General features: G+C 55.8%; 1 protein-coding gene across 2 annotated transcripts; it reads right to left on the bottom strand.

The window, feature by feature from the left end:
- Positions 1–19,556: 19,556 nt before the first annotated feature.
- Positions 19,557–92,881, bottom strand: LOC122366868 (plexin-B-like). 2 transcript variants are annotated; one of them, XM_043339517.1, is made up of 16 exons: positions 92,732–92,881; positions 81,936–83,096; positions 73,213–73,392; positions 64,716–64,844; positions 57,450–57,550; positions 50,192–50,324; positions 40,036–40,401; positions 34,665–35,159; positions 32,581–33,237; positions 31,262–31,997; positions 30,629–30,771; positions 29,844–30,326; positions 22,331–22,390; positions 21,787–21,943; positions 21,449–21,625; positions 19,557–21,124 (listed from the first exon to the last, which is right to left on the bottom strand). In XM_043339517.1, exons 2-16 carry the CDS (start codon positions 83,049–83,051, stop codon positions 20,316–20,318), a joined length of 5,742 nt encoding a protein of 1,913 aa, XP_043195452.1. In that variant the 5' UTR covers positions 83,052–83,096; positions 92,732–92,881; the 3' UTR covers positions 19,557–20,315. The 2 variants fall into 2 exon arrangements, with proteins under 2 accessions (XP_043195452.1, XP_043195445.1); XM_043339510.1 differs by having other exon boundaries at positions 40,009–40,401; positions 92,732–92,877.
- Positions 92,882–138,387: the final 45,506 nt, after the last annotated feature.

Genomic DNA, 138,387 nt, shown 5'->3' with positions numbered 1-138,387 from the left:
CGCACCGTGCAAAGCTCTCATACCAGCGCGGCGGCCCGTCCGTCCGTCCATCTGCCCGCACAGTTGACTCCCACTGAGCGGACCTGAACAGGCTCAAAGCGCCCTTGCAATGCCTGGCAGATGTAAAATCTCACTGTATGAATTCCAACACTCCTGTGGTCAGCACCTCAGCACCTGGCGCCCTGCCTGTATGTATCGCAGAATCACACGGCGACAGAAGCAGTCCGGAATGTAGCCGGATGATGGCTCCCGTCTAATCGCCACGGTGACCACTGTGCGGCGACCACAGACAGGCGTCCCGCAGGGTCACGGTGGCTTGTGGCAGCTTCGGCCGAACCCCGCAGCGGTGAGGGCGGAAAATGGCTCAGATTGCGGGAACTGGTGACGTCAGACCCTTCACTTGTATGTCAGAAGTTTCCAGTAGCAGTGATGAATCGATGCCGGGCAGCTGCACCAAGAATGGCAAAGTTGTGGCAGAAACTGACAGCTTGTCGCTGGCTTGTACCCACATTTTTTCTGTTTTATTATATAGTTCTGGACTCCAACCGCAGGACTATTTCGAAGAGAAATACCGGATCATGCAGAGTCACCGCGCCTTTCGGGCCCCCACACAGACATTTCTGGACTACATTCATTAAATTATGTAACATCATGTTCATTAAATCAGCAACATCATTAGAATCAAGTTATCTACCTTAAGATTACTGTTTAATTTATTTATTGAAGTGAAGGGCTAACCTGCGCCCCTGGGGGGGGGGGGGGAAACGCGACCCCCCCTGTTCTTTTCCGTAAATATATCCAAACTACTACAGATATCGCCATCCGCCACCAAAGTTTCAGGACCCTTCCGGGATATTAATTTTAGACATTGTAACAAAAAATCAAAAGGCTATGATAAACTGGCCGAAAATGATGTCAGAGTGACGTCATGCTCCGCCATTTTGGACCCAAAAAAGGTTTTGCAGGAAGAGCTGTCAGGCCTACAGCTTTGAAGATACAGAAAAATGTTCAAGACATAAAACGTGTTGAATTACCAGGGCTATAAAACTGCAATCTCGGATCTTGGAAAATTTTGGATTATGACCCCCTAATATCTTTTGGGATATTTTTGGATTTTGAATATTTTTTTGGGACCTACCCTAAAATAAAGAACTTGAGCTTTGGAAAAAAACGAAAAATATGTTTTCATCCCCAACGTCTTCCATCGACATACAAAATTTGAGATTGATACATTTTTTGATCAAGTTGTGGCAAAAAGCTGTTCAAAATTGATGACGTCATATTTTCCCGTTCTAGACCACGTAGCGTAAAACCAGTATAACGCCTTTTGGGGCGACTAACGGAGCGAGCGAGAGGGTGAGCCTTGCACGTGCGAAATTGCGAGGGGGTACCTCCAACTGAGTTGTGCACGGCACCCTACTAACCGGTCTCTAGCGATGTGCCAAATTTGAGCACAATCGGCCCAGCCGTTCTCGAGATCTGGAAGCGGCACCCTGCACGTGCGCACGTGCAAAATGGGTCCCAACTGACTTTTGCACGGCACCCTACTAACCGGTCCCTAACCATGTACCAAATTTGAGCGTCATCGGTCCAGCCGTTCTCGAGATCTGGAATCGACCCCTGCACGTGCGCACGTGCAGCAGCACCTCAACTCTGGCACATGGATATGCATTGCATAGTGGGTGCCTACCTACATGCCAACTTTCAGCGCAATCGGCCAAGTAGTTACCGAGATATTGCAACAATTACAAAAGTGACACCTCTTCGTTTTGCACGTGGCACGTGCATAAGGGGTCACCCACATGCATCGGGAATAGTCCAATACTTGGTAGAAGGAATGAAGCTACCCTACAAAAATTACCGCATGTAAATCGGTCAAGTGGTTGCTGAGATATAAGCCTCGCAAAAGCGTGACCACGGCCGGCCGGCCGGCCGCTCATACTCAGAAATTTCCGTTAATCTAAGGAAAGACTACGCTCGCTTCGCTCGCTCCGTAACAAAGACCACACCATCATTGGATTTCCATTGACGAGGTGCAACGAATCAATATCCGTGATATGCAAAAAATATCATTTTTTAAAATTTGACCTACCTATTTGACCTGACCTTGACCTGACATTCATCAGAACGTAACCTTATCTGGCCCCAATGGTCGGCTAACCCACGTAATCGCGTTTGCCATGTAATATGGACCATAAAACATATATTGTACGTCGTACGACACCAGTTCATATTGCGACCCTCAGTGACCTGACCTCTGTGACCTGACCTTGTATTAGTGACCTCAAATAGCAAAATGTGTGTTAGACAAACAATTCTTCATCGACGATTTTCAATAGCATGCCTTTCCTCGAATTTGCAGCACATTACTTAGAATGTCAATAAACGGTGAAAATGCGACCTTTTACCTGACCTGCAGTTATCGGTTAGACCGAGGTCAATGAAATCGGGTCACAAGATGCGGCTGTTAACGCCGCTTGAATTTTGAAAATCGGGCGGTAGTTTTCCGAGATCTTAGGGGGTTGGCAGGGACCGCCGATGGCGCGGGTTAACACTGCTGGGCACAGGAAATTAGATTATTGAGCAAAATGCGTCCAAAGTAGGTATATTTGCTTATAGGATCAGTAATATTGTACTTACGACAATTCAAAGCCTGACTTTGTCATCTGGGCCCCGAAGCGAACACCTACTTAAGAAACTTTTGGCCTTTGACTGGACTGTCACCTTAGTCTGTGATCTATGTACTTCAGAAAAATTAGAATGTCTTGGTGAGTGTTTTTAATTGTTATTTATCTGTCTCTTTACCAAAGTTCTTGAGAAAAAATAAACGAAAAACATGAGGGGAGGGCAATTCTTCCCGTGCCACGATTAGCTTCAACAATGCTTTGTGTTCATGTATATTACTGCCGGTCCCGTAGCTCAGTTGGTTAGAGCGTTGGACTCCGCGTGGTGAGAGCACGCGTTCCCGGTTATGACAGTCCGGGTTCGAAGCGCGACGGGCGCTCGACATTTATGGGCCTCCTGACAGGTATGGTTGCGGTTGGTGGCAGACCGTAGCCAGGCGAAGTCAGCGAGGGGACCGGCCGTGCGCGGCTTTGTGCGCACGTTAAACTTTGGACTCTAAATTCTGCCATAGAATCGGAATTGCGCGATCGGAGGGTAGAGGGCAGGGTCATCGCAACAAGCTTCGCTTAGCGGTGGCTCTGTCCTTGTGAATCCTTCCCATCAAAAGGTTCGGACTAAATTTATAAAAAAAAAATTACATTTTGTTTTTCATTCACTAGATATTTGCCTCGTGCATTCCCATCGCAACAGTTACTTTTCAGTATTCATGCTGATTTAGGACTACCCTAATGCGTTCGATTGCTTTCGCCTCACTTATTTTCATGCTCAAGAGTCAAGAGTTTGCGGACACGTCACTTTCAATGTCATATGCAGACTTATCTTTATAGCCGTTTTCACGACGGGCTATCCGGCGAATGCACCTGATTTGACCAAATCTGCACCTAATTTCTTTTACAGCAAATATCTTCATTTTGTGATTTTTTTTTCAGCGTTTCAATCGATGATGCTCTCTGATAATATGACAAAGCAGGCATATAAGCAATTAGTGCAACCCTAGCTGATAGCTGCTAAGAGACACACTGAACCTGATTTGACCAAATATGCACCTAATCCGTACCAGATGTGCACCAAATGTGTACCAGATCGTTCAGATGGCCGTCGTGAAAACGGCTATTGTTAATCAGTATTGCTAGCTCGGGCAGCCTAATAAAGCGCTCTGCCATTCCTTCCAACAATTGCGTTTGTGTTTGTAATCCCAGCATACATACCTACATACATACTAGGTACATAGCCATCTGACAATTGGCATAAAGTTATACCTATTTATATGCTGGAGTCGCTAACGACAGCACAACATAATAAACATCATCCAAGTCACACAAGTTGATGGCAAATTTATTTACCCTGCCATGGTGCAGTCTCTTCGAACAAAACATTTCATTTCTCTTCTTCGTCTTCGGTGGCATCGAACCGCGTCACACATCATACGGCGACATGTAGGAAGTCGATCATTTACCGTCCCGGAGTTCTCGGCTCGAGTACGGGGAGACATCAGTTGTCACGAGCGATAACTATCATCGTGGCGTAGCCTCAGTGCAACAAATGGCTTCTCGGCCAGCGAGTGGCAGCTCCGCTTTGTAACACATAAGCTGAGCTCCGGACCTATATGCCTACACTCATTCCTGCCGTCACTAAGAAGAAGTAGAAAGTAATAAACGTTGAGAAACACGACGGGTAAGTCTAAGCCGCCGACTGGGCCATTGTAATGCGCCGTAATCGGTTTTCTCGCGGCTCGCTGCCTGTCCACTCGGTGTCACGAGTGGTCACACGTCGGAACGGCTCGTGACGCTGTCCGTAAAACATCGCCGAACGCAGCGTCACACCCGTCACATCCGTGACACGCCGCCGGAGACACGGCGCTCGGCGTCACGGCACGGCGGTTGTCATGGCGACCGTTGACACAAAGACGCCTCGTGTGAGTTTAGCTGATGAGCCGCAAAACCGGTGAGCCCCGAGGAGAAATTTTCATCCCTCAACCTCGTACCCTTGAGTGAAGTGGTTCAACCCCAGGTGCAGCGCTCGTTCGTTTAATCTGCGGCGGCCGCGTGTCAGGCAGGAATTTCGTCTGGAAGTGCCTAATTGTATCTCGTGCAGCGTCTGCCAGCAGGATGACAAAGGGGGTGTGTTGGAGGGGTGGTCGGACGGACGGGCGAGTCCTCAGACCCCAGTGTAACCCGTCACCAGTGAGAGGTCTTTCTCCGGTGGACGCCCCCCCCCCCCCCCCCTGTGTGGACGGTGGACAGTGGACGGCGAACGGTGGACAATGGCGTGTCACCCAGCGCCGGGGAGGTGTCACCGTCAGGTCGGAGGCCCGTTTCGGGGCTGAATTGGAGCGCAGAATTGGGCGCGGGCCCGGCTGTCGAGGCTGTTGTTCGGAGCCTGGCCCCACCTGGCCGGCCGGAGCGCGGCGACAAAGGCTTCACAGAGCCGGCGCTGTGACCGATGCGTCTCTGTCGCGGCTGAGAGAGCGCTCAATCCTGCGCGGCGACCGGTCACAGGGTCACAGGAAGAGGGGAGAGAGAGAGAGAGAGAGAGAGAGAGAGAGAGAGAGAGAGAGAGAGAGAGAGAGAGAAAATGAGAAAGAGAAAGAGAGAAGAGAGAGGGAGAGGTGGAAGAAATGAGAAAAAGAAGAGAGAGAGTATGAGAGAGCAAGAGAGGGAGAGGGTGGGAGAAGAGAGAGAGAGAGAGAGAGAGAGAGAGAGAGAGAGAGAGAGAGAGAGAGAGAGAGAGAGAGAGTGTGTGTGTGTGTGTGTGTGAGAGAGAGAGAAGAGAGAGAGAGAGAGAGAGAGAGAGAGAGAGAGAGAGAGAGAGAGAGAGAGAGAGAGAGAGAGAGAGAGAGAGGAGAGAGAGAGAAAGAGAGGATAAACATATAAGAGAGCGGGGCTCCACAATGCATGTCTACTGGGGCGGAAACGCAAAATGGCCAAGCCTATAGCCACGTAATGATGCAATGATGCAAGTATCAAGAATCTGGAGTACATGCGCCTGTCAGGTAGCGTGGGCCATATTTTCCGACCTTATCACCCGTAAGTGTAGCTTTTGTGTTTTCAATGTGTATGCAGGCTCGGTCGCCTGGCTCGGCGTTTAAGCGGTAGCCGTCTTAAATGACTCTGCATTATGACGGGAAAATAATGGACCGACAATTGAGCGATTTATTACCGGTGACTAATAATTTAGAAAATCGTAATGCCTGAAATTACACTAGGGTGCATGGCCAGTAATATGACGGATGGGATTCAAAACTGTTTATTAAGAACCAGTTACCCACGCTTCATTCCATAAATAACAGCACATTTCCCATTTCATTAATTCCAAATAGATAGTTAACGCGTGGGTACTCATTGTCGTGTATCTTTTGACCGACCAATCGCACTGAATGGACACATCTAAGGTCTCAAATGATACTCATTTGAAGAAAGGTCATGACTTCCATCCCGCATGAAACCAGATATGATTGGTAAAGACTCCACACAAAATTCAGTTTAGGTATTCGACTATCTACGGATGTTCTGGACTGAAAAAAATCAATAAAACGTCCGTCACAAATTTTGGCACATCAAGTAGACTAGACAATCATTCCGTTTGTCTCGAAATGATGAACAAAGAAGATTACAAGTACGTATCTGTAGGTAATTATTTGACTTTTTGCGTTGCGACGATTTTAGCTAATTTTGCGTTTTCTTTCAGGGTAGCCTTGTCTGTTTTCAACAGAATGACACATTTGTCTGTTTTCATTCTTACGTCATAAAATATCGCCCATGACTCCGATCCGTGAAGAGCGTGAAGTGAATATTTTTATCATGAAATTGAGACACGAACGTAAGCAGCATGCAACAGCACCGCACCATTTCGCGCTAATGCCTACCTGCCACTGATGATGTGATCATTTCTTAGACGATGATAGGCTGTGTTTTACGAACCGGGTGATTTTTATTGCGTAATGTATCATAGGTGTGACCAATGGCTGTGGTCGGTAAATACGACATGAGTTGCAACCACCATTATCCCATTAAATTATTTCACATTCACGGTGAGTTATTGGTGAGCGTTTCCAGAACTGTGTGTAAGTAATTCTGAGGCCATGTTCGTCATTGACTCATCCATACCTCTGTTCGTGGTGCGCTGAGGGTACTTCCGCTGTCAATTTGCACACCTCTCGGCCGTATTGGTGACGACACGGGGCAGTATCAGTACCCACTGAGCTGTAGCATAGTTTCCGGGCTGCTGGCTACCCTCTCCGGTAAAGCCCGGTCACAGTCTGCGGGGGTCGGCTCCCGGCCTCGGTGGGGCGTGGCCAGCGGCCGGGGGTGCCACCAGGAGCGTCACTGTACGCCTGGGACGGACGGATTAGGGACGGACGAGCCGGCGGGCAGGGAACTGCGACAGGAAGTGCCCCGTGAGAGCCGCCCCGCGGCGCGTGGGGCCGGGAATGGCTACCGGACGCAGAGCCGGCGGCTGCGACACCGGCGTCGTGGCCGCTGGCGACCGGCAGCTGTCATGGCAACGTCAGACCACAACCGCAGGCAGGATGCATGGTAGAGTGATGGATAGAGACGTGCGAAGAGGAGCTGAATCCTTGCGACTGATGTAAAGCACTGCGGGTGTCGAGACCAGGGGCCAAGTGTCCGGTCCTTTAGTGTCTGGCGACAAGAATGCTTGCGAAGTGCGCGACATGCTGAAGTGGAATACTATGGAGATACGCTCAGGTGTCCCGTGCCGCGCTGCGCTGAGTTTTTTTTTATTTTTTACTTGTAAGACGGTTATTCTTGAGACTGATTTCACTGGCATGGGCCTCATGATCCGAAGACGCACTCCGGTGGACGATATCACTGCTCTATTGCATGTTTTGCCGCTCTGTCATGACGTTGTCCCTTGCTCTCTTGCCCAATTGGGATCGGTGCGGTCAAGTTGTGCCGTGTCCTCTGGATCTTGCGAGGCTCCGCCTAAGAGCACGTCTCCCGATCCGGTCAACCGGGGCATGTCCTCTCGATCTGACGTGACCCATTGACAGGCAGGCTCTCAATGCGATGACGTCTGCAATATGTCACCGCCCTTCTCACCTCGTGGGTCGCCCTGTTTTCTGGCAGTTTTTGGGAGCTGGCCGAGGGTTTCGCTCCACATACAGAGCCAGAGAAAGAGCGGAGACACGCGAGCTGCCTGTTTGTTTGTCTACCTGAGATGGAGCGGTGATGTGGGTGATGACGGGGTCACATTGAGGGCATCGGAGCTGACGGACATGGTAACGTGGGTGATTCATTCCTCAGGAATGGGGGCGAATTTGGAAATGGATCTTTTCAAGGAAACGTCTCAGGGAGGATTTCATATTCCAGCAGGCCAGCTAATTTTTTCATGACTCGATTTATTCTGGCCTGCAAAGGCTTATCAATAATTCAGAAGCATTGCTTCTCATGTAACTGAAAATCCTAGTCACATTCTCGGCACTGTGCAATAAATTTTGACAGTACCTTATTCTAAATTGTTGCTCTTTGTAACATCACTACTGCTTTGAAGTTTGAAGGATCTCTTGTGTGATCAATGATCATATGCACAGATAGCAGTAGAACTACTATCTACTGAACTACAGTAGAGCACAGATAACAGCAGCACTACTGTTACCGTGTCATATGATGTCATTCCCTCTTCGACACATGTCTCACAGATGCACGAGCACGTTCATGCTATGTGACTGAAACCGATTCAAGGATCATCTTGCCCACTTTTTTGTCTCTTGTTAAACTTAACAGCGTAATAACTGAAATCTTATGTCCATTGATTACACTCCTCCTCATAAGATACACCATCAATATCCAACCACATCGGTTCGACGCCGGTCGTTGAAGAATGCCTGCGTCACCAGAAATTACGGTCTCTGAGCACCGACTGATCGCGCCCCGGGTGGCGCCATTTAATCGTTGCGCCGCTTGCAGGCGCGGTTTATCAATTTCTCCGCCGATGATGCCGGTATCGAGGTAAACAATGGTCTCATCCCGTGGCCGACCGGTGCGCGGCGTGTGCCGGGGTCACGGAGAGGGTCACGGGGTGAGGTCACGGGTCGGGTCAGCTCGGTCCGGGTCACGGGTCGCCGCTCTCACCAGTCCGTCGCTGCCTGTCACCGCGCAGCGTCCCGGAGCGCGCCGGTACAACGCTGTGACGCACAACCCCTGTGAAGTCACATGATGAGGCATTCACTCCTTGTGACGTCATCGTGGGAACAGACCACGGTGGTACCGAAACTGACGTGCTGGTATATTGGCGGCCTTGTTGGTTATGAAACAAGTATGAGATGAGTTAGAGAACAACTAGGTGGACACTGGACAGTGGACATGCACCCTTTCTTTTCTTGTGTCGCGGATGTGAACGTTCTCATATTATGATATGTCAACCCTAAAATATATTAGATGCCTATGGTAGAGGGACTTGCTAAGCACAGTTTGTTTCACTTTTAGGCTAATTGTTGGCATATAATTATAAACATAAAAATACAAACATAACATTTGCGTAAGGGATTATATAGATAATACTGCACAATTTCGCTGGAGGATAAAAGTCATTGGAATCTCAGCTCTTATCAAATGGACTGTGCTCCCAAATAACTATAAACATGAACTCGCACCCGGCTCTCTTTCAGATTTGCGAGGTAAAACAAATGACATGTAAAAATATGAGGGCACTCGAATGAGTCGAACACCCCCCTTGTGCACCAGAAGCAGTGCCATGGCAAAGCCTTAAAGACCGTTCACACCATTTTTGTACGCTTCGGTGAGATGTTGGTATGCCCACAAATGCCGAACGGTAGCACAAAGCCATTCACATGACATTGTAAATTGTTCCACCGTCACTATCAGCCGTCCCGCCAGAACCGGTATGCAATAACAATATCATTTTGACACAAACCCATGCGCCTGCCATGTTCTACCTGACAGTTGCTAAGTGATTGTGAGCACTATAACGAATGCCGCTACTGTGCGGTGTACTCTGTGGAGTGTGTACTGTGTATGTTACGTTAGGTCATAGGGGTGTACATTTGCAGAGTGCGGGATGTGCAACGAAAAATAATTAGCCATAGTTTTTTTTTAGTAAACACTAATGAATTATTGAAAATAGTTAAACAAACTCCAGCGTGCCTTTTTACAAAAATGTCTTTTGTTAATCACCGAGTTAATGAACGCCCGGAACATATCGACACCTTTTTTTAAAACCCCACATCTGTTCTCCGGTGAATTTCCGGGAAGCACGAAAGATCTCTTTTTAGAAGTGTCCAATCGTCCGATCCTGATCAAATTTGTGTGTTCGTAAGCTCGCTCTGGCATTGCTTGATCTGCCAAGACAGACAGAGTTGAGAAAATCGAGTGACTGTACCTTTTTTGAAGGTTTCTAAACAACTTGTCTGAACTTCACGGGAGAACAAATGTGGGGTTTAAAAAAGGTGTCGATTAATTATTTACCTTTAATGTTGTCAATGGTGCCATCAACAACGCATAAAATTATGTTCCGTTAGTGATGAAGTCAGGAGGTCTGAATGTAATCAAATGTGGTGTTCCAAGACCATCCTGATCAGCTCAATGAGATATTCGAATAATATTCCCGTGAAATATATGTGCCATTGTCACCATTATTTTTATCTATCATTTCTTCTCTTTTTTTTGGCAGAAAAAAGAACAGCTGAAAACTTACGAGGTAGATATGTATGACTTCAATGCATGCTCTACTTTGATATCAGATGTGATTGACCGTGTTAATTATTTTTAGCTAAAGTTTTCATATGAAAGCCATGGTGGTAGCACGTCGCAATCAAAGCCAATACCTGCCCTGCTGGCTGTTATTATTTATCCAATGAATAATCAATAATGGTGGGTGTTTGCACCTAAGGGCAACTGTAGTAGCGATGCGGGGTAAATGTATAAAGCTTTGATGCCATGCAACACCCTTAGACGGAGCTGTCACGCAGGTACAGCCCTCTGCAAACTGCGTGGTAGGTATTCTTTTTTCGACAAAAACGAAAATAACGTGAATACTATGCTGTCGGTCACTCAGAAATCGTAACAGCAAGACGCGCGAGACTCCGCACCCTAGATTGACATTATCATCGTATTCCTTTTCCATCCAGTTTGGCAACAAAACCCAAAAGTTTATATTTGCCCAAAAAACAAACTTTTGCATTTTGTTGCCACACAAGGCGTATACTTTGATTAGTGATAGACCCAGTCGAACGAGTGGAGCATGGCGCATCTATTTGCAGTGAGTTCCGACCGACTGATAACATATCCTTTGAGTTATCATCGGTTTTGTCGGAAAAAGAATACCTACCACGCAGTCTGCTGAGGACTGTACATTATTTGATAGTGTGCTGAGCTGATGAGGGAGAGAGAGAGGTATTCTAATGCAGTCCTCCTTTATTTGGATCTTTGTTTATTATATGAGAGTTGCTGCTAAAAATTGAATGCATCTCATGTGGAACATACCCTGCACGAATCAGGGTAGTATTCAGCAAGACGCTGCGTTATGCACAAGCTGTTCTTAAAGGAAATAGTTCACTTTTTAACATGGGTTTTGAACTGGAATAGCAGTTCCGTAGCTTGGGCTGAGACGAACATAAATCAGGAGCTTTTACAGCCCAACGATCACCCTAGGCAAAGATATTCTATTTCTGGTCCCGAAAAAGGTGTCTTGCGTTGAGGATGTGTGCCTTGCATATATTTCCATCCAGTATGAAAAGAGCACGGGTCCCGAAAATTCTTCAGAAACTAGAGAAATTATCTACGAGAACTCTAGAGAAATTCTCGTACTGATCAATTAGGACATTCAGGGGAACATTATCAGATCGAGCAGATCGCCCAAATGCCGGTGGCTGCGATAATTTCTCTGTTTCTGAAGAATTTTCGGGACCCATGCTCTTTTCATACTGGATCGCTAGTGCCTTACAGAAACTGAAAAGTTCTTCCTATATCAAAATATAGAAAGTAATATTTTGTTATAAAAAGGTTTTATTTTCTTTGCTGATTATTTTGAACATAAAAAATCATAAATCCGTTGCAAAAAAAATAATTTCGTGAAAGTGAACTATTTCCTTTAAAGCACCGTTTGTTTCCCTTTCCGATGTTCTATCACTTTACATCGCTGCTGTCGGCCGTGCCTTACGGATACCCGACATTATGAAAATCCCTGCCATTAGCATTTAGTCGACAACGCGAGCCTGCCATCAGCCGGCGGCTCGACTGATGGATGGCGATTCAAACAGCGCTCACGGCCGCGGGCTGGCCCGTGATTATACACGTGCGGCCGCGCAGTCTTTTCATATATATCGCGATGCGGACGGTGATTCTGACTAAAGACGTGATTCCGGGCTGCCGACAGGCTCGCTGGTCGTGTGTAACGTGTAACCCGAGAGTCAGGGACTGGCCGGGCGGGTGCGGACCGCCCGGCACGTCATGATGGAGCGTCCCCGGCGGCTGCTGCACCGCATACCTCTCACCCGAGGAGCGGTGGTCGCTCGGTCTGTCGGTCGCTCCGTCGTTCGGTCGGTCCTCTATAGCGGGGGAGACTCACTCACGCCGGGGAGGGGTGGGTGGGGCGGCGTGCCGCGCGGCGCTGCCGGTCGGCTCAGCCGGCTGCTCGTGCCGTGTCGGCGCTAATTCGTGTCCGGCCCGTCGCGCAGAATTAATACACCGCCGCCGCCGACCCGGCCCCGACAGCCAGCCGCCGACAGCCGGCCGAACCGGCAGCTTACGACCCCTGTCACCGACGCCGGCCGCCATTTTGATAGTGCGCTCGCATGCCGACCGACGTCCTGCAAAAAGATTTGCATACATTCCGTGATGCATTTACTCATGTGGTCAAGACAATGGCGTCTCAGCCAGAACAAATAAGCCTGGGCTCCGCCGGATCTGCCGTCGGGACAATGGCACAGCCCGCTCTATCGGTCAGTTGCAGAATGTAGCGCCGGTATTGTCAACGATCGGCTACCGCGGGGACCCCGAACGAACGGCAGGCGATTCAGCTGACCAGCCCCACCCAACTGCGAGCTGGATCCACTGGCAAACTCCTCCCAACAGCAGGCCAATGCAACTGACCAGCTCCTCCCAACTGCAGGCTGAATACACTGGCCAACTCTCCCCTAAAGCAGGATTCCACTTGCCAATTCCTTCCACCTGTGAATTCCTCTGACCAACTCCTCTCAACTCAACTCGTATACCTAATTTCTCTGGCTAATTCCTCCCAACTGCAGACCGATTCAACTGCCGAGCAACTCCTAGCTACGAGATGATTTTGAGCTCAGGCGTGGATGTTGCCACGAACTTTTAGCTGGTGAACTTATATTTGAACTCGTGACCTGTGTCCCTCTTTCAGGCTGTATGGTGATACTACGTCATTTGTATGATGGGACGTTAATCGTATGTCGACATCTGAATTAATTTTAGGCATAGGTATTCGTCAAAGGTCTTCTCTGTCGCGTCACCGTCAACATGTCCTGACTTACAACATGTCCTGAGGTGTTTATAAAACGATCTGAAACTTAACTGCATGGTGAGCGAGCTGGGCAGTCGTGAAAAGTGGTGCTTGACATATTCGCCGTTTTAACGACGGCCATCTGGTGCACATTTGGTGCACATTTGGTGCGGATTACGTGCAGATTTGGTCAAATTAGGTTCAGTGTATCTCTTAGAAGCTATCAGCTAGGGTTGCACTAATTGCTATATGCCTCCTTTGTCATATTATCAGAGAGTATCATCGATTAAAACACTGAAATAAATTCATGAAATTAAGATATTTGCTGTAAAAGAGATTAGGTGCAGATTTGGTCAAATTAGGTGCATTCGCCGGATAGCCCTTGTTCAGAAACAATTTCTCCTACCTACATAGGTACTTGAGAGGAAAAACACATGTTGTTTTTTGAAATGATTGTGTGGTTAAATGTGTCATTAGTATATTGCACGTGTTTTAAGTTGCACGATGGCAGACAGTCGGTAGCTGCTTAGTGCTTATACCATTTGGATATTACTTACGTTTTTCAGCAACAACCTGGTCAACGAAATGCATTCGATATAATGATGTTTGGGAACATCACCTGGGCTTATTTCAGGCAAGCATTCAAGTAAATGACAAGTATTTTTAATGGCAGGGATTAGTTCATCGTCCTGTCGAGTTCTTGTAAGTGCAATGTTTCACGTTTTTAACGAGCAACGGTATCGAAGTCATGAATCTGTCGCAAAGCCGACCATCATGCGATATCTCGTGAAATGGGTGCCTCGTGCTGCGGTGAGGATCAGTTTTGGGCAGCCCAAACTGGTAAACATGCTCCTAATACTGGGAACAGCTATAAAAATGATAGGTAGGCGGGAGCAGGGAGACCTAATGCACTCCTCAGACAAGTGCATGCACATATGCTTGAAATGCACTCCGGTGAAAATAGGTCATGGATTCTTAATTCAGTTTCTGGCCCGCCGTGCAATGCAGCGTTGTGTTATGCTCCTGGCTTCAGTAGCGGTATCCTTATGAATTCAGGCTGGCTCTGGAGCAGAGATAGAACCCCTGTATATGTAAATTCCTCTGCTGTATTCCACCCTCCAGCATACAGGATTGAATGTTTTCCCTTTGCTGAATGAGAACCATTGTGTTACCGGAGGCCGAGATATGGCCGCCGTGGGCTCGGCTGCTGCGCCCGTACTGAGTGACAAGATCTACATGACCGACGCATCAGGCGATGCAATTGTCAGCCTTTATGATGACTGGACGCTGAAATATTGACAGCGCAGAGAACAGGACACAGGAATTTATGGCGGATGCTCGGCTTTTTTGGCCGGGCGCGGCGGTCGCGGCGGTCGCGGCGGTCGCGGGCCGTTCTTTCCGTGTCAGCGGGCGGCGTCATGCGACTGTCGCAGGAGCGTGCCGGTCTACCCCGGCCATCGGTCCACGATCGAGAAACAGTAGCATGTAGCGAGGCCATATCGGACATCTGATAGCTGGACACAGGGAGCGTGTGCAGGGTAATGCCGGGACGGTGGGCGGCGACAGCAGTCGACAGGTACGACGGAGAACGACAGAACGACCCGGTCGGGTACGGCACTGGGTAGAATACGACCAGGGTCCGATATAGGTATGGGTGAAACACTTGTTTGGAACCAGATTGGGTCATGGATATCGGACACTGGGTATGGAATGGGTGGGTACGGTAGGTATGGGTGAATTGGGAGTGCGGGGCGGGCACTGCATGGGTCGTGCCTCTGGTTGATGTGCCACGGTAACCCCGCCGCCCGCAATACTCAATGAGAAATACGCATGAAGAGGATGGGCTTCAAACCACTGCTCAATGCCAGGTCATGTGATGCCTCGTAGTTGTCGATTCGCTTACATTCAGTAATGTCCATATTTTAACGATGCATACAACGATATGCAAGGATCATACTTTCCTTTATTGTGGACAAGTTTTGACAGTCTACATATTTAAAAGTACAATGACACGTCTTTATGAGTGAATTTCGGTTACTTTCCCAGATGTTGTCTCGGTACAGATACGAGTAAAAACTGTAATAGATGCGTCTCTTGCCTCTCCATTCAGCCTTCCTCTAAATAGTTTTTTTTCGTTTTCTTACAGACCAATGCAGGGCTGCTATACCAGGGCTTTCTCAGCACTGACAATATGTATAGGTATTCTAGACAGCGAATTTAACAAGGCAATATAATACGCCGATTTTTTTCATAAAATCAAGCGGACAGTTCGACCCCCTAAAGATGTGACTGTACGAGCCCACTTTGTCCTGGCACTAATTTCTTTGCATGATATGATATGAACACAGATGAAGCGAAGGTAGATGGCGCAGATAGAACCATTTTCTTTATTTGTTTGGACAAAATGTGCGATAAAGCATATGTCACACGACCCAACTACGCCATTGAATTTCTGTTAAATTTTATGACCTAACATGAGTTAGCTTTCAGCTTTGATCTCAAACATATCGAGCTCGGTACCCGCAGGTTATATTTACAATGTTTTAGCTATGCGTGGAATGTGGATATAATATAAATGAGCTCAGTGCGGCCTGTTTAACGACCGCCAGAGCCTGAAGCGTAGGCATGCCTAAATGTTAATAATTCTACTTTGATCTAGCCTGTAACGTCGTCAGTGACCTTGTGTTCAGCACAATAACGTTTCGTTCCTAATTGTTTTTCGGTGGCTTTCAAAGACAATGGGTGGAGACCTCCATTTCGCGTCTAGCTAGACGCGTCGTCTAAGTCTTAGACGCGTCTAGCTGGACGGTGGCTGCGTCTATCTGGCGACAGCTAACAGACGCGTCTTGCTTGGAACTCTCCGTCCGACAGTTAGACGCCAAGTTAGACGCCAAATTGGTCTGTTCAGTTAGACGCTAGTTGGACGCCGGTGGAAGTCTACACCCAATATCAATCATGGAAGTCGGACCAGTAATTTTGAACCCCGTCACTCGCTTTTTTTAATTTTGCATCCCCGCTAGCACAAGGCTATAGCTGGGCGTCGAAATTTACCCTAAGTCATGCACGGGTTAATTTGATATCACATTCGCACATGCGTTGATTTAACTTGGTCAGGAATGATAACGTTAATAATTTATGGCTTCTAGCGAAACATATCTCGTCTCTTACACATGTAAAAAGGAAATTGTAAAAAGTAAGTCGAACTTAATTTTTACTGAGCACGAGCGTGTATGGCAACGAGCATGCTCCGTAAGAAGCAGAAGCTATTGGAAGGTTTAAAGTACGATAACAAAGTTAGTTATTTCCGCATGAAAAGAAAGTAAATCTAAGAGATTGTTAAGGCTTGCATGCTTCAGCTGTGCATGTTATGTATCTGCATATTAAATCAACCACAATGTGTTCGTGATCTTCTGTTTCAAACGCCTAAATCTGTTATAAAGCTTTTACCGAAACGTAGGTACGATAATACCTCAGTTTTCGCACCGATATTTGTGCTTTACGGTCATTTCGTCCCATTTGTATAAAAACACAATACCCCACTTAAGGGTCACCAACCTGACCTGTGAAGTCACCTGCTGATTCAAAACCCTAAAATTCGGAAAAAGTAACATTGAATTTTTGGTACAACGCGGAAGGTAGCATGCTCGCTTTCAGATGTGTTTAACTTCTTATCTGGATGATCAAAGATAATTCTTAAAGGTACCTCATAAGGTGATTCAGATTTCAGCTGCATATGACTTTGAGCATAAAAGGTGTCAAAATAGTTCAGTGGTTTGACGGTAGGAATTCGACATTCCTCCCAGACCCGTTGTAAAATTTAAATTCCAGCAGCAAGTATCAACTAACGTGAACCAATAAACCTGTGCACGTGGCGAAACAGACACAGAATGCTCAGCCGCATCTCCTCGCCCGAACACCAAGCACCATCCTCCCCCCATCCCCCCACACACACATGGGTGGAAGCCCCGGTATCACTTTGAGCATCAGACGTCATTAGCTGCCGTTCGAAATCCGCAACGCTCTGATTTCGTGATGATACAGCTGGTTTTGGAATCGCTGGACATACTTAAAATTCGACACGGTGATTTGACGCGCACGCAGTCTCACATAGACGTGCAGATTGTGGATTCGACGGCTTGAGCAATGAGAATTGGAATTGTATGCAGATGGACTCTAAGCATTTCTTTAAAGATATTGCTAACCACAACAAATTAATGGTTACTGAAAGCTTTAGTTAAGTGCATTAGTTACGCTTTACTTCGTGCGTGACTTATGATCATCTTTGTGATCCGTCGACTCCTCTGGACTCGATGTAGGATGTAGAAGGTAGGTAACCAAATCTCCATATGGGCAGATGGCCATTTACCATTTGCCGGCGTCTGACATTCAAACGATCGGTGAACAGTAGCGGCGGAACACCTTCAATTAAGGGGGGGGGGGGGGGGGCACTGCCGACTTTTGGTCCCATTCTTTCCATGCAACGCCCATAGGGCTAATGGTTAAAATGCCAAAATCAAAGGGGGGCACGGTGCCCCGGTGCCCTCCCCGTTCCGCCGCCTATGTCGGTGAATGTTTCTAAAATTAGACAAATTAAAACGCTTTGCAATCGAACTTTTTTGAAAGGGTCTTTGTTCATTTCCTCAGTCTTTTCCGGTGACCGTCTCTTCCAGGTTCTCGTCTCCCCTTGTCTCTTTCAGCTCTGTATCCCACCCATTGTCTTTTCCAACCCTTTTCCACACCGATTGTGGTATCGAAACACGAGGTCGCACCACTCTGCACCTCGATAAGGCCCGTCTCCACTGTCAGTGTCGACGTGACTCCCCAGCCGCCCGACCTGTCCCCGGTGTGTCCCAAGCGTGCCCCGACCGCGGCCGGCTCCCAGGGCCCGCCAAGGCCGCGCCAGTCGCCGTTTTTGTTTGTCCGGGGACGCTTCCGCCGTCCAGTTTGTTATCAGCCCGTCAGATAGCGGAGAAAACAAAACCTCTCCGAGCTGTCAGTGGCTGTCAGTGGTCAGATGACACGTCTGCGGGCGACATGTCGGACGAATGGGGACGACAAAAACTGGACCCCGCCGCCGCCGCGGGCCGGGAGTTATTGTCGTACAGGATAAACGGTGGGAACGAGCCTATCATGACAGTGGTCAATATGCAGATTGGCAGATGGAATTAAGGCTTTCACAGGAGCTGACACTCAAACAGTAGATGAGCATTTCAAACATTGCGTTTTTGTGAGAGCAGCATCAAACATGTCACCAAAGGAAGACGTATCGGACAAGGAGCGCTCCCGAGTAAAGGGCGATCGAATTCCGTACAATGCCAAGCGCATTTGTGCTCGTAACATCCACCTGACATGCTAATCAATTGATCAAGACACCGCCGCCGCTTCAACTTTTTCCTGTCTGAAGTAGAAACCCTTGATCAAAGGTCAAGGTAACACATCAATTAAGACGGGATATGTCGTCATAGAGCTTTTGTGGTTGTTTTATCCCTAAGCAAAGCAATGTCCGACGTCTGTGCCGTTCAGACTTGGACGGGTGTCGGGTGAACTGTGTAGGTAATTCGTGAGGTGCCCGTCTTTGTCCTCGTTTATTCATTTACACATACGTGCTGCAGGCATGTGACATTTCGCACGTCCAGTTGGGTTGGATGTATTCATAAATGATTTCGCATGGCACCGCACACACCTTACACTTAGTCCTCCATGTCACGCCGGGCCTTTTTACCAACCGCACATTTACCAGCTGGGTTCCGTGATGGGTGGCGTTGGGGGCGGAGCCTACGCCACCGGGCACGGCTTAATTGGACGAGGGCCTTATCAAGATCGGATTGCACCCATAATGGCGTGAATAGAGGAAATCCGGCAGGTGGCCGCCGGCGGCGGTGCTGCCGCGGTGCGGCGGCGGTGCGAACTGGCGGCTGGGCCGGACAGCAACACTCGTTGTAGAACTTGTAGTTGTAGTTGGCGGCGTGGCGGCTGGAACTTGCGGCCGGGTCGGACAGCAACACGGGGAGTCGACGGCGGCAGCTAATCCGGCCGTATCTGTCGCCGCTGCGCCGATCCGGGACGGATGGAGCGCCGCGGCCGGGACCGCCCTGCTGATCGGTGGACCCGTGTCGCCGTAAATAGCGCCTGTGCTGTGAACAGACCACCTCGCGGGCGGCCGGCGGCACGGGCAGGCGGACTGCCGTCCCTGTCGAGTCGGAGAGTCTGAATGGCTGCACAGGGGATAGAGCAGCTTCGGCAGATGTGGAAATGTACGACCTCGTGAGCCCGGTTTTGGGGTTTACGTGATATGCTTTTGTGTAAGTCGAGACTCGGGATTGGTTCGCCATTCAAAGCTCAACCTTTTAGCTTGACCAATGATGGCGCTGCCTCATCGCTAAGGAGCTCAAGCAAAGCCCTAAGTACGGTGCATAAATTAATCCGTTAAAAGCATTCTTAAACCATGCGGCCGTGGCTACCTCCATTGCTCCTCAGAGTCGCTGTGTTACGCATCAAGTTTATTTACATTTTATAAATATCATTTTGTACAAAATCAATGCACAGTACGAGAAAACATTGCAGCATATAACCAACCTATCAGTCCTGCACGGCTTACAAAATATAAAATGCCTAGACTTAAGTACACGAGTGATGGGCGCCAACACACAGGATAAGGACTAGTTGCGCCAGCGGCCGCCACACTCGGCCGTGCCCACACAGCTGAGAACGTCAACAGCGCGTCACAATCGCCTCTACGGACGGCGCGCGCCACCGCCCGGCGGGCTCTCACCACAGTCAGCGCGGCGTCCCGGAGCGGATATATCACTAGCAGTCTAGCACGCCCTCTCTGCGCCCTGCGAGACACGCCGCTCTGCGTATTTGGCATTGCAGTTGGCAAGAGACACAAGACACGGACGACAGAGGAACACTTGCTGCTCACACACAGACACACAGCCGAGACGCCGTAGCGTCCGGCAATCAAATATATCACAGCTTATAAAATCTGTACACGTTCATTTTGGCGATTTCTGCAACTGGAATGGCCCCAGGCGGTGCCAGTGTGCTCGTCTACCGGCACACAGGCACTACGAGAGACGCCGCGAGGACAGAACACGCGTGTCCCGGTCGGACACTGGACTAAATCAGACACTGGACTGAGGGGCGGCTGCCGCCCGGGACCGGCCGCCGGTACAGAGACGGTCCGGCCATCCCCATCACGGAGAGGGCCGCCTGTGACCGCACCCCACCGCTCACAGCCCGGGCTAGCACATGGACGTCTCCTCGCCCTCCATCGTACTCTGAACGTTCTCCAGTTTATGCGGCAGATGGAGGCGGCGACAGTGCTCGTCAGAGTCCAGCGCCTTCATCACATCATCCCGGTACTTGGTGACGTAGATGTAGAGCTCCTTGAGCGCGGCGATGACGTCGAACTGCCCGCCGTGTACCATAGAGAGCCTCTGCATGTGTGAGTTGAGCTCCTGGTCGGTCACCGTCGGCAGGTCGTTGATGTCGCGGTAGAACCTCTCGACCTGAGACCGGTAGTGCGGCAGGTCCTTGGCGAAGAGAAGCTTGTTGGACGGTGAGTCCTTGCCGAGCCGGTGCTCGGACGTCGAACACGCGTCCATGAAGGTCTGCGCGATCACCGTCAGACTCGAGTCGACCGTCACCGACTTGTCGATGTCAAACAGGAAGTCGGGGTTCTTGATGAAGTTGACCCAGAATCGCAGCGGCAGCGAATTCGACTTCCACGCATACACCACCTCATCGGTGTTGGGCACGGCGTGTATGCGCGCGGCCTCGTCAAACAGATCGAACAGCCATTTGATGGCCGGTGGCAGCGTCTCGCCTGCGTTTAGAATCGTCGCTAGGAGATCGTCGACGAACTTCTGGATGGTCCCTTTGGTGGAGAGCAGTCGGGTGAGGAAAATCTCCGGGATGGCCTTGTGCGACCGCTCGCTGCGCTGGCTAGCGTACTCGCAGGCCGGCTTCACCAGGTGGAAGGCGTTCACCTTTCGAATGGTGCCGTTCTGGGAGGGCGACAGCGATGTTGGTATCGAGTATACACTCGTGTCTGAAACAGAAGAGATGAGAGCGTCAGACGGAGGGGTCTTTCATGCCAGTCTTGGCAGAAAAAAGCTTGGTTATTTGACAAAACCAAAAACACGTCGCGCCTTAAAGAGTCAAAGTCACCAGCGCGACGAGCCATTTAGGACGACACGCTGAGGTTATTCTGAGGTATGTAAATAACCTTGTAATACGTTCAGTACAAAACGGCCAGGGAACAGGTTCGCTCTGCGGCCGGTGCCGACACTGGGATCACGTCAGGGCGACGTGTCGCCTGTCGCGGCGACTCAGCGCGGACACGGCACGGGTGACGTCATCACCGCGGACTCACAGGGACTGCGGGCGGTCGGCGACACCTCGGCGCCCTGACGCGGCACCAGAGACATCACAGCTGAGTCCTTGACGCCATAATGCGCCAGTGTGTTGATGCGCCGCCATCCGTCCACCATTTTACTCGTGAGATCCTCATCGGCCAGGGTGAGGTGGCCGCCGCGACCGTGGCGCCACTCTGCGGACAAAGCGGGAAGGTCAGTTTCCAGCCGGCTCATCGGGACACGCCCGGCTGATAACGTCGCTCAACTCAGCCGGCGTCTAATATGGACAAGGCTCTGATCAAACATGCAGGAGGGCCGCTGCCGGCGCCCGTGGCCGGCGCGTGCTGGCACTCACCGAGGTCCACCTCGTGAATGGACGGCCGCAGCGAGTGCGGCGTGTTCTTGTACAGGGCGTCCAGGATCTTGGATTTGACCTGGCTGATGGTGTCGCAGTCGAGCACGCGACACTGGATCTTCTCCTCCATTAGCTCTTCAGAGGCGATCTGCAGAGTCTGAGGGGTAGAGGGACAGATCAGAGATGTTATCAGGCAGATCAGACGGAGCAGCGGACAGGTTAGAGAGGTCAGTGAGCAGGTCAGAGAGGTCATTTTGAGGTCGCGTTGGTCACCCAGCAGGTCAGAGAGACCATTGGGCAAGTCGAGGAGGTCAGTAGAAAGCTCGGAATGGTCGGCAGGCGCCGGAAAAGGTTCACCGATTGCACAAACTCGATTAAAACGACTGCGCTTTTATTTTCTAGCGGTTCTTTTGAAGCGGTCTTGTCATAAGACCCGTCATGAAATAACGGCTTTCAGGAATGCTGAACAAACTAATCCATCGATCATCCTAAAAATATTATGTAAGAGTGCACATGCATCATAGTTGAACACGACAAATCTTACCTGATACGTCTGGTAGGGTATTTTTTCGTAGTGTGGGTCCTCTTGGACGAGGTGTATCGTCTGGAAAGACAAAACCACGCTCGTTAATTAATTGGGTCGTAAATCTCTCCATTTTAATTGCGGACAGTAGGACGCGTACTTTTTCTGCCTGCATGCTGGTTGGCTACTAAATGATGCCAGCCGGCATTCTCATTCTCCAGCGCTGTGACAACTCAAGGCTGGGTGCGACTCTTGCGTGATGTTCACGAAATGCCGCCGCGCCGACAAATCCCCGCAGGAATGTATGTCCCAGATTGGTTAAAAGAACTCTATCGAACGGCTCGGCTCGGACATGGCGGGTCGTGTTGTCAGTGGGGTCTGTGGGTCCGTACAATGTATTGGCAGAGCGGGGACAGGGGCGATACACTACACAGGCACCGGAACGGTACAGGACAGGACAAGGCTGCCGACTGGGCTGAGCTAGTCGGCTGGACACTGCCAGCTCCCGCAGGGCTCACCCCCTCCACCCCCACCCCCCAGTCCCACGAGCAGCCGCTCCACAGTGGCAACCGAATACCGCTGTTCCGATCGTGTGATTACGGATTATCCCGTCAAAAGTGGCCGTATCTCCTCCGTCAGACAGGAGGAAGCAGGTAAAAACGGCAGGATAAAGGGGCGGGGAACACGGCGACACACGCAATTTCCTCCGGAATGACCGGAGATTTCGGTAAGCTAGGAACCCCGGGGCGTCAGACATATGTTAAAACTGTACTTTATGACTGAGATTTCCCTTGTTCTCCTGCACAGACGGTTTAACCGGACCAGAACACAGAGAGAACGACACAGTTCATCCGCCCATTCCGAGGCCATCCGAACAGCGAGAGATTAAGCCGTTTTAGTCGTTCGTCCGCTACAAGACTGCACCAACTGGGGCTATTTCAGCAGTGTTGCCATAGCAAGGTATTAGAGACATTTTTACTGTCGGTCCAGGACGTGACTTGGAGTTTCTTTATTTAGTTTTTCATTGCATTTTTTTTTCTGCTCTGGTGCTACAGGGACGATATTAGTCCAACTCTTTATAGATACCGACACGCTTTTATAAAGCAGTTCTGCCCAGTCAGCTGCTGAAGGTCGCTTGTGAATGGAACGTTCACTAGTGACCAGGGCCTCGTCTAAGGAATTTTCACTGGGGGGCCAGAGCCTGAAGGAGCCAAACCTAGGGTACCCCCAAATCCTGTTTTCTCACCGGATTTAGACCACTTAAGGCCTGGCTACACTATGCGTTTTCTGCGTGCGTTTTTTGCGGGTTTGCGTTTTTTGCCTAATATCCTTCTAGAAAAAAGTAAAAAATAATATAATTTTTACATTAGTTATATGCAGAAGTTAATATAACTCTTATATTAACAACAATTGAATATAAAAAACATCACAAAAGCGTAATATCGTTTATTTTTCTAGAACGATATTACGCAAAACCCGCAAACACGCAAAAAACGCACGCAGAAAACGCACAGTGTAGCCAGGCCTTTATTTTTCATCACAGCCCTGACACCATGATTTTTTTTTTTTTGAAACTAAAGAAAAAATAATAGGCCATCCGACCCATGCTTTTATATTAGTTTGAAGCCTCCTCACATTGCCCCACCAGGGCCCGATTTCACCAAGTGAATATATTCCATTACGGCGGCGTACATATTCACTTTTGGCATATTATGACATATTCAGTTTCACCAAACTCCGTACAGGGATACTTATTCAAGACAAAGACAAAGTATGACTGCAGAAGTCCGTCGTTTTTTGGCATACTATTACGTTTGAGGTACTTCTGGTCAGACTTGTGACAGCTCAAGAAAAAAGTGAGCTCGCTCAGCTCAACTCCGTTTTATCCGCTCCCGCTCAGCTCCCGCTCAGTTTAACACGGCTCAGCTCAGCTCACGCTCCGCTCAAACCGGCTGTGCTCCGCTCACGCTCAGCTCAGCTCAGCTCAGTTTCCGCTCAGCTCAGCTCAGCTCAGTTTCCGCTCAGCTTAGCTCAGCTCAGTTTCCGCTCAGCTCAGCTCAGCTCAGCTTCCGCTCAGCTCAGCTCAGCTCAGTTTCCGCTCAGCTCAGCTCAGCTCAGTTTCCGCTCAGCTCAGTTTCCGCTCAGCTCAGCTCAGTTTCCGCTCAGCTCAGCTCAGTTTCCGCTCAGCTCAGCTCAGTTTCCGCTCAGCTCAGCTCAGCTCAGTTCCCGTTCAGCTCAGCTCAGTTTCCGCTCAATTCAGCTTAGCTCAGTTTCCGCTCAGTTAAATTCACGCTTAGATCGCTCAGTCGTTCTTTTTAAATCGGACATGCTTAACCCTCGCCCGTATAGGGGGGGGGGGGTCGAACGGACCCCCCTCTGTTTTTCGCGAATAACTCGCGTAAAAAGCGGCCGATCGCGACGAAACTTTCAGTACCCTCGCGATAATCAATTTTACACCTATCCTGAAAATTTCATGACCCTGACCCTAATGACCTTTGACCTGTGACCTACTTTTCGAGACCATGTTTGGCCGGAATCGCGATTCGGCGTATGTCGGCTCGCATTAGCCGCGCGTTAGCAGTCTTTTTGTGGTTTCAAGTGTTCAAACATGGCATATGATGTTGCTCCCATGCATTAGGGTGGGTGTCAAGGTCACCGGAAGGTCAGGTCAGGTCATTGACCTTTGATGACCTCGGTTCACTTTTTCGAGTTTTACATGTTTCTAGGCTAGTTTTTGGAGCTGAATTCGAATTTAGCAACCATTTGAACATTTACGAAGCAGTTTTGGTGCCTTCGTAACATGTTACGAAGCTGTCAGAGGCTACTACGAATACCCGGCAAAATCCTTACTGGTTGACCTGACCTGACCCGACCTGGCCTCAATGCATAAAGACATCATCAGTGATCATAACTAACATGATATTCGTGATCAGCACCCCGAAAAACCCCATAGCAGCCACGTTTTACGACGTTCTAACAGGTCCCGATTTTCCCGACTTTTGGGTCATTGACCTGACCTGGAAGGTCAACCGATAACCTAGGACCTTAAAATTGGGTATCATCGGCTTCCTCTCGTCGCGGGCAGCACGCTCGTTTTTTCCGCGAAGCTCTAGCTCGATCAGGGACGAAACGGCAAGGGGGGGTCCAACGGACCCCCGCCCCCTTATACGTTCGCGGCTGGAAAAACACCAATACGGGCGAGGGTTAAAAAACAGACCAACTCTTGGCGCATAAGTAAGTCTCCTCTAACAAGGAGCGAGGCAACTTACACAATGGGCAAAAGAGATAAGCTCATTAAGACCTTGAGACTTTGCGAGTCGTGCGTCTACTTGGACTCAGACTATAGTTACATGAAATGGACTGTTCTTGGCAGTGTTATCACATGTTATCAGAGTGTGCACCCGCGATGTTAACATAACATATAAGTTCAAAATATACGAACGAAAAAAGTCTGGACGAAAAAGTTTACAGACGAAAAAATGTACAGACGAAAAAATGCCAGACGAAGAAAAGTCGGACGAAAATCTGCTAGACGAAAAAAACGCCATGGAATCATCTCAACTAGGCGGTGTTTCACGGCCGAGAGCAGCACGCCCACGCCGCCATCCGCTCTTGGCACCCTGCCAGGAGCTGACGTTACATTTTGGGGTAGTGTTGGAACTTGGAGATAAGAGTTTGTTTATATCTCCATGGAAACCCCATTTGACACGTGTGATAGCAGCGTGCTGTTATCAGTGAAACCTTGAGTGAAACCAAACACCACCCTGATCTCAACCAAGGCAATGTCAACACAATTAGAATTCATAGTCGGCGTGTGAATAAGGGAGCTTTTCCCATATTATGGACATCAGAAGGTGAGAGTTCCAGTTAGCGCCTCTGCCCCACCCCACTTTCAATAGGATATGGTTGCTTAGCCCACATTCAACCAACGAAGAGGAACATTTGCTAATTCCTAATTGTAAATATTTTATGCAGAGGTAAGAACCCTTATCGATAAAATCAATTTAAATAACTGCTTAAATAACAAAGTGAAGAATGCTGAATTGTACATTGCGGAGCAGAGTGTCAAGGCGAAGCATCAAAGCCTGACAGTAGGTATTCATCTTGCAGTCAGACTTGAAACTTGAGACTGGCTGTATTAGCCTGTAAATTGGCCAAGACCCTGGTCTTCCAATTTCCATGCAACATGGATGAAATAAATTAAGCTTGATTAGTGATTAATATTGATTTCTTTAGAGTTTTGATATTTTTAAGTGTGATCACGAAGGCAGTGTAATTGCTCACTCCATAGCTAGCTCATAGCTGAAGCATCAAATCCTGAGTTAATTTCCAAGCATGAACTGAAAAGAATTAGAACTGGATCAGCTCAGCTCAGCTAAATCAGCTCAGCTCAATCAGCTCAGCTCAGCTCAGCTCAGCTCAGCTCAGCTCAATCAGCTCAGCTCAGCTCAGCTCAGCTCAATCAGCTCAGCTCAGCTCAATCAGCTCAGCTCAGCTCAGCTCAGCTCAGCTCAGCTCGCTCAGCTCAATCAGCTCAGCTCAGCTCGCTCAGCTCAGCTCAGCTCAGCTCAGCTCAGCTCAAGCTCATTCAGCTCAGCTCAGCTCAAGCTCATTCAGCTCAGCTCAGACAGCAGCTCAGCTCAATGCATTACAGAGCCGGCTCAGCTCACAGCTCAACAATTTGGCAAAATGTTGAGCCGGCTCATGAGCTGAGCTGATTTTTGAGCCGGCTCAACTGAGCTGATCACAAGTCTGCTTCTGGTACGCCGATCTGCTTTTTCAACAGCTGTTTGCCGAGTTTGCTGGCATTGAAAGTATGCTACTTTTTGTGGCATACTTTGAGAAACAGCTTGGCATACATCAATTTTTTGTATGATAATGTTACAAATTTAATGACTTTATCGATGCAACGTATGATAAAAACATGCCACTGGCTACGCAAAAAGTTTTAGAGGTCATAATGGTTATTTCTTGCTGGATATATACCTAGGGTATCGTGTGTCAGGGCTTATATTGAAATTAAACCCCAGAACAGCTATTTTTATATAAGGCTTATCTCATCGTGGCATCACTGCGATTAAAATCACCCCATCATGCAGAAACACAACAGGGAATTCCCTTTTTCATTCGCATTCCCGATTACATTATTGAGTTTTCCACTTCCAAAAAAAAAAAAAAACGACAGTTCACATTGTATTTTGATAACACAAAAGGCCAAAAGCGTTTCAAATCTTTCTCACCGTGATTATTACACCGTGCTCTTTATACAGCGTTTTACCGAAGAGAAAGTAAATAGCTAGCGAGGGCGAGAGGAAGAACTGAAGTCCAGTCTAGCAACGCCTTGATTGACATGCCCAGCATGTTGCATCACAAGTCACAACGCTTCATTACATTCGTTTTCATCGCCCACTTTTACTATTTCTTTGCAGTATCCATATGCTGTCCAATGTCCATATTTCTCTTGTGTTGTGGCCAAATGATTCAGTTTATCACCGGCTTCCCGCTTCCGTTTAGGTTTAGAGAATGATTCCGAAATATTCTCCATATTTGAAGTCGTCGGTAGACCCTTCGATTATTTAAAAACTTGATTCAGGTAATATTTCAGATAACTTGTCGGCTAGTCGGCCGTGCTCCTTGCTACCATCAGTGATCGGTAGTTAGATATAAGATAGGTGCCTCAAGTAATGCCATTTCTTGTTCGACTTTATTTATATTTGCTTTGAACCACTCCAGAATTGCGTAGAAGTTGTGAACAAATATTGAAGCACTATCTTATGAGAAGTAACTTGGAAGAAAAAATTAATATCAATTCAAAATCCAATAAAACCCACACACGCCAGTAACGTCAACTGTGCTGCGCGGCTTGCTGCCGATTGTTTACATTTTTGGCTTTGGAATGTCATGCTCCCAGCAAAAATCAAGAGCATTATTAGCAATATTTGTTTAGGTACTTCCTCTTGTATGATCAGCAAATTTAATTCTTATTAGCGTAGCTAGAAATTTTTTTCCATAATATTGTATATCTGAGCATTTAAGCTCGTCGACTTTAAATACGGAAAAATATAGTGACTGCATGTCCCCGACAAGAAAAGATATATGCATGCGCGCCGGTGGCTCTCAAAGTACGTAAAGCGGGCGTACTGAATATATTCCTGTGGCGAAACCGAATAGTATTATCGTCGTACTTTGTCGGTGTACTTTTCCAAAGTACACCAAGAATATATTCACTTGGTGAAATCGGGCCCAGACAGTAATAATCACACTTATCGGTGAGACAGACCACCAATCTGCGCCTACGTACGAACACCACGGGATCCTGCTTCATTACAATTAGAAGCAGCCCGTAACCAGTCGAAGTCAGTGAGGGGACCGGCCGTGCGCGGCCATGTGCATACGTAAAACTTTGGGCTCTAAATTCTACCATAGATCAGGAATTGCGCGGTCGGAGGATAGAGGGCAGGGCCAACGCAACAAGCTCTGCTTAGCGGGGGCTCTGTCCTTGTGAATCCTTCCATTCAAAAGATTCGTACTAAATTTATAAAAAAAAGAATATCCGAGACACGGAATTGGGCGCCTGAAAAGACGACATGTAACATATTGCTGAGCGACAAAAATGGTTAAGGTCAGGTAAACAAAATAAACAATTGATAACAGGCCTAAGTAATCGGGTAGGTACCAATGTGCTCACATTGCATCCATGTTTCGTTTACACATTTGCTTTTATGTGCACTGACACCTTGAACTAAAAATTCGTTTGCCTTTTGGCTATTGCCGGCCCCCCCAGTAGTGACTTTTTGCCCTGACTGGGGGGGCCAGGCCGATGACTGCGGGGGTTTGGCCCCCCCAGTTAACATGTTAGACGAGGCCTTGCTAGTGACGACATTGAGTTAAGGGCTGAAGAGAAAAGCAACGTGACTTGGTGAACATTAAAAACCCAGTGCTTCAGACCAAATCGACCAACTAATCTAATCTCACTGGGCGTGACACTTGTAAAGGGACTTGTCAATGCGCAAAGACGCGTTGCAATGTGAAATATGCAGCGCCGTCGCCGGGGAAGCGGGAAGACGTGACGCTCATACGGCGCGTGCAGAGCCGAGCGGTGATGAAGAGCGAGAGGGGAGACAGAGGCGCGGAAGGACGCGCTACCCGTCAGCCCCTGCAGACGGCGCACGGAGGCACAAAGGACGCACAATGCACGCTACTGCAGTGAGCAGCGTGCGGTAAACAGCTATCATTACATCAGCGAGGGTTGGCAATACAAAGCCCGCGCAGGCATGTGGTATGTAAACGCTCTGTGAACGTAGGCACACCCATTATCCACAAGTGTGTACACACACGAACTGATAATCCGACGGGAAAACAAACCACTCGAAGGAGTCGGACTTGATAACTGATTCATATCACACCCAAGTGGCAGTCAAGTCAGCTGATCAAACACCGAACGCTAGCCCGTCCCCTCACCCTACCTTTGTCACCCTACATTGACCCGGTCTTCCCGGTTCCCCTACTCCCCACTCGTTCCGTTCGTACTCACCACAATGCTGTGTGGGATCTGCTCTCGCAGCAGGCGCTCCTCCGACAGCGAGTAGCGCGCGTCGTGCGTCAGGGCGTCCACGGGCCCCTTCTCCACCTGGTGTTTGATGGCGGCCGTCAGCAGGAACAGACTGGCGGCAGACTCACTGCGCAGGTGGTCGTACAGACAGAGCGCCATCCAGTTGGTGAGGAACTTCTCTACCACGCTCTCAGTGCGGCGCAGCATAAGCTGCGGGTACTTGGAGTTGATGGACTTGTCGATGAGCCTCAGCAGCAGGAGGCGAAGGATCTCCGTGGCGTACTCCATCTGGGACATCAGGATGACCATGAGCAGGGAGGCCACGTTGACCTTGTCACGGATGCTGAAGGACTTCTGAGACTCGAGAACCTCGATGAAGGTAAGCAGGAAGTAGCGGTTGTTGATGAGCTGCTCGAACTGCTGCATGGCCGTGTCGAAGTTGGTGCGCGTGCCGTTCAGTCGCAGCTGCCGGGGAGGGGAGTGGCTGTCAGACTCGGGCGAAAACCGTGACGGGCGCCAATCGCGATCAAAGCCGAGACCATAAAAACCGACCGCGGCTGTTTACACACATTCGGCCCCGTGAGCACGCTCAGACATAATTGACACGCCCGTCGGCTTGAAAGAACGCCACAGCTTCGTCAAAGGGAGTCTTAATCGATACCCGACGCCGACGTTCCCTTGGGCCTCGATAAAAATACTCGGCATAACAACAGACGATCGAGTTCGCCATGGGGCGGCAGCGGTGGCGAGGGCGGAGGAGCTCTTACCTTGGGGTCGCCCAGGATCGGGTGGTCGGTCACCCCCGGGAAGAACACCTTCATGACGAACGTGCGGTGGTCGAAGATGGGGATGCCGGTCGACTCGAGGTCGGCCGTGAGGTCCGTAATGTCCGTCTGAAGTTCGGCGAACGCTGTCGGAGCAAGGCGGGTTAGTTTTACCGAAGGCTGGATCACTCTGAGAACGATTGGCGGCGACGAGCAGTCTGCACGGCCTGGCGTTTCCTCAGTAAACATGTTCTCAGTCGAGCCGATCCTGACCACGATCCAAAAACACCCGACGGCCACAAAGTTTGGCCCTCGGACGGCCAGTCAGGGACTGCCGGCCCGAAATGTAGTTGCAGACTACGTAGCTAGACAAAGTTAGCGTTAGTGTGCCTGTGCATTATGGGCATTCGTTGGGGTCGTAGTTTTCACGTTGATTGCTTTGCTATTGAAAACGATTGCAGTGTAACTCGGACTGTTATGCATTCACTAGCTCGGACTGTTATCCTTTCACAATGATTGAAACGTCAGGAAGCAAACAGTCAAACAGGTTTTAGCCTAGCTAATAAGAGCAACATGTCCTTAAACAGCATGACAGGCATACTAAGAACTCCCTTATTATCTCGTTGTTCGTCTCACCTTGTTTACACTCCATGCGCACATTGCTCTCGAGCGTGTCCATCTGGATCTGGATCCTCTTGTACTCGCGCTCTGCCTGTGTCGACTTGCGCCGGTACACCACCAGTATGACGACGGACAGCAGCACGAGGAACACGCCCGAGGCGGCGATCCCTCCGACCACCTCCGGCGGGAACGTGTACGGCTTGATCATCTCATAGCGCAGCAGGCCGAGCGGGAAGCGGAGGTTTTCGCCGACCCTGACCACCACCAGGGGCACGCCCTCGGGAGTCTGCCGGCCCAGGTCGTCTGTCCCCGGCGGCTGGACGGCCGGGGGACTGCACACTAGCTGGCTAAGCGCCAGGGAGGTGACGTTGCAGGAGTGGGTGCCGATGAGGACCCGGATGTCACTCTCGTCAGCGGCCAGGTTCAGGTTCTGGCCCTCGATGACGAGAGTGTCGCCCTTGTAGAGCTTGACGCGGCCCGGAAACGGCATGACTACCGGATCTTGGACGTAGAGCAGGACGCTGTTCATCGGAGCGCGGTGCTGCTTTAGGTTGCGCACACTCGCGACGTCGTCCATGACAAAGCCGATGTTGAGACTGAGAACGTCGTCGTTGGGCGGCCGTGGCGAGCGGGCGAACTTGGATGGAGGCTTGTCGGGGCTGCGCCGCTGCCACCCGAGACCTCTCACGGCGCGCGGGTCAACGGGAGGCGACGGGCACTGCATCTGGGTGTTGCTGAGCACGCGGCAGACCTGGGGGAGGGCAGGGGAGGGATGAGACGCCGAACCGGCTGGCAGCGCGCCCGACACGCCTGATAGACGGCCGACGGAACACGAGCGTGTCATGTGGGCTCAAAGGCTGCATGAAGTCGATAGGCGCGCTCGATATATCCGAGCATATGGTATCATAAGCGGGGCGGGCATTATTCATCTGGCGGCCATCAGGCCGAGTTACTTAGGCTGCAGTCTGCTCATCCGCGAGAGAATATAAATCAGGGCCCGGTCGGCGCTAATCAGGCAAGATGGCGTCGGACCGATGATTAGCCGCGGTTTAAGCCGGCCGACGTGGCCCGATAAATCACGAGCCTCGCTCCGGATACCCGAGACAGGGCACTTGCATCGGACCAGCACTAAAACGGACCGTGCCGATCGTGAATGCATGCATGCTGATAGCGCTACGATAAATCGACATCAACGAGAGCAAAATGTGCGATAGGCAGTGAAAGTTTCCGTCTAATAGAATCGAACTCATGACCTATGGTCTGGAATTAATCTTCATCGCCTGGACGACCGGCTGTGGTAGGCTGACGGCCCCACAATCCCTTGTGCTACGTACCGTGACGTTGAGAGGCTGCTCCTGGTCGTCTAGGAAGACAGTCATGAGCGGCTTCTGGATGGCATCCAGGTTCGTTCCGTGCACCATGATGAGGCGTCCCCCAGACTCGGGCGATCGCAGCGGTTTTATCTCCTGCACCCCCGGGTCACTGGTGTAGTTGAACGGGTTTCCGACTAGCGTCCGGTTGGCGGCGTCAATCTGCAGGGTCAGTGTGCGCACGGAGCGCGTGCCGTCCGAAGGTGCGGTCACGCAGCTCAGCTGGCCCGGCCCCTGGGTGACCGCGCACGGGAGGTGGTCCAGCCAGACGCGCACTCGCGACCCGACCGTCAGGTGGCCGCCGGAGAGGGTGAGGCGCGTACCGCCACTCTCCGGGCCGATGCGCGGGTGCACGTCGAACAGCTGGATGTCGTGGTAGCTGTACTTGACGGCCGACTCGTCGAAGCCGGCGTCGTTGCCGACAGCGACGGCGACGTTCATGGGGTGCGGCGCGGCGCCGGTGCGGCAGACGATGCGCACCGACACTTGGTACTCGACCAGGGTGCACGGCACGCCGCCCACGCGGATCCTGTCTCGCACGTCCTCGGCGCTGCGACCCAGGTTGGATCCCTCGATGGTGAGCAGGGTGCCGCCCTCGACGGGTCCGCTCAGCGGGTAGATCTGCCGGGTGCCGGGTGTGGGTCAGACGCGGGTCACATGTCAAAGGTCAGAGGTCAGCGCAGGGTCACCGGTACGGCGCGTATCTGATTATAGGGCAGGGTGAGCTGGAACACACGGCCGACTCGAGATAACACCAGACGTAGAACACGTGTTCGAATTGAAACGCCGTGCGCGATGAATACACTTGAGGCGACGTTATTGCAGGTTATAATGAATAAATAAGCAAGCGCAGGCGAAAAACACTGAGTCGCTGACGTAACTAAGCGACGCCATTGCGTCACTATAACGGTCCGGAAACGAGGGACGACCATAGGTACCCCAATAAATCGATGTCGTTCGCATTCCTTCAGTCGAGACACGTCGCGACCCTAATGGGACGCTGAGTATGGCTATCCCCGGGGACGGAGCGGCGCCCTCCCGGCGCGGCGGACGGGCCGGGTCGCCGCCAGAGACCCACCTCAGCGCACGATCCTATCGCCCGCCCCCGAAAAAGGCCGCGACGCAATCGACGCACTGATCGCCGGTAAAAACCGGCCCTCTGTATGAGCGATACACGAAAACACGACTAAAGCGACGTGTCGCAGGGGTAATTACCGGTTCACACGGCTGCGACACGCCATCCGGCCGGGCAGCTGCCGCGCCGCCCCACCACCATTTGCACTTCAAACGGCTCGGATATGGCAGCCGCGCTGATTTGTAGGCTGCCATATGAGATTCGACGGCTATTGACTAAACAAGTGGCCGCGTGTCGTAAACAGTATGGAAATCGGTGGCGCCGATCGGACGTCAATATGTAACGACGGGCCGCCGCAGCTGCCCCGTTCTTGGCTGAGGCTGCGGGCGACGCCCTCCAAAATGATGGTGGTATCGCTTTTTTGTGCGCTGTATCTTTATGAATGGCAGGGGAATGTCGTCTATGCTAAAATGTTTTAATAAAATAGAAGAGGCAGCGTGACTGATGATCCAATGGCAAGCATGTCAGCGGGCGAGCCGCTCTAGGTTACGATGTTCTCCGAAAGAGGAATGATATTCCATTCAAGCTGCACCGAGGGATGAATGCCTCGGCATGCTCGATGCCCATTCACGCTTGCTCAGTTCCTATCAGTTCTCATCTCTCGAGAGCTGAGCAGAGCAAGCAAGCTCGACTGCGACATGACTGGAATCTGCACAGAGGAGACGGAGCCACTCGGCAGCGGCGCGAGCCACGCACAAAAACCGGTCCACCCTCCCGACCACCGGGCCAGCCGCGCAGATCCGCGGCGATACGCCGAGCCGCCGACCGAGCGCGGCGCCGACCGGAGCAGCTCGGCACACATCAGCGTATATCAGCGCCACATCAGCATAGATCAGCGTTAGATCAGCATAGATGGGTCTCGACGCGACGTCGCGCGCGGGCGGCGCGCACGCAGACGACGTTCGCTACTCACCAGGTCGATGCGCGGCTTGGGACACTCGAGCATTGGCCTCTGACGACAGTCAGCGCTGTGCGAGCACGTGCCGTCACACCAGGCGCACTTGTAGCGCGCGTCGCGGGTGACGCACAGCGAGCAGTCGGCGTGGCCGCGGTGGCTGCCCAGCACGCCGCACTTGTAGAGCGTGATGTTGGTGGCGTCCACAAGATGATCGCCGTCCCAGACGACTGTCAGTTTGGCAGAGATCTCCCGTTCATCGGCCTGGTAGGAGTAGGTCGTCTTCTCGCAGACAACGAACTGGCCGCTCTCGACGCGAGCCGGCACGCGCATCTTGGCGCCCTCGATGTCGACGATGCAGTGGAAGGCGGCATGTCCAGGCTCTGGTCGCGGCAGGTTCTCCGCCTCGAGAACGACCTGACTTCGCTGGCCGTTCGGCAGCAGGGTCGGCGTCGACTTGGGCTTGAAACGCGGGCAGAAGGCGGCGCCGTGTGTGATGAGACGAGCCGGGTTCTGCGTGGAGAGAGACGGGAGAGGGTCAGTTAGAGACGGGAAGTGGGGTCAGTGAGGGAAGAGGAGAGAAGGAAGTCTGAAGAGCGGGTGGGTCGTGGATGGGAGGTAAGTGTACATTTAAGGGGAGACGTACGACATTTATCACAGGAGCTGGCATCAGTGTCATGGTTAGAAATGTCGAAAAGACCCTTTGAGGAGCAACATGAAAACAGAGCAGCAGAGCTAATATTAGTAGCTGATAGAACAAGTGGCAAGTTATACGAGTATCTGTTAGATTTGAAGAAGGTTGAAGCGGTATTAGTATAACATCAGTTACACAAAGCTCCAGAGATCGTCTTAAATCCAACCACCTGGAAGCGTAACATGCTACGTCTTGTGCGAACCAAACAGCATGCATGACCTTCTGCGACTTCTCAGCTTCTGCGACATTCTGCGACTTCTCAGCGTCACCGACATGCTCGTGTCAACAGTGAACAGGGCTGGTCATCAACAGAAGACATCATACAGGCTGCGCAGGGCACACAGCACTACCCGAGCGATTACAATGATAGACAGTCTCCGGAACAGCGGGGACCGCGAAGGACATGAGACAGGCGGTCCAGGGTGACGTCAGGTGATGGTGACGGGTGTCGCTACCGGGCGAGTACCCTGCACGGAACATCAGTCCAAGGACGGGCCTGGGCACTCGGCGCGCCCGGTCAATGATCGTGAAACGTCGACGTCGTGTCCCGGGTGGCTCTAGCCCGCCCTATCCCGGCAATCAATCACCCAGCGATGTCAGCTCGGAGTGTGTGGACCGGACCGTTGCGTCACCACCAGCAATACGACATTGCCACGCGGCAATTCAGCATAGCGTATGCTGTGTCGGGACGGGCGACTGCGTAGGCCCGTCTGTGGTGAGCCCTCCCCCTCCATCCCTCCTGCCCCGGCCTGGCAGTCGATCGGAGCCATTCGCATCGGAGCCGCTTTCATTCGCGATAATCGCCTTTTTATGGTCGGCGTGTCAGCGGTGGGCGAATTTATCGCCAAAACGGGACAAAATCCTGACGACGCCATGAATGCGACACTGTGGTGACGGCGGTATCAGACCCATGGGACTGGTACGGAGTGGTGTCCACAGTCACACCCGGGGCCGGTACCCCGTGGTGGTACTGTACCCGAGGGACCGGTACATTATAGAGGCACCTTCATCCAGTGAGTCCCTCAACTCGGGGACCGCCTCCGAACTGGGGAAACTGAGGGAGACGGCCGAGTGGCAACCAAACAGCCGGAAACAGCCTGATTACAGGGCCGACTGGGAGCGGCGGCGACCCCGCTCGGCACGCCGGGGGGTCGGCGGGGCGCACACACCGCCGCGCCGGCCACCATTAGCGAGCGAAGGGAGCGGGAGGGGAGCCGCCGCCGCCGACACCGCCGCCGACCGGCCGAGTCGCTCGAACTCGCTCCCAGCTGTCACTGGCAAAATGCGATGATTGAAAGAGTTCATTTCTCAGCGCCTTTCAGTGTCGGAGCGCGGCGTGTCGCCCCAAACCGACCTGGTCACGCGAGCGGCGAAATTCGCCCGCCTGCAGAGATCGCCAGTGTTTGGCGACCACTGCGCACTGCAGCGGTGACCGATCGCTCGACCCGCTTAGGATGACACTAATGGGCGCCGTTTTCAGGTCCACGCTTGCTGAAGTCATACGTGCCACGTTGCTGTTTCGTGAACGGATCACACGCTCGGCCTGAAGCATGGTGGTGGTATGCGAATTATCGGTGCATGAATTGCTGTAACCATGTTATCAGTGTCTTATCGGGGTGTTATTTTTATGCAGCATCGTGTAACGACCTCGTTCAGGCATTCGGTTATTTATTTTTCTCCAAAAATTGATGATGCAAGTCGTGGATACGTGTCTGAAAAGTCTGCTTTTGCATGCATATGTTTGTAATGCTGCCTGCTGGCGTGTTGGATCAATTCTGACAAAGCTGTTAGGAAGTGCCGGCTGACAGATGCTGAGTGCGCTATTAATTCTGCTAGAGCTAATCTAATAATTGCCTTCCTTTCGTCGATTCATTGTTGCTAAATCTCTGTCGCCGCTCTATCTTCGTTATGTGTCCACCGGGGAGGGTTCGGGACCGGGACTGGGGAGGGCGAGAGCCCAGCCAGGCTCTAATGGAGGTGCACCCCGGCCCCGCGCTCATACAGACCGTGATAATTTGACAAATTCGGCGACACGCTATTCCGCGAAACTTAGCCAGCAAATGAGTGGAAAATACGAGAAAATATTCACCTCGGCTACAAACCGACAATTCCGACAGCAAACGGAACGAAACTAATGCAAATGAAAACGGCTCGACGGAGCTCGTCTCCCGGTGGGGAGGGGAGCTCGACTGGGGGCGCATCGCGGCGTCTTTCTTTCTATACGACTCAGGTCACGTCGGAGTTCCATTTCGCCTGGAGCAGAAAAACGCGCCCCGGAGCAGCGGGACGGAGCGGCCGCTCTTCATCGCACGAGGGGAGCCGTGCTTCCACGGACGACGAGAGCCACTTCCAGGAGGGCGGCATGGTGCGCGCCCCAGCCAATCAACGAATCTTAATCCGGGCGTAATTTATCAGGGTGGCGGCGCGGCCGGAGAAGCGGTGCCGCGCGCTGCGGTCGCCGGCCGTGCTGTGCGCGTGCAGACGAGCGGGGAGAGCGAGAGAGCGCGACGGCGACAAGGAGGGGACGGTGGCAGAGCGGAGGGAGACTGAGCCGCGCGACGGGAGACGGAATGAGGGGACTAACGGAGACAGAAGACTGAATCAGGGAGAGCAGCGAACTGGGACTCCCGCGGCGCCGACGAGCCAGATATGAGCTGGAAACAGCGAGACGAGCTGCCGCAGGGATGGAGAAGTTGTCAATTTACATGCTCGGAAGCTCTGAGGTCCTATTGAGCGGAGGGGTATGGAGGGAGAGATGATGAGCGGCCCCTGAGCATGGAGTACCGCGCGCGAGGGGAGCTGGGGATGCGGAGGAGCAAGCGACACTGTATTAACCCTAATGGCCGCGCCGAGTAATGATTCCCGGTGATAATTTACCCCAGTTATGATGGATTCTGCGCGGGATAGTGTTTTCCGGAGGCCGAGACGAATTATACATTCCCCTGGCCAGCGACGGGAGCGCGGGGAGCGGCGGGCACCGTTCATCTCCCGGCGCCGGCAGCGGCATCTGGCGGGAAAATTACACACCACCTGACACGGATCCACGCGCACAGAGACCGATCATTGCGATCGGTCGGCGGCGGGTCACCGCTCCCTGCATTGCTACCGAATCAAACACTTCCCAGATACCTCAGAAGGCAGAGTTCGCGGCGCGGAAACGGTCCACTGTTTCCGTTCGAGACGGCGACGGCGGCGTCTTTTTACGGCCGTCGATAAACACTCGGCCGCTGCTTTGAAATTCGGACCGGGCCGCGCCGGCTGCTGCCGTGAAGGCAGAGCCCAGCTCGGGCCGTTTTGGACGCGACCGGAGGTGCGATTGACTCGGCGTTGAGCGCGGCTCCCATATTAACCTGCCGGCTCACGGCGTCCGGTCGAATTGAAACTGTCCCCGTAAGTGACATCAGAGGTGAGGTGAGGCGCAGCGTGTCTGTGACCGCCCTGTAATCAGGGCTGGGACGGGCCGCATGCAACCCGGCGGCGGCGCCGGCGGACAGTGTGGATCCCACACCCCCAGCCCGGATAAACAGTCGTCGGACTCAGCGCGGTGGCACAGCAACACACGGAGGCGGAACGGTACGGGAAGAGAAACACGAAGAGGCACGGTATATGGCGGGACAAAACGGAGAGATGCAGGACGGAGTGCTACGGAGCCTCACAACGGAAGCGAAGAGCAGCGGGACGGACGGAAAGGAAGAACAGGGGAAGTGCACAAGGATGACGCCGGCCGGTCCGGGCGTCACGAAGCCGTGGTGGTCCATGATGTCACGATTGATGATCCGTTAAATCACGACAAAGTCACGAACCGCCTCTCGAACACAGAAACGTGTTCCGAGCAAGTTAACTAACGACTCTGATGGACTGAACGATTCTGATCGCCGGAAACCAACGCCCGAGAATGGCGGCAGCACGTTTCAATGGGAATCGCGGCTGGCCAGCACCGACGCCTCTGTTCTCGAGCAGAGGTGGCTCACGACGGCCGAATTACAACAACGCGGCGGCGGTGGAGCGGGTTTTTTCGGCGTGCGGTCCGGCCACCCCTGTCGGACCTCACGGACGGACGCGCGGCGGTCAGTCGGGGGAGGTCGATCATGGGGGGTAGCCAATGCCCAGTCGGTGGGCAAGTGAGCGTCACCACCGACCGGACGCGTCCCCTCGGCTGCCGGCAAATGGGATATGTCCGAGCCAGGACGGCCGGCCAAATGGATCGCCGCCAGCGCTGTGTGTGATCCCGACGACCGGCAGATTAATGAACCAGGAATAGATAAATAATACGCATGCATAATGATGGTATACGAGGGTGACATACATGGTGAGAGCGTGCAGACACGACCATCGAGTGGTGGATGCGTGGCAAAAAGTAATGGAAATGCAATAAGCGCTGACACAAAGAGGCAGGCTTGCAGGCAGACGCTTGCATGCGAGACAGACTGAAAAATAGCAAATCCACGTAAATCCCAGTCGACTCTTGGCGAGTGAAATGTCGCGAGGATAAACGTTTACAAGATAAAGACATCTAATTTTCAAGCAGGCCATGCAAACTACAAGTTTTCTGAAACTTCGCTGAAATTCCAACGAGGTGACGAGTGCCGTTCTGTGTAAATGCTGCAACAGCTAGCATGGCAAGACGGACATGAAAATGACGGGCGGACAGAGTAAGTCGTGACGCACCTCTGCGAGAAGTCGCATGACGCTTACGTTTTCACCGGAGACGACCGTCCGACGGCAGGAGGTGGCGTTGTGCGTGCAAATGTTGTCGTACACACACCAGTTGCACGCCCAGGCCGAGCTGGCGCAGTCGGCGCACGTGGCGTGCCGGCCGCAGTCGTAGTAGGAGAACTCGCGCGACACAAAGTCCTTGTTGGTCTCTGAGGAGCGCACGGAGAGCGGCACGGCCACGTGGTCGGCTCCGGGCGGCACGGCGGGCCGCAGCTCGGGCGGCGGCGTCTGACACGACAGGCCGGTGGCGGTGACCCGCGCGTCCGTGGGTGGCGTGCCCCCGAAGATGCACTGGTACTTTGCGCCGGGAGGCAGCGCCGGCAGCGTTCTGATGGTCAGCTCAACCTGCGGACAGAGGGAGAGAGCAGGTCAGCAGAGGGAGAGAGCAGATCAGCGGTCAGCACAAAGGGAAGATGGGGGCGTCAGCGGGCGCGGCAGAGCACTAGTTATGAGCGTGATGGTGATCGCGCCCGACGTCCGCATAGCAAACACATCAGCCTACGTATTGTTGTGACGTCATCGCTGCGAAGGACCGCAGACACCGAGAACGGACGACCAGCTTAGCAGTAAGCCCGGACAATGCGATACAAATGCGACATCACTCCTGTGGCCAAACGAACGACCATCAGCCATGCACGACCAGCGTCGAGACTGATGGCCGCTCTCAGCTTGAAGCGTCGATCGCGATGTCAATTGGTGGCGATCGTACGTCGTTTTAGGGCGGTCGTTTCACCAGGAGCCGTCGCCAGCTCTCGGTAGCTGCAGTTAGAGCCGCACGATGCGCTCATCGATGCCATCTCTGCCGTTTGCTGCGTCCCGTGCCGGCCGCTATTTTTATGGACGGAGGAGGGAGCGCGCCTCGGGCATGCTGGCGTCCGCAAAAGACTGAGGGGGAGCGGAGCGCCTCGCCGACAGAAGAAAGGCAGACGAGAGCCACCGGCCGGCAGAAATCGAGATGAATGGTGGCGCCGCGAGGAGGGCGAGGGCACGGCGATCACCGCCCGATGAAGAATCAGCAGATGCAAAACACAAAAATGGCGAGGATGAGAGATGGCTGAGAGGGAGCGCGGAGAGGAGCGCAGAGCGGTAATAATGCGGCGCGACGAGGGGCTGTCGGCAGAGGCGGCCCGACGCGTCACGGTAGCCGACATGGGCGGCTCACCCCGGCACCGGCGTTATGCTGTTTTATGTGACACGACCCTGCACCGCGTGACAGACCTCGTGAAATAAGCGGCCCATAAAACAGGCAGCCGGCACAAAAATACGGTCTCAGGTCGGACGCTATGCAAATCACACGAATGCCCACATTCATCCCGCGAATTGCCCACTGAGTTTGGCCAGAGCGCCGTACGGCAGCGGCAGATCTGACGGGCGGCGCGGCGCGACAAAGCGACCCGTCGCCACGCCGTCGTCGGCCGGCCGGCCCGCCCTCTCGACCGGTCGCTCATCTGATGGAACAAATTGCATGGTGTAGGAGTGCTGAGCGGTGCTCCCAGCTGACCCGTTAGCCGCGCTCCGCTCGTGCGGCGGCGAGTTTCCAGCCTCCCAGACGCCCTCTGCGGACGTGATGGGGCTATCGGCGCGGCGATTCAGGATGGAAGAGCCGCCCCCGTCGGACCCCGAGCCCCGCCGGAGCCATTTCCGCCGCAGAAGACAGCGAGTTGAACATCTCACTGACCTTTGCCGTGATGGGACCCATTCTGATCAAAGGAATCCCACCATTAACCGTGGCCAGTCAACACCTGCCCTCTCCGCCCACCCCGCCGCAGTGCTCAGTCCCACGGCTCCTCTGCAGTAGCTGCCTGTCACAGCACACCTCTCCTCCCGCCCACACCCTCCTCACAGCGCGGCGCCGCGGTCCCCGACCTCAGGTAGCTGCCTGGGCCCATCACCGACCCGGATTAGCATGCCCAGCGCGTAACAGTACGTTGTTGAGAGTCACGTCAACGTTGGCCGGGTGCAGTGTCGCTGCGGTAACCCCATAAATCGGCAGACGGAGCTAGTCGATGTCGAGTTTAGCGGCGCATAATCGGCAGAGGCCAGGTGCGGCGGTGCAGCGGGATCTGAGGTCTCCGAGCAGAAAGGAGTGCCGGTTCGAAGCTGTTTTCAGCCAGCGGTATCTACATACGAGCAGTGGTGTATCAATTGGTATCAGAGTTCTGAAGTATTGGCAGTTGGCACCTATCGTCACCCTTCCCCATCGAGTGCCTGATTTGATTTTAAGTTTAATCAATCTAACGTCGATTTAACAGATCGTCTGCCATTTGTAAATGATGTGTCGGGCATTCATGGGTCTACAAGTACGCATGGGGCCCCTGTTAAGTGTTAATACCCTCTCTGTCTGATAGTCCCCGATACCGTGCCGATTTAACTTTCAAGGGCCGGTAAAGTATCGCTGTTTACAGGCAGATAACAGTAACACCGCAATGTCCGGAGCTCCGTATCACTGTATTGCTGCAAAACAGCTCACCATCGGGTTAATCCACGCCAGGCTCGGATTCGCGGATCAACAAGTTTCAATTCCGCTCCAATTTCGCTCCGCTGGCGGTCGATTGGACACGACGTTGATTATCGTCGCCAAACTCCGGTCGGCAGAACAGGTGGCGTCGGCATCACAGCCGTGCCTCCCCTCCCTGTTTGTCTGCGACCCGCCCGTACACGCTCTGTGTTTGTATCGAACCGTGAGCGCCGATATCCTGTCCAAATATTAGCGGCGATGGAGGTCGCCGTGACGGCCGCGCCTGCGGTCAGGAAGTGGCTGATGAGAGGCTCTCTCCAACTGACCACGACGTCCGGTCACCAGCTCAGCTGACCGCGGGGGACTATCATTGCGGCTGGGTCCCGTCCCGTCCCTCCCCGGCCCGGCCCGGTCACATGGTTTGAAGGGACGTCCGGTGACGTCTCACGGCCAGCAGCGCGACAGAGAAACAAACACAGATCAGCCGCCCGCAGCGCAATTACACCTCTGTCGCCGGTCGGTATATTTATCATTGCTCGAATATCATCATCACGGTGACCCGGCTGATGCCAGGACGGCGCTGATGAGAGGTGGTCGGACGAGTGGGCTGCAGACTGTCAGCTGTACCACGGCGGAAATATCAGCTAGCTGATGAGACGGACGGGGACAACCCACTCAGCCTGCGCGCAACGTTGCTATCGTGTTGTGAGACACAGGTCGACTTCAGTTGCAAGCAGCAATAGAATGGTGTGCTAAGTCCCCTACGATATCTAGAGAATGGGATCTGTCTTCACAGAACTCACTGCTGTCGATAGATACATGTACCGAGGGTCAGTGTACCCATTTCCCCTCACATCTCCTCCCTGAGGTCGGCCCTGGTCGACCGGTCACCGCCGCTCGAACTAAAACGGCTCTTCACTCGAGCAATAACGGCGACAATTCGATTCAGCGGCGACAATCCTACGCGAATCTGTCAGACAGACGGCCGGCTGTCGAGTTTCGGCGAACGGAAACGACTGCAGCGATACCGTCGGCGGCGACGGAGTGCGATCGTCGAGCCCGACGCCCGCCAGGATCGTCGGCTCCGACGCCCCCTCCGACGCCCCCCTCGGAGCCCATCCAAAGTCGATATGATGACTGGGTGCGCGCAGTCTGCACCGATGCACAACAAATCGCGGTAGACACGGACAAATGACACCCGCGGCGGCGGCAATGAAAGCGATGACTCGTTTTAGCATCGAGTGCTCGTGCGAGGATGAACGGAAACGCAAGAATGCGGAAGGAAGGGTGAATAATTGATTTTGCGAGCGGCTCGACTAAAAGAGGCGGCCGTAGAGCATAAATGTGCTGAAGAGGCGCTGAGGCGGAAGGGCCGTGCAAAAAAATGGGAGTAAATCGAGCTTGCCTCGCGTCAGTGAAAAACGGGACGTGTTTTCCACGTGTTCACTCGCACATTAACGTTCCAGCTCCATGCATTTAGTGTTTTGCAGCGGTCACTTTGATGCCGCCTAGGTGTTGCTGGGGCTCGGCTCGCCCCATTTCAGAACCAGTCCATTACATAACGCTGCCTGCCTCGAGGCAGAAGAGCGGAAGGCGATCTTGGCAACAGAAGTATTTTCATCTGTGTACCTTACCGCGGCGGCCGGTGGGCTTCATCTTTGAAACACCCCTGGTCCTGTTACTGTGATATTCCACTTCAGGTATGCGCGAACTGCTCTGACCTCTTCCTTCCTATCCGTGTACCAGATCGTTCAACATCGACCGCAGAGGAAGAGGTGCCCATGTGCCAAATGTTTAGCAGCGCTAACATTTCCTCAACACATCCGAATAACGATAACAAACCCCGAGGTTGAATCCGCGGCTCCAAACTCGCCACTTTCTCGAACACAGACATAAACGTCACCGCTCCCGGTGTGTGGGCCGCTGCAGCAGGCGTCAGTAAGTGGCCCCGCCGGCAGCCAGGTCGCCGGTAATTTGCCACTGACACCCGACATCGATTGTGGCGATTTACGGTGTCGGCGTCGACACAACAATGCAGCGCGCACGGACCGGCGGCGACGGCGGCGGCGCGGCGCGCACGACAGGCCGTTTCTCACACGTCCGGCGGTATAATGTCCGGCACCCTCCAACCCGACCCGGCGCGGTAGGCGGGTCACGAGAGCCACGACCGCCAGTCGACGGCATGAACACGCAGGTTGGCATAAACACAGGCGCGCGATAACAGAGGAACGGAAGGACTGTCCGACGCTGGGACACTGGTCGCCAACAGACCAGCCGCAGACGGCCGGATGTGACTGCTCCGGGATGGCCCACGAGCTTGCACGAGTGGGACCATGCAGCAGACGACGGGTGCGGTTCATCCCCGAAAGGCGCCGGACGAAGAGGTACAAGGTGACGACACGACAGTCGACAGCCGTCTGCCGCCGCCGGAAAGGATGCACCATGCCGAGCTGTCAGCGGACACGATGCAACGAGAGGTGAACGTTGTGGTGTGGATCGGTCGCCAGCCGCGCTCGATTAGGGCTGGAGAAGGGTGCTCTGGCGCGGCGTGTGGGGTCCCGCCGTTCCTGATGAAACGTCCCATTCGCAGCCTGTTGGGTGCTCAATGGTCGTCCGCCAGACCCGTGCCCAGCGGGTTTTAATAGCTGGCAGTGACATTAGTGCGGTCTTAATGTATTCGTCAGTGTTTTATAACAGCGGCGATGGGCTTCCGAGCCATGAAAGCCAATGGCAGCAAATCACACATTGACATGTTCACTGCCGCTGGTCGGGTCGGCAACGGCGGCCGGCCGCGCGAGAAATAGGCTCGCATGCAAACTGGCACTTAGATTAGGAAAGATATCACACGGGCCCGGGCCGCGTGCGTGAAGCGCTCATGACCGTAATGTAATTTCTCGTCTGAGTTATGGGATCGTTTGTCAAATGGGCGCATTAGTGCGCGGCGGGCGTGGCCCGGCGGCGTGGATGGACTGGGGAGCGACAGCGGAGCGGTGGTGGTGCCGGCGGCGGTGCGGTGCAGGTGCGAGCGGGGTGCGAAAGCGGCACCCACTCCGCCACCGACCGCGCACCCCGCCTCCAGCCGACGACTCTGGAAATCTCCGCGGTTTGTCCTGCAACAGTGTACTCGTGCGCGGACGAAGGGGCGGCGACCGTGAACCGCCAGTCAACCGTGAACGCAGTCCGGCCGGGGCTGATACGCGGACGGCCGCGGCAGGTGCTGCGTTGCATCGACATGTTTGCGTTCGGAGGTCGAGCGTGCAGTGACGCTAGGTGCCGAGATGGGCTGGCCGCGCTCGACTGGTGCGCAGCCCCGAGCACGTGCTGTCCGGCCTCGGCAGGAGGTGTTGAAAGGTCTGTCTCTGCCGGTGGGAGAGTCGACCGGACCCCCGCGCCGGACGGCCACAGATTCCTGGCCCTCAGAGCCAGACAGACTCCGGTCGAACCATCCCCAGCAGACGAACCTCCGACCGCCCCTCCAGACAGCGCCGTCGCCGCCGTCGTCGGAACCGACAGCGATTACGGCAATTATAACATGTGCGCCGCGCGGCGACCGGCGACGACTAATGGCCGTCAGTTTCCCCGCTCCACTGGCGACGGGAGCCCTCGGGTCCTCGTCCGCTCCCCTCGGCAGCTCGCCGCGGGGCGCCCCGGGAGCCGATCAAGCCCCGGACCGAATAATGGCGCTGATTGCGCCGCATTCGCGGACATAATGCGTTTAGCAGTTGCAGAGGTTGCAAGTTTGTACTGTGTAGTCGTCTAACGAACCGTGTCGGGCGCCGCAAATCGGCCGTCGCAGTCAGCGCCGCGTGAACGGCCCTTAGGAAAATCCGGCGCGGCGGGAGGGCGCCGGCGGCGCTTTCAGCACCCGCTGCGGGACGCTGGGGCAGGGCGGCTGGGGCTGACGACCCGACCGACAGAGGTCACCGATGGCCGCAGGCGGCCAACCGCGCCGCTCTTTGATGTGAGCATCAACGGTGCAAAGAGTACGGCCACGGTATTACGAGCAGTTGGAAACTTCATCGCACATCGCGCCATCAAAGACGAGCGCTGATCAAAGCGGCGAATTCCCGAGCCCGTTGATGTTTTCGCTCGATGTTGGTAAGCGCCGACCGGCAAAATATTCTGCGTGGCGAGATTGGGCTGCTCCGGCTCGATGAAATATCCATGAGATCTGCTCTGCCGCCGGGTGCTCCGATGACACTTGCACGCCCCACTCCATATATTCTCGGGCCATCGATACCGCCTTTCCGCGCCGCCGCTGATCAGTAGGCGCCAGGCCCCGATTAGGGCACGCTGCCGGCCCGCCCGCCGATGACTTATGTTGCACTGGTTGACTTCAAACGAGGAAATTCTGCCTCGCTGGAATGCCGCCGACCATGGCTGTCGCCGCAGTCTTCGGCCGCGCTGAGCCGATACTTCTTCGGGTGACGTGTCTGCAATACGGCCGCCCATCTGTCTGCCGGTGTCACAGAGCGCCGGCGAGCTGTTTGATCTCCATTTCAGCGTTGGCCGGCGGCGCTGGCGGCCGGCGATCCTCCAGTGAGCCCCAGACACGATCCGACCGCCAATCGCTCCCCCGGCGCGGCGACCGCGGCCCGGAATCGCTCCCCGGACGGGTCATCATCCCCACACCGCCGGTCCGCCCCTCCGACCCGCGCCCAGCCGCCGCCGACGGCCAAAGTCGGTCCGTCGTCGACGCCAAGGGGGAGGGGACCAATCGCGGGGACCGGGACCGATGGGGGGGGCAGTCGTGCCCAAATCCGGCCGCCACTGTCGATCATTAGTTGCGGGGCGTCGCTCGGGCCCCGCGGGCGCGGGGAGACACACAAAAGCGGCCGCCGCGCGCCTCCGCCGTTGCCGTCGACGTCTTTTCATGAGGGAGCGCGGCCATGCCGGTAATTAGTCTCATTATCGAGCGGCGGCGGTCGGTATCGGTGTGCCTCGGATCATTGACGGTACGGCGCCGCTGACGACCGCCGCCTCAGATACGCGCCTGACACGCACCGGCCGCACGACGGACCACTCACGCAGACGGCTTCCGCGCGTGGAGGGAGTGGACAACAAAGAGGCCGAGGTTAGGAGGGAGGGAGCCTTGGTGGTCTTCGTAAGCGCTGAAGTGCCCTAGCTCAGCACCGCGCAATCAATGCGTAAGAGCGAAAGTGGATTTAGGGCGCTGTTCTGGAGACCCAGTGCCGACTGCATTGTTCCGAGCTGAGTGATGGCATAAAAATAGCTGTCAGTGCCATGTGTCGTTTCGAGGAAAATCGTACTTCACTTCCAGAAGCTCGGTGACCCGTGCAGAGTCGGAACAGGACGTGAAATGTTTCCGACCGGATGGCGCCTCTGAACTGGAATTCACGGTTCTGACGAATGACAACGGACATTCCATGAGCGTCTGTCAGTCAATTCAACGATTCAACACACAAGTTCAGTTCACAGCGGTCAGCGATTCAAAGGATCCAGCGACGAGGAAAGGCTGTCAGTCAATATCAAACAACTGCACCATTGATCTTCATCCATCTGGTATCGTTCTTAACAGTCAGTAACTTCGCTCGTCTTAACGGTCTAAGGCAGGAAAGAACAGGTCAGGACAGGTCATCAGGGCAGGGCAGGACAGGACAGGACAGGACAGGGCAGAACAGGACAGGCCAGGCCAGCAGGCCAGGAAAGGACAGGTCAGTCCCTGACCGGTACAGAGCACCGATAGTGTGTTTCGGCTGCATGTATTGGTGACGTTCGTCATCGAGTCACCATACCGATATCCCTTGTGACATACCGGATGCTCAGTCTGCTGTTCAACCGGACGTAATGAGATACTGGACAATGGACATGGGAGCACTGAGCCACTTGGCAACCAAGCTCACAGTCACACATGCTGGTGGTCCATCCGGGAAGGCTTATAAGACCTAAGACCTTATTCGGACCTTAGGACCTTTACTGGAGGATCTTAGGAATCTCTGGTTGTCTAATGTCCTCGACACTGAATATCCGGAGATTTTGAATTCCGTCAAATGTCAGCGACTCTTGTGATTTGTATGAATTCCAGGACTCGACAAGCTCTCGGTAACAAACGGATCTTTCGTCTCTTGGACCGTTCGACGGGGTTTGCAACGCGAACGCACACAATTCTGGCAGTTTCCTCGCGAGTTTCGTGATCTCCACTTCGGACGCTTCTCCAGGAGACCGCCGGCCGTTGACGACACGATCAGCTGCTCTCAGCGTCAGACGAGGGGCGGCGATCTGCCAGGTGCCGATAGTTCCGATGGAGGGACGGGTGTAAGCGGCGGCAGCGGCCGGCACTTGGTGGCAGGCGGCACCTCCGTCACGCGGCGCCGCCCCTCCGCTCATGTATAATGGATGTGTGTGGCCGCGCCGCTTGTCGTCGCTGCAGACTATAGTGGCGCGGGCGCAATATCCGGCGCATCGGCCACGCCGCGCCGTCGGCTTCCGGACGTCGGCGACGGGTGGGCGGAAGGGTGAGGTGGGGTCGGTCAAACCACCGGCGGGTGGTGGCTGGTGGCCGGCGAATCGGCAAAGTTAGGGAGTTCGCTGACTGCGAGAGAGAGAGAGAGAGAGAGAGAGAGAGAGAGAGAGAGAGAGAGAGATTCACGGGCTCTAGGTATTGAACTGGATTGGCCAGACGCTTTAACGCTCGCACTGGAGGGTCATTGATCAGATAAATGCCCAAAATAAAGTACTAGATGAAGGTCATTAAAGGCCCTATACCGACAGCAAGACGGGCGAACTGTGGACTCCTTTCCGGGAATGAAATCGAGACACGCCTGCCTGGAGGGGCAGCGATAAGTTTTAAAAGACTCGGGGAAAGTTGGAATTGCTTGATAGCTCAGCTGTCGCTGGGGCTTACGTGACTGGAGGATTGCTCCTGAGTCGCCCTACCGCCCAGCTGCAGACTGGGGATAAGGTCAGTGTCCATGGGACTGACAGTCTCTAAGTAAAGAGTTGGGACGAGTCACATTTACATAGCAACTGGAGCCTAGACGGTTAGACGGTCGTTGGTCAGCCAGTACCCTTTACATGATGAACATCAGGGCAGATATAGATTGTGAACATTTCGCCGAAGACATTTATCCAAAACCTCCACCGTGGGTGGAGAGTTCGAGCTCCGATTGACCGAGTTGGCCGACTTGAAGAGCGTCCGCCGGCGGTGGAGCGGCGGGCTGTCAGCACCAGCCGGGGGCGCCGGCTGCGCCCGACACCTGACGCCCTCGCCGCCGACACCTCGGTCCATCCATCCATCGAGCAACTCCGCCCACGAGCAGTGACCAGCGCGGCCGCCCGAGCCTGCGGGTGCGGCGTGCAGCCGAGCGTCCAGTCCCCAATCCGTACTCCCCTTCACGCGTAGCGAACCCTTTTCCCGCTGACCGCTCGAGGTATTAGCTAAGGTGACCGGCAACACCACCTGTTCCTTCCTCTTCACTGCGTTCCCTCTCCCTTTCTGTCATTCACAACTCGGTTGTCACAGTTGTCAGACAGTCAACACAGTTGTCGAGTTCCCACAGCTACCAACTCCCACCCCATTGAACTTCAGACGATCAATGGCACCGCCACACAGCACGTAACCGCGTACCGTGACGGATCGCCCACCCCGTGACGAATCGCCCACCCCGTGACGGTCCCTCGTCCCGTGTCGGATCAGCCCCTGTCCCCTAAACTCACCGTGACGGTCTGATCGACGGGGATCCTGTCCGGCAGCACCTGCTCGAAGTCGATACACTGCTGGCCGGCTCCGAACGTCAGCCATCGAGGCGAGCTCTGCTGTGCCTTCTGACACTCCGAGCGGATCGTACATCTGCGGAGAGAGAGGGGCGAGGTCAGTCTTCGGCCGGACACAGGGGAAGGGGTGGTGCTCGGTTGTAACATGTCAAGCGGCGGAGGAAACTCGCGCGGGTTCCGATGGTGCCTGGGTGGTGCGTCGTGTCACGGGGCGAGACTGCGAGAGCTGAGGGCGAGAGCGGAGGTCGGCGCGACCGCAGAGGACGGGTGACATGACAGAGATCGAGCTGAGCCGACAGCGGACACGTCGGAACATCGCAGGACGTCCGGCGACAGACGGGATAAAGGTGGAGCTGACAGGTCTCACAGCCGTCACCCGGCGACCGATGAGGACGCTGGACGGGTTTTGTGCGTCTGGACCGGACCGAAGAGCAGCTGACAGCGTGCGAGTGTAGCAAAAACCTCGGAACGTAGCAGAAATGGCTAAACACAGCAGTGTTTGTCCAGAAAATGTGACGTGCGAGCGTCCCGCTTTGTTCTGTAGACTGTGTTTATCAGAATTACTCTGAGAAAAGCTGAAAACTGACGCATTGCAGCAAGGTCGGACTGCACAACTCTAAATGCTGAGTCAAAAGCTTGCAGTTGAAAAACAGCCATTCACTCCGACCACATTCAACAGCGGGAGAGCGGGCGCGCGCACAAATCACGATGCGCCGAGTCGTCTCCGCTGCACACTGAGGCAATGAGCCGGCGCCGCCGAGACCCATAACGCATCACAATGCAAGGCCGGGGCGGCATTAGCCCTAATCCGACGCACGGTCGGCACGCGTCGCTCGCCCGAGGACCGTCTCAGGGCGGGCGGCGAGCCGTTACGACGCACAGGTCACGCACGGACTAGAGGCGGCTGCAAGGTCGTCCGAGCACCGCTCGTCCCTATATTGCAGGTCACACACTGCACCGAGACCGACACGAGTGGTCATAAACAGCTGAATCAGCCGCCGCGTGAGCTGCCGCAAACCGGCCGGTAGGGACGAAATATCAATACTGGTGGGGCGTTACTCATCGGTCGGAGGGGGCCACGACCACAGCTGAGCGGTGTTCATGTTTGTCCAGTGACCGCAACGAGCTGTGACGTCGTCCGTCACCGTCACGCATGCGTTCGTCACGCTCGAGCGACGCGTCAGTCACCGTTCGCCTCTGCTCCGTCAGTGCCTTGTCCCTGCCGCCCACCGACCTGACTCAGTCACCGAGGTAAACGGCGAGTCGTGTGGTCACCGGTCGCCGGTCTCCGGTCATCACACGATAGACAGTGAGGTCATCAAACACTCAGCTAATCAGACTGCGATTAGATTCCCTTGATGAGCCCGCATTGATAGGTGGCAACATGGTGCCAAACGTAACAATAGAATGGCGTAACGAAGAGCCCTAGCCGTCAATCGACACAACACATCGCAGTGCTTAAGGTCACGGAGCAATAGAAGACGAGGCACACCACACCACGGCACAGCACGGCACAGCAGACCACGGCACGGCACGGCACGGCACGGCCTTGCACGGCACGGCACAGTCAGTGGCAGGTCGTCGAGCCGTGCGTCACATGCGATATGAATCATAAACGGTTTGCACGGCGGCCCCGAATGCATTGCGTCGGCGACAATGGCTGTGTCGGGGACACATCGTGGGCCGGCGGTCTGATGGATGGGCACTGGCGGGCGGGCTACTTGCTGGTGGAGGGCTGCACGACGGTGCACAGACACACACACACAGACAGACAGACGGACGTACAGAGGCGGTCTGCATTTAGTTACATACAGACAGCGCCAATACGTATACAGACAGACAGACATATACGCAGACGGTCCGCATATACAGACAGACTGCACCGAAACCTTTACATATCGACAAAAAGACCAGATCTCGAACAGACTGTGTATGGAAGATATAGGTAGATAGACTACATAGCCAGCCACGCCGTCAATATCTCCATTAATACAGACAGTGAGGAGGTCCAGGGAGCCGACGGTGGTCAGGACATCGTGAATGGGAAGATAGATGACAGGTTTTTTGCTGAGCAAAAAGTGGACGCCCAATCGGAGTCGTATTTCCCATTGCATGCTATCTCGGGTCCTAGAATGCAGGTACACAGCAGCGCTGGACCAATTCCCTAATCTGATAGCGAATGTCGTGAGCCATATAGAGTAGTGTGCACTCAATGAAAGCCGTACATAAAAACGATGTGATTACTTAGGGCTATTGCTGGTAATGCCGTTTCATTATTCCGAACCCAATTGCCAACGTATCGTATGACCGGCGGTACTAATAACAACGGTAGAGCACGATACGTTTAGATTAGGTTGGCTTCATTGACCATTGACCAATAACGAGAGCCGACCGGGGGACCGCGCCGACCGACCGACAGTCTGCCCCGCCCCGCCCCGACCGTTCACACTGCTAGCGGGCTCCGAACTTGGATCGGCCTGTTAGCGGCACAGCTAAGGCGCCATTAGCCCCACACAAACTTCAGACCGAATTGGAAACACGCTATGGGGTGTGAGGGGAAATGTTTGGCCATTCAGGGTGTTTTTATCGATAACAGCCACTAAAAACGGCAATATCCTCGGTAGACGAGCCGCGAACGACTAAGCTCAAGAGGGCTCCATTTTTAGGTAAGTAGCTACTATTTGTGGGCTGTGGTTGTCGTTTATGAAAAAAGCAAGCAAATTGCTATAAAATCATAGGTGTGAGGTAAAAAAAAAAAACTGGAACGAATGTCATAGCAACTTTGATTCTATACGTAAAAAGGTCAAATCGTTAAAGCGATGGGCATCGATCAACTCAGTCTGCAGTGCGCGCACAATGTGTGAGACAGCAGTTTGACTTGTCTCCGACGCACCTGCATCCGCCCGCCCGAGCCACCCGACCCTGTGTCCCCGAGCCGCAGAGAGCGGTCGGCCGGGCCCGATCGACCACCGTCGGCCCACGCCGTGCCTTCTCCGATCCCTAACTCAAACAGAGCGTCGGTCGGCTAAGCCGCGGCCCGGCCCGGCCACCGGCCGCCCGTGTCACACCGCCGGTGCCGGCGGCGATTTATGGAGGAAATTTCGCCGCCGCGCGGTCCTCGAGCGGCGCCGTCTTCAGAGAACTCGGCGGTCCTGCTGGGAGAGAGGAGGTCCCCCTCGGAGACACTCGGTCCTCTCAGTGCCCCAGGTCCTCTCAAAACTCGAGGTTCTCTCAGAGCCAAGATCCTACAGCTATTCATTCCTCCCCAGATCTGAGTTCCTCCTAAGAATCATTTACTCCTTGTGCCTCCGTAGAGTCGGGTTTATCCCAGCAGCTCCTGTGTTGCCCCTACATGCAGAGCTGCTCTTCAGAGCTGCCACAGCTCCAGCCCTCTGAAGGCGTGCTCGGTGTCCGCCTTCCACCGCTCCACCTCACTGGTCCGTCGTTACACTCGCCTTCCTTCCGCCACATTTGCGCCGCGCTTTCCACTGCGTTGGCTCGCAGCGAGTCTTACTATTGATTATGTGCCGCACTGTGTTGAAAAGTAATGACGTTATGCAAATGGGGCGGGGTGCGATCCGCAGTACGCGCCAGCGGAGCCCGGTGCACCCCTGCCGAAGGAGCGGCCGCCCCCGCCCCGCCCCCGTCCTGGCTAGGTCGCCCATCTCCGCCGACGCTGGCTAACCCGATTATCGCCGACCACAGGCCTGTAGCAGCCTCGACCACCGGCGGTATCGCGGTCGGCGAGACACTTTTTTGTAGCATCGCTCCCAGAGCTGATCGAATTAGGCGGCCACGGCTCCCCGCTGGCCTGTCGCCACTTTGCTCCGCCGCCGCCGTCCGCTTCTTGCAAATGGACGTAATAAAACGAATCCCTCCGCACATAAATTCAGATTGCGCGACACTTAGGCGCAGAACCGGGATGAAATTTGTTTACAATTAATGTCATTTGCATTTCAGAGCGCGGCGAATAATCCGCTAAGTTGGTCGGTAATTTGAGCTGCTGGTTTAGGGCGGAGAGGGGCGGTGCGCAGAGCGTCATTTGCAACGTTCCCGACGCCGCGATATAGCCAGAGATGGAGAGGGTGTCCCGGTCCCTCCGAGGGGAGCAGAGTTGGTCAGAGTTACCCGCTGCTCAGTGAACCGGAGAGACGAGAAAGTCTCAGTCATCCCCACCCTTCACTCGGCAGTGACTGGCTGCGGGCGGCGGTCTGTTCTTGTCCCGTCACTTTCTCAGAGAAGGCCGAAGGAAGGCCGGGTGTTGTGACCACCGACACCGCCCACCGAACCACCGGTCATCGAGTGGCTCATTCGAGCCATTCGAGTGCGTCTAGTCCATTCCAGTCGGTCGTCAATTTCTCCTGGAACATCGACTAACTAGGATGGTGGTCGGCTGTTTACACCCCTTGTCGTTGGGTGTTGTTGGCGGTGCTGCTGCAATAATCAGTGTTGCTCCAATCAATTGCCACATCATGACCGGAGGCAGAGCGGGCAGTGGGGTGGCCCCAATGAACGCCCTCATGAGCGGCTCGTGCTCTCCGCGGTACACGCGTTTGACCTGGAGCCGCCCTGCACGAGCTGACCGGCGGGTCACGACGGACGGAGATGTCGAAACGACGGCGTCTGATGGGGGTGTGGCACCGACGGCTGATAGTCGCACTGCCGGAGCATCGAACAGACGCACCGCAAAAACAGTCCGCGTCTGAACCGCACCGGGCAAATGAATTTCTCGGCTGTCCGTCTGCACGGGGAACAAAGCGCGCCCGGTGAAGGCTGCGGCTATGGCGACGGCTGCAGGTCGGTTACACGGACCAGACGTGCCGCTTTGTGCTCGTGCTGCTGCTCCTGGCCTCCGGCGGAGGGGTGTCAGCCACCCGGCAGTCATGGCAGACGGTAATGAGCCCAGCGAGCAGCCGGCCGGCGAGGAACCCTCCCGCCAGGTGAGAGGGGACTGCAACAGCCGACACCGGCCAGAGACTGACCGCTCCCCCGCCACAGGTGGTTAGCACTAATCTAATAATAGTGCAGCACGCCCCATTCTCCGCGTTCATTGAAACGCCGCTCGGCGGCCGCTTTGTTCCATCCGACATCTGCCGCATCTGCCTGCCGGCGGCGGCGGCGGCGGCAAGGAGCCAGCGCCCGCCACGAGAGGCCCGCCGGCACCGCCGCCGGCGCACACGACGCTCGTGCTGCGCCATAAATGGCCCGCTCGGTCGGCGCCGCCAGACGCGCCCGGCCCGGCCTGCCGTCGGCCGCCGCCGCTCTAACAGGCATCTAATCATCGCCCAGTGCCGACCGATTGTGCGCCGATTGTGCTCCGATTGGAGCTCGATTGTTCACCGACCGCGACGGCCGCCGCGCCGATGGCGACATCAGCGAAAGTCCGCCGACTCTCTTCCGGCGGTGGTGCGGAAACGGACGTCGCCACCGCTGCCACTGCGTCGTCGCGGCGACGGGACGCCCGCGGCGAAATTGTTGAAACTGCGGCTATTACGGGTGATGGCTGTGGTGTCGGGGATCGGGGTCTCTCTGATCCGGCCGTGGGACAAACCAGGCGGCCATCGCCCGCTGTCATCGGCCGAGATAGTGTGGAGTTGAGACGCGCAGCCGGCGCACGGTCCGGTTCCCGGGGTGTATAATCTGGAGAGGTGTCAACTGCGACCAATCAGACGGCCGGCATGGCGCACCTCAGAGCCAGGCGTGACCACCGGCTCATCGGCACCGCTTATGGTCGCCGTCAGAGCCATGTGAAAATTATTTGTTCACTTAGAGCCATTATGCTGGTTAGTGGGAATTGGAATTAGTAATATTCCGCCGACACTTGGCTGGTTCTAATCGCGCCCGACATTAACGGCGAGAAAGTGTCGGAGCGAATTTTAGCTCCGGGGCTTAGCAGCGCGGACGTGAATCAATTTAGACGGCAGTATTTCAGGGAACAGTGTGGAAGCTAATATGATTCTGAGCAGGTGCTGAAGATCTGCTGCAGCCCTCTGACACCAGACGCCTGCCGACCCATCAATCCCACCCTGCACCCTACCCCCAGCCCCACCATCGTGATACCCCCTCCCTCCGAATATCCCCCGCTCGGCCATCGGACGGCCGAGCGCCAGATGAAATCATCACTTGACACTGATGCCGGTTTCATTCCGCGCCATTGGGCGGGCGGCGGTGCTAATTGAATTCCGGCCGGCCACCGGAGCGGTCATCGGCGGCCGGCCGGCGTCCCATCTATTCCCGTCGCGGCCGACGCTGTTTCAATCTGGCCGATCCGTCGGAAGGGATGAGCGACGATCCGGCATCGGCACCATCAACTCTGTGCGCTTCAACAACAAGCGAGTGCGCCATTTTTCACCGGTGTCCATTTATCTGAGGCGTCAAACGGACGGTCTGCTGCCGGACGGGCGGTTCGATCCCATCTTTCTCCTTCCCTAGCGGGACAGACTGCCGGCAGCGACCGACTCTGAGTCTCGCCGAAAGGCTGCTGTGGCCTGACCGTCCGCTGAGCATGTCGAGAAGTCGCATGTCACTGACGTGGGCACTGAGCAATCTCGATTTTACATGATGTTTGCTCGATGCGTTGCTATGGAACAGGTCACACTTACTTTATATGTTTCACGCATTATTCGAAAGAGTAGCTTATCCGAATAAAAACATGACCGAAAACAATTCGAATCAGTTACGTTAGCTATCCTGAATCAGACTGTACGTTCGTGCGAAAGATATGTAGGATTCGAGCCAGTCCCATTCGTCATGCTTGCCATGCAAAAGCATGTATAAAAACTCAATGATTTATTGATGGCTGCTCAGCGATCAAGGCAGGTGAAACAAGGAAGCTGTAAGATCTGAGTCATTTGGAAGCCCCATATTAGCAATGTGCCAATAATCTCAGTGTAAAACGCCACGTCCGTGAACGCCACATCCGTCCGCAATGTTGGGTTCTCGCCTTCCGTTTCCGTTTCGCCATTTGCACGTCGAGGGACTTCCCTCGGGGGCCCTTCTCACACACATGCACCTTACATGTGACCTGCGCTGGGACCGCTTGCACTGCCGGGTGCCATCCCGACGCCTCGAGTCCCGCGCGGCGGCTCTGTGAGCGGCCTCCGAGACGGAGAGGCCTCTCGGACAAATCTCCCTTTGACACGCCATGCGCAGCGCTCTGTTCTCCTGCAGCCTTGAGAGCTGCAGCCGGCCGCCAACTCACCTTTTCTCGAGCGAGCACCAGCCGCAGTAGGGGTCTCCGGAGCCCAGGCACGACGAGCAGTTGGTGTACTTCTCACACGTCTGCACGCGCACCTTCGACACCTGAAAAACAGACAGATAAAACGGTGAGGGGCGGGCCGAAAGCGACGGCCGGGGCAGATGGACTAACGAGGTGCGCTCGGGTCAGGTCAGGTCAGGTCAGGGGTGACAGCGCCGGTACAGCAGGTGGCCAGGGTTACAGGTGGCCAGGCTGGGACCAGGACGGCGACCGGCCAGCTCCGGTCGGCACGTGTCTGACCTGCGTGACCTGCGTGACCTCCGTGACCGGCCGCATTGCGCCACGGGTCACCGCTGACAAATTAATCGGCCGACATGGCATTCACTTTCTGTGGCGGGCCGCTCCATCGCTCTGCGGCGCTCCATTGAGGCCGGACTTCCATTAGACACACCTCGGTAACAGCACGGAGACTCCGTCACAGCCGCAAAGAAACAGGGTCAGCCGCGCCGGCAGCTCGGGCGTCGCCGCGCCTCGGCCGGGCCCCCGCAGCGCGGGTCAACCCACCGACCGGCCCCCGTCGATAGCCTGATTTTTCCGCTACAAATTAGCTTTCAGGGTCCGGCGGCGAGCACGCACTTTCTCCGGGCGCCGAGAGTGAAAACACGACACGAAGTAATTACCGATTCATAAACAAATTAGCTGCCCATTATTTAGTAGGCGCCGGCGTCAGCTGCGGCTGGCGGCGGAGGGCGGACGGTGGCGCGGAGGAAGCGCTGTGGTCGCCGCCTACCGGTGCTTCCCAGACCCTGTCGTCACGGCCCGCATGGGAAACGCTGCAAAAACAACACCGGCCCGGCCCAGCCGCTTAACCAATGTGAAAAATCATCAAGGCCGGACGTGGTGCCGTAAAAACGAGCCGCTCCGTTGCCGACGTGCAGCGACGCGCCCCGGTTTTTGGCCGACAGCGGGCGCATCCAGCGGGCAGTTGGTTTTTCTGTCGACGGTCCACCGGCGCACTTTGAAGCGTGTCTCGGCGATGTCAGCGGCGCGTCGTCAGCGATTCTGGCCGCGTCGCGTCGCGACCCAGTCCTGTCTGAGCGCATTGGGCGCGCGCGCGCCGAGCCGACGGACCGAGCAGCGCGCCTCGGCGAGCGGCCCAGTTCGACTCGCTGCCCCACAAAGGGGCCGGCGAGCTGTTTTTGAGGCGCCCCGTCGCGGCCGTCCGGCGATCCTTTTCAGCCGGCGGCGGCGACCGGCCGGCCAGCCACGTAAAAACGGCTCCGCGCTGCTCCGATTTACGGGAGGCCGACCGAGAGGGAGCCCTGCCCCCTGCCAGCGGCCCTCCCCGGTCACCGGGCGCGGGGAGCGCTCCTAAATACCCTCCCTTAGCTCAGCGGCGGAGCTTTTAGAGGTGATTCCAAGCTCACGAAATGCTATAAAAGTCGTTGATGAGCCTCGAATCGCCCACCAACAGCATCTTATCCCTGCCCACATGCTGTTGGCAATATCGCTAGCCCGTATCAACCTTGGCACCTGGATATTTGGCACCGTGAGCCCTCCTCCTGGCCTCCAGGAACCGACGCGCTCCTAGCGACTCAGCCCTCCGTCCTCCGTCCTGACCTCTGAGCCCTGCCGGTCACGGTCACGGCTCATCCCGACCGCTCCCTCGGGGGCCACCTGCTGTATCAGTAGCCGACGACCGACCGCTACCGACCCGACCGGGCCAATCACCGAGAATCAATCCAACTCGACTAATTGCCCCGCTCGGAGAGCCGGCGCGGCGGTCGGCTCGGCTCGGCCCGGGTTTGGACCGGTGCGATGTGTGGGGTGGGGTGGATGGGGGTGGGTGGGGTGATGATACGCCGGGTCCTCCACGACCGTGGGAATCGTCCCGGCGGACCGGAGCTCGTGACGGAGAATCGGTCAGGTGTGCAGCTGGGAGTGGGGAGGGCGACGGGTCTGCGGCAGCCGCTGACCGCCCCGCTTCCCCCAGGTATCCTGCGGAGACGGGACGGCGTACAGAGGATGCGCCTCACCACCGCGTATCACCGGACGGAAACCATCATCGCAGACGGCTCAAGGTAAGTCCGGTATACCCTGCCGTAGAATTTCGAGCCGAGCTAATTAATTTCGGCGCTGCGGTGAGCCGGGGCTGGAGGGCCGGCCGACCACCACCTGGGATGGCCAGGGAGGGAGGGCCGGACGGCTCGCCGGGGGTGTCGGCCAACCAGCCGGCGGCCCTGCCCGCGCGGCGGGGGTGCGCCCACCGGCCACCGGCCCACCTGGCTCGAGCTCCTAAACTACACCCCTACCCAACGTGCAGCCCAGGTAATGGACCTCTTAGTTACACGTTCAGCCGGACTAATTTATACCTAAACGCGGCCCGCGCCGCAGGTAGAGGCCCAGGAATGCCGCCGGTGAGAAAACACTAAAAGAACGCAACAAGGCCCGAATGGGCGATAAATAAGTCCCGACTGGCCGCGGAGAATGGGACGCATGAAACTTATGGACGGCCCCTATCTACCTTTGTGTCCTGAAACGCCCCAGACGAATCCGATTTAAGCATTTTCGCAGCACGCGCGCGCGCCTCACAAAGGCGGCGGAAATCGGCCTGTGTCCCGTGAGCAGCTGATTTCTCGCCAATCCTGTGAATGCCGTGTGTTCGGAGGAGACCAGGTGAGCCGGCGGCCCGGTGCGTTCCGGAGCCTGATCAATGGGCGGCGGCGCGCGGCGTCTTTGACCGGCGCTCGCCCGCGCTCGGTTTGTTTGCGGACCGTCTTCTCGACCATCGGCCGCCAATTACGGCTGGGTGCCAGCTATGGGAGCGAGCCCATTTGATCCGCGTGCAGCCTGACCGGCCGCATAAAGGGCGCATTGTGAGCGCCGTCTGAATTTATCATGTGAGCAACTGCAGAGTCACCGGACGGCTGGCGAAGGACGCGCGACCGCCGCCGGCGGAAAGCCGGAGAGACGGAACGGGAGGGATGGGATGGGAGGGATGGGACAGGATGTGGGGTCGACGGGGCAGGACAGGATGAGACGTGAAGGAACATGCGGTTACGAAACAGAATAAAACAGGGACAGTGCATGATGAGGTACGTCGGAATGGAATGGAATTGGAGCCTTACAGAACATGTCGGTGAAAGTATGGGCAGATGCGCCACAGGGCGAGACAGGCGGAATGAGGTGGGACAGTTCGGTATTGGACCACGCGGAATGAAGTTCCAGCACTCACTGACATGGAATACACAACAGACCGTCCCGAGCCGCAGAGGCCGAGTACAAACTAAACTGGAGCTGCCCACTGACGGATGGGAGAAATCTGACCGCATTCACCCGGGCTGGCGCGCCGTCCGCGGGGTCGTGACTCGTGAGCCTGCCCGAGTGACATGGCCTCTCGCCGTAACAGTATCTTTACGGCCCTAATACCCCGGAACAGTCTGTTGGTCGGTGTCAGTGACTGCAGCAAATTAGTTTACAAGCCCATCCTGGTCTGCACCTCCGCGCAAATTGACTCCGGCTCATGACGCCGCCAATGGACCCTATCTCACGGACCCCGCGAATTGACCCGGCCCATAGCCCAATCATAAACCCGGCCGGCCGGCCGCACGGCGCCGCGCCCGCCTGCGGAGCTCGCCTCGCTGCAGAACTGCGGGCATTCCCTCGTGCAGCTGGGGCGTCACATTCCGGCCTCGCCGACCACGGTCCGGAGACGGAGAGTTCCCGTCCGAGTGGAAACACGGCCCAACCCCGGCGGTAGGTTCGGCTATCACAGCCAGCCGGCGCCGGCGCCGGACTGCGAACCGTGCTGCTGGAGAGCTGCAGAATGGAGAACAGGAGACTGGGGGAACAGAGCCGCTACCGAGGGCGGCCCGGGGCGACCCGGAGCGGTCAGCGGCGGTCAGGGGCAGCCGCCCGGATCATCCGACAGTGCTCCGTCACCGTGCTTTCAGGCCGACTCCTCCTCTGGCCGTCCGCGCCCGGCGGCGACGCGCGCCCGATGACTGCGCCACTTTGGGTGCCAGCGCGCCATCACCGTATCGGCGCCGATCGCGGCGCAGTCAGGGCGGGGAGCGGCGCGCCGATTAAACGGGCGCGATCGGCGCGTGCGCCGCCCGGCTCGATTACTATGCGGCAGCGGTGAGCGATATCGAGACAGGCCGCCGTCGCCGCGGGGACGGGCGGCGGCGGGGGAGGGACGGGGTTCTCTCTATGCCGTCGGCAGCTGAGCAGGACCACCGTCCCCGCAGCTGCAGAGGTGGAGAGCGAGAAGCCATCCGACCAAATCGAGCTGCCGAGTGACGCCGCGGCTGCAGTGTCACCGTGTCTCTCAGCCGAGCTGCGTCTCCGGGGGCGTCTTTGGCCGGACCTCAACTGCACCTCTGTCCGCATCTGCGGCGTGCCAGCAGCTCAGACGGACGGACGGCGCTGGCCGGCTGATTTAGTGCGGCGCGGCTGTGCGGCGGTGCTGAGTGAATCTGTCGGCCGCAGCCGCGCTGGGGATGCTCCGTTCGCAGTCGGGACGTTTCGTGCACCAGTCGGGACGCTCCGTCCTTCAGCCGGGACTCTCTGTGACTCCAGTCCACCAGCCGGGACCCTCAACCCTCCGCGCGCCGCGCCGGCTGTGATGCACGGCTCCGCCGACCGCCGGCCGCGTCCAGCCGGCTTTGTGGCGTTTGATTTATACCGAGGAAAATGATGGTGAGCAGGTTTAGAGGTGACCGGCCGGCGGAGGGCGGCCTGCCGGAGGCCTGCTAATGTGACGCGCTGGTCCCGCGCCGCCGTGTGCACCCTGCAGTCTCCTCCGCCGGGCGCCCTGAGACCTCGGTCTGTCGCTCTTTACATGGCGAACAGAGGCCATGGAGCTATTCAAACTGTGTCAGCGACCGGTCCCAACCAAAGTCGTCTGACGAGAGTGACCAAATCTGGCACGGAGCGGTGTCAGACTGTATGGCTCTGATTCTATTCACCCTGACGGCACCTGGTTTTGTAGTGACCTCCGAGCTGGCAAACCGCAGCGGGTGTGGCCACGGTCTGTCTCTGGCGTTCTGACGCTCGTTCACGGTGTTCCTGGCAGTGAGAGGGATGCCGGAAGTTGTGTGGGCTCTCACCGGGTTGGCGGTGTGTCAGCGGGCGGCGCAATGACGAGTCTCTGGCAACGCTCACCCTCCGGCGGTCAGTCGTTCTGAGACAGTCACACACCGGCACTACACTGCGAGCTCCACCACACAACAGCGCTGTTCTGTGGTCGGCTGACGGAAAATGGACTGACTGCACAGCTCATACAGCCGGCTCCTGAAGTCAGCGGCCGTGCCCGTACCTACTGGATTTCCGCCAGGTAGAGAGCCGGGGATTCGCCGAAACCCGGCTCAACCCTGCGGAGCACGGCCCTGCGCGTGCCGTCGCCACGCCCCGACAAATCAAAGCGGAACGCAGCCGCAACTGACGCGTGGCAAAGCCTTTCAGCCAGTCTATGTGATTCAGGCCAAGGCGGCTTAAGTGCAATGGCTATGGCCGGCCCGTTGCCCAACAATTGCACAGGAGGATAGCAGAGTAGCCGCGTCATGGCAGCCAGATCAATATGGAACGGCAGCGGACAAAGCGCAGTTCGCCGTGTGTATGACGGTGTCGGCTGATACAGTCAGACTGCGGCTCACCGTCGGCCGACCACCTCCACCTCCACCTCTACCTCTACCACCTCTACCTCTACCTGGGATGGAGAGAGGGGCCGGCTGGCATGTCGGGTCGGCGTAAATTATCCGCCACGCCGCCATTTGTTTTATTTGCAGTGAGGAGCGGTGCATGCTGGCTGTCGGAGAGAAGAGTCGGCGAGCGGGCCACCGCGCTCGGCCGGCCGGCCGGCCTGCATCCCGCCCAGGGGAGCGTCTCCGCGCCGCTCGGCCGAGAGGCGGCGGTCGTGGCGCGGCGCGGCGGCCGTCGTGGCGCGCCGTAATTGTAATGGAGCCGGCGGGGCGCGGCGAAATGACGGCTCGGCCCACCCGGAGCCGGCGTGCAGCGTGCAGAGCCAGGTAACCGGTTCAGCGAGCCGGGGAAGAGAGGAGAGGAGAGAGGAGAGGAGAGGAGAGGAGAGGAGAGGAGAGGAGAGGAGAGGAGAGGAGAGGAGAGGAGAGGAGAGGAGAGGAGAGGAGAGGAGAGGAGAGGAGAGGAGAGAAGAGAGGAGAGGAGAGGAGAACTGTGCAGAAAGAGTGAAGAAAAGTGGAGAGGAGAGAGAGGATGTAAGGGGAGAGGATGGCTGAGGTGTGCAAAATGCAGGAAATGTTTCTGTGTGAGGTGAGTAGGCGTTAGGAACAGCTATGTTACACGAGTTAAATGTGAAGAGTCATTGCACTTTTCAGGGCATAGTCTCCGCTGAAACGTCTAAACGCGGCAACAAAAAGTGAACGAGTCAAGCTGGGAACGTCAGCCGAGAATAGTGCGGGTTTCATTCAGCTCTCGGAGGGCGGAACACTCGGAAATGGAGTGGAACGCTCTGCTGTGCCGGCCGACATATTGACTGACAGCGTGGTGCACCACCTGGCCGGGGCGGTTCCGGCCCGGCTCGGAGAGCAGATGAGTGATTTGAGCCGTCATCGGACGGCCGATCGAGCAGACGGAGCCGGCAGGAGCCGGCAGGAGCCGGCAGGACGCTGGTAGTGCAGGCAGCCACCTGTCAGAGCCGTCCCGATGCGACGAAGATAAGCGGTCCGGGGGCGTGGAAACGCTGTCTCGCCGGCGGGAGGCGATGGCGCTCGGCGGCCGACGCGCGGCGCGTCATTGCAATAAATTACTCGCCGGTCATCAGCGTCATGGTGGGGGTCACGCTCCGAGCGACCGCGGCCTCCCTGCCAGCGGGCCGGGCCGGTCCGACCAGGGCCAGGCGGTCCCGGACGGTCCCGGACCACCCCTTATGTCAGACACCAACAGTGATCCCACAAAGTGGCCGCTGGCCGTAGATAAAACGCGACGCCAAGGCCAGTACATTCGTGCCAACCGGTTAAGTAAAACACAAAGGAAAAATATTAGCGCCATGAGTAGGTACGCTCGTTAGCTGTACTCGAGCTTTAGTAGTCATCAAAGGTCGCTTGTAAATCATCGTGAATGGAGGCACGAGGTGAAGTACGAGCTGTATCGCGTTTTCATGGCAGCTCGCGGCATGACATTGCAATGTTTCCGGCGGATATGCCCTCGGTGTGGGCCATTGCCCGTTTGGACGGTCGGTCCGTCACTGTCACGATGTGAGGTGCTCGCGGCGGAGGTCATTTGGCTCACCTTCTGAGTGGAGAGGACGTAGACGAACTCTCCTCCTGCGGTGACCTGGAGGTCGGAGGCGATGGCGCTGCCCGGGTCCACGGAGAGCGTCTCGTAGCGACGGGCCACCTCGGGTGACACGATCAGCGCCTGGGAACACAGGGAAGACCTAGGTCACAACGTGCACGGGAGGACGGTCACTGAAACTGAGCACATAGCTGAAACTGCACGGGACACGACCGACAGCTGTAGCTCGAACAGGAAATACATCAGCCTGAGAGGATTTGTGCGCGCATTACAGTTTCGCTTTATGCATTAGGTATGCAAAAAGTTGATGCCGATGCGTTTTTGTGAACGATGGAATTTGCGTCACTACGGATTGGTCGATAGATTGTCGCATTCCGTCACCCTTGCCGGAATGCCACTCACGACAGTTTCAATCGCCGTCAAAAGAGTATGTCAGTTCGTCTGTCGGCCTTTCAAACATCCACGAAAATTCCATTGAATCCGTCCGGGTCGTCACGTCAATCAAACCAGCATCATATCACTACTCTGCACCAACAGTCCGGTTTCTGAGAAAACCCTCGGCCCATAACGGCTGCATTTACAGGGCGGAGACGCCCCTCGCTCCCCGAACCCCAGTATCATCCATCGGCCTTCATCGGCCATCCGCATCCCACAACAGCGCGTTTCGCCCCTCCCGCTCGTTTCTCGGCGCTTCAACGAGCCGGACCCCCGCCGCGCGCCGCGACGAGTGTGCAATCGGCACCCGTTAAAGTTAAGTGTGATTGTCAGTTTCCTTTGGTCGTCGAAGGGTTGTAGGCTGAAGGCAGGGTGGAGGGGAGCCGACGGTGGCGGTGGCGGCCCGTCGCCGGCGGCCGTTCCGCACCGCGGCGGCAGCGGTGGCCGCCGGCGGCGCCCCGTTCTCAGCGCGCTCCATTAGAGAGCCGCTGCCGCCGCCGGTCAACGACTAATCTACATAATATCATTAGGAGTGTGTAATTTGTGGCTGGTTCCCGGCGCGGCAGTGTGAGGCGGCGCCGGCCGGCCGCTGCAACAGGCGCCGTCACCGGCCGCCGCTCGGCGGCTAATTATAGAGTGGTCCGACAGAGGGCGGCCGGGCGCCGGCCGGCCTGACCTCGGCTGACCCGGCGCCGCGGCCGACCGCAGCCCCGCCCGAATCACACCCGGTTCCTGCCCCCGACCGGCAGCGCCAATCATGCCGGGCTGCACACAGGAATGTATCGGGTCAGGTGTTACACCGGATACAGGCAGCTGCGGTCGTGTGCGGCCTCGTTGAACTGGCCGACTTCTCGTGAATGGACCCTATTTCGGTCACAGCTCGAGAAACTTCTCAGCCTCAAGAGCGCCGTCTGAGAGTCGCCTCTCACCGCAGACGGCTATAACCTGGCGGCGCCACCTCAGACCTCTGGGGACCCTGAGAGCCGCTGACAAGCGCACCCCAGCCGTTTGTCCGGCCGTGTCGCCCTCCTTGTTTATCCGGTGGTCGTTTTTAGCGGCACTTCCGTCTGGCGCGACACAACCAGCCGGGCTCTCCCGAGGGACGGCGGGGCAGGTGGGCGGCGTGCCGCTCCATCTCAGCTCCCTCCAGCTGCCAGAGCGGCTCCCCGCCCGCGGAGAGCACGCGTGCCGTATGTAGCGGCCGCGGCCGGCGGCGGTACGGCCGCGCTGAGCCGCACGCGCGCGGCACCCCGCGCCGCGTTAGGCTAATGATGCCGCTCCGGGCTGCGGGAGGCGGCGGCGGGATGCGCCGCTCACCGGGCCTCCAGCTGGTGCTCACTTTCTCCGGTTGTCCGCGGCGCAGGTGCTGCACTGGACGGGCCGCTACGGAGCTGCCCACGCACTCCCTGCACCATGGCGCACCGCCTCTGGACCTATCTGACGGACATGAAGACGGACACTCTACGCCCCATTCCTAGTGAGAGCCGCGGTTGACGTGCTCACGTCAGTCCGCCGGTGCATTCTGTCTCGCACGGCGCGGCTGAGAGGGCGCTCCGTGTCGGGTGGCTAGTCATACCTGGCTCCGTCCCCCGGACGACGAGCTGTCAGCGGCGCCGGCCCGCGGCTATAACCGGTCCCCGTGCACCTTCCATCACCTCCTCAGCCGGCGCCGCGCCGCCACTATCCGCCTATCTGCGCCCGGCCGAGCTTCTTACGGGCCTAGTGGCCGGCATTTTTCATCTCGGCCCGACCGGTTTCATAGCAGCCGTAAATTGGGTAATTTCAATTGATGTGTAATTTAATGGATATGGCCACGGTTTACGATGCCGATGGCCATTTTATACTGGCGGGGGTCGGCGTGTCATAAAGCACGACCGGCGCTCTTTCAACGCACCAGGAAGAAGGGCTTAATCAACGTCCGGTAAGTGGTCGCCGACTCGCCGACGGCGTCATCGGACGGCGACCCGTGAAAAGTCGCACCGGTCGGCGACGGGCGCCGGTCGGCTGCAGCGGACGGGACTGGTCCTAGCCGTGCAGAGGGACGGCCGCGCCACAAGACTGACGTTTATGGCCCTTTGATCTGAGACTCGCGGAGCGGCCATTGCCAGATCGTGTCCACTTGTCGAGCGGGGGGGGGGCGGTTTTTCTCGCAGAGTTGATGGCGAAGTGATAGCCGTGCAGCGAGATGCGAGACACATTGTGCCGTTATAGAGAAATCTACGCAGAAAATACGACATTTACGATATCTGCCTTTATTGGCCCATATCGGCGGGCAGAATCTTCTGATCTGTGCTTCATAAACACGAGTTCCCACAAGGACAGGTCGAGTTTTTTGCTTCCTCGTAAGTTATCTGCAGACAAGCCGGTCTTCCCCTGTTGTCGCTCTTCAAAAGACTTTAATCTCAAAGCCTGCAAAATGGCCTGATTTGCCGCAGAAATAAGCAAACAACTCCAATCTACATGCTATCAGTGCATGCTCCACTGCAATGCTGGGTTTCTCGTGTTCGGTCTCTTCTAACAAGGCAAACAACACACGCCAAAAGTAGGAATAACACGTTCTCCACAACTCCCCAAAGTCAGTGTGCAGATGACTCGCCAATTTTCCAGAGACTCGCAGACTTCTCGGTAGTCTGCTGCGATAGCATGCAATCCCGACGGCCCCGATACGCAGTCCCCGCGGACCCCGCGCCACCGACCGCCGACGTCACCTCAGCCGTCCCCAACTCTCTGTTGTCCCCTGACGCCGGTCTCTCCGTGACGACCGCCGCCGCTCCCCCGGCTGCCGCAGAGATAAGGCGGCATGCCGACGGCGGCGGCGGCGACCCAAGCACGCCGGGTATTCTCTGCCGGCGAGCGGCGTCTAATTAGCGTCGCGGAGGGTCGGCGCGCTGCCGTGCGCGGCCGCACACCCAGCTGTCTGTCGCGTCTGTCGCGACCGACCTCAGCCGGTAACGAACGAGCCACGTGCCATTCCCTCCCCCGCCCCCTTCCCCGCCCGGTTCCTGGCCAGCGCGGGTCCTCAGAGGGAGACTGCAGTCCATGGTGAACAAAACCAAAAGGCTGGATCCGCCCACCAGCAGCCGCCTTGATTACGGCGAAAATATCATCATAAAAGCACTCCGAGCGTCGTGCTGAATGTCAACCGGGCGGTATTTTCGAGTTGGTGGGCAGACTGGCGCCCCACAGTGCATTTGGCATGCAGGAAGACGGAGAGAATCTGGACAATTAGTGTTTGGACGGGCGCGCTCGTCAGCACTCAGAACTTCGAGGCCGCTCTGTGGGGCCTTTGTCGCAGCCAGAGGCGGACTGACGAAGCCCCGCCGTGGGCCGCGGCTCGTCCTTTCAGACGCATCATAACTATGTTGTTTTTGCCTCGTCTGTTATCTGACCGCCAGCCGCGCCGTCGTCTGCGTCTATCGAGATGTCATTCGCCAATGTCGTCTGCTGTCGACCGGACGACTGTGTCCCAAGGAACAGGCCGGCCCCGGTTCCGGTGGGGCCCGTCGCACGTCGCGTAATCCTTGTGCAGTTGTAGAGTCGGACAGCCAGGCAGGTGGGCTGTCTAGCTCGATCGAGTGGCCGTAGAGTCAGGACAGGGGTGGCCAGGCCCGGAGCCGGTGCGTTCGAGGGCGTCCTCAGCGCGGGTTCGAGTGCGCCGCTCGTGGTGCGTCCTGCCGCGCTCGGGCCGCTCGAGGGCGCTCGAGGGCGCCATTACCTGATTGCGTCCGTGTCTGGCTGATGATGCCCGCCGTCGACCGGACGAGCGCCCATTAAATCATCGTTAGCGCGAAGACGGCAGCCGCCGTCACCAATCAGGTGGGGCCCGTCTGACGAGGCCCTCGTCTGGCGGCGACGGTGCCTCACCCGGCGGTGCCGCTCGACGGCACCGGACGTCCGCCCCCAGTCATCAGTCGGGACGTCCCTCTCTTCCCCCGGGTCACCCTTCACCGCGCCACCTCCTCCGCCCCCAGGTCACCCTCCGCGCCACCTTCTCCACCCCCAGGTCACCCTCCGCACCACCCATGCCGCTCTCAGTGATCCGTCTCGTTAGTGGCGCGCGCGGTGCGCTAATTTGGCCGCGGCCGCCCAGGGCGCCTCCGAGCGCCGCGCGCGGCGGTCCTGGCGTACCGTGGCGATTAACGGGAGGTGCGGCGCGCTCTGATCAATGGCGCCACCTTTGACAGATGCGGCCGGGAGGTCGGGTGAGTAACGACAAATTAAACCGGCGCCCGGCCGTATATTACCATCTGAAACAACGGGGGTCGGCGTACCGGCGAGAGGCCCGCCAGCCGCGGCCGGCGCCCGGCACAGGCGGTCGCGGCCTCCGCTGGGAGTCTGTCATCGGCACTTGGCTGTGCTGGCGTGGGCACGTTAAAAGGGCACCGGGAACGGCGAGATATGCTGCTGGGACCTGGCGAAGGTCAGAATTAATGAAAAGGGACTGTTGTTTAATTGGGAGCTCCGACGATGGCAAAATCTATCGCGCGAATCTCCGTCTGACCCACACAAGCGGCTATCGATTCTGGCTTGTAAAATTGCGTGTAACCCTAGCGAACGACACAGACTTACGAGCGTTTTAAGAGTGTGCGGAAGCCCTTCCCGGCCTGTCGCAAGCCATAGAGCGACGTTAAAAATTCTGCGGGCGGGCGCTTCACCGTCAGCGTCGCTCGCCCGCCGTCTGCCTGCCGTCTGCCGGACCAGAAGACCCACCGGCGGACATGCCGCGGGGCTCCCGTTTGACAACGATTGGGATGAGCCGCACAAGAAAGGAAGCGAATTAACTCTGGGAGAGCGCCAAGAAAGCGCCAGGTGTTTCGATCTCAGCCTCAGTCGTACAGGTATCTCGTCTCAGGCTATTTCGGTCGGCGGATGCTCGTATCTCTGACTCCCAAGCAGCACGAAATAATCGTGGGAAAAAGGCTGATCTCGGGTGGGGCAATGGGACCCGGGGTCTGCTTTCACTTTTAGAGACCGGCTGGAAAGCAGAGTAGACACGCAAGAAACATAGATCTGCGAGAAGCCCAAAAGTGATAAATTGTGAGTACATTGAGTGGAGACAAAAACGCAAACGCGGAGAGGTGAAAATAAATTAGATAAATGTTGATGAGTTGTTTGTGACCTCATTTGTTGTTATGCATTTATATGCATCCATTTACGGGTTTCAGACAGAATAAGTGTCACTGTCGATCTGTCGGTGCTCTATCTCGCAAATGACGCCTTTCCTGTTGGTACAGACATCGAATACGGCCAGGGCCAGACAGCAAAAACGCGCCCTGTTACGTCGCCTTAGTTTCCGCCAATCCTGCGCAGAGCACACAGCGGTGGTGCGGAGCGACATTTCCGCCGCAGCCGCGCCATCCACGACGTATCCGGCGCAGTGACCCGGCGCGGCGCCGTCTGAGGTGCACACAAGGTCACGGGGTCAGTCCGGAGCGTCACGAGACTCCGATAAGGGGCATGTGATCGACGGCTGACGGGTCTGCATACACCGGATGACGTGGGGCCGCGACCGAACGGTCACAGGACTGACGTGACGTCACTGCTGGGATGTGACGTCACGTCTGAGGTCTGCAGGGACCGACCCGGTACTCCGCGGCTCCTGTGGTGTGCGGTGTGGCGCGCGGGGGCCGACAGTGGGCCGCTAGCCTATACATATTATGACGGATGCCTACCGTTCCCGGGCGCGGCCTCTCGTGTCACAGCGGTGCTCGCGGTGGCGGCACATCCGCCACCCGCGTCCCATCAGGAGCAGCGCAGCAAACACTGCCTCATCTGGACCGTGTTAGTCCAGCTTCAAAGGGTTCGTCGTGCCGTTCCGTTCCGCTGGCCCGCACCTCTCAACGGCTGCTCACCTGGTGCCCTCCCTCCCTCCCTCCTCCCCTCCTCTCTCTCTCTCTCTCTCTCTCTCTCTCTCTCTCTCGTCTCTCTCTCTCGTCTCTCTCTCTCCCTCTTTCTTCCTCTATTCAGTAATAGGGCCCACCTATTGTCGATTAGGGGCTCGAAGGTCAGTGAGCGGCCGGCATCAGGCACGAGGAAGGACTTCCTCTATTCATCTCCCTTTCGTTCACCTTTGCCCGCTCGTCCCTTCTCCCCGGCTTCCCTCCCTCCCAGTCTCTCGCTCCGCGGCTGATGGCCGAACTGCGCCGCCGCTGCGACGTCAGCCCCCGTTCGTCAGTCGGACGGACAAAACGCGCCTCTCTGACAGAAAACCCACCGAGCAGAATTCATTAGCCCGGTAACGGTACCGGAGGACGAGGCCGAAGCCGGCCCGTGCGCTCTGTCAATAAGCCGAGCGCAATGGGAGGTGGCGATGACAAATGGCACGCGCACCGACTAACGGCGCCGTGCGCAGCTCTGATCTGATATGCGTCCTCTCCAGGTCGTCCTGTGACACTCAGACCCGCGAGCGCGCGTCTCCCGGGAAGCGACAGTCGTCCGTAGTCGGAGAGAGGATGGGAGGTAGGGAGAGAGCGAGGAGTGCGGGGCGACGACCGACGATTTCTGGTACAGACGCGGCGACAGAAGCAGACTCATTGCGATTCGGTGACCGTGCCGTCGTTTTGATGCATTTGCCGGCGGCAGCAGCGGCGGCTACACTCGGGTTCCAAGTATTGGTATGATTGGCCGGAACAGCGGCTGTAAAAACTGGTCGGCGGTCGAGAGCAGATAACCAGCGCTGCGCATCACTGCCTTTTTGTTGCAACTGCAACCGTGGTAAAGGGCATTCATTCGAGGTCAATGAGGTGATGCCGAGCTTCTTCAGTGGTAGTAAACAGTGTTTACAGAAACCGACATTGCCACGGTTCTTTTCACGGCTGATCAGATCAATTTATTCTATTCAACCACAGCCTCATTCGCCGTCGGAAACTCGACAGAAAAACGTAATTTTGTTTTTGCTCCCGACATCCATTCAATTTCGAGTCGACAGCGGCCACCAACAGAGCAGAATCGAAGATGAGATGCTCGTTAAATGGATGAACAGTTCGTGAACGTTTTGTGGCCGCTTTAGGACAGCTGGTTTTCGGTCAATATGCTTCCTGAATGTCATTTCCTGATTAAATTCTGCAGACCCAAAAACTTAAGAGCATCCGGAATCACAGCACTTAAAGCGTTTTGAACAAAGGAAACTCGATCGGAGATCTGACACGACAATAATTCTTGGTTGGAATCCAATTGGAAGCCGGTATCATGCCGTCCGGTCCTTGTGCAATTAACGTTCGACAGTGGGGACTCGAGATTGGCTCTGAGTTACGGTGCGTTGCCCGACCTCCTTATATTGCGACGAACGCGGCTCGGGGTCACCGTTTACCGGCCGCCGGGTCACGTCGGTGACCGCACGTGTCACCAGCGGGGTCACGCGGGGTCACCGCACGTGTCACCGGCCGGCCCATCTGGTGACATTGCACCGGGACTGTGATAGGGTTTAACCACAGGACCGCCGCCAACGGTACCGAACGCGACTGCGGCCCGCACGGAAGACAAGTCACAACACAAAGGTCGCCGAGGTCCGGACAATGATGGCCTCACGGTACTCTGGAGGGACGGCGACGTTTTTTTATCCAGGTCGTGCGCGAGTCAAAAGTAAACAGATGTCTTTGTCGGGTCTGCATTACCCGGCGGTCGATTGGCTCGACCAACGCCGCTGTGATTGTCACAGGTGAGCCAAAGCGCGTCGCGGAATTTTTCTGCCCTCAGGCGATCATGGAGGACCAGGAGTCAGTAATTACTACCTGCACGCCGCTGCCGATATTGGTACCGGTCCTGTGTGGGAGCGCCGACCGGCACCGCGCCGCGCCTGTCAGTCTTACCGCTGTCGGTGACGGCGACTGTGAGAACCGGCCTCCGGCTGACACCTCTGGAGCTGACAGCTCGGCGGCTGACGGCTTTCGCGGGTGCTGGGCAAATGCTGCCTCTCCGGTACAAACACCGGCCCAACGAGAACGCCATTCTAGCCTTTCAACGTGACATTTAGTCGCCAGTTTACTGAGGCCGTAATTAGTTCAGCGGCTGACTGCTGAGGTGAAGGTTGATGTTGCGAGTGGGATGATTGACTCACCTTGATGAGGTTGCCGCTGTTGGTGCCGAGGAAGGCGACCGTGTGTGCCGAGGTGGTGGTGACGGTCAGGCCGGTGACGCCCATGTTCGGCAGCTCCAAGGCCGGACTTCCCTCCAGCGGAGACACACCAGAGATCTTCAGACCGACCTCGCAGAAATCCGGGATGTTGCGACCGGAGCCCTGAAACGGAGTAAAGAAACGGTCAGAGAGGAACACACGCAGTTGGTAAGGTATTCATTAGTTAGATAAATAAAGGTTCAAAAAGTGTAGTTCTTAACTTCACGATTATATGTGAAGCGTATGAAAGCTGAGAAGTTTTCGAGGCGGATGTGAAAATGGCTAAAACAGCTTCATTCAGACTGAAAACTACGAAGTTTAAAGTAGACGCAAGGAAGTGCTTGGAATTTCCAAGTAATTCATTCACTGGCCTTTCTAAGATTCAACACAAATGCAACACAACTCCCACAAACTCTTTGTTTCTGCACAACTGCAGCCAAATTCTGGAGCGGGTTCCGGCTGCCGTAGCATGACGATGGATTTCGCCGCTCCGTGGTGGCATAGGCGCCTCACGTTCCACTCTAGGTTAGGCGCCTGATTGTTCGGCAGAATCCATTCAGCAACTGAAACGTCCATGGCAGCGAACCAATTCACCACATCTGTTCGCGGAAATGGGGCTAATCTTACGCGCCGTCTCGGCGTCGGTTTCCGGGCTGTCTCGAGCTCACTGCACCTGTCTGGATCGACGGACCGACGGCAAGACTCACAGCAGAGCGCGGCAAGACGGTCGGCCACATCACCTTTGCATCACTGCGTTACCAGGGACGACGCATGCAGTTAGGGACACCAGCAGTGACCGGAGTGTCCACCGCACTTTTAATCAGGCAAGAGCAGCCCGGCGTCCGCGGGTCATCTGTCAGCGGGCGGGGCTAATTCCGGCGTCTATCGCGGCCCGCCCCCGGGCCGGCCAGGCCGAGCCCGAGCAGTTTTACTGGAACCGGCACGTGTCCTTTCAGCTGCCGACAGCACTATCTCCGCTCCGGAGAGCGTCGCACAAAGCCGGCCGGAGCTGGCGCGAGCTCCCGGGAGGCGGCGGATCCAACCCGACCGGAACCCACGCGCGTCCAGCCGGCCGTCTCACTCAGGGACTAACGAGTCGGCCCCATTAAAACGCAGATGAGATTATTGGCTACATCCTCCCGGTCGCTGATGAAAGCCGACACTGCATAATCAGTCGTAGTCAGCTTCCCGGGAGCTGCAGCCGCCGGTGACGAGGGATGAAAGCGGCGCGCCGGAGACAATCCTGACACGAGCCGGAAACCTTTGCGGCGCTCCCGGAACGCGCTCGTCCCGCTCCGGGAGCTACCCTCGGGGGTCTGACGGTCGCCTCTGCCGGGACTGTCTGCCGGAGTGTCGCTGTGGCGCGATCGCGCCCGGAGACGCGACCGAGACGCCATCATCAGCGCTGAGATTAACCGAGCCGGCAAGCTGATGCAAATAGATCGGACCTAGATTGTCGACAGCGGCAATCAATGCCAGTCCTGGGGCGGTACCGCGTCATTTCCACCGGCGCGGTGACAGCTCGGGGGCGTCTGCCTAGCGGCTGTCGACCAGCGAGCTCCAGCGAGCTTCCAGTCGGTTGAATTCTACTCACCGGGCCGTTAAGGCATAACTACCTTCAGAGACAGACAGGTCACAGGTCAGGACCGAGCTCGCTGGCTGGTCGCCGCCACCAGGCCTAACGATTGGTGACGGGTGGTGGGAGCGTCAAACGCCGCGGCGCGACGATCGTTTTGGGCGAGCCCATGAGATACGTGATGCGCCCGAGGTGGCGCTCCGTCGCCCCGGCGCCCAGCCAGCGCCCTGCCGACCGATTACCGCCGCTGGGACGCTTCAAGTGGGCCGTAATGTGCGCCTCCTCATGAATATTGATGCCCGGCATGGCAAATTAATACACCCATTCAGCCGGATGGCTCATTGATACAATGGTAATCAGCACCGCTCATGGGTCTCGTTGAAATAACTCGGCGGCGGCGGGTTGGAGCGCCGCGGCCGCCCCGCTAAGCACCGTCGTTAGGTTGGGACGCCCGGCTGCGACGGCCATGAGATGACCCCCTCCCTCTCAGCAGCCACCGTGTCTCGTCACGCCCAGCCCTCCCACGTGAGGTCCTCTCAGCGCTAATGGCGCCTGTAACCACCGGAGTGCCTGAGAGCAATGCGAGGCCAGTGCCACCCTCTCCTGTGGTCTGGTCATCGTCAACCCCCAGGGTATCCACGGGCGGGGAACAACGCCCCGGCCCCGTCACCGCCCACGGGAGCTGACCTCCAGTGGGGGTCGCTCTGCGCGGCGGCCGCGCTCAACCCACTCAGTCATTTTCGGCCCACGCCACCGTCGCCCACCTCTCAGTTCTCCACCGTCTTCACCTTCTCCGTGTCCAGCTTCAGCTAGCCCATGTCTAAACGGAGTGGCCGTATCGTTTCCTTTCTGAAGTGTGCTTACTCGCTGCCAGTTGACTCGTCATCGTGGTCAGTCAACAAACAAAAACCGGAATAGCTTCTTGCCAGGACGACCAATGAACTGACCACTGACCTGAACACTGACATGAACACTGACCTGAACACAGACCTGAACACTGACCTGACTGCTGACCTGACCTGACAGCTGCCTTCCTCTGCCGTTCGACCTCACCAGAGAGCGGCTCCGACTCCGCCCACAGCCCGTTCGCTCAGTGGATGATTTGCGGTTACTGGCGACCCCTGTGGCGCCAGCGGCTGCCCCCATCAGACGCCGCGCGAAATACGGCCGATCGTGTGAAATAGGGCGTCACCCGGCCCACAGCCGCCCGGCACCAGAGACCGTTGTTTTCGCGCCATATTGCCACATAAATCGACGCCTATGTCACGCGGCATTAGGATAGTTTTGGTGCGCGATCATAGGCCGGGTCCACGAGCTGCCACGACCGGGCCAGATGCTGGATGTATGGCAAATAAGGTGTTCGGCATGACGGAAGAACGTCTGATAACATGGGAATTTTCATTAAGCTCAGAAGCCATAGATGACCCAGAGATGTACTGAAGAATTTCGTTGATAAACCGTTCTATACCTATACGTTCTACCATACCGAATTCCACCGGAAGAATGTCTTTGTTATAGAGGAGTAGGACGTAGGTAAGCTTCCTCCGGCTTGACGTAAACCGGGAGACATCATTCGCTCGTCCATCGATCTCTGCTCGGGCCAATCATGGCACGTGTCGGAGCAACTGGTGACCCGGTCCATTTTCTGGCCTGCGGCACCCTCCGTGACGGGGTCGGCGGTCGGCGGTGCCTCTCAGCTGTCACAGTTCAGCTGAGGTCCATAGAGAAGAGGTCGAACGAGCGGGCTCGATGGCACGGTGCCGGCGCCGGAGAGGCGGGACCAGCTCCCTGGAGACGGGTCGTAGGAGCCGCGGGAGAGATGGGAGAGCAATGAAAAAGGGCCAAATACAAGGGAGACACTGGGTTTGGGTGTTGAAATAATGCCGGAAGAAGGGCGCTGCGGCTGTCCAAGCCATGTAGAGTAGAACGTAACGTAGTTTGGACGTAGAGTAGAACGTAACGTAGTTTGGACGCCACCTTTGAAGCATATTTGAAAATGTGCTTTGGCGTGGCGCTTAGAAGGCGGAAGTTTGCTTTTAATTAAGGTGCATCCAAGCCGAGATGGCGAGATGGCGTCTGTTATTTCCGTTTAACCTCAGAGTAGAGGGGAATTTCCCTCTGAGCGCTGAGGCTGCGCTGAGTCGGGGCACCCCGGCTCGACAGACAAGGCCGATCAATGGAGACAGCCCGCGGCGGCGACCGAGCGTCAGTCGCCCTCAGCGGCTAACTGGTGTCATCCATCACCGCTGGACGGCGCCCGCGGCGTCATCGGCACGGCTCGAACCGCAACGACGTCACCGGACTGCTCTATGAGCTGGCCAAGCGGTCCGGTAGGCGCCACAAAGTCCCTACGTCTTTTCGACTGATTGCCTGCGGGGTAGGATGGTAGGACTTTGGTAGTCTCGAAAAAATGCGTCACCAAAACGTCCATCGTCTCTCTTCTGACAGCGATATCGTATTTAAATGACAGCGCCGGTGCCTCTTGGCACTGCAATAACCACACGTTACGGTCAGCAGTGGCAACGCGATGCAGGTCGTCGGTTCGACCACCACAAGCCCGCGGGGGTCAAACGGAGTCAAACGGGACCCACTTTGGACAGGCACCGTGTCAGCGGGCAGCAAAAAGGATACCAATGTTCACGCCACCGCCAGAGAATCAATACACGTCGCCAGAGGTCTACTAAAGGTCGCGTAGGTCACACAAGGTTCTTCAGTGTGACTAAAGAGACAACGGTAAGGCATTGTTGTGCGGGCTGGCGGTATTTCTGGCATTCGTGGTGACTTGGCAGCTCCGTATAGTGTTGGGCTCGTGTCTCATGGGTCAGAGACGAAGGAACCGCTATCGTCCCAGTGCGCCGAAATCGCAGCGGTGCCGCCGATAAAGGTCACCACACCATGGTTAGGTCACTGAATGAGGTCAAACCATTTGGCCGCAACGTCTGGTCTTCCCCGTTCAAAAATGAGGAAGAAGGCCTGCACGCTTTCTTGGGCCCGACCGAACTTATGAGATTAGGCACATGCTAGTGTGAGACGATGAGGTACGAGGCAGTCACTTTCGAGCAATTTCATGCCTACAGAGAGAGGCTGTTGCATCTTTCCTGCTGAACAAACTGAAATTGATATGTATCGCGCTGCATCGTGGATTTACGAGTGAAATTTCGTTCAGGATGCACTTCCTCAGGCACGATCGTTCTCCTTCAACGCCCAGCCACTACTGCGCGCCGTCCTTCTCGGCAATCTTTTCAGATGCTATCGACCGGAATAGGCTTACACGCGCTGGCGACCATAAGTTGGGACGAATTCGAAGTAGTTAAACGAACTGCCACGGCTGCAACAATCGACGTATGGAAATCCAACCGAAACTCATCGCCAAGTGGAATTGGACATCATTGGCCGACGATAGTTGGTTCGAACTTATAATTCTTTGTCCGCCAGTAATAGCACTCAGATCGCTGTCGACAACTGCCAACATTCTGTCGGTGTAATGGCCTCCGATCTGCGCCGGGGCACAACATACGACCCACTTGAGATCCAGTCGAGCGCAGCGCAGCCGACACGGCAAACGCCCGCATGGCGAGAAATCCGGCACTCGCGCGGACGAATCTGAACCCGCGGACAATCGGTTCGGGTACCGCCGCAGTGGGGTCGACCTCGGCGCCGACCTGGGACGGTAAATTGTCCCTGGAGGCCGGTGGGGTCGCGAGTCTCGTGAGTCGCCGGCGTATCTCATACGGGGTCCAGTGCAGGCCCGACACGCCACGGCATAAACCTCCTCGTCGGCGATCGACCGAGAACAGGGGACGGTATACGCCCACTGAGCCTACCGAGGAAGTGGCGCGAGGAGACGGTCAAGAAAGACGATAGCAATGAGGTACTGTCTGTGGGAAAGGGTCTAGTGGGAAGGAAATTATGGACGGTGGAGACAGATCGATGCATATGGGCGAAAATCGTGATCATCCATTGTTGTAGTCAGCATAGATTGCATCACGCAGGACAGAAATTTAATTAGTAGATAGATGAACAAGGATACAGAGAAATAAGCTAAGCATATATGATTCAGATGCGTTCATGCGTGAGAAGACAGAAAATGTTTCAAAAGAGGAGAGCGACGAGAATATTCATCTGGAGGGACTGCTAAGGGAAAAGGAAAGTGCACAGCGTTGGGAGCGTCTGGTAAGACGTGTGAAACAAATCCATAATGGCTGGTGCCTGGTGATGCCGGAGCTGATTGCTGGTTGTGGAAGCGTCCGGCCAAGCGGCACCACACTGGGCGATGGATGAAAAGGTCGGCTGATTACATCTGGAGAACGGCTGGTGGCCCGCAGCCGCTCCGTGTTGAGAAATCGCGTGTCACAACGGCTGAGTATCGCGACCGACGCGATGTTTACTAATGTGGCGCCGGCGGCCTTGGGTGCACGCGGGGGCAATAGGCCCGGCCGCGACCGCGAGACTCATCCTAGGGACCTGCGACACCACAGCGAGCGACGCGGGACATCGCCAGCGACATCGCGCTCTCGCCACGACGCCGTACAGTCCGCGACGCGACATGAAAATGCAAATGTTTGCGGCGGCACACGTGCAGCGCTCCCCAGTGGCGCCGCCGCTGAGCCATTGATTAGCCGTCAAATGAAATTTACGGTGGCCGGCGGTAGCGACATGGCGACCGGCGTGTCGCCGCTCCTCGCCGCGCCGTGCCGCGCCGTATTTGTAGCCAGCGCGCCATGAATGTCGTTCTGTACCGGCGGGAGTCGGGCCGGCTGTCGTTCGCAGCAGCCGCCAGCGGGGGACGGCAGGAGCGCTGCCGCGGTCGCAGGATGAGCGCTATATCGCTGGCGCCGACAGCAGCGCACCAGTAAATCTGAGCTAACGGCCGGCAGCGCTATAGCCGCACGCATTCGGCCGCCAGTTAGCCCCACCCAACGATTATGTGCTGCGGCCGATTAGGGCGCCCGGTCGAAACAAGTGCGGGCCACGGAGGTGAAGTGGAGAAAGAAGCTGGAAGAAGTTCAGAAAGTTAGATGGAACGGGGAAGAGCGTGAGCGGATTATTAGACCGCTGGAATCCAAAGAAAGAGGAAATGTGAGGTCACGATGAGAAAGGAAGATGGATGAAAGGCGACGATGAGAGGCATAGAGATGAGACGGAGAGAGACTTGAGGCGCCATGATGTTGACGCAAGTGTAACAGATTAGCCCTCGCGGTAAAAGACGAGAGAGACGGGTCGCCGCGGCCTATGGCGCGCCCCGCCGGGCCGCCACTCATGATACATGACAGCGGCACTCCACCACTCTCCCGGCGCGGCGCGACAGCCGCAGCGCGGGCGGACAAATGTGGCGCGTCGCGGCCGTGTCGCCGCCATCTCTCAGCGGAGGTAGCCGTGTATGGTGCGGCGAACCTGCGGGAGCGACTGCGACCAGCCGCAGACCGCCGCCGGCCCGTGTCTCAGTGCCATCGCTGAGTGATGTCGGTCCTCGGGGGACGCAGCGCCGTGTCGGAGCGCGGCGCGACACGGACCGCGCGCGCCGTGCACGGGCCGGGCGATCACACCGGCCGCGACGCCGGCGGGCAGCGAGGAACCCGCTGAACGGTCCATGTAACACCGACAGCAGCGGCAGAGCGGTGCTCCGAGCTGCCGTGTCGGCGAGAACGACGTCCGGAACAGCCGAAAGCGCCGGTTGCCGGTGACAGTTACGTATGACGATGGTGTGGAGCGGTCGGAGCGACAAAGGGCCCGTCGCAGCTGGCCCGGTGGCGTCTATCACACTCGGCCCTCCTCGCCACGGTCCGCCTGACAGTCGGCAGCGTCCAGTCCTGACAGCGATGGGCCGTGGTGATTGGTGAAGCCAGATTGGTGCGGCAATCTGTCTCATCGCGACCGGCGCGGCGCTTCAGGTCGGTCGATCCAGGGGTCGATCCTGTGCTCCAGGGGTCGACCCTGTGCTCCAGGGCGCCTGGTGACCTGGCGTGTCACAACCAAAGGTCGGCGGGGCGGCCACCTGTGTCAGGCCCTGTTACAGCCGGCCGCAGCTCCTGCGGCCACATCCCGGCGATAAGCGGTAATTATTAATGACCCCCTGACGACCTCCATCGACCCGAGCGTCACTTATGCCGCGCCGCGCCGCATTCGCATGTCATTACCCCGTCCGGTGCGGCGAGCGGCGCGCAGCGCCAGTGACAAATTCGGCGCATTAGGGCGGTAGCGCGGCAGTGGCGCGAAGAGGACGTCATTTACATCAGCGCGGCAGAAATGACAGGCGCTCCGTCCGAAAAGAGCTCCGCCAAAGCAGCGATATTAACTCGGATCCGGCGGTGCCGCGGGGCGGAGTTGCGCCGAAAGTGCGGTGGGCCCGCGGGAGGCGGGCGTGGTTCCGGAGCGGCTCCGACGGCCGAGCCGGCGCGCGACTTCGACCGGCAAAAGAGCTCCCGAAGTTGGCTCTTTTGGGGGCAATTACAGCCGGGTCGCAAACAACCTCACTAGGCCAGACGGGCCGCGCGGCCGTCCGTCTCACCCGAGTCGGAATGAGGCAGCTCTCGCAGGATTCAAAACAAATGTGCGGCCCGGACTGGCCCGCGATGTGGAATGGCGCGAGCGCGCGGGCGCGGGCCGGCGGCCGTGACCGGTGCGCGGTGCGTGCCACGCAGAGAGAAGTGGTCGAGGGCCGGCTAAATGTTATGGTAAGCCCGGCTTTGTGTTTGCTGCCGACCGATGGCAGCGTGATCCTGTTTTTGCCGCGGCACCGAGAGAGAGCGTAATCCCGCCTGATCGTCCCAACAATCGCTAAGTGACCTCCTCGGGCGCATGAAGAGGCAGCCAGGCGCGCATCGCACGGGCAGACAAAAGACACTGCTTTGTTCCTGGGTGGAGGGGCAGGGTGCACATTATCCGACATACCTCCCCTCCCCCTGGAGAGATGAGGAGTGCACTCTCACTCTCCCTACGCCTAACCAGGCTGCAACTGAAGGCCTGCTGACACCATAACTGGTGGACCCCGCCCGTTGGGCCCTCCCACCAGGCACGTCACATTGCGCGTGGGAGAGAGACACCGCCAATTAGCGGCAATAAAGGGAGGAGGCTCCGCATCGGTACTCACCCTGGCCTCGGGACACTGGCCGTCCAGAATCTTCCCCGATATGTAGTCCATGTTGCGGTACTGCATTGTGCCGTTGAAGCACATGTGGATGTTTTCGTTGAACTTGTAGTCCACTTCGGCGAGAGGGAACACGCACACGGCCGACCGGTTCTGGTACACCATCGTGTTGCCGTCGCTGGGAGAGAACACGGCCACCAGCACCGGGTCGCCCGTCCGCACGCCGGCCGCCGTGGCCAGGTCGGCGCCGGCAGAAGTCAGATGCGCCGATCGCACCAGGTTATACGCGCCGCACGAAACCGTTATCTCTGTGTAGCTGTTATAGTTTGGGTCCGTCACACAGGCGCGCGCTATCCGCGACACGTAGCCCACCTCGTCCTGACCGGGCAGGTGCGACTTCTTTTGCACCGTCACAAAGTACACAAAATCACCGGCACTGAAGCCGTCCATATACTGCACAAGAAAATGATCACGATACTTCACATCGATGCGCATCAGCGACTGCTGCGAGAAGGAGAACTCTGCGTACTGCAGGTCGTCGAGCCGGCGCGTGGCGATGGCTGGCACGTCGTGTCGGTACGGGCCCACATCGGTGAAGGTGGCTCCTACGTAGAGCACCTGGGGCGGCTCCCATCGCTGGTACCTCTGCGGGCCCAGGAAGCCCACCGTCGACGAAGTCTCGTCGTTGGCCGCCACCTCCACGTCGACAAAGTCCGAGCGTGAGATGTTGTTCAGGTCGTGGAACCGACAGGCGCCCTGGCGGACCGAGCCGCAGCTGAGCAGCCGCTCGCCGGCCACCAGCAGCAGTTTGTTGACGTTGTCTGTGGGCTCAGCGGCCACCTCAGGTGGGCAGCCGGAGGCCGGGCAGACGGGCGCGTCCTGCACCGGACCGGTGATGACCCGGGAGACCACCTGCAGGTCGGGGCCGAGCTCCAGCAGTCGGTTCACGCCGGCCACGAACAGCCGGCCGTCGTCCACCACCAGGTGTGTGAGACGGCGCGTCTCCTCTCCTAGGTCGAGCTGAGCCACCAGGGGCCGAGACGGGCCCGCCGCCCCCTCCGCCGCCGCCGCCGCTGCCCACAGCAGCAGCAGTGCCACACGGGCCAGCGGTGACGTCATCTTGGAGCGTGACGTCACAGCCGTCACAGCCACATCGCCCCGCCGCTGCAACAGAGAAAGAACGCGTTATTTATCGCTCCAGAACATGGGAGCGGGCCCAATTCGGCCATGTCGAAACTGAAACACAGGAAGGTAAACTGGCACGGAACACGGCTGGGGTGAAACTCGCCGCGGAGTCGGCACAGACCGCGGTCACGGGAGTCGCGGCCGAGCGCCGAAATATCAACACAGCCACCGAAACCGGACCCTGTTGGCGACGAGGCCGCCGTCACCCGACACCCAGCCTCCGTGCATACACACGCTCACACGCGGTCGACCCACGCGTGGACGGCTCGCTCTCAGAGGCTGCAAAACACGCCGCTGCCGCTGCCGACCCCTGACATCACCCCGCCAGAGCCCGGCCGCCGTCGCACGTCGCCGCCGACGCCGCTCGTATCCCAGGCGACGCTCCCCGTGACGTCACCGTGTCACGCGTGACGTCACGTCGAGTCGTCGCTGCAGCGAGCCAATTAGCGGTGTGTCAGCCGCCCGCCGGGGCAACAGGCGAGTCCAGGAAAAACGCTTCCTCCGGCGCGGCGGCGACGGCGGCGACGATCGGCTGCGAGGATCGATACTGGTCGCTCCTCTCGGCGCGGTGGGTGACGGGTGGCGGTGATGGGATGCGGCGACGGAGAGAGAGGGTGGAGAGAAGAGAGAATGAGTAGAAGGACGAAAATTGGTGCAGGAAGCGAACAAGTGATGGGTGGGGACTGGGGAGGGGTAGCTGGTTTGAGGGATTTGACATCGTAGTTAATTACTTAGACGTGTTTTATACATGTGAACCGTTTTACGTAGCATAAAAACTATTTCCAAGAGACCATACTTGTCTAATAATCAACTATATAGCTTATATAAACCAGCTCAGGAGCCTCGACCGGATTTCGACGACCGGTAACGGTATCCCATTGAGGCTCTCCTCCATCTCCGCGCCGCGCTCGGTCACAATACAGCCAATCTGACAGCTCGTCGCAGAGCTGTAAGCCGCCGGCTCAGACCATGTCGCCGCCGGAATCATCTCGGCTACAGCTCGGCAAACAGCGGCGCCGCGCCGGATCGGCTCGACCGCAGCTCGCCCGAGCCGGCACTGTTTGCCCGCCGTGTTTGCCAATTGTTGGCCGACCGGCGCTCTCCGTGCCGACACGCCCCCGGCGCTGATCGCACGGGCGATAATGGATCCCGCCCAGCCAGCCGGCCCACCACCGACAGACCGTCGCAAACGACGGGAGGGCGCGGGTTGACGGCCGGCGGGCACACAGCCAGAGTTTGCCTTGCAGGTCAAATACACCGCGGGGCAAATGACGGCGAAAGGCTGCGAAATTTTCTCCAGGTAACTACGACCATTGAATCCCGCACCGGCCGGCGGGGTTGGAAAATAGGCCGCTCGCGCCGTCGCGTCGGTTCCCTGCGCGCGCGCTGAAAGGCTGGGCGGCGGCGGCGCGACCCCCGTCGCGCGGCGCTATTGTGCGTCGCCAGGTGAGCCGCGCCGCCATAATGCCGCCCTGCCGCTCCCATGCCGCCGGCGCAACAGCGATCCGGCGGCACTGCGCGCGGTGGAGAGACGGGACGAACGGTAAGGGATGATCCCAGATCGTCCACACCCCGCACAGTCTCGCCTTCTCACCATGGCGTGAGATTCTCACCAGTTTCCTACGGTTTTTCTTCTCACCTGCCCACGGTGCTTGCTTAGCACGGCCGAGCGCTGCTTTCCCAGACGAAAAGGCGATGCGCAGTACGGTGGGGTGTTTCACCTGCCTTTTCCGAGATCCGATATATTGACCTCACCCAGCGCCTTGGGCCGTATGTGGAGCATATCGAGCCCTGATGAAACCAACTAGGAGAGCCCGGGTGTTATGTATCCAATTAGAGCGGGACGTCGACCATATCTGGGGCGCGTTTCGCCGGTTCGTTGTTCACCCGTGCCCCCAAGGAGCGGTCCGCCGCGCCGCCGGCCGCCGTCTACTCATCACCGTCTGACAAAGGCGCTCTGTCCGCGGCTGACTCGCGGAGCGGTGGACCGTGCTCGCGACTCGCTCCACTCTCAGCCGCCGTCCCTCCGACCGTGCCCGGCTCCGCGGCGCCGAGAGCGCGCATGACGCGGCACCGTCTGCAGGCGCCGCGCGAAGACGCCCATCCCGGCCTGGGGCACTCAGAGCGCATAGTTGCCATCATTTTTATTGAATATTAACAAGGTGCCTCGCTAGTCGGACCCAGGTGGCGCCAGCGGGGCGTCACGGAGGAACCACTCGCGCCGGCGCCTCTCGCTCGGTCGCGCGCTGTAATTTGTGTGCGGCCGCTTCCGAGTGATTGGTTCAGGTATTGTTTTTGATTACCTGTCGGCCGCTAATTCGGTGTAATGACGGCCCGCCGGGTGTTTGGTGAAGTACCTGGACGTCGCGGTGGCGGCGGCGGCGGTGATGGCGGCGAGGGTGGCGGTGGTGGCCGCCACTGATGACACACCGGGTGCCCGGCCACCGCGGTCGGCTCGGGAGGCGGGTGGGCCAGACTGCGGCCGCACGCGATGCGCTGCCGCCTACCGCCTGCGGCGATCGGTCAGCAGCGTCTCAGAGGTCATGGCTCGGTCAGCCCGGTCCGGTGGAGAGCGGAGAGACACGCAGCTAGGCTACCTGAGCCGAGCCGGTGATCACAGTCCGCTGGTCCAGCTCGGGTCGAACCGGAGAGACCTGTGAGTCGGAGCTGGCGGCGAGGGGCAAAGGCCAGCGATCGACGGCCAGCTGGCGGAGATATATGGCGGGTCAGAGACCGCCAAATGGACGGCGGGTGACGCACCGAGTGGACACGGGGCCGTCTCGGACCGGCCGACCGCCTCCTAACGGACACCAACCCCCCACCGCGTGCCTCAGTTCGAACGGCCGCCGACGCACGCTGAAACTGGAACGCGCGCCGAGAAACAATCGCCATGAGAAAAACCTGTCTGGGGACAGGAGAATGTCCAGCGGACGGGGGACCACCTCGGCCGCACGGCGGAGCGGACCATCGGGACACACGTCCGCTACAGGTCCTTGTCGACCGGGCCGACTGACAAAGGCACCGTCGGGCGGGCGCCGACCGGGCGCGTCCATCAAGGGGTAGAAGAACCGGCGCCGGGCCGCGCCGGTCGCGGGCCGGTCGACCGACACACAGTCTGTCGGACAGAGAGTGACGGCCGCCGGCGCGGTGACGAGGTCGACCTGACGCCGGTCGACAGTGAGACACGCAGCATCGAGTGGCGATCGAAAGGTCATCTGTCCACCGTCCGAGAGGCCATCCGTCCACCCGGTCGGCTCGACTGACTCACCGCCGGCCGGAGATCGCACGCACTCTGCATCAGGGCTGGTCAGACGGTTTTTTGGCGGTGTGGGGCAATGTCGAGGGCCGTGCGGACCAAACAGTGTCACAGGACGTGTAGGAACAACGCGTTGGACCGGTGGACCTGCGAGTGTTGTTCTTGTCCGACAAAGCGACGCGTAAATATATCTGGGTCTTTTACAGCTCCCGGGGCGGCAGGCGATTTCAAACGAAAACAAACAGAAGAGAAGCAGACGTAAGCAAAAGTGGTGACTGAGAGACCTCCCAATTTATGTCCAGCTCCTGTTGTTGGGTGGCCATCTGGTAGTGAACGGACGAGAACTGAGACAGAAGTCGAAGGGAGCAATCAGGGGTCTGTCGTGGCGCGGGGAGCTGCGTGGGGGCCCCAGCGGAGCGGAACAGGGGTGTCGCGCAGAGGTGCGGCCGGCGGTCAGGGTCGCCAGCTGACGCCCGGTCCCCGGTCCGCCCTGCCGGCCGACCCCGGGCAGTGTAAATAAACACCCTCTCCTCGGCAGGGCACTGAGCAGCGGGCACGGCGAGCGGCCTCCGTACCCTGCTCCGGCCCGCCGTGGGACAGCAGAGCCGACAGCGGAACAGGGCGGCCTCTGTTCGGGTCCAGGAGCCGCCCCGCACCCGCCACCATCACCGTGCGGCGCTGACCGAGAGAGAATGCAGTGCGGGCGGGTCCGGAATGGCAGGACAGAGGTCAAGCGCTTGGTACGGACGGGAGGGAGACTGTGCTTGACTGAGAGAGAAATTCGAATGACTGACGAGCTGGTGGTGACTTGATCTGCAGCGCGTCCGGAGCAGACCGGCCTGTGGTCAGCGCGCCCTGACCTCAGCCGCCAGAGAGCGGCGCCGTATGTATATTCCCACGCCTTTATGGCCGATGAGATAACCGGCTGGCGTCACGTACACATCAGCTCGCGCCGGGCGGTCCCACCAGGCCCGGGCGGTCGCACCAGACCGGCTCCAGACCCGTTCCCGGCTCCTGGCATCCTGAGCTGGCGTCAGGGCGCCATCCCAGCCGCCTGCCCCCTCCGCCCCCTGCCCCCTCTGCCAGGCACGCACCATGCACGAGGGCTGACGTCAGCGTGTCGTGTGCCGAATGCGGCGGGTCACGGCCGGTGACTGGCTGGGCGCACAAACACAGCACGCGCGACCCGGCGCACTATCGCCCGGTCATTGCCAACTCAGAGCGCGGCTCAACAGTCAGCGGCGTATGACTGAGCAGGAGTACCGGCTCAAGCAGGCTTTAGTCGTATCCTTATGATATTGACATCCGATCACATGCGTGGAATTCATATATGGATCCTTGTCCAAGCTCGAGAGCGTTATGTAATGCGAAATACTCGCATCGGAAGTTATTTCGAGCGTACGAGTTTTATGTGACGCTGGTGGAACAAACGGCCAGGAGCGGAGAAATTGGGTTGGTGTGGCCCGCCCGGTGTTCCAGCATCCGCCCCAATTTGTCATGTTCGGGGCGTGCCAAGGTGCCACCGAGGCGGCGTTGCGTGCGCCGCGCCGCGGGTGTGCGCCGTCTCGGCCGCCACCGCGCCACATTGGCATTCGCGGCGCGGCGCGCGGCGCGACTGGACGTCGGCGAGATGAGCCGAGAGGCGCCGGCGGCCGCTCTCTGAGCCGGGCACGCACGGCCGACCGGCGGCGAGGGCGGTCAGCCAAGGCCGGTCACGACCCGCCCGGCCTGCCGCCAGTGGAACTGGGCCGTCTCGGGATCGAAATAACGCCAGCACAGGCCCAAACGGGAAGGTCACACCGGACGCCGAAATCTGCCGTCTAATCAGATTTCACCAACTTAATTTGCAAAGTTGTGAGGACTGGGTGTAAAGTTAGTGAAGGCCTCAAACGTAAAAGAGAATCGAGGTGCATCTCGAAACTTTGGTTATTTTAGGGAAGTGGTTGCTATGTGTCGTTAAGTTTGCTAACTTTCTGCACTGATTATTGCGCTGCGCTGCGAGCTGAAACGTTTGTCATTCCGTGAGCCATGTTCACCTTCGATCGGCCGCGGCGTTAAAAAGCGCCACCAGCGGTATATCAGTCCAAATAAGGCGGCTGTGAGCCGCGCCGAACCGACCGGTCCGGGCCCGTGCGTCCTCTAACCGTGGGAACTCCTGGCCGTGACCAATGCCGCTCGCCGGGGCTGTCTTAGGCGGGCCCGGCCGCGCCCGGCCGGTCCGAACTAAAGGTCAACAGCCGGCCTCCTCTGTCCCTGTAGTGATACAGCCCTGCGATAGGACAGGCCCGGGAGACGGCCGGCCCGCCCCGGTGGCGTGCGGCGAATTCCTAGAGTCGGCACCGGCCGACGGAGCTATACACGGCAAAAACCGATCCCCCGTTCCGCGACCCGCGCCGGCTTCCTGGTCGGCATTGTTCCACGTCGAGCGATCCTGTCACTGCGCCGGAGCTGTTCCCTCTGCCAGAGCAGCCTCCACAGACAGCGTTCGCAGTCGTTTTAGCCAGCGGCGTCGCTACTCCGTTCGAACAGCTGTCGTTCTCAGCCACCTGACCGCAAACGCGTCCCGCTCCCAAACGCAGTGCCGCCGCAAAAACCCGTCCCCGATAACACTCGGCAATAATTATATCCGGTAATTAGGTAATTGCACGGGTCAGAACAAGGAAGGTCCGTGTTTACACGCGAATTGACCCGAGTTCAAGGCCTGGTTAATGCAGCCCAAATGGTGGTTTGCACGGCCGCGGCTCGGCAGCGCTGAGGCTCGCCGCGCTCCCTGGCGTGCGGCGGACGAACCAGCGAAGGCTGGGCTCGGCTGCTCGACTGCTTGGCGGCGGTGTGCGGCGCTCAGCGGCCTGTCGCTCCGCCGATCGGCCGCCGACGCTATCTGCCCATCTGAGATCTGACTGACGGCGGTCAAAACCGAGCCATTAATCCGCCCCCCTGGGCGGCGACGCCCGGCGCGCGGCGCTGGCCGCCCGGCAGGACGGTACTTTGGCAGCTCCTCGGCAGGGCGCCCCACGGCGCCCCGCGCGGCGCCCGACAGGGGCGCCTCACGGGGGCGCCCGACGGAAGATTCACCTGACGGTGGTCGCACGGTGGCACTGCGTCTCCAGCCAGACAGCCGCGCAAAAACCGCCCCCGCGCCGGCCTACAACTCACCGGGCTGCGTCAGCCTCGATACCATCGCAGGCAAACCTGGAGAGAACTTGTAAAGATGCCCTAATGGCGATCGTATCGGTGGCGGCTCTAGCGCGTCCGCCACCGAGCCAACAAAAGCCTGAGGGCTGGACCGACGCGGACGGCCGCACCACAAACAGCTCCTCGACTGAGGAGCGGTCGCACAGCTCGGTCGATACGTGCCGGACCCGGAACGAACAGGGCAGGGCCGGAGACGGTCCGGGAACGGACAGGGACAGACCCGCTGCAGAATGGCTCGGTTGGTGACCCGCGGCAGAGCCCAGCCAGTCCGCAGCAGCAGTGGCAGCAGCTGAGCTGGAGGAGAAAGAGGAGAATGAGGAATCTAATTTGGCATGTATCGACACGGCGCCGGTCCTCTGGGAGCGGGGCAGAGAGCGGCGACCCTTCCGTCGCGCCCGACTCTGCTGACGACGACCGACCATCCCCCGGGGCGGCGACGCCGAGAGCCCCGGGTGCGGGACGGCGGTGGAGAGACGGGACCGTGCCGGACGCGTGGAGAGTCTCCCGCCCGTCTGATAGGGAGATAGTTGGGAGCCTTCATTGTTTGAGAAAAACTGAGAGCGTATTAGAGGATTGACAGTGACCAGGGCAGAGCTTGTAGCGAATAGCGATGTAGCATATGTGCCCGATGCATATCTGATTCCGTCTAGAGAGGAGACCTCATGAGTCCCGTTGCATGAAGCTCCGATCAGCCTCATCATATTTCCTCCGAATGTAAACACACCATCCTTAGCAGCCCAGGCCTGGACTTTGGAGCTCTGTTCTATCTGACGTCACTGTGCGATTAGAGTATCGCTCCCTGAGGAGGGTGACACACCCAGTCCCAGGTCAGGGGTCAGGGATGACAGGTCACGGCGGCGGGGTCACGGCACGGGGACGCTGCACCGGCCGCTGCCCTCGGCTGATGAATGACCGTGTCGTGTCTGTGGCCCGTCTCCAACGCCATTACTCAGGCCAGTGATAGGGCGAATCGATACACTTCCGCCGCTAAAATACGGCCTGCAACTCGACGATGTCAGCCACAAAAAGCAGCATTTCCACGACATTAAACCGGATAAGTTCATGAGCATCTCGCATGTCTGGCGATAAAAACGACTACAAGAAGTCGATTGTAAGTGGCTCTAAAGTGCAATCAAATCAGCGGGCTGCGCTCTGGCGCCGGCGGCGGTGGCTCGGCTCCGCTCGACACGGGACAGGCCCTTCCGGCAGGCGGAGACGGCGGCCGAACTGGCGCCGCGTTACTCTGAGCACGCACCATTTCCCCGGGGTCGGTGGAACCCCTCCGTCGGCGCCGGCGCCGCGCCAGCAGCCCCGATAAGGGGTCCCGCCGCCCCCGAGCTTGTCAAATCACCCGCTGGCCCGGGCGGACGGCGGCAGGCACGCGCGCGCCTTTGAGCTCCCCGGAGAGTTTTACGGTTGATGGTATTGATTGTGTGCATGGTTGTGTCGTCGAGTGGGGGACGGGTGTCGGTACCGCGCTAGGGCACATTCCTGTAGCGGCTGACAGAGGTGCCGGTCCCCAGCCCAGCTCGACCGGCGCGCCCCTGCTAGTGGTGTGGGGTGCCGCCATACATTGCAACAGTGTCCTTGTGAGGGCCAATTACGAACGATAATGGCGCCGTCCTCCAATGGTGCGAAATTGGACGACATGGCACACACAATTAGCACACCAAAGTTAGCTGGCCATTCATTAGCCCATGGGTGGCACGACAATTGCCAGGAACAAAGTTTAAAACACATATTTGATCGGATTCGAGGAAGAGTTTTAATAGTATCAAACATGCAGAGACTTTCCGCTATGCATATACATGAACTATTCAAGTAAGACTCTTCACCAGTTTCGAAGAACTTGACCCCATCGACCTGAGCGATGCAGTGCGAGCGAAAGATACTTTGTCCCGGGAGACCTGTTCGGAACCTCATCGCACCCCAGTTCGCAGCTCCTCCTTTCCTCCGTGGGCTAACTTAGACAGCCGCCAGCCGGAGCGTACCGGAGCCCGAACTAACGACGAAAACTAATCTGCCTAAGGGTCGGCGTTATTAATGCAAGCCTTGGCGTTTTGTGGCGATGTGCCCTGTCGGTGCCGACGGCAGGGGGGTCGGGTCGGATCGAGCGCCGTATGCCGCCGGGTGACGGCCCCTCAGGGAACACTTCACTGGACGTGACAAGACATTGGCACGCTTTTAGTGTCTGGCCCACCGGCCTCGGCGACAGGTCTGTTTGTTCGAGTTCAGTGAACTCGACTCGTTTTCTAGAGGAGAGCTCGCCTACTCAGACGCTGTTGTAGGATAAATGGCTGAGTGGACTGGGTGACTGACAAAGTGACTGAAGGGCTAGCCGTCCAGGACAGAGTGAATTGCGTGTGGCGGGTTACATAGGACGGTTATTGACTGGCTGTGAAAGCGACTGACTGCGTTATCGGGTGACTGACAGGACTGAATATCACTCTTCAGAGACTTGGAGCTCACCAGTGGTCTCTGATAAAAGTGAAACGGACACGACATGCGGAGACTGCCGAAGGCCGGCCCCACCAGGAAGAATCCCGCCCTGCTGCTGTTGAGCGCAGTCGAGGGGAAACCGGCGCCGCCCGCCCGACCGACCAGTGCCAGGACCGGTGGCGACTGATCGACACGCAATACCGATCGCGTGCAGCCCACTTGTTTGTGGCCGACACGAAAAGAACGCCAATGTCGACATGGCATTGTCTGTTGGTATAAAGCCTAATGTTCCCCGCGCCGACCGCATTCGGTGGCAATAGTTTGCAGAATTGGACCGACTGCGATTCCGGGAAAATGTATCGAGCAGTTTTTAATCAAGTGTATCATGTGAAAACGCCACTGCTACGGCTACCAGGCGGCAGGCAGTGGGTATAACATTTCCAGTTTGGGTATCAATTTTGATCGGTGCTGCATCAACATCGATGTCGTTATGACGCATCAATGGGCAGACCGGGTATGTTTTTTTTTTTGCAAGTGCAATGTGGATAATTGAATTAGACGACTTCCTCAATAACGATACAGTATGTATGTGTTAAAACGAATGCCATAATTTAGTTTCACAAAATACCCTATCAGATTTTTCCAACTTCACTGGTCTCCCCTTCGTAACGGCCAAGTCCGCAACACTCCACAATCCAGTGTTCCGCTCGATGTTTGTACTTACGGGTATCCCGGCTACTCCTGTCTGTCCTCTGAAACGCACCACTTCCTCTCTCCTCACGACACGGTCTCTCAGTCTCTCCTGATCACGCCGGTGTTCACGGTGTACGCGCGACGTTCGCTGCGACCCTCCCCTCTGAATCTCGCCGACCGACTGTGCGTGGCCGGACGCTCCGCCGGCCGCTCACCGCCGCTCCCGCTAGGCGGCGCTAGTGTCGGCGCGGCGCGCAGCCGGCCCGCCCGGGCCCAGCCCTCAGCACGGCCGACCGACCCGCCGCGCCGGGCCCACCACCAGCCGGCGATGAAAGTCTAATTCGTGACGGTGGCGCCGAGTCGTCCGTCGTCAGGCAGCTCTCAAAAAGCTTGGGAGCTGTCCTGACCGAGCTTTTTCGAAAAGTCGACATTAAAACGGTTCAGAGGAGGTCCGAGGGGCACTGGTGCACATATGCACAGCCGTCAGGAGCCATGTGACCGATTCTGACCGTCGCCGTACCGTCACCGACCGATCGGTACAGGCCTGACGACAGGGTGATTGCATTTGACAGCCAGATCAGACTCCCAGACCGCGCCACGATCAGCCAACTTGTCGACCAGTCTCTAGCGAACGAATATATCACCATTTTAATGGCCGGTTTACAGTCCCACGTCTCGAAGTCGGCGGTGCTAATGTCCTCAGAATTCACTAAAGCCGCCATCAGGCCACCAAAGGGTTCCGGCGAAAACGTGAGTCATTCCACGCAGCCGCCCAGCAGTTCCGCCAAATTTGGCCGGCCTCGGTCCGCTAGGGGCGCGAGAAAATTATCACCAGTACGCCCTAAACCGACTGCATCTGCATTACGTCAGGTCTAAATGCACCCATTAACAATGAACCAACTGAGCGCGCTGCCATCACTTCTGCATACAAATCGACTGTGCGGCTTAAACACACAATGGCCTCTGTCGCCTCCAAATATATAGATATGGACTCGGCGAGCGGCTGGCGCCGGCCATTGCGTCGCCGGCAGGACGTATACGCTTTAGAAGTTCTGCTCTCGGCACGGCGGGCCGGCCAAGGTCAGGGTAGATCGGCCTCTGGAGTAGCGGTCATGAACCGTGGGGATGGGGGAGGGGGGTCTGACTGACCACTGACAAGAGGAAACTAGCTACTTCTGAGCTAAACGTGAACCAACCTGACAGAAACCTGTGGGTCTTTGAAGAAAGAAGTGAGCGGGATGGAATGCATTGTGTAAACGTGGCAGGTATTTCATGACTGCTGTTATATTGTTGCTGTCATTGCAATCCACACACATTACGGTTTAATTAATTCATCTTGAATTATAGCTGGACACGCCACTAAGGAATCTGGCAATGTCCATTGTCCATGGCCAGAGTTGTTCGTTATACCTATCGACGTCAACATAATGTGATATCCGCTATCACTACGTTGATGTCAATCAGAATCTTGGAATCCAGCTATTAATTACTCTTTAATTGATGTCGGTGACTAGTTTGTCGTTACATACCCGGATCCTTCCATGCTCTCTGTACCTAACAAGTACATTTTGACAGAATTCTTGCAGCATTTCAGCCGTTCAATTCAGCATCTGTTATAGCTCTATAACATTTTCTGTGAACGGATCTAATTGAAAGTATAATTGCGGCGGCCCGGATGGTGACTGACGGCCACCGTTTCACCAGTTTGACTGCATAACTCGCGCAGGCAGCCGGCCGAGGGCTCGCTTCAGGACCATTTGGCCCTGTTGAGTTTGACAGATAGGATCTGACACGCCGCGAAACACGCTATGGTCGGGTGCAGTTCGGCCGTCGCTCTCAGCCGGCGGACTATGTGAGTTTGTTAACCAGCCGTCCCAAGTTTGGAGAGCCCACTCGTCTGACCGATGTACCGTGCTCTCCACCGACCCTGCAACCCACCCTGACCCCCACGGACCAATGGGAAGTGATGTGCCCCTTCAGTCAGCCCCAGCCAATAGCTCCAAACTCCTGTCGCATTTGATTTAAGCCGACCAACTTCTCGGCCGATGAAACTTTTAAGAACGACGGTCTGGACGGGGCAAAAACGATTCTCGCTCTTCAAAACAACACGCCAAACAAACCCGTCGGAAAACAGTATCTCTCCCCGAGGAAAACAGGCGGCGTTCCGTCTGCGTTCTAAATCACACCAGACAGTGAGCATTTTATTTGGTGCGGCCGGCCTGCCATTGTTGCCGTTTCCTGCGCGCGTCCGCGGCTCTCCGGGAGGCCGGCACTGTCCTCGGCTATCTTTCCGCCAGGCTGACAGGCTCACTATGCAGCCGGCGCGATGTCGGCACCGATAGCGACGCAACTTCTCCGCGTCGAGCGTCGTCTCCGACGCGTCGACGGCCGCCAGATAGCGGAAATTGGCCCGGCCGAGAGCCGCGAAGAATAGCGGCCTGTTGAGACCTGCAGCATACGGTAAACAGCGGGCGGCGCCGCGCGCCGGGCCGACCCGCTAAATTGGCCGGCCATCAGAGGAGCGAGCCGTGATGGCCCTCTCGTGATGAGCCGTGTTGAGAGGGGGCACTAAAACGCCCCGCTGTTTGAGAAAGCACGGCCCGTAAATAGACGCAAAAAGGTGCGCTGTATAACTCATAGTTGGCCCGGCGGGCAGCTGCCGCGATTGGAGCGGGCTCAATCTGCCATCTGGCTGTTTTCGGACGGGGCGCGTCACTGGCGCCTTCCGAACTGCGCCTGGAAAGTGGCCAGGACCATTTGCCTGACGCTCATGGACTTTCCCTGGGGAAGATGGATGTCGTTCGGCGGGCACACAAAGACGAGCGCCGGCCGGCGGCCGACACACACGGCGGCTCTCTCACTGTTTACATTACGGCCGCCAATTAGGAAATTAATGCCGCCACTCGGAAAGAAATATCAATCAAGCTCCTTATCCCGGAGCCGATCTGCGTCTCGATAAGGCCATCCTCTGCAGATTTTATCGGCCGGGATGGCTCGGGAACGGTCCATTAAAGTCCCCGGCCAAACCGTGGCGGCCGGCTGTCGGTAGGTGCGTCCGGCCGGCGGCCTCGACCTCCGGTATCTCACCTGTACGTACGATCACCTGTGAGCCGCCGAGCCGCCGGGGCCGCCACCCGCCCTCCCGTCGTTACATTAAAACTGCATTAGACCAAAACAAAAAGTCAACAACACAGTCGTGGACACCGAAATGACCATTAGGCGCCGCGGTGACGGCGGAGCTGGATAGACGGCGCCCCGGTGACCCGGTTCGAGCCGTGGTCCACTATGGTCCGCGGTGGTCTCAAATGGTCCGTGGTGGTCCCTGATGGTCCGGTGTGGACCATCCAGGACCGGTCTGGGTCGGTCCGGACAGAAGGGACGCGTTCGGGTGATTCCAGGCGCCCTGGCGACACGGGCGGCTCCTTTGGCGATGGCCGATAACATTTCTGGCGCATGATCACACACGGATGGACGCTCGTAGGACACGATGGAGGGAGGCGCTGCCCACCGCCGAGTCGGCAGATGGTCCTTTTGGAAGACAGGGAGACAGAAGACCGAGACGTGAGGGGCTGGATGGCTGGAACAGTCGAGCCCATGTGTCCATGTGTAACCCTCATGTTGGGAGGAATATTTGGGTCGAACTTTTAGACGCTGACGGACATTGCGTGTTTCTATATCGATTTTCTCTGCTCTTACTTTATGTTGACTTTATCTTTCCCTCGGTTTTAGGCATTGCAGCGGTGGCTGTCTCACATGCACTAGCTCTTTGCCAATCCCGTCGGCCCCAAATCCTGACTCAACGTCGTCTCTGTACCCCCGCGGCCGCGCTGTGTTTTATGGAGCTCATCCCCATTCACATCAGCCGCACATTACTCGTGGATTTGTTCTATCTTCGGCACCCAGCGCTGATCAATATGTCCAAAGGTCCTATCGCCAGTCAATGGCGCGGCTAAATTATTCCGAATTATTCCGTTGAGTTAGGTCTGATTCATCCCCGGTGGTAGAGTAGACGGTTCGTGTTCACTTTTCCAGTGGTTGTGTTAGGTACACCGCACTAGTGTCAACCTCTTTTATACGACTCCATCATGCCGTCATGTAGGGCTTGTCGTATGATCTACACGTCCGCATGTCCAGCTGCATGTCCAGGCTCCAGCGTCATGCTACGGACACATCGTCACCCAATCAACACTAGGTAACGAGATAGACCTCCAGACTTCATACTGGACTCCCAGCGACTCTGGAGAGCCGACCAGGACACCTGGCTCCGGTCAGGAGCCGGCCGGCCGTCGACTCCGAGAAGCCGACCGGCCCTGCCGCCTGGTCAGACGCCGCGCTGACCAGCAGCTCCGATCTCAATCTGATCCTCTGATCTGATCCACTAGCCCGTCCATCGACGGTCCCCGTGATAAGAGCCGGGGCGACATTCCGTCCGTGACCGTCGCGGTGCGGGCCCGGCCGGCACAGAGGTGCGTCCCACAGGGCCGAGTGGTCACCGCCACGGCATTCCGTCCTCCGCCGGGAGGGAGACTATCTGGCCGTAATAGCCCCCGCGATATGCGGGGTGAATAACTGCCAGAGTGGTGCCCATGTTTCTTGTGTCAGTAAAGTTTAGTGGATGATGCGCGCAATGCCGATTATGTTCGCTATTGCTCCACAGCTAAATGCACGTCATGGGTCTCTGGTCGACAAAAACACGCAGGTGAGATAAGGCCACATCTCGACGCGAAATATCTTAGACGGAAGCCTATGCGTATGCTTTTAACGAGCGGAAACTTAACTAGCAGATGATCGCTGTTTAGGCGCCCCAATAATTACCGCCCGCCTATCTGATGTCCGCCCCGCCGGCGAGTCCCAAAATAATGTCAAACTACCGGGCCGTGTTTGGAGTGCCATCGTCCGTCGGTGTCTACCGAAATTCCTCTGTGGCGTATCAGTGACATCTATCGGTGCCGACGGTAATTACCGAGAGCCAGGTGAGCCAGCGCGAAAAATAGCTCACCGTCTGACCAGGCGCCGTTTCTCCGCTGCGCTGACGCCCGTTTGAGAAGCGCTGTTGTGTCAGTGTTGGAGAGGCCGAGGGTGGCCTGGTCTCGTTTAGGTCATTTGCGGAGCGGGCACTGGGTCGGCCTCAGTACCGCTCTCAGTGTTCGCTACAGCGCTCCACTTTGATCAAAAGCTGGGTCAGCTCAGCAGTGCCAGCCTCAGGCGCCCAACCGGACTGAGCTGGATCCCCGAAATCCAGCTCGAACTCAGTGTTCCGGGCGGCTGGAGCACAGTGCTTTTAACGGCTTGGACTCAGCGCTCGAACCATCCCGAGCTTAGGTCTTAGATCAGCTTGCATTCAATCAGAATTTGAATCCGTTGCGGCTCGGCGTTTTGATGCTCTGAACTCGCTCATCCCGCTTCCAGTCAGCTTGCCGTGGATTTCGAGCTGATTCGGAAGCCGAACTCGATGCCCGTTCGTTTGGAGTCGGTTTTGTGCTGATGCCGCCAAAGGTCGGTCGGCGATGGCGTGGTCCGATCCGCACCGGAGCGCGGTGAGTTTCAGCATTCCAGTCAGCGCGCGGCGCGACTATATGAGCGCTGCCGGTCAGCGGCGACTGGCGGCAGTCCGGTCGGCACCGGACAGTCACACTCCATTGGTATTCGGACAGTGCGGCCGCCACGCTATCCAGAATCCAACGAGAAACACAATCCGCCGACGCTGGTGAATGACGATGGGCGCGCTGTTCCGACTGGGACCGATCGCGGTCACCTGGTGAGCCGCCGACGGCACCTAACGGCTGCCGTCGCCTTCCGTCGGTGGAGAGGACGCCGACACCCTCAGATCTCACCGCCTTCCTCTCCGAGACGCATTCAGACCGGCCGCGTGGGTTGTGCGCGGCCTATATCCGCAGCGCTCACAGGCGTGTTTAGTTTCAGGTGGTTCTTGTTTTACCAGGCGGGGTCTGTGATGGTTTCCGCCGCGGCCCTGGGCAGAGGAAAAGGGAGGTGGTTGGTTTTTGTCCCGTTCCGCTGACGGGTGCACGCTCTCGACGACGACGGGTGGTCGCTCGAAAGGTCCGTCGATCCGCCAACCATTATCATCATCGGCGAACTTGGCCATTAGGCCGAGAAAGAGACGCTGACAGCGACGCACCGGGCCGCGACTGTTTGATTTACTCGTACGCAGGCCGCGGGCCCATTTACGAGCGAGCCGAGATATTGGCTCGGCCGCGCGCTGAAAAGAAATTCGTCTGCAATGGGCGTAATGATGCGTTGCTGGCGAGAGAGGAGGGTTCTCTGAAGGGTCGATAGGGGAGTGACGGTGGCGGAGGCGGGGAGAGACGGCCGGACAGTCTGCTCCGGGGGCGGCCGGCCGTCTTGTGTATCTCCCTCAGTGGATGTTTTGTTCCCTCTATAGAGCGCATATATCGCCCGTCACGGCTCCGCTTTGTATTTCTATTGTCCGTGCCGACTGCCGCGTACGATGACTGGAAACACAAACCCGCACAAAAAGACCAATCATAATTATCCATTTGACCCCCACTTGACTTCTCCCTCCCACCATTTCGGCTGATGAGGCTCATCTCTGCACGTCGCCGCTCCTAGCCGGGAGGCCGGCGGCGGGGCCGGCCGGCTCTGACCGTGCCGCTCGCTCGGGGTATGGGTTCGTTCGCCCGCCCTCCTCTGGCCGGCCGGTCAGCGTCACAGCTCTGAGCTCTGCACAGCTCTCCGCATGGCCCGGACAGCTTATAGAGAGCGCGCCGCGCGGCCTGGCCCGCCCACAAAAACACGGCCACGCTCATCAGGTAATGAGCCGGTCAGCAGCGCGGCGCGGCGCGGCGTCCTGCCCAGCGCCGCCGGCCGCTGCAACAAATCATGTTTTTACGCTGCTGGCCGGTGCACCAGGGAGACGGCCTCATTACATTCTGAAATTGATAATCTCGGGGAGGTGCCTTATTAACCGGCAATGAGCTGATCTCACGAATGACCGGCGCTGAGCGGACCGATGCCCTGTTGCTGAGCAATCAGACCATGCTCGGCGGAGCGACGACTGCGCACCGGCGACATGACAGTCGCGTCGGAAGGCGGGGGCGGACACCGGGGGCGGAAGATGACGTGCGCACGCTCCCCGTCGTCTCAGCTGGTCGGCGACGACAATAGCGCATGCATAATGGCCCTAAGAGCGTTGGTCACGGAGCGCTGGCGACCCGGCCAAATTGGGAGGCGCGCATCGCCGGCCACCGGGCCGTGCTTCCTCACAATTACTGGTGCGCGTGTGCCGGCCCGCTGGGAAAGCCGACCCGCCTCCCTTCTCCTGTTCCGTCGCCGGTGGTGCCGCCGTCGAATCTCTGTGTGTCGGCAGGCGCCGGGGCACGCTCGGCCAGCGCCCTCGGGGCCTCTCGGCGGCCGCCGCTCTCCGGACGCCGGCTCAAGTGTTTGGCCGCGTCGACGGACGCTGTTTGGGCGCCGACCGTTATTGGACGCGCCGCGGCCGCTCCAAAAACAGACCCGCGCTCCGCCACCACCGCCGCGTCGGCCGCGATTAATCGGCAACGACGCGGTGACGGAGACACACCCCGGGGCGGTGACCGATTCAGCCGCCCGGGGAATGTGGACAGGGAGATGGCCTGGGGCGACCGGTGGCGAGATCAACTGACCAAGGTATATACGGGAGGGATATTGCCTGCCTCAGGATATGCAGGATGCGGCCTGGGGTCAGTACGGTCGCGTAGGTAGTGCACACTGCACAGCATGAGCGGAGCTGGATATACTAGTACATAGGCGAGGCCGCGAGGTATTTACTATTTAGTGCGCTGAAGCACCTCGACAAAACTGACATGTCACTGGCCATCAGGCTTGTTACCATGGTCGTCAGCGACAATAGCTTGATTTGGGGCTCGAATAGAGGGAGCGGAGGATGGCCAGCACGTGGAGGGAGGGAGGGGCAGAGGGGTGGGAGGAGACCCGAGTCGTGGCGCGGTTGACGACCCGGGTCCAGGGGGAGGGGACCGGGCTTCGGCCGAGGCGAGATAAGACACGCACAGTACACAGGCCGCAAAACAGGTCGGGCAGTCCAAGGCGCGCGCTCAGAGGCGGCGGACAGTGCGGAAGGGTGGAAACGAAGCGACAGGCTGTGGAAAACGATTGTGCGGTCGCAGAGGTGACGGACAAAGCGAGAGAGTGGGAATCGAGCGTCGAGCTAAGCGCTGTAAAACGAGCGAGCAGGAAAAGTAGACAAGGCCGGGAGACAGGTTTGTGGAGCGACAGAGTACCTGGTGCTCAGCAGAGGGGGACCAAGGGAGACGGACATGGCCGGTAAGTCAGGCTAGCGTGCTAGCGATACTAGTCATATAAGGAGCCTGCTGCCTGCATGGCTGACTCGCCGAAGAGTCAAGCGAATGGATTATGCTGATGTTGTGAACGAATCAATGCCAGTGGGATAGACCGTTGTGCAGAGACGCACATGGCAGATGTGTGTGTCCAGAGTCAATGATAGTGAATAACTGATACAATACCACCCGCTCCATCTGGGTATGAATACCGGCTCGTCGTCCATGTCACAGTAACACAGAGCGGAGAACCAACATGTCTGAACCATGTTGACCCAGTTAAATCCGCTGTTCGTCAGGTACGACAGAACCGTACCGACGCTGCTTATACACATGGCTGAATCGTGTGGGCTCATTAATGCGCCTGGTATGCCTGACCCATACCGGTGCAGAGCAGCAACAATCAACATGCATGAACCATGTAGACCCAGTTAAATTCACTGTTCGTCAGGTACACGGGTTCATTTGGCGACCGGTTTGCCTGACCCATATCGCAGTAAAACTGCGACGTAGCGCCAAGCCACACACGCCTGAACTATGTGGGCTCAGTTATGCGCCGGGTACGCTTGCACCGTATCGGTGCGGCAATGCAACATGCCTGATTCATGTTGACACAGTAAAACTCGCTGTTCGTCAGATATGCCTGAACCATATCGACGCAGTTTCAAGCCACACATGCCTGAACCATGTGGGCTCATTTATGCGCCGGGTACGACTGCACCGTATCGGTGCGGCAATTCAACATGCATGAATCATGTTGACACAGTAAAACTCGCTGTTCGTCAGATATGCCTCAACGCAGCGCCAAGCCACACATGCCTGAACCATGTGGGCTCATTTATGCGCCGGGTACGCCTGCATCGTATCGGTGCGGCAATGCAACATGCATGAATCATGTTGACACATTAAAACTCGCTGTTCGTCAGATATGCCTGAACCATATCGACGCAGCGCCAATTCACACATGCCTGAACCATGTGGGCTCATTTATGCGTCGGGTACGCCTGCACTGTATCGGTGCGGCAATGCAACATGCATGAATCATGTTGACACAGTAAAACTCGCTGTTCGTCAGATATGCCTGAACCATATCGACGCAGCGCCAAGCCACACATGCCTAAACCATGTGGGCTCATCTATGCGCCGGGTACGCCTGCACCGTATCGGTGCGGTAATTCAACATGCATGAATCATGTTGACACAGTAAAACTCGCTGTTCGTCAGGTATGCCTGAACCATATCGACGCAGCGCCAAGCCACACATGCCTGAACCATGTGGGCTCATTTATGCGCCGGGTACGCCTGCACCGTATCGGTGCGGCAATGCAACATGCCTGATTCATGTTGACAGAGTAAAAGCCGCTGTTCGTCAGATATGCCTGAACCATATCGACGCAGCGCCAAGTCACAAACGCCTGAACCATGTGGGCTCATCTATGCGCCCGGTACGCCTGAACCGTACCGATGCGGCGATTCAACATGCATGAATCATGTTGTCAGTTAAATTCGCTGTTCGTCAGGTATGTCTAAACCATATCGACGCGGCGCCCCGTCTGACTAAGATGGAGCCAATGACGCTATTCGTTGGGTGCCGGGTGACGTCATCAGAACAAATGCACACATCAAAGCATTGTCGCTGTGATGGCCGCCGGGGAGTGCCAGCTGTACTTCCGCGGACGGGGCTCCCCCACCCATTCCGCTGCGCGCGCCCACCGGTCGGGCGGCCAACACTCGGCCGTCAGCAGTAATAGAGCCGTTACGTCACGTCGTGACACCGCCGCCGGGCGTCGCGGCGTGTAAAACCACCGCCAGTTCACGAGGGGGAGGGGAAGGCGCGGGAGGGACGCAGGGGTCACCTCTGTGGGGCCGAGTGGTTGACCTTTTGTCCGATAACACTGGTAAGGGACCCACGACTCAAGCAGTCGGTCGGGAGCTATTTGCACAGGATAACCCCTCACGCAGTCAGGGAGGACAATGGACGCAGCGCCCATTTAAGCGCCCGGAATGCCTGACCCATATCGGCGCGAGGAAGCGATTGATCATGCATGAACCATGTTGACCCAGTTCAATCACTGTTCGTCGGATATGACTGAACCGTACTGACACGGCTTACAAGCCACACGCGCCCGAATCACGTGAGCTCATTTGTGCGCCCAGTCCGCCTGACCCATATCGGCGTGAGAAATTGATCTATCAAACACGCATGACCCAGTTTGACCCAGTTAAATTTGCTGCTCGTCAGGTATGCCTGAACCGTACCCCGTTATGCCTGAACCTTATCGGCGTGAAGAATCGATTGGCCAAATATGCATGAATCATGTTCACCCAGTTAGAATTCGCTATTCGTCAGGTATGCCTGAACCGTACCGACGCGGCTACCAGACACACGCGCTTGAATTACGTGGGATCATTCATGCAACCGGTATGCCGAAACATATCGGCGTGAGGCCACATCGACGCGGCTCCCAGCCACACATGCCTGAATCATGTGGGCTCATCTATGTGCACGGTATTCTGACACGTATCGGCGCGGCAATACAACATGCATGAATCATGTTGACACAGCTAAATTCGTTGTTTGTCAAGTAAGCCTGAACTATATCTACGCGGCTCCCAGCCACACACGCCCGAATCATGTGGGCTTCCCCACACCGGTTCTCTGATCCGTATCGGTACGGAAATTCAGCATGCATGATCATGTTGACACAGCTAAATTCGTTGCCCGTCAGGCATGCCTGAACCATATCTACGTGGCTCCCAGCCACACCCGCTTGAATCATGTGGGCTCACATACGCCGGTTCTTTGACCCGTATCGATGAGGCGATTCAACATGCATGAATCATGTTGACAGTTAAATCCGTCGTGCGTCAGGTACGTCTAAACCATATCGACGCAGCTCCCAAACAAACATGCCTGAATCATGCGGGCCCATTTATGCGCCCGGTGTTCTAACACGCATCGGTGCGGCGATTCAACATGCATAACTCATGTTGACACAGTTAAATCCGTTGTGCGTCAGGTATGCATGAACCATATCGACGCCGCCCCCAGCCACATGACATGCCTGAATCATGTGGGCTCATTTAGGCGCTCGGTACGCCTGACCAGTAGCGGTGCGGCAATTCAACATGCATGAATCATGTTGACAGTTAACTGCGTTGTTCGTCGTGATGTCTGAATCATATCTACGCGGCCCTCAGCCAAAAATGCCTGAATCATGTGAGCGGCTGGATTCCGCGCCCGGTTCTCTGACCCGTATCGGTGAGGCGATTCAACATGCATGAACCATGTTGACAGTTAAATTAGCTGTTCGTAAAGTATGCATGAACCATATCGACGCGGCTCCAAGCCACACATGCCTGAACCATCTGGGCTCATCTACGCGTCCGGTATTCTGACACGTATTGGTGCGGCAATTCAACATGCCTGAATCATGTTGACACAGTAAAACTCGCTGTTCGCCAGGTATGTCTGAACCATATCGACGTATCGACGCAGCACCAAGCCACACATGCGTGCACCATGTGGGCTCATTTATGCGCCAGTTACGCCTGAACCGTATCGGGGAGACAATTCAATATGCCTGAACCATGTTGATCCATTAAAAACTCGCTGTTCGTCAGGTATGCGTGAACCATATCGACGCAGCACCAAGCCACACATGCGTGAACCCATGTGGGCTCATTTATGCGCCCGGTACGCCTGAACCCACCTGAACTGTTTCGGTGAGACACTTCAACATGCCTGAACCATGTTGACCCATTACAAAACTCGCTGTTCGTCAGGTATGCGTGAACCATATCGAAGCAGCACCAAGCCACAAATGCGTGAACCATGTGGGCTCATTTATGCGCCAGTTACGCCTGAACCGTATCGGAGAGGCAATTCAACATGCCTGAACCATGTTGCTCATTACAAACTCGCTGTTCGTCAGGTACGCGTGAACCATATCGACGCAGCACCAAGCCACGCATGCGTGAACCATGTGGGCTCATTTATACGCCCGGTACGCCTGAACCGTATCGGTGAGGCACATCCACATGCCTGAACCATGTTGACCCATTAAAAATTTATGGAACAATGGCAATTATAAGCGGTAGTGAATAAGGAGATGGGCAAACCATTAACCAATGCTGTGTGCATAGAACTGCGGCCGCTCAGCGCGGCCATCGCCGAACAGGCGCACATAGACGCTTGGCTCCGCGTCGACTTTAGACGCTTGGCTCCGCGCCGACTTGGACTTTGCCGTCGCTGGGGACTAACACACCCTAAGGACACCTGGCGACCCTGTTTTGCACCAGGCACCAGGCCACCAGCAGCATGACGTCCACTGGTCCATGCATATCGACAGCAGCACGGCTTCGGATGGTGTCAATAAAAAGGACGCAATGGCGGTGCCAGTCAAACACGTCAATTTCAACTATCGCCGTCTTACGCTCGTCAAACGCGAAAGTGGATGTGAGGGTGGTCTGTGGCCACGGTGGTGCTATTGGTTCTGGACGGCCGTTGCGGTAATAAAGCTACAGCCCCAGAAAACCGACAAACAAGAGAGGGACCGTGGGACGGGCCCGTCCGTCCCGTAGTCGGACGTAGGACGGGGAGGAAAGTGAGGGAGAGAGAGAGGAGAGAGAGAGAGAGGGAGGGAGAGGAAAGAGAAAGAGAGAGAGAGTGGGGAGAGAGGGGGGGGGGGTTCGGCGACATGGGGAAGGGAAGTGTTCGTCAGTGTGTGCGGACGCTAGGAAGGGGGACCTGGCGTAACTCATAACACTAATCGCCGCGTCGGCGGGCCGATGGGAAGTGCAAACAGCAGACAGACGGACACGGCAGGCTATGGAACTGCGAACAAAACACTGTTCATGCCGAACGTCGTGTGCGTTGCCAATACTCAGGATACCTATATAACCGCGTACATTCTGCTCCGTTGGCGATTTTGGCGTCTTGTTATCGATCAGGATATGAACGATAACGCGATTTGGGTGCAGACGGCCATTAACAGCCAATACTGGACAACAGATCTGGGGAGCGTACGGTATGAGACACCCTAATCAGTAATAGGGCCCACCTATTAGCTTGATTTGGGGCTCGAATAGAGGGAGCGGAGGATGGCCAGCACGTGGAGGGAGGGAGGGGCAGAGGGGTGGGAGGAGACCCGAGTCGTGGCGCGGTTGACGACCCGGGTCCAGGGGGAGGGGACCGGGCTTCGGCCGAGGCGAGATAAGACACGCACAGTACACAGGCCGCAAAACAGGTCGGGCAGTCCAAGGCGCGCGCTCAGAGGCGGCGGACAGTGCGGAAGGGTGGAAACGAAGCGACAGGCTGTGGAAAACGATTCAGCGACAAGCGACTTTAAAGACAAGAAAACACGTGACAAAATGCGGTGCATATTTTGGTGTAATGCGATCGTCGAGACCTTGACTGGGGCGCGTTCGGAGCTCTCGCGATGGTGACATTTCTCACATGTTTGGCGATACACGCTAAGTAGATGCTTCATACCGACCACACCCACTTTGACTTGCGGTATGCATCTGCCGCGGAGCGTTGGGGCACACAATCCTCATATGCTGGACATAGAAGTCACGGGAGCAGACTTTGAAAATTGGAGGCATCACATGCTGATACGTAATTAGATAGGCATATTTGCGTATCCAAGAGCATTTAGACTGCTGTGGGTGTAGATAGGCCTTCACGCGAACTTTTGAAATATCGTCTTAGAAAACGAATTAGGTGGCGGCTACAGTGATATATTCATTGAAGGTGACGTCGGTAGACCCCAACTAATGAAATAATCTCAACACCACGTGACAATGAAGGCCCATCCGAGTGCCGCGCGCTCAGTGATGGCTCATGAGAAGCCCGACATCCTTCCATCGGCCAATAACAGACACCGAAGAGGTGCGGACTGACGGAGGACGTGACACGCATGGCGAATCGTCCGTATTGTTTTTAGTTCCGTCTTATCGAACAGGTGTGACGCCTTGTTTGGCATGGCTGGCAGAGGTGTGATGACAGCCCCCGACCCGATACAGGCAGATAGTGTCCAAACCGCCGTCCGGGAGGCCGCGGCACCAATTAAACCGCGCGCAGACGGACACTATCGGACGGCCGCGGCGCGGCCAAAGGCTCGCAGGCAGGGGTTCACAGATCAGACAGACGATGGCGGCCATGTCCTACAAAGAGATAACTCTGAGTGGTGCTCGTACGGCGGGAATGGAGAAATGGCTCCTACATTTCGTGAGAAACTCCTAATTTTGTCCAATGTAGAACCAGTTATAAAATGTTATGGGGTCGTTCTGGTCGGTTTCAGTAATGTTACCTCGAGGAATTGAGAAATGTTACCGCCAAAATCCACGTTTTATCGGGAAAAGTGGAACATTATCCTGAAGACAGTTCAGCAAATTTTCCTAAGTGCCTATGTATTTCACGAGTTGAAACCATCATTTTGGAGTTAAAATAATCATGTAATGCAAGGAAGCTCTAAAAGATCTCAATGCACAACGGGCTTGCTGAACAACTCCACTGCATAATAGGATCATAAGGTGAAATTCTTCTCGCCCCAGTGCCCAGCGTGCGGACGGCCGGCGGCACTTTGGTCAATAAATTCATCCCATATCCGACCAATGCAATCTAGCGATGGAGTCCATTGGCAAACGGCGCCGTCGGGAGCCGGACGGTCTCGTTACACCTCGACACCACTTCATCACATCAGTCGGCGACGACAGGGCGACCTGGGTCGTCTCCGGTCACCGCCCGACGACATCGACGACGACGACGACCACAGCGCGACGACGACGATGTGTCTGGTCGAGCATAGTTCGTCGTATGTCCGGATGAACTAAAGGCGGTGGAGAGATGAGTCCCCTCATCTGCATTCCGCGTGCCTGTCCGATCGCCCGCCGGCGCTGCGGCCATAAAACTAAGTGACTGACTGGCTGAGACGCGACGTAGGCGACTCAGACGCTGCTAAGTGGACGCTCCTCCGCCTTTGGCTCCATACAGACGGTGCCTGGCTCACAGTTCAGCCGTTCAGAACGTTCCACTGCTCTCAGCTGATGCGGCGGGCGACCAGCCTCAACTGGTGCCCCGAGGGCACGACGGGTCGCCTGGACGTGACCCGACTCGACCACCGCTGCCGGCGACTGTTTTGCATGCGCTGCAGAAACGAAATCCCGGTCATGGCTGGCAGCACTCGGCGTTTGTCATCGTTTCCGCGAGTGAGCTCGATTTGTCTGCGACGCGTCGCCGCGGCGGCTGGTGCCGCGCCCTGTTGCTGTCACCGGTGAACGGCCGAGCAGTACGGCGGGTCATGGGCCGACGGTCTGATGTGGCGACACGTGCCGGCAGTCTGGGCCGCTCCGAGATGGTCCGCAGTCGACGCCGACGCCGTAGGATTGTGGCCGTCGCCGAGCGTTTGTTGCCGGCCGGATGATTGGGCGGTGGACGACGGGGACGGGTGGTGCCTCTGACACGTCTGCCCGAGCCCGGCTGAGCGGAGGGATCGCCGCCGTTTCCTCTGTGATGGTGATTGCCGGATTGTCGCTGGCAACTCCCGGGGGTGTTGAGGTGCCGCTCGTAGACCAAAACGCCGCTGATTGGCGAACGCACCGAAAGCGTTCCGGGAGTTTGAGCTAAGCTGTGGCGGGTTTCCTAAATCCTACTCCTAATTTCATCCCCTTTCCCTTTCCATTCTCTCTCTCTCTCTCTCTCTCTCTCTCTCTCTCTCTCTCTCTCTCTCTCTCTCTCTCTCTCTCTCTCTCTCTCTCTCTCTCTCTCTCTCTCTCTCTCTCTCTCTCTCTCTCTCTCTCTCTCTCTCTCTCTCTCTCTCCCTTCTCTCTCTCTCTCTCTCTCTCCCTCTCTGTCTCTCTCTATTTCTTGCTCCCACTCACATTTGTCTTCTCTCCCTGCACGCATGCTCGTTGCTCACTCTTCTCTCCGGAGCGGTCGAAACAACACATTAGTCGGACCCGAGCTGGCACACTGGGCCGTCGCCGGTGACTTGTGGCGTTATCCATTCGTTCCCCTGCTCTCCCCGTACTCTGAGCCGTAGCTCGTGATCCGTGGCGGCTCTCGGCTCCGTGCTGTATGGACGGCGGACAGGCGATGGGTTCCTCCATGAGCGGGCTGAGTGCCGGGGCTCGGCGGCCCGCCCCGCCGCCGTCCGGCCAACCGCAGAGGACAATACGGCGGCGGCGCAGCCCTTTCATCAGCGCCGTACAGATCTGACACGCTTCCTTACCCCCGAACCGGCGCTTATTAGGGGGCAGCGCGGCAGAAATTAACTTCCACCGGCCTCTCGTGCGGCCACAATGGCCTGGTCAGTCAACAGAGGGGACGGCCGGCTCCGGCGCCCGCCCCGCATCCAGAGGGAAACAATGCACAGATGGTGTGGCCGCAATATCAATGGGGACGGCGGCGGCGGCGGTGCGGCGCGTTAGCCCCGGGCGCGCCGCTGTTGTCTTACGGCACGTGCTGGCGGGGAGCGCGACCGGCGGCGGCAGGCGTCATCAACTCGATCATCTTGGTGACGTGGGCGACGCGCCGGCCCCGCGCGTGGCGAGCAGCGCCCGCCCACGGACATCCCCTCCTGGTGCCTGGCTATTGATAATTCAGACCGGAGCGGCTAGGTACTGGTAAATTGCCGATCCCCGGGGCTGGCTATCGATGGTTCCCGCTCCCGGACACCAGGCGACACGGCCCATCACGGTCGGCTGTGACTGTGGACCGGACGAGATGAACAAACTTGGTGGCGAGCCGCGGCTGACACGACTGTGCTGCTGTTGAGCGCCCGCTCCGGTACGGCCCCATCCAGAGATGAAGCGGGCAGCGGTGCGGGCCAATTTCGGACGGCCGCTCCGACAATTGGCCGTGCTGATTGGTTCGCCCCGACCTGACCGCCGAATGGCCGCGGGCTATATCTGCCCGGACGGCCGGTACGCAGAACGGCCGCTCGTAGCCCGCCGAGATCGGCCTGTGTTCTCACCTTTCGTCGCCAGTTGGAGCAGACTTTCCGACTTGGTATTGGTATGCGGTCTGCTCCCTGCACACAACTTTCCGACGGAAATTGTGCCTTGGCCAACTTCCCCGGCGCGCTATTCAATAGATCACAATAAAACCAGAGTTAAATCGCAGCATAGTTGTAGAAACGACCTCCAAGGAAAGACAGAGGGTTAATAACATTTCATATATTTAGAAAAAGAAACTATGATCTAAACGGCCTACCCATTCAAATGTAAAAAGAATAGCCAGTAAACAATGCTGAATAATCGATGGCGATTCTGGACCTTTTTTGTTAGTGACATTTTCATCTGTCTTCCTGTCGCCCATTCATTATTAGTCGCAATATCACAGCAAAGTTGAAAGCAATCTCGGCCAAATCGCATTCAGCGAAAACAAACAACAGTCTACGCAGCTCCCAATTTTCTCTGCTAAATATATACCGCCGTTCATCAAAATAACGGGATGGCCAGCACCCAGCACCTTCCCTCTCTGTGGCGGCCGTGGATGAAATGGCGGCGGTTCTGCGTGCCTCGGGCCCATCTGTCCGGTCGTGCCGGGGTTCTGATCTCCGGCCCCTCCCTCTCCATCATCGGACGGCGACCGGACGGCCTCCTCCGGCTGGGGGTCCGTGTCTGCAGCTCGAGGTGCGGTGGACAGACTGCACACTGACCTTTCCGGGCAACGTCCCGACCTATAAGGCTGCACTTTCTCAGCAAGCCAAGTGCTCGGATCAGTGATCATGCTCATCTAATATGATGTTTTTGATGGATGACAAATGAATCATATTTCAAATTCACACAGATTTGATAAACAACACAAACAACTTCAAACTCAAGGATCTATATATAGCCATGGGCCGATTGGCCCTGCGCACACACAGTTGCCTCTGGCGCTTTTTCCGTGCCGGGTATAGTGGCAATGCTTTTTTGAACATGTTTATTGTTTATTTCGCTGGAATAAACATTTTCCCCTTTCCTATGTCACCCCGCATCCGTTCGATCTTACCTACCCTACCCGCTACCCCTCCGTTGATCGGCGCGGCCCATCCCAGCCGAGATTAGGCGCTAATGCTGACCGCCACGCCGACGGCCAATAATGCGCGCAGCGCGGCCATCGCGGCGCGGATCGAACAAAACGCGCCGAATGCGGCGCACCGCCACGCCACGAGTGTAAACAGGACGGGTTATTTCCGCTTCCGGCCGCGGTGGACAGGTCCAATCTCCATCCGTCTGGGGCGGCGGGGTCGGGGTGGTCGGCAGGGGTGGGTGGGGTGCAAGCGCCGCGTCTCGGAGGTCTCTGCACTGAAAACAATTTCACCCAAAACTGGCGAGTAAACCGGTGCCTCGCGGGTACCCCTATCCGCAACCATTTTTAACCACCCTCCCAGGAGTCAATTTAGGACAAAACACTTTCGCAATTCACTCTGGAGAGTAGTAACCCTCCACGACTATTCGCGCACCAGTGGCTCGCGACCCCTCCATCGAAAGGTATTCATCGACGCCTACCTGGCAGCAGCGCCCCACAAACCCCTAGGAGATGGGGTTACCCTCCACGCCTACCCTTCGCCGACCAAGTCACGAGGGCCAAAAAAAACTCCCACGCTTGACCATATTTGCGGGAAAATATCTATATTATAGCAATCTCACACCTAGAAACCATCGGTGAGAAAGTTTCACATCGGTGGGAAAGGTCAAATCAAATTCCCATAGAAATTTCGACATGACTCAGTCACTGGCAGTCATGCAGATCCCGCCCGAAATCAAGAACATGTGTCGCGGTTTGTTTGTTTGTTTTGTTGGGTTAGGCCCTTTCGGTCGACAAGACCATTGCAGAGCCGGAAGGATGCTAGGAATTAGGGGGAGACATTGGTCTGGGCAGGCACCCTAGTGAGTCGCCGGGGCTGAGCCCGTCCAGAGGACAGGCCACCCAGCCCCAAGGCACTCACTGCACCCGGCTACGGGGTGCGCTCCCTCGGGAGCAGCGGTGCCGCTCCAAGGGAGCAGCCCGCATGAGATAAAGTTGCCTGTCCAGCCCGGAGGGGGGTTGCGGTGTGGAGGAGAAGGATTTCAGTATCCTGAGGATAGAAGCACGGACAGGTGATGTGTCGCGGCTGCTTTCGTGACCTATATAAGAAGCAAAATGGTCTCACTTGGTAGTTTCGGAAGAAAAAGCGTTGCCAATCGTCCCGTGATGAATATTGCAGAGGTTTTAAAGATGCACCCTAACAATTGTACTTTCGCCCCCACTTGAAAACCGCCAAACAATGTGCCAACATATCATTGGTTCAAAAAAAGTTAAAAAATTGTTGTAATTCAAAACTGTATGAGAAACGCCATCTAGTTGTAACAGTAGATCCAACTCCTTCAGGGCAGGTTATGTAAAGGTTCGCCATCCACGGATACGCGTTTACGATACCTCGAGTAGTTCCAACTCTTTCAGTGAGGGCTGTGCCAATGACTCGACACCCGCGGGGACAATATCCGGTGCTGGGTAGCTACCTTACTGCAGACTGTGGGTACAGTGCATATTTACGAGTAATAAGGCAGGCAAGTCTGCTTACCCTCTAGCTAGAATCTGGACATGGCGAGTTAATACACATATACCACCCGCAGAGCAACGCTTAATTCGCCAGCTTCGGGTGAAATTGTTTTCAGTGTGCGTGTCTGCAGGGACGGCCACGGCAGCAGAAGAGGGCTGCTTTGGAAGGAACTGCGCTTCTGCTCATTGAAGGACATTGTTCGATTAGGGAATCACATCACCTGTAAGAGGGACGCCGGTCGATGAGGGACTCTATTTCAGCGGGAGAACCTCGATCACAGCCATCTGACCGGGCAGGCTGACAGGAGACAAAAGCGGCGCTCTGCGGCCATGATCGGCGCGGCGGCGCGGAATGGGAACAGGGGTCAGCCGGCGGCTGCTGGCGGCCTCTGAGACTGTGATGGTGTCGGCCCCGTCCTCCCGGAGCCCCGTCGTGCGTCCCAGTGTCGACCGTCCATGGTTCTCCGGCCGCCGCACCGCACCGGCCCGCTATTCCGCGTCCGAATTCCACGCCATTCCACTCCTGACGGCCCGGATAATAAATCATATACCTTCAATGGAGTCGAATTCTTGTTAAATCCATTGACATTCAATTGGCACATTGTCGGATCGGGTCGCGGGCCAGCCCGGCTCGGCGCGGAGAGGGGCGCGAGGACGGGCACCGGCAAAACATCCTCATCCCACGGGACGCCCCCCCCCTCCCCCTCACTCTCCTCCCCGCTCCCAGGTGAGACTCGGTCAGTGGACACTGGTCTCTGATTGGATCGATCGGTCCACGCTCTGTCCGAAGGTTCGGAGCCGGGCCGGAAGTGAGCAATGACCGGAGACTGGGAGCATCGACCAAGGGGTGAAATTGACAACGGTATGTGACATCACACAGTGATTTGGGTGACGTATGTTTGCATAAATGTGTAAGACCATGTAAGCAATGAGACAAGGTATGCCATTTATTTTTCATTGAGCATAAAGCCAGCCGCTTCAAAATTTCATCTTAATTACAGTTGTATTTTGAACTAGAAATGGTCATGGACAATGGACATGGTTAATTGAAAATACGCAATTTACCTTAAAGTAATTGATTTAATTTGTTCAGCGCTGCCGATGTGTGCGTGCCAAGAATGTTAGCGTCAGGTCAGTGACTCGTGAACCTTTAAATAGCGATTTAAACTGCAGCTTTTCGGCACCGTTCGTCGCCGCTGCCATTTACGGTGGTGGCCTCCGTCATCCGTGGGCGGCGCGGTGACACGGGCCGTTTTTCCGCGCTGGGCTCAGAGGTCGGCGCGCCCCGCCACCGAGTCGGCCAGCCCACAGAGCCACCAAATCGAATTGATTTTCGGCCCGATTCAATCATCGGCCGCCGCATCAAGTTTCTGATGCCCCGAAAACGTTGGGATAATCGTGACAAATGACGTTGGATTAGGGATCGGCGCGGGGCGCTGGTGCGGCGCTCATCATACACAAATGGAGCGCTCGGCGCCCGGCCGTGATTTGGCGCGCTATTAATCGAAGGTGGTCTCGAAGACCATCAGCGCGCGCCGTGATGGTCCTCAGGGACCGGCCGGCGGCGGGCTGGTCCTCATAGACCTCCGAGAGCCCCCAAGTGATGCCCGCAGCTGCTCCAGTTAGGCCCAGACAGAAAATCATCGGGGGTAGACGGCCGTAATAAACTGTCTTAGTTTTACTTTCTACATTCAGCTCGTGTAACGATTTCACCCGTGCTAGCTCAGGCATTGTTTGACTTACATTTGCTTAGCTAATGTAGAGCCCTGCATACATGCAAGCACTCGCTGTGTGGGCCTTTTCATAGCGGTGTTCTATAATATACGATTATGGTCGCGGTTTTAATGTGCCCGGGCCCATATGACCATGGCGGCACAGCGTTTACACTATAACCGTTGTATATCTGGTCAGTGTTAAATGGCGACTTGTCAGAGCCCACTCTCTGACCTGATGTCGCCGAAATGGGCGCCGCTGATATACGGTAATTTGCAGCACGGCGGGTGTACATTCCGCATGTGGAGTGTGTGTCGGGGGGGGGGGGGTTAGTCGAGCGTGGTTGTTTATTAGGCCATTTAATGTGTCTGTGTCGCCGCGATTGGAGCTTTATGCGCAATGTTATGACAATTCCACATATCTGGGTTGAAGGGCTCATGGTTAACGTCAGGTCATGGTCTATGGATTTCACGAGTAAAGTCTCCTCTGACGAAATTTTGCTCTCGATTTAGCAAATATGGAATTTTAGCAAATATGGAATTTTAGCAGCATTGCTTTTATGTGATTTGCGATCTAGCTGTACCTGCTTACTGTTTTTCCTTTCACAAGGGACTTCTATGTTCCAGTGTATGTTTATGATCATATTTTTTGCTCCACAATAGTAATGGCCAGGCCAGGGAGTTTCCCTTTGTTTTTCGAGAAGTGGCCAGCAAAATATGACTACAGCAAAGAGAGCACCGATTCATAGCATTGAAATGTGAACGTAAAGCTTTGTTAGGAGAGCACTGTTTGCTCTTCAGTGACAAAGAGCGCATAAAATCTGACATCGAAGGCATGCAGTTGTCAATAACAGCGTGCCTGATTTGTACTTGTGTACGTCCATCCAAAGCACTGTTGTCACAAGCACGAGCGTAACGAATGTATGCGGGGAGCGCAAAGAAACATGCAGAAGACATGTAAGCTGAGACGGCGACAAACAGAAGACAAAGGAAAACAAATTTGTCTGGGAGAGCACGCCATACCGCCGTTGGGCGGGGGCTACCGTTGACTGAACCAGCGAGTTACAGAGCGACGAGGCCATTGACAAATATCAACAGAGGCTTCACATGACAGCCACTGCTTTCGTAACATTGAGTAAAGCGCGAAGTGATATTCAAAGCTTCCAAAGCTTTATTGAATGGGCACTAGCAAGAGATTAACAAAAGGTTCAGATATTTCCTTTAAATTTCGTCTAGGGTTGAACTGAAAGTATGTGCCACCACTACACCACTCTTCGAGTCGTTCTTCCCAATCCTCCGACTATCAGGGTCCGTCTTTCCGTCCATCAGTGGCGCCGTTCCGCCTTCGTTCGGAGCTGTGTCCGGACCGACATCCGCCGTCGACAAATTCCAGGGGCGGCCGGCCGCTTTGTGCGGTGACCGCGCCGCCCCCGCCCCCGCCCCCGCCGCCGCCGCCGCCCTGTGTCCATCTCAGGAGGGCGTAATGGAGCGGAACGTGAGGGCGGGGGCGGCGGGGGCGGCGGCGGGGATGTCCACGGACCGTGGAGAGGAGAGACGAAGCCGAACCGAGCGCGCAGAGTAATGAGCTGCTCGGCGCTCTGGGGCCGGGCCTCCCTCAGTTCCGGAGCAGCAGCGATGCGGCAGAGATTGCGGTCGTTACCGGTCATTTGTGACCAGCAGTGACCACTGCTCGGTCAAGTGGGATCAAGGCTAGCTGGTAGATAGAACAGACGCCAGTATGTGCTAAAAGCCTTCGATTGTTGGCCTTGCGTTTCTCCTTTCACCGTGTTTAGAGGCGCGCGTGGTCACGCCCTGGGCGCGTCAAAACTAGCCATTTCTATCAGACTGGGAGCCAGTCGTGTTTACATAAAAATGTTATCTGCGGTGGCCTGGCCGGGCGTCACGGAAGACTCGCAGGTATGCCGGGCCGGACGCAGCCGTCACATCACGTGTCACGGGGCGGGGTCGAGTGACGGGACCTCTCCGAGCTGCGGCGCCGGACCCCATTTAGCCGGCCGGGAGCTGACGCGGCGGTCGGCCCGTAGTGTCGGCTCGACACCTCCCCATTCCGCCGAGATGGGCTACCCGCAGAGGAGGTCCATGACTTCCCGGTAGCCCAGGAAAGAATGTGCTGACGGATGTTCACCATAAGGCGCCATAAGGATGAATTCCTCCGAAGGTTCTTCTGCACTGTCACCGACAAATCGTTCGGGTCTGTCCAGTCACTCGGGCCGGTCAGTCCCCCGACAGAAGGCTGAAGTGGCCTCCCGAGTGCCCAGGAGAGGGTTCCCAGTCCCGCCTTCACTGCCAGTCGCAGTACTGGCCCTCTCTGCCGTCTGACAGGCCTCAGAGGGTCCGAGAGGGCCCGTCAGACCCGTGGCGGCGGTGGCCAGCGTCGGCAGTCGATGTGACTGACATTTGGTCTGGGGTCGGCCGTCCTGCTAATTCTGCGATCGTTGCCGGCAAGTTTTTTTTGCCATCCGCTTGTGCTGCTGCGTCAGATTCAGTTGCTAAGAAGTATGCTGGCGGTGCACATAAACGAGAGCCATGTGGTCACTGCGCCGATTGGTAGATCGTTTAGCACTGATGGCTGATCTCTGATCTCTGATCGCTGATCGGAAGTGGGTGCCGAATGCCGATTGGGTTTCGCTGATGGGTGTCTACTGGGTGCACTGACGGGTCCCGGGTGCCACTGGTCGGTAACCGGCCGATGACGGGTGCGCTCGTCTGGTCGTCCCCGTCAGCAGTGCGGCGGAGCGGGACGGGGCGAGGGCGAGGGCGGGACTGCGTGGGCTCTGTTTGAGGGAGCGGCCGAGTCAATAAACAGTCAGCTCTGCCACTCGCCAGGCACTATTGAAACGTCGTTATTTCGGCAAACATGTAATGGATTGGATTATTTTGGCCGGCGAAATTGCCGGAACGTGGCTTCGTCGCCGAAATCTGGAGAAAATGTTAGGCTTCGATAAAGACAACAGGGGCTGCCGAAGACACACAATCGATCACACAACCGAACGTTGCAAAAACAGAATGGTTTTGTGCTGGAAGATTTGGTTAATGTTACCTTGACTATAAAATGATTCAGAAATATGAAAATGAGGACAAAAAAGTCAACCCAAGTGACAGGGCGGAAAGAACACGTCAGGCACAATTTTAATTTACTTCCCGAATTCCTTAAACGTCCGACATTTTCCAGAATAACCCGCACCTTTCTGCGACGCTGCGTCGGCAAATTATGAACATCATAATTTGATTATGTCACGCCTGTCATGGCGACTTCTCGTCAGGCGCGCCAGAGACTGTCGGCATCCTTTCGCCTCCACCCCGCTCTCCCCTCCTCCCGTCCTCTGCAGACCGAGCAGTCGACGGCTGGCATTGTGTGGAGCTGTCTACTCCTCCCGCTCCGACACCCATGATTAAAACACACCAAATTAGACCGGCCACAAATTAAAACACATTCATCCAAAACAACGCGGGCGGCCAGGGCCACACTGGCAGTGCCAAAAACGACCGGCCAACAGAGATGGCGGTGTGTCAGAGGAAAAACTGCGTGTCCCGGGGGACGATTCTGGCGAGCGGTTCTGGCGAACGATCTCGTCCATCGAGCTGACGAAGCTCGGCCGCCCGGGAGAGCGACGACTGCCGGCGGGTGGCTGACGGAGACCACCACGGTGCGTCTGTTCGGTAAATGAACAATGCCGAAATTGCTGACCGTTCCGCCGCAGAGAGCGTCAAGTGTCCGGCAAATAGAGGCACGCCTCCTATTGGCGCCCGAGTGGCTGGCAGCCGGCGGAGCGGTGCGCCCAGTCAGGCGGTGGCCGGCAGGCCGGCAGATTTTCATTTGTTCGCCCGCCGCGCTGGCTCGCCGTGCCTCTCAGCATGCCAGCGGCGCTCAGCCGCAGTAAAAATGAACGGAAACGGACGGTTTTTGCGCGCTGCCAGCTCCTCAGAGGCGAGTGATGAGTCTCCGGAGACGGCTATTTCCTCTGCGGAGGATATCGACATCGGAATTCAATTACTGCCATCGCCTAATAATAACCGGCCGACGCCGAATGATGCTCAGGCTCTGAGCTGTCGAGTGGGATGGTCGGACGGCCGAGACAGGCCAACAAACAACAGTCAGACGGCAGGAACGCGCCCTGTTCAGGCATTGATACACAGGGTGGTGGACTGGGCGGTAGGTACAGCCCTGCAAGGATTAAAGGGACCCTCCCACCTTCAAAAAAGTTTATGAATTGGCATGAAAGTGATGTCGCTCGGTTCAGAAAGAGCGAAAACGAACATCTACCAAATTTCACCGAAAAATATTCTCCGGTTTTCAAGATATTAGACTTTTACTTTTGTTTACTTTTGGGATCTCCGCTGTTCCTAGCGACTTTTTTTGGAAGCAATAGTTTGGCAGCTGAAAGTGCGGCACTTGTTGCGCGCAAAGCAGCATATACCACCGCGTGCTACAAAACGTTTTTGTCAAACATTTAAAAATCGTTAGACATCTGCGCTGACGTCACACATTCAGAGGGGTATTCCTATGCATTAGCCCCTCTGAATCAAAATGCTGCAATTTTGAAATTCAATATTTCCGATTTAAGGCATTTCTCGATGTTGTGAGTGCCGAAACCGGTAATTGTGAGCCAGGGACCCCATTTTGGCTATCTCAACTCAAATCTAGTGTTAAGGTGGGAGGGTCCCTTTAAGTGGTTGGCTGCCTACATCATAATAATCGGTCAGTATTGATGAATTCGTCTATCCTAAACATTGCTGAGGCATCCGCACGAAACCTCTACTCATTTCTATTAATGCATTTTGCGGGAGTGTTGTTGTCACTCAAAGTCATATTATCCCAAAAACACATCGGCGGACCAACCACCTTATTACTTGAGGGGTGTATGTACGTGGGATGATGTTAAGAGATGTCGTTTAACCTTCGTCGAGATTCGCAAGCTCTTGTGTATTATGTCCGATGCATTTTATTTTTTTTTCTATGGTTGATCTTTTTCTGTCTACGGTATTGTTCCAGCTTCGATTTTCTCGTTCTCTATCCAATATACGGCCCGTCATTGCTGATCTACATTGGTTATCGTGTGTTTTCTGACCCAGTCGCTCGCCACACGGACGCGCCGTAGCAATATCCCGCCGGTCGTGTCGCGTCGTCGGCGTCGACGAACAAACAGCGCGTGGGGTGTCCGGTTTACTTTGACATCGGACACGACGCGTGACGGGCCAATCACCTGGCCGGTGGGGCGACGGGGCCGGCGCCGAGACGGCTCCCCCGGGGCGGAAGGATGACGGTGAGGGGGGAGGGGCGACGGAGAGGGGACGGGGGAAGGTGATAGCCAGCGGGCACCAGCTGCTGGGACGGGACGCCATAGGATTGTCCGCGGCGGATGGCTGAAAGAGTAGCCGTTATTGACTAGTGGACTCACCTGGGGTTAATGGTGAATGTGGGATGGACTGCGGAGGCGGATTTACTCGGGATTGCTGTAAGCCGCACCTGGCGAGAGATATAGAATGGGATCCGCGCGGAGCCGCCGCGCGCGCGGTCTATTTTGAAATGATTGATTCCGAGGGCTAATAGGATTCTGGCTTGTCAGCTGAACCAAACGAAAAGACATTTCCGCCACTGAATATACCCTTCGACTCCGGAAAAAGTTCACTGAAGGATAGTAAGCTGGACTAAAATGCCTCATTAGGGCAATTGTAACATAAAAAAGTTAAAGTGGAAAACTAGAAATAGTTAAAACGTCGTGTATCCTGCCCGTAATCGCTTTCTCGAGTTTTGCTTAGCAAAGTTAATACATATTTCATGTTTCCGGACTGACTACATTTGTGGATGTTTTGGCTTGAATAACCAGATCCTGCAATGTCGGCTGGCCATCTAGACAGATCTGACCCCCAGAAATGTACATTTGCCCGATGGTCGGCAAGTGAGGGCCGCCAGCGCTGATCTGTGCTGATCTAATCACGCCCGGTCAGGCAGGGATCAATCAGGCGCCAGATATGAATCATGAGGATCGCCTCCGGCGAAAAAGGATCACAAGGATCACTCTGGGGGAGAGGCACAGCCGACGCGCTGGACCCCCACGCATTTCTCTTCCTGCCAGTTTAATAAGTTAGACATAATCTCTCCGTTTATTGGACTGTTTCTGGAGCAAGCTTTGGCTGTCCGCACTACTGAGCATGCTGCCCCGCCCTGTGACCCTGCGGCCAGAGGGCTGGGGTCAGGGTCTGGGGCTCAGCCTCAGGCCAGCTGACAAAGCCGCCCGCATGGTGCCAGAGGCACGCTCCACATAAACAGATACATAGTCATCAGACGGGCCACTGCAGCCACTAATGCCCCCAGGGCTTAGGTCAACTCAGGGAGCAGGGTCGGAGTTCAGAGTTTAATCAGCTGGTGATGTTTTAAAAGCAGGCTCGGTTTGTGCTATCAATAACTTGTCTCCGTATGTAAATGTTTGTCCGCTCTGTGCGGTCAGTCTCTCGCAGTGACCACCCAAACGCACGGAGATTCGGACCAGAACAAGTCAAACACTGGTGCACGAATAAACTGGCTTGGTGAATGTGCGTTACACAGAAGCAATTTCAAACATACCGCTTTGACATTGCAGGGGGACGCTGAAAAACGGCTGTCCTATCAGCTTGGAGTGGCGTGTCTCATCGTATTCGTCCTGCCTGTCACCAGACAAAGCCCAGTGGACCAGGGCGCTGAATTGTACCCAAACAAAGCTGCGGCTCCTGTTTGCGGCTCCTGTCTGCTGCTCCGCTCGGTCTAGGTCCCTAGTTTTGGCTACCACAGCCGGTGCAGTAGCACTGGATGTCGCCCGGCGCTCCCTGCCGTCCAGACGCTCGTCCCGCGCGCGTGCAGGCGCAGCGCTCTGTCGTCCCAGTCCCCTCGGCCGCCGACACACCGTCGCCGTATAAATCGCCTACATAAACAGCGGCGGTGTGCGTGCTGGCGTGTGACACTGTACTGCCGCCGCGTGTACGTACATTATACATGCAGTCTGTGTGGCCGCGAGAGGCGCCCGGTGCTCGGCGCGGCACTTAGCCGAGTGCGATGGGGACAGCGCGGCGCCACGAGCGGCACAGGGAGAGCTCAGGATGATCCCAGAGAGTGTGATAGACGCGTGGAGACAGGAGAAGATAGAGACGAGTTCATAACATATGATGACATGAGCTGTTTCTAGCGATGCCACGAAATCTGGTCCATGTAATGTATATTTGGAGATATGAGAAGCTGATTGTGCCTTGCTGATATGAAGCTGATCTGTTTGACATGGGGAACTGAAGCGTGGCATAAGTTCCATGAATGATGCGCAAAAGGCTCAGACAGCGCTTCCCGGAGACTCCATTCGGTCTTATCGAAGATCTAACGCTCTATGGATCTACTATCTAACGTCTAATGTTTCCATGGATGCGACGCGGATGCTGGAAAAATTCGTGGATCGCGGTCTTGTCGCCACTTCGAGGACTAGTCTCGCCTCCCAGAGTCCTCAGCGGGCGGTGTCCGTCTCAGGTCGGCGGCGGTGACACCACGGCACGGGTGACACCTCGGGTCCACCAAATTGGCCGTCTGGGGGTGACGGGCGGAGCCAACCGACCCGCGCGACCCCACTTCCTCGGCCGCCCACAATCGGCCTCATAATTACCGGCAGCGAAAGTCGGCAGCGTGCCGAGTTTTTCACGGCACCCGGCCGTGGAAGCTTCCTTCCTTTTTAATCAGACCCGGCGGTCTGAGGCTGACAAAGGCCGGCTTCACAGAGCGCAGTGCCGCCCTCCCAGGTCGACTTGGGTCACAGGCGACGGTCGTCTTAGATCTGGTGTAGAGTGCTGACCTGCGAGACTTAGAAGGCTCTCATCAGTGGACCGACGCTCGATAATCTGAAACTCAAACCCGAGTGTTGGCTGGAAAATGTATATGACAGTGGCGAATAAGATATCGATACAAATGTCCTTCGCATTGTTTTATTGAAAACATGTAAGCTTACCTGATTGCAGGTTTAGCGGCAACTTGTGTTCTTTTCTCTACGTTTTCTTCAATTAAAGCAAGGCCGCTAACTCGATTGATTTGTGATTCCAATTTGACTCTTCACCATGGACGGATTCAAAAGCCAACTGATAGTTTGACGGTTTCCAAAATGGTCAGTACAGTGCCCGCAATACATTTATCAAGATCTGCTGCCACGAAAGTAACTCATTCACTTCCATTTACGAGGTCATTACCTAAACCTACCTTTTCTTGTTGCCATTGTATCGTAAAGTTGAATATAAAAACACAAGAAAAACACACGGCCACGTCCGCGGTGCTGCACCCGTGACTAACTGCCCCTTGTGTTTTTACAGCCGCTGGGCATTGGCAAAAGGTATATTATGGGCAATTTCGACCATACCCGCTTAACAAAAAAAAAACAAATAGCTTATTTTTTTTGTGATTTTCATTAGGAAGTATACTATCCAAAATTAAAAACTTCCATGCAGCAGAGAATATTATTATATTTAGAAAAATCGAATCTTACGTAAAAGTAATCCATTTTCATCCAGCTGACTTTTTCATCGCTATTTCTGCCAGCGTTTTATTCATATTCATTTTGAATGGTGTGTTATTCACCATTTTCAGCCATTCCATTCCCCACCCACTATTTCAGTTACAATTTAGGCACTTGTTTCAGCCATCGTTTCGGCCACAACTTCATTTATCGTTTCAGCCACAAACGCAGTCATTGCCTCAGCCACAAAACCATCGCTTCAGGCTTCAGCCACCGTCGTCTCATCTCCAGTCAGTACCCACCGTCCGTGCGTTGTGCGAGTCGTGTGCGGAGCTTAGCGGCAGATCAGCGCTCGACCGCGCCATCCCTTCCACATTCACAATAAACTCAGATAGAGGGATCAGCGGCGGCTGCGGTCCCTGCTGCCGGCATTGTGACAGCGATTGTCGGTAATGAAGGCAGGGGGCGACCGATCGGCCATCGCCCGCCCGCCGGTTGGCGAGGGACAATGGGGATCGGCCGGCCACAGTCGGTCGCTGGGACCCGAGACTGAGCAGCTGGGGGATAGGACGGGTCGGCGTGTAATGGACTGGATACTTACGGGTGTTTTACGGGTCACACTGTAAACACGGTGATCAGATATGTAGGAAAAGCGGTGCAGAAGGCACACGTGCCAGGACGGCTGGATAATGGGTCGTAAGTGCAAAGGGTTGACGGTGAAGAGAGAAAATCGGATTTGACAATTACGTTTTATCTTGAAGATAATTAAAGAAAAAGTTAATTAAATCCGTTAATTTATACTGAGCAATATCAGTAAAGTGCAACAAACAATATCCTTCGTAAGCTATTAAATAACTTCCAACATTTCCGGTGTAATACTCGTAATGCATTTCTAACAGCACAAACTTCTAGCTCTTCAAGGCGACGAAAAGTATTTATTCGGTGATTCAGCAAGTTAACATTCGTAAATTTAAATAAGCGCTCGTAGCTGGAGGTTCGTATGTTTGTTTAGTCTTCTCTTGCCAAACGCCCACTTGGTTTGTAAGAAGCGCGAGAAGTCTGTGACATTTAACACTGCCCATGTATACGGCCACATGACGTTTGCAGTTTCTAGCGTCGTCGCCACCCGGGCCCTGATAAATGCAGGGTAATTACACGGGCTAGTATGTTTACTTGTTTTTGTGCGGCCTGCTTACGGGTGACACTAATGGACCGTCTTGCGTAACCGGCGTCTAGACAGCCGTGTGACAAATAACCAGTGATGATGAAACAATGTGCACCGAGAGCCGACATTGGCAGGAGTTTACTCCATTGGTGGGACTCAATTCCTGATTTTATAAACAGAAACAGTTTACGGAGACCCTTCAATTAAGCTGCAGATAATATTGCGAATGTTGCACTTTTAGTTTATTTTCTAATTCGCATGTTCCCGATAACAGACTACGATGTGCAATTCGTAAACAAGGCCCATTGAGTCACTTTTTACAAAGCAATAGTTTTCAACCATCACTTGGTTTAGGGTTTAGAACGACCATAGGCTCTGTTCTCCCTTTCAGTAGCAGGATGGAATAAATAACCGCGTCATTCTCTGATTGGCATAGCACACTTGTCATAGCTTCTGAGGATTCTTGGCTGGGTGCGTCCCTTGTGTCGCGCTACTCCATTCGCATTGGCTTGAATCAGTTTAACCGTCATTTAGCCGTGTTCGGCGCACCTGAACGGAAGCCAGCGCCGCGTGATTTACAAATAAGATGCCTGTCTGCCAAAGCGCGCCATTCATGCTAAACCTAAGTTACCGCAGCGCTAAACGACAATCTTTTCCTTGTCTTTGTCACGAGACACTTCTTGGACGTAATTCGGGATAAATTATGGCTACTGCATGCAGTTGCACTGTGGACCCAAAGTTTTGTGGCATTCATAAGCAGGTACAGTCCACAGCAGAAGTAATGTGGGGTTTCAGTCATGGGTATGTTCTGCTTCTGAAGCTTAGGAACGATTTACCAGACTACAACGAAACTTTGAATGTAGCTTATATGTATCGTCACCCTTGCAGCTGCAACTTTAGCTACTGACATCTTCTTTTCGATCACTCCGCATTAAACAATCGCCAGTCAAAGCCAACCGTTGAGATTGGTAAAACCCTACATTACTTTAGCGGTGGGCTGTACATACCTGCAGTGTTCAATTTATCTTTTTGTCACAGGAGTTGCTGGGCATGTTCAACGAAAATATGTAGGGCGACGAAAAACATTATCTGCAAAAATATATTCCACTACATTTTAAGGTATGTTCACCTGTAGCTCTGCGGGCTGCCGACTTCCCTTAGCCCTGATACCCTTAACCTCAGTGCCCACATTCCGACGCCACTACCGATACCGTTGCTGAGACCGCCAGTGCCGATGCCGATGCTGAGGTCTCCAGTGCCGATGTGGGTGCCAGGACCTCTGCGGGGCCAGGTGATGACTGACGACCGACGCAGCTCGAGTGGGGGCTCGCGTGTCCGTCCCGGTGTCCGTCCCGGGAGTGTGGGACGAGCAGAGAGCACCCAGTGATCAGGGAGAGCGTCCGCCGGTGCCAAAATAGAAGGCAGCGAGGGAAAAGAAAAGGTCAAGGTAACTGGCGTGGCTAAGAAAAGAGGCTGGCTAAAAAGGAGACAGGATTACCGAGAAGGTGAAGAGGAGGGACAAATACAGAAATGAGGAGTGGCGAGAGAGTGAAGAATGGGTTGTGCTCCTGCCTGACGCCGCAGCCGTGCTTTCAGTGTCCTGCTCGCTCAGTGCTCTCATAGCCGTATCACAGCCAACATACGCATAAATGTCCCCAAACCTTTTGCTTTCGCAAGTCGTGAATCACACGCTCAATCCTTTTTCGACGGGGCACATTGCCGACATTTTTGCCTGAACGTTGAACTGTGCCTGAGACGGGCGGACGCGCTGGAAAACGCCCCTCGCTCTCTTAGTGACCGACAGCGCTGGCCGGGACCATTGTTTGTACAGGGGCGACGTGCGCCGTCGACCGGCGGGACGTTCTCCAAACAGGTCAGCGGTGGCGTGGCGTGCAGCGACGTGCCGGCCGTGGCCGCGGTCCGCCGAAGGTTCTGGGAACGGGCGTGGCACGGAGGGGGCTCAGGAGACCGCCCGGCGCCCCCGCTATAGCCAGAGACTTTCGACGGACATCCGGTGCTCCGTCTGGAGTTGCGCGGTGCCAGAGGCGTGGGAAGACACCTCAGTGTGTCTGAAGAGTTTGAAACTTGTGAGCCTCCATCCTGAGGGAGCATTTGAACTCGAGCCCCTTGAGCCCTTGTTCAGACTATAGATAACAGTTGAAATTTCAAAACTATCGGGATCCGGCTCTCCAATTATTATTGGTGTGAGACCCCTCTATCCCAAGTGGCTGCTAGACGGCTGTTTGTGTGCGTTTGCGGCTCCCCCGGCAGCGTTTCCAGCTCGCCGCGACACTCGGGGGACGCCCCGTGTACCGCTGAGCCCGCAGGCGGAGCTGCGGCCCGCCGCCGCCGTCGCCGTCGAGCTCCTGACGTCTGTAATCTGGCGTGTTGCGAGGCGTGGCGAGCGGCGGGCCCCGAGCGGCGCCGGCGGCGGTCCGCGGTGTGGCCTGACAGTCGCGGAGGGGGCCGGGTGACAGGTAATGACAGAGCACCGGCCCGCGGCGCCGCAGAAAACGTGACCCGACACGGGGAGGGGTGTTGTGCTCAGATAAAGGGCATCATGCACTCGAGTCGGGCCGCTATCCAATCTTTGGGGCGTGCCCCCGTGGCTATCAGTTTCCTTTGTTGGGGTTTCCGTTACATACAAAGTTCAAGTGAAGCACGTGACAGGATGCAATGTTATTAGGTATTAGTGCTGATATGCCACACCTGTAACCTGGGACAAATTATTCATTAAATAAACCCGGTTCGACATCATCTTAGTAACACCAGCTGGCTTTTGTGGTGCCGTATCAGTACGTACGTTGTGCCATACTTTTTCATAGACGGCAGCGAACGCTACGCCTGCCGAATGGCCGTCCTTTATCAAGATAGCAGTGGGCTTTCTCCATGCCTCCCTGGCTTGTGTACGAATTTTGTCATGTCTCGCACAAGTCCGACCTCAACCCCCCTCCCCCCACGACGACCTGGCCTGTGACCCCACGTCCGCTGAAGCCGGGCCGGTGTGTTTGCCATAAATCCACGGAGGCAGGCGGCCAGGTGGGCGGGCCGGGGGGAGAGGGGGGGCGCACACCGCGCCGGACTTCCGCCCTGAGTGCGAGCCGCGCGTGACCCGGCCACTCCGGAAATGTCGGCGCGTGACGCGACGCCTTGACGTGACGTGACGCGGGGTGACGTCACGGAGACTGCAGGTGTGTGCCGTAAAGTGTGGTTTGAGCGGTATCAATGCTCTCAGATTGGCACCATTGCGGTGGTCAGTAAACTGAACGGTGAGTCACGTGCGTTATGAGGTGACCACACCAAGTCCTGCGGTTTGTGCAGTGATGGTCGTGCTGAGAATTGTGATGGGGCGTTCGCGAGAAGTGGTAATCCTTGGCTTGACCACAACCGCGAACAGTTAACAGTGCGTGAAATTGAGAGCTTTCACACAAATTGTGATGCTCGCTTCTCACTAACAATATGATTGTTATTTTTATAAGTAAAACGTTTCTTGTAATCTTCACATTCACTGCCATGTATAAGTGTATAAGGGGGCATAAATGATCAAATCTTTCGTTTCCTTTTCTGGTGTATCGTTTTCTGTCGTTTGCTGATGTTCCTTTACTGATGTTCGCACAATTACGTTATGTAATTGCTCTCTGCTCGGTCAGATAGGCTGATCGGCGGCGAGCGGCCGATTTCTGCCGGTCGGACGCGGTGTCAACACGAGGAAGAGCCGCTGGGGAGGCGGACCCCCGCCCCCAGGGGACAGGGCGGCGGCCGCCCGACAGTCGGCGCCGACGGCCGTCGATCGCGTCGGCGGCGTCGGCGGTACCGGCCGCCGTCGTCACGCGCATCTGCAAGTCAAATGTGCGACGTCCACTCGCCGCGCAAGATAACCAAAGAAAGATGAATAATTGAAGAAGAGCTGAAAGCAAAAGGGGAAACAGGGAGATGAATGCGCTGTCGGATGATTTATTTATGTCTGTTGGGAGTCGGCGGGCCGGTGACGACTGGTGAACGCTCACGGCCGGTGACGGAGACCGACACCAGAGCCGTGATCGGTCCCGCCCCGCCGCCGCCCCCGCCCACGCCTCACGGCGCCAGTTCTTACACCGGCGTCGCGGCCTCTAATCAATTACACCGCCTGGCCGGTGCATTGTCGGCCGGCCCGGTAAAAACCGTCTCGTCCCGGGCGGTCGGTGCGCTCGACCCGTCGGCACACTGCAGTCGGAGACGGCCCGCCCGCCGGCCGGCCGGGTCTGTCGGTCTGCCGGTCCGACGGCCCGCCCGCAACAGTCATAACATGCACTGATGGATGCCGCGGCAGGAGCAAAAACAGCGCCAGAAGGAGCGGCGACCGGCCTCCCGCCGCGCTGACCGGGCCGAGATGACGGACGGACAGACAGACGAAAGACGAGCGGAAGGACAGACGGACTGAGACGGTTGGATGGGGGACAGACGAAAGACGGAAGGGCGTCTATACTGGACTGAAAGCATCTGAAAAGATAGTTCCACTTCCATGACAAAGATCAGATAAAGCAGAAACACTTCCGGTGGCGCTCTACTTTTTGCGAGTCATCCCCGCGAGTCATCGAGTCACCCTGGCGAGCTCACGTGATGGTCTTTTGGGACGCTTTGGAATTCATTGGCTGCTCAAGACCCTCGGCTCAGCTAATCAGCCAACGACTGCGATAATCACCATCATCGTTACCTTATAAATGAATCATTTGTTCTCTGCCACAGCCTCACCAGAATACCTACCGACTATGAATAGGGAAGCGTCGTGCGTGGTGTATGTAATTCTGCGTCGAGTCTGCCTCCACCGCGCCACTGCAGGTCGCGCCCGAGCTCCGTTTGTCCCATTTCCCGACTGGCGCTCTTTAAACAGTGCATAATTCTGGCGCCGCTGGTGGAGCCGTTTCGGATGTCAAGGGACAGTAATTAGGAAAATATGCATACGAATGTTCCTTTCTATTTGCACCTCGTAACGGGCGCCGCTGAAAGGCCGTCGGTGGCGAATGGTGGCGCGCTGGTGCGCCACTACTGCGGCGGAATGCGGCGCGGCTGTTCAGAATGCGGCGCAGCGGCCGCGCTGAGTTAGCCGCCGCCGAATGCTGCCAAATTGCGGCTGGCCTGCGGAATGGTCCGTCTGATGTGGGGTAAACAAACGGGTGAGGGCGACCGCTGACCGTCCAGCTGCCGGGCGGTCAGTTTTCGGGGACGGGGGATGTTGACGGGGCTGTGGGACAGAGCTGTGACCGTGGACACCGGACAGCACGCACCGCGCCCGCAGGGGCGATTTCAGCGGGCCATCACACTTTGCCACCCTGTTCAGCCAAATCAGTATTGAAATACTTGCGATATGAACTACATAGTCCTTGTGGTAATGGCAAGTACCATCCTTTCTTTTTCTTAGATAGTTATTGGTCAGCGGCTCAACAGTTCCAATGCAATGTCGCGACGTGTAGATATTGCAAGCCTCACTCACCTATATCGCCTATCTGAATTACGTTTGCATTAAATTCACGCATTAATCGCTGATTCGTGTTGTGCGACACAATATTTTAGTCAAATTAGATTATGCTTCCAACGACCTCGAATTAAACCATCCATCGTTCTGTCTTGATTGTGCTGAATGGTTGCATCCCAATTTAGTAAACGTCAAGATTTACAGCACGAAATTTGTGAGTTGGTGACAGTGTGAGCCAATCAAAAGCTATATTTGACTGAAATATTGCCGACCGATTCCAATTAGTTTGGTTTTGCTTGTGTCGCCGGCGACGGGACGCGCTGCCATTAATTTGTCTGAAAGCATTCATAACTGCCGTTGTCATGGGTTTGTTGTCCATAAATGACATCATAAAGCACCAATGGTCGAAAGGGGAATGGGGATAACTTCTGGTCGGGCGAAAATTAGGTGTTATCATGAATAACCACACGCTATGGCTTTAATCCGAAGCGAGTTTCCACACGGCGGCCCCTTTCCCTATAACAATCATCGTTCATGGTAGCGCCGATTAGTTCCACGTCGTTCCATTTTCCGTTGGAATTTGTTTAACCGTGGAGTGCCGGTGCATGGGACAAGTCTGTACTAATGCATGGGACAATGAATGTCCACTGCGCTGGGGACAAATGGCCAGCCTCTGAGATCGCACAGGAAACGACAGAGATCCGGTGCTCCAAACATCGATCATTTATATATAAAACTGTTGGCAAGCGGTGGTTCCAAGACGTATTTCCGTGCCAAAACGTGTCGAGAGTGTCACCCTCTATCACTCACCCCGTCCACTCTGGGTACAGAGTCTGTCACCGGTCCAAACAGAACCGTTTGATGGGATCACCTGTAAGCCTCTCCTGCGTGAGATGTCCGCTATAGTGGACTGGTGAGTTGGCTTGAGGGAGCTCCGCTGAGTGATTCTACATAAACGGCGCACGGTGTACCGATCTGTCCGCTGACACTTGAATGCCATTTGGGGCCCCGGAGAGTGGCTGGATGGTGCAGCGTGCCTAACAATAGTGGCTGCACAGGCATGACCTGCCCCCAGAGAGGGGAGCTTACTGTTAGAATGTGTCTGAGGTCCTTCAATGCGCTATTTCTGGTCCCACGGAGCCAGCAATGCGTTGCATATGTCGTACTTGGAAAAAGATTCGAGGCTATTTATAAAGCTGGATGTTTGTTGGAAAAGTTGGTGTTATGAGCTGTGTAAATAGCTTGTGACGCGACTCACGGGTGAGTTCGTCAAATAGCAGACTACCGGATGCCTGTGTGCGAAAGGTGAAGGCGGATGTTGTTTTGCGACTTTGTTTCTTGTTCCCTCAAAACATTATACTATCAACCACTGTGCAAATAGCATGCAATGTATTTATAAGTATGCACCCAACAAACATGTGTCGAACATTTTGCTAATACACGACTAGCCGCTATTTGATCCCAGCTTCCGGTCCTACAGAAGTTGAGGCTTAACCTCCTAATTTTTCCTTCTTCATGATGAATGTAGTGCTGGGGCATTCCACGTCAAATCAAACAAAAATGGGCTGTTTTGCACCTTACCATCAGCGATTTCATTATAAATTTGTGAGCGAGTTCCTGTGTGGCCCCGGACATTACATTGATGTTTTTTTGCACATTCTCACCACAGGTCTTCTAAATATAGGGCATCAAATTTTTACAAAATGTTGCATCTTTATATTTTTGAACGACCATAACTTTGGTTGTACTTGTTTGATTTGAATGAAATAAACCTTACTGTTTAGGTAATTTCTTAAGCATTTGTTTAGAATTGCACCTACTTAAATATATGACCTTGAAATTTGCTTAACTCTGTTCTTAAGCACAAATATTGAAACAGCAAAAAACACGTCACCTTCGATTTGGCTCATTTTCATATATTTTATTGCCTACCATATTCTTAACAACCTGTGAAAAAATTAGAGTGGGCCATTCATAAGTTTTGAAGAAAATTGCACATATGCAAACGTATGTTAGCACGCGCAGTGGAGGGGGAAGAGCGAATGTCGCCCACCCCTCCTGTTTTTCGCCAACATCTCATAAGATTAATGTGAAATTAATTATGGCTACCTGTCAAGAATTGAATTGGACATATCATCGTGCAAGCAATATGAAAATCGGTTCACAACTGTTCTAGTAATAGCGGTGTAAAGTGAACATCCTGTCGCCGCAGCGACGCGGCGACTCGGCAGCCGGCGCCGACCGCTACGCGCCGCCTGAATTGTAGACTGTGCCGGAACGGAACGGTTCCGTCTTTACATCGCGCTCCCTACCGCTGATTACGTTCGATTCGCGTCAAATTTTGTGAGAAGACTAAGAAATGTACAGGCAATCTTATGGTGAAAGAATTTTGAAAATGGGTTAGTAAACAATTGAAATATGAACGTGTAAACACAAAATTGTGATTGCTGCGTTTCCCGCATCGGCCGAGCCCGCCTCAGCCGGCGACTTGTTACTCTTAGCAGGCCTCTAACTGCCATATTTATTATTGGATTAACTAGAAATTCCCCATACATACTAAAAAATGTATGTTCTTTCGTATAGTGAAGATCAAAAGACGTGAAGATATCGTTGCGTGATAATGTTTTCGTTGAATTTACTTCATGATGCATTTCCACACGGCTCAAAATTCACCGCAAAATACCGTTTGCCTGAGACCCTTTTACTATGGAACGTGAATGCTTGACTACGATGAATATGCATTTCCATTCTCGCAGAGTTTGGGATATCACTAATCAGCAATCATTCATTTCAGAAAGTGTACACAAGCAAGCATGTCTTGACTCTGTCTTTCAAGGTCATGCGCGGTTGCGTGATGTTGATGCATGAAAACGGCGTTTGCCGCGAAAGTTATGAATGGCCCACTCCAATTTTTTCACAGATGGTTAGAAACATTGTGACGGACATAATATGTAAAAATTACCCAAATTGAAGGTGACGTGTTTTTTGCTATTTAAATTTTTCTGTTTTAATTCAAGGTCAAATGCATTTCAAGGTCACTTCAATATAATTTTATAATTAAAAATCAAAGCCTTATCAATTGCCTATAAGACCCTGTTAATATCATGTTGATACCAGAAAATGAACCAGAGTTATAGCCATTTAAAAAATTGATGTGTGGCATTTTTCGCTATATTCGATGACCTATATCTCAGCGATACGTTCTCAAATTTCGAAAATATTATACGTAACTCAGTTTTGAACCATGCCCAGTCTGCCTACAAATTTTCAGAAAAATCGAAGGGGGTGACGGATTTCGGTGTTTGATTTGACGTGGAATGCCCCTGCTGTAGCTCTTTGTAGATGTCCGTTCATGTGCGGTCACTGTCCGAGACCCCGTGTTCGCTCGGTGACGCCCTCTAACGTGCCGGAAGGTGACGTGGGTGACGAACAGCTCTGCCCTGTCGTCAGCTCCGGGTACCGACCAGGGTCATCCTCCTTCCCCCTTATCCTGATCCTCCGTCACACCCGGGGTGCCATCACCGGCACCCCCAGGTCAGGGGTCAGAAGCACCGAGCCGGACCCGCCCCGGCAGACGGCCGCCTCACCGAGCCGTCGACACGGAACGTCCCACGATATAGGTGTCGTGGAGGAACAGCCGTGTCTGCCAGGGAGTGGTATGTGATGGGCAGAGTTAGATTACTATCGCGATCCCTTGCGCGACCGAGAATAGGCTGCCCTAAAACGGACGGCATGCTGTGCATACCTTTAGGGATTTTATTCTCCTATTTGGACCAAGTGGACTGAGCTGGTTGGATGGCTGAAGCTACTTCAGCTATCTAACGCTGAAGTACCATGTGCAAAAGTCATGACAACCTCGACAGTCGCTTCGTTGACGGTGTGTCGCTCAGCGTCGGGCGCTCCGTCACCCGTTATACCGATATATACAGACGGCCGTCCGGCCATGTAGCGGTGAGCTAATCCTGACAGAGGTGTCCCGCGTCGTCCGACGGGCGTGTCTTCGGTCCGCGACCGTCGGTAACTCTGGCCGTGACGGGCCGTATCGGGTTACGGGACGGCCCGTGCCCAGCTGACGGATGGTCTCCGCGCCAGGGCGCCGCCCAAGACCCACGCCCGCCTCATCTGCTATGCTGAACACACGGAAACTGATTGGAACTTATCGAAATGTCCCAGCGTTTATCGTTTGTCTCAGCCAATGACAACCGTCGACAAAGGCGATGTATAGGGGCTGGTCTGACATTCCTGTGAAGTCCATACAGTTCCTGTACGGCCGTTCTGACTGCGGCTGTAGCCACTGCACTGCCGCGGCGGCACCTGACTCTGCTAAATGTCCCGTGGGTGGCGGCGGTAGCGGACACTGCCCACGTCACCGGTAAATCTGTCGGCACGCTCATCAGTGACGCGTCGATCCTCCCAGAGAGCTCATCAGGAACCGGCACCAGCCACTGCGCAGAGGTGCTTCACCCAGCGGCGACCCCAGCGCCGCGCGCTGCCCACACGGCTCCGACCAGTGTTCGTGGAACTGGCCGGCGCGCGGCGGCTTGGTGCTCAGTGGATCCACTGTGCAGTGTGCACGGTGCACAGACGGCGTGCCGGCTGTGTCGGAGCGTTCCGCTGTGAGGTGACGAGCGGCGCCGGTCTCGCACCTGGCCCTCCTCGTCTGTGTGGAACATGGCAGGCAGCAGCGAGCGGGTGGCAACACTCGACCCTGGGGCAGCCCGCCAGCGCATTGTGAGCTGGCAGGGCCAGAGTGCAACAAACACATAAAACTACTCACCGACGAACAACGCCTCTGCATTTTCACGATGAATTATTGTGAATTTATTTCAATCACCCCGATCCATCGATCATTTTAAGCTTTCAATGGTGCCACTCAGCGGGTCTGGCGACCCCAGCGATCCGTTGGGCCCCTTCCTGCCCCGGGGCGCCTGACATCAGCCGACGGGCGGCCATTGTCCACATTGTCCACACTGTCCACACACGGTAACACGGCCGTGTGGACGGCATTTTAATCGGCCCTCGCGGAGAGACACCCGTCCAAAAAGGCCGCCGTCCAGCGCACCCGTTTTTACGCGGCCATTGTCTGTCGCGTCGGCGTCTTATCAGAACGTAAAATATCCATTAGAGGCGTGCATGCGACCGGCCAGTGTCACCGATCGGGGGGGGGGGGGGGTGACGGTCCCCGGATGTCATTATTAGTCGCCGATAGGGCCGGCGCGCTGCTCATTAGTACAGAATCGTCACAGCTAAGGTCACGAGTCCGGCGCCCCAGCTGACGGATAATTTTCCAGCTGGAGACGTGTCCATCCATTCGGAAATGGTATACGGAGAAATTGATCTCACTTGATCTCATAGGATCAGAGTCGGAATCTGATAAATTTTTGTTGGCTTGAAAGTTGCATGAGTCGTGGATCAATCAGCGATGATGCCAAGCATTACGTACACTGAGAAAAAAAAATTATTCCCCAGGGGTGTTTTACGGGTGTCAGACACCATTGGAGGTGTCATCGAACACCCAGATTGGTGTTGAAAAATGCTGTTTAGGGAATCATTAAGGTGTACAACACCACGATGACACCCTTTCAAGTGTTCGTTCGCATGCGAGCGTTTAGATATACCTTAATGGGATTCAGCATGACACCTTAATAGGTGTCCGACACCCACACCCATCCGGGTATCAAACACTCTAAGGTATCAAACACCCTAAAAGGTGTCAAAAATGTTCTTTTAAAAGCATCTGACACCCTTATGATGCCTTCACAGGTGTTGCCATTTATTGAAGCGGAATGTTAAGAGTGTCCGACACTGCTAGAGGTGTCACATTGACACTTGCAAAAGTATCTGACACCAAAAACAGCGTGAAAAAAATGAGGAAAAATATTCCCATGGGGTGTCTCACGGGTGTCGGACATCATTGCAGTGTCATATATAACGCCCAGATTGGTGTCAAAAATGTTGTTTTGGGAATCATGGAGGTGTACAACACCACGATGACAACCTTCAAGTGCAACGCGCTTTTAAACACACCATGATGGGATTCAGAAAGACACATTAATGGGTGTCCTACACCAACATCCATTCGGGTGTCAAACACCCTAAACCATCAACACTTCAAAAGGTGTAAACAAAAATGTTCCTTAAAAGGGATCTGATACCCTTGTGATACCTTCACGTGTGTTGTCATTTGTTGAGGAACATTCCAGCATGAGTCATGAAATGTTTGAAAGCTGTCGTGTATTCGAACCTAAATCATCACATAAGTTGTTCTGACGTCACTTGTGTTAGGAACCAGGGATGCGGTGTCTAACGGATTTTCAGTGACTCGCACTCCCGCTCTGTCTTCCAAAATGGACTCCTATTCCGGCCAGAACTGCCAACTCCATCAGACTCCGACTCTGACTCCGTAGCACTGCTAGAAACCACAGCAGGTCCAGTGGTTTGAATCATTACCCAATCAGCAAGCTTCATTGTGTGACGTCATTTGTGTGCTAGTCACGGCGTCAACCATGCGAAGATCAAAAAGCGCCACCTTGCAGGAAAGCCGTTAGATTTCAGTTGGCGGCGGCGTGCCACGTGGTGCGTGTGCGGTGTGAGTGATGGCAGGGCTTTTTTTGAATTTATGTGGATATATGTAGTGGCGCCGAACGTTGTTCGCAGTGTACTTCTTCAAGTGATTGTGCGTTAATGATAATGTTTAGCTTTTATTTGTAGCTTGCTCCGTGTTTATTCAAATGACGAGGCGGGCGGTACTCGGTGAAATTTGAAGTCTGGAGTGAGGATGACAACACAGCATTGCACCATGGAAACGAAAGCAAGTGAACTGCGGAATAACATCTGGTTGGAGATAATCGACGGTTAATTATCATTGCTGAAATGCGAGCAACTTCTCACTGTGAATGGACCCGATGTGTTTCGGTGAGTTTTCATTGGATTTCTCCGTAAATATAGGGCCCATATTTTTTGTACTTTATAGTTTGTTGCTGTATACAAGATAGGAATGCCATTGTATGCGATATGCCTGTTTGAACCAATAAATGTAAGAATGTGTCGACACCTTTTTTGGCATCCAATGGACACTCTCGTAACACCTTTAAGGGTGTGTACCAAACTGCACCTCGCTGGGGTGTCAGACGGGTGTCACTTTTGACACCAATACAGGTGTCATTGGGAATCAAACACCGGGTGTCTGACACCCTTTTGGGTGTGCACCCAAAAGGGTATCAGACACCTAAAAGGGTGTCAGACACCCGGTGTTTCATTCCCAATGACACCTGTATTGGTGTCAAAAGTGACACCCGTCTGACACCCCAGCGAGGTGCAGTTTGGTACACACCCTTAAAGGTGTTCCAGGGGAATAATTTTTTTTCTCAGTGTAGGGGAAGCGGGGGGGAGCACCGCCACCTTAAGCATTTCTGCTCACCGAGCTGATATGTGTAGTAAAAACGAAGCTCTTTTGGATTCATGTGAAAGTAGGATTGTTTTCCTACATGCTGGCATAGTTTCCAGCGCTCCATTATAAAATTTCGCTACTTTACAGACATTGAAAACAAGTCCTGCATTTTCCGTCCTCCAAAAAATGTGCGGGTAGCACCGCCACTGATGGCGATGTTATCCACAGATCGGCCTTACGGTGACAGCCACCCTTAGAAGCGTTACTGCTGTCTGAAATAGTAACTCAAACTCATATAAGACACACAAAAGTTGGTTGTTAGTTTGTCACAGATCAGACTGTTTGTTGAGGACAATATGCATACAAAGCATGACAAATTCACGTTTATTTCGAAACATCCAGTGAAGTCAAACGTGAGGTTAAAAAACAGACGACGTTTGCGGCCTAACTAAAGCTCTTCTCCGAGCTGAGTGAATCATCATTGCGGCTTTATCCATTTTGCCACCCCTTGGGGTAGCACCGCCGAGCATGGCGGTGTTACCCCACACACAGTCATGGACCAACAACGCCCCGACAGCAAAACAAGCCGGGACGCGATTCTTCTGTAATTCCTTTCTCAACGAAGAGCACTTCATGCCCTCAAGTTTAACGTAAAAAATCAATGCATTTTGACTTGAAATGACCACTTACTTGCTGCTAAAACATGCCAAATGATTACAACGATGGTTTGAAATTCACAAAATGGGTGATTGCAATCTCAAAATCAAATAAATATTAGCGAAACCTACCTCACGCGGCGTCCCGTTTCCATTCGGACACCGAACTGGCGGGTGTTTACATTTACAATTCAGAGTTTTGCCGATAGAGAGGATGGCGGTGTTTCCCACATGGCGGTGCTACCCCCGCTTCCCCTAAATAGCTAAATGCTCATGAGCTTTTAAGAAGTTGCAACATAATCCTCGATCATTCATGTAGAAAGATTTGTCACTGCTGAAAGAAAACTGAGGTCATGTGGTAGATTTGGTGGTCAGCGAGCTTTGATGTCTATAAATGTGTGTGGTAAGTGCGGTCATTCTCATTAGCGCTACCGCTGCTCCGACAGAAATGGTAAAGTGATGTTGTTCCCACAACCCATTGATTGATTAGAAGAACCGATGTCGTTTTATAAGCCTGGACTCGTGCCTTATCAACGATGATTGTACAGATTGTAACGTCAGCGCTTACGCCGCCTGATAAAAGTGACGCATACATTCCCAAACAAACGATTTGTTTTCTATGCCCATCAATGATTATCGAAAACTGTGACTGAACTACCCGATACCGGTAGCCTATGAAAATAACGATATCCAATGCGCCTGTGTGCCTGCTGTCCAGCTTATTGTGTTCCGTTTCCGTGTATCCAGGTGAGTCCCACGTGTTGACCCACGGACCGTCCGCCTCTGTCCGCCGGCTGATCCTCACCTGGCTGAGGTATCCCGGTGCAGCTGCCGCCTCTCTAAGTGGACCAGCCAGGCGGCCGTGTATGCAGATGAGCACCTCCCCCTCCCCCGTCTGACACTTCAGCGGCTGTCCGTACACTGTCACATGACAGGCAACGTGACAGCGGAGCGAGGCCGGTGGTGGAGTCCGTCGGGTGGCGC

Source organism: Amphibalanus amphitrite, unplaced genomic scaffold (assembly GCF_019059575.1).
Source record: "Amphibalanus amphitrite isolate SeventyFive unplaced genomic scaffold, NRLGWU_Aamphi_draft 000030F_arrow, whole genome shotgun sequence".
NCBI classification, from domain to species: Eukaryota; Metazoa; Arthropoda; class Thecostraca; order Balanomorpha; family Balanidae; genus Amphibalanus; species Amphibalanus amphitrite.
The sequence above is the reverse complement of the archived record's forward strand: the minus strand, read 5'-3'. Positions and strand labels throughout refer to the sequence as shown.

Bases quoted from the DNA above. Each gene is read 5' to 3' on its own strand.
- LOC122366868 (XM_043339510.1), bottom strand. From the start codon at position 83,051: ATGACGTCACCGCTGGCCCGTGTGGCACTGCTGCTGCTGTGGGCAGCG. The intron at 50,325-57,449 runs GTGAGTTGGCGG...CTCTCTCCGCAG, and splicing joins TGGTGCTCGCTCGAGAAAAG to ATGTACGATCCGCTCGGAGT. The intron at 30,772-31,261 runs GTGAGACGAACA...TTGCTCCGACAG, and splicing joins GCGCATGGAGTGTAAACAAG to CGTTCGCCGAACTTCAGACG.